The sequence below is a fragment of the Manacus candei genome, unplaced genomic scaffold (genome assembly GCF_025592945.1).
Source record: "Manacus candei isolate 608988 ecotype Guabito, Panama unplaced genomic scaffold, ASM2559294v1 h1tg000081l, whole genome shotgun sequence".
Taxonomy (NCBI): Eukaryota; Metazoa; Chordata; class Aves; order Passeriformes; family Pipridae; genus Manacus; species Manacus candei.
Genome location: NW_026138129.1, coordinates 7,811,113 through 7,955,291, shown reverse-complemented (window position 1 = coordinate 7,955,291; position 144,179 = coordinate 7,811,113). Strand labels below are relative to the sequence as shown.

The following is a 144,179-nucleotide window of genomic DNA, read 5'->3' as shown; positions in this document are numbered from 1 at the left end:
TCACCAAAACGCTTAAAAGAAAACAGTCAGTTACCTCAATGTTGTGGTTAAATGCATCATGCACTAGCAGAGAATATGAGCTGTGCTGCACAGCACAGGGGTTGCAAACAGTCTGGTTGCAGCAAAGCAAGTTCCTTTGGCTGTTGCTAGTACTCAATTTCAGTGAACTGGAGCTTGCCCAAATTTCAAGAAAGTTACAACAAGAGTCATTATGTATTATGACAAGAGCCTACAACCAGTTTTTCAAAGAAAGATGTGCCACCCTCTCACAGTGTACAGAGGGAGGCCAACAATTTAGTGAGGACTCAGAAACAGAATATCCAATTTCATCACCCTTCCACTTTGCATGTCTCCCATTTCCAATCGGATTCCAAATCTGCTTTGGCTTCACCACCTCCTTTTATAAACACTAGGGTTAAGAATTTCAGATATTGTCTTTATACAGACACTTCCTCCTTCATCAAGATATGATTTTTGGGGGATTAAAAGCTGCTGGAAAATGAGGCTATGAATAGTAACTAAAGAATAAGAACCTGGCACAGGAAGATTATATTACTGGGGACAGTGAGAATATAACAAGCATGTACTATTTTTTCCTCAGCATTCTTTTAGCTTCCAACCATTTTCAGCTAAAGTTATTTCCTTGGTTCACAGTGGCTCATTTATTTGAAACCATCTTCTCTAGTCTCCCCTTCAACTCAAGTGATTTTTTTACATTCACAATATCCTTTGGCAGGGAAGCCTACAACACCCACCATTTTCGGAATAAACAGCCAAGACCTTTTATGTTCCATCTCACCCATCTAGTGTCAGCACACAGATGTTTTTATGTCCATCTCAGCCCAGTGATGTACCATTAAGCCTAAGACTGCACTATTGTCATCGCTGTCTATGACTTCACATGCACATAAGGTCTGAAAAAGCTTTAGATAAGATGCTTCATTTTCCATCTACTTGTGTGTTTCTTTAAAAAGGGCATAGTAATAAAGCATAACAACTTTCTTCATAAACACGACACACTGAAAGCCCACACAGCACTGGGCAAAAGGCAGCACACAGCATTTACTAACCTAAATGACCATACCCTTGCATTCCTGCCGTGAGAGAATCAGCCTTACCAAAAGTTGGAGGTAGAAATATTCATGTTATTTTCTTCACTGCATTTGAAGTGTGTGATCCATTGGGCTGTGCTTGCATGTTTTTCCTGTGCAGCATTAAGTATTACAGCAGAAATAGCATGCAAACGTAAGTCAGAGGAGTTACAAAACGGAATTACTCTTATCAGAAACAGTAACAGAAACAGCTGGTAGGCTCCCACTAGTGCCATCAGTACACAATGCAAGGAAAACCACCTCTTGTTACTATAGGATATTTTACAATGACATAAGCTTGTTGTCCACAGGGATTTGTCAGTGGCTGTTTATAAAGTCCAGGTGTAACATTTGTTTCCTTCAGGATGCAAGTGTGAACTATGAAGTCAGTAGAGAGGATCCAGCTGCGGGAAGTCATGGCTCTTGCTTAATCAAAAAGGGTGGTGTGGGAAGAGGGAAAGGAAGAAGAATTTGTGGGAGTTTAACTTCCTCACATCTTCAACTATGTCTACTTTTAAGGCACAGAAGAACAGGCAGTCAAGTTGACTGGAGAAACTTATTAAAGGTTCTGACATCCATATATCTTTTCTTAGTGTTGCTACTGCTAAGGTAGCACTTGACTGATATCCCAAAAGCTTCGAGTCTGGGAGTCTTAAAAATGGATACTAAGGCAGATCTCATCTGGTTCCTTTGAAGCTTAGCTATGTTATGAACAGCTGTTCATAGGTATCATGACAAAAAAAATCAGCTATCCATGGGATGAAACACTTGTGTTTCATGAAAAATATTCAGCATCATCAAAATTTTGTTAAGCTATAAAAATTTTGTTTTAATCCTATAAAATAGATAATTTATAATGAAAAAAAAATTCTGTGATTACTCCCCTAAATTTTTGAGAATGAGTAATTGGCCAGCTCCAGATACCATCATGACCAGCCACTGTGAACAACAGCGGCCTCTCTGTTAAGTGAGAGGAGGAATTTGTGCAGTGGGTGGGGTACTCCTGTCACAGCCTAATTTCCAACAGTTAACTATACTAGAAATTTAAGAGTGGCTTTTCAGCAAACACAAGCAGAACAAATGCTAATTCCTTTGCAAGCTAAAACAGAAATACAGTCAGTCCACTTCCTGGTATTGACATAGTACATTGTTCTAAATGTATCCATTGTAAATGGAATATAATAGCTTTGCTGAAGGAAAACAGTTAAGAAATAGTTGTACGTGGATCGTGGTAAGAGTTTTTTTGTTTTAATTTGTTTGTCTGCCACTCCTTGATAGCTACACAAGCTTCTTGAAAAATATTTTTCCCTGTATGATATGCACGCACTTCCATCTTTGCAACAACAGAATCTCCAGATCCTGGGTTTTTTTCTCCTGATAACATAAAGCAAGCAGTGACATTTATAAATGTAACTGTTGACTCTATAAGGTTTGACAGAAGTGGTGGTAGAAAAGCAAATAGTCTGCCCACCCACTGGGGACCTTCCAGGCAAGGACTAAGTTACAGTAACTTAATTACAGGAAACTCCTTTCTCAATTGTCTGCTTCTGTGTGCTCCATGGCTTAACTGGAGTATATGGAGCAGTGGGTCAGTGGGTGAGGGGCAGGGAGGGGCACTGATAGGTTAAAGAAACACTGACTTTTTAAAAGTTTCCAGATAATCAGTTACTTGCCGACACTTTGCTCAACCCAACTTGACCCTGATAAACATACAAGGTTAATTGTTAGAAATTTGTTACAACAAATATACCTTTTTCTTTTCTTTTAACCAACGACAGCAAGAATATTTCTTTGGAAAAAAACCAAGTAGTAACAAGAAGATAAGATGCCTGGAAATAATTACAGAAGTCAACAAACAGTTATGTAAGTAAGGAGCAGTGATATTTTAAACATGAGAAATTAAACACCCACTTCTCAATTCTGACTCAGTCATACTACGGAAACATTTCTACATATTAGTTAGCTGTATACATGCTAAGTAAATAGAGATATATATGATTAAAGACTGATTATAGAAGTTTATCTTTTAAGTCTGTGCTAGAGCAGCCACTGGCATATATGTCTTACAATTTTTTTCAGTAAATGTTATCATAACAGCTTTGAAAGTATTTATGACAATAAAACAGCAACAACTCTCAAAGTTTTAACTTCCAGCATCAATGATTTAGTATCATTAGAAGACACTAGTATGTTTTATGTATAGTAGAGCATTTTCATCAAGACATAAGAATAGGTTTTTCCGTGAAGATTCATTTTTATTCATTATTTAACTTTTTTTAACATCTAAATATCAGTTTCAAAAGAGTAATTAAAAACAAAGTATCCAGGTTAAAGCAAGTTTTGTTTTACTAAACACCGCATTTTTTAAAGCACACCAAATCACAGAGAATATTCTGAGTTGGAAGGGACTCACAAAGATCATAGAGTCCAATTCATACGTGAATGGCCCATACTGGGATTGAGTCCACGACCTTGGCATTATAGGCACCATGCTCTAACCAACTGAGCAACCATATATTATGCAAGTTGCTGGAGCTCTTATGAGCTCTTATCATGAGCTCTTATCATAACAGAATACAATGATAACTGTAATTTGAAAATGAAGACTCGGAATAATCTCATCATTATAGTTAGCTATATTTTATTGTAGACTTTTGTTCTAACCAGATTCATCACAGTGCTTTCAACATATGTATTTATTTATAAGTGGGGCACACAACATGAGAATCAGAGAGAGTTTAGTCTTTGAAGACTAGCTGTAATTGCTTCTCCTCTTGTGTTGAGAGTTCTCCTAGTAACATGTGCTAAGCTTTACAGTAAATTTAAAAAAAAACTTCTGCAGTTAAGCATAACTTAATGTCCTTTACGGGAAGAGAAATGCCTTTTTTGCTGTTATTGATGCACTTCTTGAAGTTATTATTGGAGTATGCTCTTCCATGCCTTTCAAATGTCAAAATGGAGGTTTAAAGGCCACAAAAATATTTAAAACTAAATTTTCAGATGTCTATCTTGAGGCATAGAATAAACCAGCCTCAGCTGTAAGCTTTAGTCTAACTAAAATACACATTTGAATTAATACAGCCCTTGTGTGAGGACAGCAATGATCTAGAAAGCAAGGGTATACAAGAGTTACTATAAGTTTTGACATAATACTGTCAGAAACACCTCACAGCCTTCACACTAAATAGCAAATTTCTATAAAATATTTTAATGACACATCCAGCAGTGATTCTGAGAAAGGACTCAAACTAGCAGGGTTAAAATTGTTTTTAAAGAATAAATTTTCCCTGACACCAAGTACCAAACATTCAGATGTGGGAATTTAAAGTTAATGGACTTTGAGAAGAAAAAGTGATTGGACTGAGCATTTCACCACTGATTTTAGTGAAAATCACGCATCATCAATTCCTCCTTGTATCAATCATCCCACGTCTTAAATGCTAGCTTGGGTTCTGTGAGGCTCAAGTATTCTGTATGAAAAACTGGCCTCAGTCAACAAGATCTCTTTATCAAAATGGGACAAAACATCTTCAGTGCTGAAATCCTATCAGTGCACTGGCCCTCCCCTCTCAATATATATTTTAGTAATATCATGGATGTGGGCTAGAGAGGGGTGGAGATATTAAAATAATAAAAAATCAGTGAAAATTTCCTGTTATTTAGATAAACATGCACATATAATACTAATTGAGCTCTCCCTCAAATTTAAGGCCAGTAAGGGAAACTCACTTTCTGACTTGAAAAATTCTTCACAAAATCACAATGCTTCTTTTTTTTTCAATAGTCAAAAAATAGAAGAAAACTACTAACCTTCACTTCTGGGCACAGGCTCTGTACCACCTGGCGTTTTATCTGGCATCTCTTCAGACACAGGCTTAGTAAAACCTAATGGACACAAAGCAAAGAAAGCATTCTCCATCAAAGCCAGTATGCTCCAAGGCCCCTGTGAAGCATGGATTTTCATATTTCGGCATTTCTGTATTCGTATGTAAGAAGTGTAAAGAGGTAAAACTCACTAAGGATTAACTGCAATACCATTCATCAGACTCTCACCTGAAGGTACTGCCAGGCAGGAGGCACAAAAGGACCCTAATTACATCTGTCTTTGATTTTGTATGGGTTTTTTCCCCCTCAGTTAATTTCTAGTGAGAGGTCTGTGAACTGGGATGGAAGAGCTGCTTACATTCACACACTGCTGAAGTTAACAATAGAGTGACCATGTGAAAGAGTCACATCAGCCTGCATTAAACAGAAAATCCTATTAACTTAAGGCTTTACTACATTGTAGAGCAGCAACATTTACTCCATCACAGCAATGGGCAGAGAAAAAAAGGCTTCTCAGGAAGGCAGTGAGCCCGTCTCCTCTCACAGCAATATTATGTACCCTCTGTGGTACTGGCTGATGGTAAATGTGTGGCTACCACGTACTAAGATTTTGTATCCTCCTTTTTAGCACCTTTGAATATTCTCCCATCACCGGTAGACTGACATTGAATTTTACGTAAAAAAAGCCTCAAATCAGATAGAATGCATCAGGAAATACAAATCAGAAAGAGGAGGATTCTCTGCCTGAAGGAGACTGTGTGCCAATTGGGCAGAGACTTCACCTTAGCTGACAATGCACATAGCTCAGTGCTGTGTACAGCACTATACAGAGTACACAGCACTGGAAGTACTAGCAGTACACCCTTAATTCCTAATGAAATAATTCAATCATCTAGTTTTTAACAATGCTGAGGCAAAGAGCAGATTTGGCATGCAGATTTCAGACAACCAGCAGATCCAGAGTTATGGGAGACCTCCCTGGATCACCCTGCAGCAGAACTGAGACTGAACTCCAATAAATGCCTTCTTTTCCCCTCTCTTAAATTATTTTGCTTTCAAATTCATATGGCTTGTTTTGAATCCTATCACTACACATAAAATGAAAATGTTTCTGCCCTAGCATCCAATAAAAGACTTGGGTTTACATTAAAACCAAACCATATAAAATATCTAGGATTTTAAAATATCTAGCAATTTAAGTCACAAAATTGTATTTCAGGTGTATTATCCAGGGCTGGCATATTTGTCATATTTAACTCAATATATGTAAAATACTTAGAAACTTCTGTCAGATATGTAAGGCTACAATCCACTAGCACATCTTGGGGTAGAAATTAATTCCTATTTAGCTGATGGAAACTCTATGACATATGATTTTCTAGATCAGCCAATTCATCCCTACTCAAGATAAAATACCACCAAGTCTTACTTAGGAATTACTTTGTCCTTAACATACATGTTTTATCCACACAAGAGTACACACACTTAAGATAGAGAAGATGCTTGGCTAGTTCACCAGCTTCCTAAAATTAATAGTGATAATGCTTATCCACCTGAAGGTCTGAGTTTATGAGTTCAAAAACCACAGCTGGACAGTGTCACAAACTGAACAAACAAGTGTGCCTGCAACAGAGGTTTTAAACAATTATAAACTCATAGTAGTCCCTGAAGTCCTTTATAAATCTTGTGTAAAACTCAGAACTCACTGTCCAGAAGACAAATAAAAAATAAATTTGTTCTTCAAACAGATTACTCAAACTTAATTATCTATGCTTATCATCACTAAAGAGTTGGCTAGAATAAATACACCAACTAATTCTAAAATTTGGCAAACTCCTGTCTAAGCCTTTGCATTCAGTGATTCACCACACATTATCCTGAACATTGCACGAGTTTATATATAAAATTCCAGGTATCCATTGCTTTCCTAGGAGAGTTAATTGAAACTAGTTAATCACACAACACATTTCAACCAAAAAATTACATTAATAAATACTATATTTACTTTCTGTGATTAATTTCAAAATCCAAGAAAATTGTTTTCATAAATTTTACATTTTAAATAAATCTTTTAATATCATTTATTCAGGGAACTACATGCTTAAAATGGAAAAACATGGATATCCACATATTTGTTTTCAGGTTTTGACTGGTTTGAATTGTGTAGAATTGAAATAAATATGTAAGTAAATTTCACCGTGAAAATGTTCAAGGAGTTACTCACTGATGAGATAATGACAAAAAAACCAGTTGTCTCAGAAATAATTTGAAGCTTCTTTACTGACATTTTTAGAGGTACTAATATAAGCAAGAAAAAAAAAAATACTTTTTTCTTGCCTCTTCTACCCTGATTTTTATTTAAGTCCAATTTTTCCTTGTCTAAAGAAGCCAAAATTTTCTACTTGACTTTCTAAGGAAACGATAGCCTTGATTTTGTGTTATCGAAACTCAGTACCAAGAAAGCATTATTACTACAAGTAAGACACACACTAACAGTCAGTGGAGTTCCTGTCTTCATCCCTCTCTATGGAGCATGACCTATCATTCCCAGCACAAGAACAAGGGAGATTCAAATGGGCATTGAATTACTCTTGGCATTTTTAATAAAGGAACAGTAACTTGAAAGCTGGATCATTCCATTACTGCACATGAACCAAGGTATTTATTGAACAGGTTCAGACCTGCCACAACAACAAACAACTCTGTTTCAAGAGTTCATTTTAATGAGCTCATGACAATTTTAAATACCACTGTGCCACTAATGGTTTTCTACCCAATTTAGCAGCTCTGCATTACAATAAGTGATAGCAAGGGAGGCTTAACATAGTCGTAACAGATTGAAGAAAGTCAGCCTCTGTGCCTAGTACATTGCATCTTCAGAACACTGTCCAGAAACTCTTAGAATCGTAGGCAAAAAGACCTCTAAGCTCACTGAGTCCAGCTGATAACATGACACTGCCAATCCCACCACTAAACCATGTCCCTAAGTGCCACATCTACACATCTTTTAAATACCTCCAGGTATGGTGACTCCACCTTTTCCCTGGGCAGTTTGTTCTAGTGCTTGACAATCCTTTCCATGAAGAAATTTTTCCAAATATTCTTGTCACTGTCTGTAATGGTTTTCAGTAATGAAACAGTCTGAAATTTGTGGCTGTTTTCTAAATCACATAGGAGATTAGTAGCACCAGAATAGTTCAACCAGATGCAAAAATGACAGTCTTCAACATTTTCCCATATCGTTGTCAATTAAAAAAAATTACATCTAAAAACTGAGGTCCAGTAATGTGGCACAGAACAGTATTTTATGACTTCTTAAAAAGCATAGAAATCCACATATTTTAAAATTTAAAAAATATGCTTTCCCCCCTTCTGTCTCATTAATGCAAACCAGTTCCACACTGGTGGAATTCTGCAATTTCTTTTAGAACATACTAAACAACTTTAAAAAAAAGGAAATCCAGAACTCTGCTCCTGTTTTCTGTAACACACCAAGTTTTGAATTACTCAAAAGCCAGAAGTCAACATTTAGCATTCCTTTATTTACAAATAAAGTTCCTCCTTTTAATCTAGGAAGGAAATCTCTGAAAAATATATCAGACAAGGAAAGTAAATCTCTGTCTCTTCAGTAAGGCCAAGCAGGAGTCCTACAAAATCCAGCAGAGAAGCAGTTTTTGGGGTATAAGCTTGCTAGCAAATGTAAAAATGTTCACTTTCTATACAAAAAAATTCCACTTATCCAGACAATCTTATTCATAGTAGTATCCCAAAGTTTGCAATAATTTCAAGATCTATCATATAGAATACCTTATAAAAACATTCCTGTTAGACCAACCCAAATACTCTTGCAATATAATTATTGATATAGCTTTAATTGTCCCTGAATCTCAGGCTCAGCTATTATAGCACTCCATGGGGTACTTCGTATTTCTGAATTCGTCAGTCAAAGCTGCTACCTACTGCTTACTCCAAGAACTTTTTCACAGAATATCCTAGCAAGAGAACTTGAAATACATATGCATTCATAATTTATGAATAAACACAGCCATACTGTTTACATTTCTCAATTAAGCAAAACTCTTTAACAGCAACCAAAAACATTCAGATGCATGACCACGCATTTTCACAGGCCATAATCAGCTAGGGCCACCCAAACAGGCATACTGGGAGGTCTTACTTCAAGAAATTTGTCGTTCCTTCTAATAGATTGATTTGCCTTTCAAATCCTGAGCTGCTAAAAACTGCAAATCAGCTTTAAAAAAAAAGATCCCTTAAATACAGCATCTAAACCAACAGCATGCTATAGGTGATTTAAAAGGAAAGCATTCAAATTTATAGCACGAGTGGCTAAAAAATACTTTAAAAAAAGCATGTTTACAAAAAATACGAATTACTTGCATTTCACAGACAAATATAGTCCTTATCTCTTAAATTAACTGTACTCTGCTGAAACAAACAAATAAACAACAAGCAAAACCAATCAAACACCAGTAAGGGTTTCCAATTATTCAAAATCACTATTAATTGAAGTATAACAATTTTCACTTTTAAAATTTCAGGAATAAATTTTCATTGGAGAGAAGACTTCAGTTCCATTTTTGTTCTTTCAGCAATTTATTGCTGTATTCTCAAAAAAGCATGAAGCATCTTGAAAGAAACTGTTGTTCATCACAGGACTGTTTGCAGTTGTAACTATGGAGCCTAACTATGTATTTATGTTGAATGATGATCGTCACTAACCAAAATCTAAGCTGAACCTTCTCCTTTGTGTCAAACCCCTGGCCCCTAGTCTACATCTGTTCCAAATAGCTGGAAGTGATCATATTTAAGAAAGTTGGTTGGATTTCTTCCCCATCTTTCAAAGGCACAACCAACTTTAATATTAAGATTCTGCTGTGGGCACTTTATTCATGATCAATATACATGTCCCCTTAAAACACTGTATTACAATTTTAAATGCAGCCTTTTACAGAATAAACAGTTAGTGCTATATACATACAGAAAATACATGTCAAACAACTGAAGTCCTGAAGTTCCACATTACATATTGTGCTGCTAACAGTAAAGCTATCTGCTGGTTTATTTTTAAATTGTATTTGGATGAGTTCTTCCTGATGCAATTAAAAAAAAGCATAAGAGGAGTGGGTAAAAAATGGATATTAGTAGGGTTTTTTGACACATAATATTTTGTAAACAAATAAGAACAATTAGATGCCCAGAGACAGCCTGCATAGACAGTCATCCTTCTTGGATGAATGATATTGGATGTTGCATTTCTGAATGCAAAACAACTCACAGAACTTCAAAACCAGCACTCAGGATGAACTCTAAACTCCCAAAGATGGCTATGGTAAAATCCACACACACATCAACATGACCAGAACTTGACATCTGCCTGTGAAATACTGAATATATCTTTGTTAGACAATAAGGACATCTGTCCCTGATCTAGTTTTTGCCATTTGTTTGCCTACAAAATCCCTTCTGGAGCAGATGCATTGCTGCTCTGAACCTCAAGAGAATAGCTTTGATCCCAGGTCACAGGAATGATAAAAGCAAGTTTATATGCTAACACTAACACAATTCTTTCACGTGAACCAAAAAGTGACACTGAAAGAAACCCTAAATAACATTGACAGAAAGGACAGAAGTTACAGGGACAGAAACCACTGTATGCCATCAAGCCTCACTACTGCCTGCTCCTATTTACCACCACCCCTCAGCCCTTCTAAGTAACTTGGCAGTACCTGTTTAAGATTCCAGTGTTATTTCAAGTTAATAGTTATTCCTTCAAAACTGCACAGAATTCTAATGGTTCCTTGCATTCCCTTCCAGCAGCACTCTGGATGTGAGTTACGGCTTCCTTCTTCAACAATCCTCTCTTTCAAAGTCCCACAAAAATCTTCCAGACTTTTTTCTGCTGCACACCAATGCATATCAAAGCATTCCAACTTTAGGGCGTTTAACTGTAGTTTGGGGTTTGGTTTTTTTTTTTTTTGCAAGATGCTACACATTTTGCTGATTTTCCCAAACCAGTTCACCCTTTCACTTTCTTTTCCACAGAAAGGCAGTAACAGTGGCATTTAAGATAACTGCAGCAAGAGATGAGCTGGTCCAAATGAGATCATCTGATCTATATTGGTGAAAAGGAGTAAAACCTCCTTTGCACATTTGCCCCATTGATGGAAGTCATATTAATACCACACTCTCTCCTGCCCACTTCTTCAAAACAGCATAAATCTACAGCATCCTCTGTCTAGTTTCTGAAGCTAATCATCCATACTGCAATCCAAAAAACATAACTTTTTGCCAGCAAGCGAAGACTAAATCACAGAATCCCTTTGTCACTTTCATTCTGGTTTCCTGTAATTCGCCATGTTTGAATGTGAAAAACATCACAGATGTTCTAATATAAGGAGTGAGCTGTCTGGCTCCTCTGTGGTTTAACTGCTATGCATATGTCTTCTCCCTCCTCCAATCTCTCCAATAGTTCTGAAACCATTCCCAGTGCTGTTCCAAGACTTTCGTCATGGTTTTCCAAACCCACTAAAAGATCAAGTTCATCAGCTAATCACCATATTTCAGCCTGCAAGTCAAGACAGCATATTTTTTACAAAGTAGCACAGGATATGAGGTCTGGGAGGGAATGTGACACAGTATTTTCTCGTTCAAATTTTGTATAGAATGAACTTCTTGAAAAGATGAGCCATTCTTAGTGTTTGGTCAGTGTCCAACCACATTGCAGGGCTCCTTACTTAGCATATGCTGTTACTACGTCTACCGAAAAAGGAAACTTTCCCCATGGGGTCTTCTGGGAGGAAGAAGAAAGATGAAAACTTTGACTGACACTCCCAGAATACCCTTGTGAAGCATAAGCTCAAAGCCTAATCAGAAAGATGTCAGCTTTAATTGGTGAAATGCATGTATTTCCTGCACATATATATTAGCTCTGTACTGATCACAGCAGTTTCTCACCTCAGCAGAAGTGCCATCTTTTGAACTTAAGTCATTTCACTGCAGAAGAAATTTCTTTAGTATCATTAACCACAGCTATTTTATTTCTGTAATAACAAACTGTTAATGAGTATATTTGAAAACAGTTATTATACATGTTCTCTTTTATACTTTGCTCAAGTTCGACCCCGCATTGCATATAAACACCCTTTGCTACAGAAAGCTGACAGAAAACAACCCAATGCCTCCTTCTGTGGCACTGGGAAGTCATGACAGCTTTTTCCCGGGATGATGCATCTCTGAACCATAAAGCCACCGGTTCCAGCAGAGCTCCCACAGGTGGCACTAGCTGCTGCTCTGCGAGGTGCCACACACTGTTCCACTGGCAGACAAAACCGAGTGCTTGCAGCAGAAACTGTCTATCCCTCCTGGTCAGCATGCCAAACAAGGGCTATAAATCCTTCTAACTTTCAGATTTCTGAATTGTCCTGTGTATCGCTCGAGTCTGGATTTGGGGTTGAATAGCCTGACAGCTAAGCTGCTATACCACCTTTTATTTATTTCAAAACTCCCTGTAACCAGAATGAACAGAATTATTTTGTAAAACACTGGGCATTTTTCAAATTATGTACATATATTTCTTCTCTCATGCCTTTGTACAGTGCAGTTAATCTCAGCAGCCCTTCCAGGTCTTCTCTAAAGTTAAAAAAAAACACACACAAAGAAAAAAATTCCATCAAAAGATCATGTTTCACTTACATACAGGTCTGTCATTTTGGACACTTTCTTTTGAATCTAAGCTTTAGAAAACAGACAGACTTGGGTAAGGTGGTTCAGCACAGGACATGCCTGACATACACTCTGATGATAAAAAGGAAAAGCAGGATAAGCAAGTCAGTCCCAAGATATTTAGGGACTTAGAGGTAAGTCTCAGCACAAACTGTTATGAGTACAGCAGTAGCAAGTCATAGCTGCCAAGTACAGCTATTGTTATCACAAAATACTGTTGTCATGTACTCAAAGAAATCTGCTACTCAACAAGCATAAAATGAAGCACACAATGTATTCCAAGCAAACTGTTTTCTGAGCAATTAAGAAAGAACCCCACGTAACGTACTACGTGTAGATACTCTGCAAAAACCAACAGCATAGTTTTCATTAATGATATTTACAAAGATGCAGATGAAACATTTTAATTGAGCTTTAACTGTTTAATGTTAACTTTAACCATTACACTGTTTTCTGATTTCATGTTTTAGGTAAAACTAGTTCTACTGTTAAGTGCTAATTGGGGCCACACAAAGAAAACTGAATTTGAGACAAACCCATTTTAAAAATAAAACCAAATGCCTCAGCACAGACAAGAGCACACAGTTCAACATTTTCCTTACTACAAGAGCTTATTTCTAGTTTCCTTAAGTTGCAACTCTTCAGTAATGCATATATCAAGTGCAGAAATAGCACAAAAAGCACATACACCAGACAGAATACTAAAGAAACGAAAGGATTTTAGGGTATAAGTCCTCACATTGCAATAACAGTCAAACTCAGGGCCAGAACCCTGACAGTTGCCAGAAAAGAATACATGACTCTTCCCTCAACAAATTCTCTGATACTATTAGAATTTACAAAGTCATTTTGTCATGTCACCCAAGGGAGTAAAACTAAATACAACCTCCGGCTATTAGGTTTACAGCTGCACTTCTGTGTTGCTCACCACTCACCCCTCCAAAGTTACATACTTAGGTAAATCCTCAGTTTCCTTTTTTAAATCTACATTCGGTATTTGGACTGGTCACTAGCACCCCCTCTTTTTACATCTTTCTCACAAGAAAATACAACTACAGTTGCATTAAGTCTTGTTTTTTTGTTGAAATGAGTCCAGATGAAGGCCACTAAGTTGATTAGAGGGATGCAGCACCTCTCCTATGAGGAAAGGCTAAGACAATTGGGATTGTTCATCCAGGAAAAGAGAAAGCTTCAGGGTGACCTAATTGTGGTCTTCCACTACCTGAAGGAAGCCTATGAGAAAGCTGGAGAGAGACTTTTTACAAGGGCATGTAGTGACAGGACAAGGGGGAATGGCTTCAAACTGAAAGAGAATAGAGTTAGATTAGATATTAGGAAAAAATTCTTTACTGTGAGGTTGGTGAGGCACTGGAACAGGTTGCCCTGAGAAGCTGTTGATGCCCCATCCCTAGAAGTGTTTAATGGAGATTAAACACTCCATCCAGATTAGATGGAGCTCTGAGCAACCTTGTCTAGTGGAAAGTGTCCACAACAAGGAGGTTGGAACTAGATGACCTTTAAGGTCCCTCCCAACCCAAGCCATTCTATTATTTCATTCTAGTAAGGTGCACAGCATAAACCTCACCACTGGGTCAAGAGTTCTGGCTTAATAAATGAAGAAAAAAACATTCCACAGCTGGATATGAATTTGTTAAATTTCCTCAATAGTAAAGATTGATTTATAGTGCACGCGGTTAAGGAAAGGAAACTGAAGAGGAAAGAATTTCAGCATTGTTTATCTCATAATTACTCAAATTCCTTTCAAAGCTTTAAACTTTGCTACAATTAGAAGAGACGCTGATTGGTGAATAAACAATCACAGAGATGCCCACATGCAGTGTCCCTCTTTAGTCTTTTTCCCATTCAAGTCTCTAGTGCTCAGCAGCTGCTGTTTTAAGATTCCTGGTTAAGGGTAAGGGCTGCTGCTGCTGGTTATCCATGCTGCTCTTGGATATTAAAAAAAAACAACAAGCAAACAAGAGTAATAACCCAGCTGGTATCCTAACAGTCAATTTTTATTCTCAATTCTCTGTTATACAGGAAAAAATAAGCAAAACAAACAAAAAAACTCCCTCCAGTTTTGCATCTGGCATACATAGTAAAGAACCCCTGACACCCACTTTCACAGGCTGTAAGCCTCCTTTGAATTATTTGCTATTAGAGATATTGTCTGATAGCACTTCTATTTTTGTTTGATGCCTGTGCTTGAGATATCACTAAACATCAACTTGGAAAAGACCACTGTTGTGCAAATTCATCATTTCACCCCAGGTTCAAGTAGTGGAGAAAATAAAACCAAAATAGGCTGCAAGGAAGCAAAGTTGTTGTTGGATGACAAGGAATCCAGTCACAGCAAACAAGTCATAATTTACTTTCAAGGTTATTAAATACAAAAAGCCTTAAATTAATTTGAATCCAGTCCTATGTGCTGAATAAATCTTAAAGTGATGGATAACATACCAGTGAATTCCAATGTGTTTAAAGAATTTAGTTATAATGGGAGAAACAAACTTACCATGTCTGCCTGCATTCCACCTTCTGACACTTCCTTTCTGCATTTCTATTTCTGTTTCAGGAAATTTCTTGACACCCAGCTCAAGATCCCTAACTCCATCATACTTCACAGAAAAAAGGAAACAACCTTGCTATCTGCTTAGTAAGGACATCAGGCGGTGTCTATTATGAAGGGTAGTCTCTCCTGAAATCACAGGGCTATGATAATAATGAAGCTGTTTCTGGGGTTTGTTTTGTTTTAAATGAAGGTTTTGCAGCCCTCTTACAGAGAAATTCTTGATATTGTAAAGTCAGTATAAAAGCTAGTATCTATGGGACAAACAAAATTCGTATATATTTTAACTTTGTGTAGGGCCAGAGTCAAGGCACTGAGATAGGGAATGACATCTTCCTAAACTCGCATAACCAGTATGCAATGTAAACCTTGAAACCACATTCATGGACAACTTGACAAAGAGATAAGGTGCCTCTAAAAGCAAATACTCAAGACTACAGAACAGCCCAATGTTTTTCCAGATTATAAATATAGAAAAGCCCAATTCAAAGTCAGTTGTTTCAGGGGTATTTCTTCTCTTTGCTTAAACACTTTTCTGAAAACTCAATAAAAAGAAAAAAACTCCAAACACAAAATACTGCTCTGCACCAAATTAAAATCACAAGTTTATTCTCTCGTGCATATATTTTTCAAAGTACTGTTATTTTTCTTGCAATTTCACTAACAACAGAGAAATTAGTATGCATCAACTCCAATTAGGCTGATTCACCTCTTCTTTAATATGTTTGGCTTCACTATGTATTTTCAAAGAAATAACTTTAGACCTCATTGTAGAAGAAAACCACAGAACTTTCAGAATATGGTCATAATGATGAAAGACAAAAATGTCATCACTGTCCAGAAGACCCATTTACTTTGCTAGAAATTTTCCTAAACAGTGTTAATTCCAAGTAAAGAAGGGAGAAAGATATTTTTCCCCTTAACTGTAAATTCTTTCTGAGAGCTAAAGAGAGGGGGGGAAAAAAGATACAAAGGAATGTTTGGTGTGGCATTGCTGATGTTTGTTCATGAAGCAGAGGCCTACTTAAAACCAGGATAATAGCTAATTATCACTTTATATGTGGATCCTTCACTACTTTTGTCTCCATAAAGCACAGTGACACCGTTACATTTATAAGAAAAGAATCAGACACAGATTCACCATCAGGAGAAGGGCTCCTACAAAGCCCATTTGTGTGTTTCCTTCAACTGCAATTGCCTGAGTATGGCACTACTGCTGAAATGAGATGTTTGGACATGGGTTTTATAATTATTAGACAAGTAATACTCAGTTGGCTTTTCCAGAAACTGTCATTTGAGCAGCTAGCCAAAGTACAGCCATGCATAACAAAGTTATTTACATAGGCCCCGTGAAACACATTTTTTTATCCACAGCCCTCAGAAAAAAATCCATCTAACTTTTTGACTACAGTCAACTGTCATTAATGAAAATTTTGGGGGTTGCTTTCATCACAAAGTATGTAACATAAGGAAACAACACAGCCAATTCCATAAAAGAGTCAATGGTTAAAGCTTTCTGAGCACTGACATTTTCCAGGTTCCCAGCTCCCAGCCCTGGCTTAGGCAGCTAGCTGACTGTAGGACCACTTCATGTTTCTCCAGTTTTTCCTCTTCCCTACTTTGAAGGATACATACATCTGTATGTACATATGTATATATATTTATATACATACTGCACACATACATTAAAAAAGAGGAAATTAGTAACAGACAAACTAACAGCGCTATGTACATTCACTTGCAATTTATCCAAATGAATGGCCTCGTAACTCAGGTTGTGACATCTCCTGTAGAAACACCCCACTATTCATCAAGCCACTCCAGACTGCCACTGTTGAAGTGTGGCCTGCAAACAACATGTTTTTTAGAGCCAAAGTTTGCAGTTATCTACAGAACACTCTAACTAGTTATGGAGAAGCCAGAGCCCTCTCTCTGTATATTAGCTTGGAAAACGTGTCCCCAGTTCAGCGTTCTGTAACTGCAAGCCTAGTCAAATTAGCTTTTGTGTCACTGAATTGCATATACAGAGCATAGAGAAACTTCAGTTTCAAATTCCATTCCTGCTTAATCTCTAACAAAACAGATTTTTGATATGCATACATAAAGACATGCATATAGATATTCATTTTAAAGCATATGGAATATTAAATGAAAAAGGGTTAGAAATAGAAAGGAAATTATTTCACTCACCCATGATCAGCCCAAGTAGAGAGCCTAGGAGACTTAAACTGTCAAAGGGAAACCACACACAGTGACAATCTTTAACCTGCCACAATTTCCAAAGGAATTTGAATAACCATTTTGACAGAAGCAGCTGACAAGTTGCTGAATAAACATTTCTTTGGGGTTAAACTGCAATACTCTCTAGAAACAGAAACTCCTCCTATATAAACCTATAAAGCTTCTTATCTCCATTATTCTTTCTCAGAAAAGCTGGATTTCTTACTAAACATCGCATGGCCAAATGCAGACTTTCACTGGCCCCAGACAAGAATACTAGTTCCATTCAGAGAAAAATACATGGGGAAAAAAATAGTATCACTTACAAATGTTATAGTTGGAAAGGTAATTTACTTCAGCTGAATATTTTTGTCCTTTCTAGATTAGTCTAAGAGACATGGTTTGATCAAATCAGTTGTTTATAAGTAATTCTCAACAGCTGGATGGAGTCTGAACCATTGTGCACTTTGATAGGACTTCATTCCCCTTCTCAGAAAATAAAAAAAATAAATAACTTAGACTTATTTAGCTTTCAAACCCAGAAACAAAGAAATATCTATTTTGTACTGAAATAATAGTAATCTGACATTGCCTCATGGACACTTAAGAGTATGCAATCATTGAGACTTTCAGAGATTTGCAAGATTCTGAAACAATTATAGTAACTCACAGCTTGTGCTAAGAGACACCTTTTTTTGGTGACCTACATGTTGTTTTGTAGCCTTCAATAAGATAGGAGAAAAATCATCCCAAATCCTGTAACTCTTCAAGGTGAAAGTTATTTCAAGGATAATGATCATTAGGAAACATCATGTTTGAATACAGGTTATCAAAGGATAGTCAATAAAGGGTTTCCAATCATTTTAGCTTATAGTTTTAGAAGGTATTAAGATTACAAAGCTTTTTAAAATTTCAACATAAACAGACACTTTTCATCCAGCAAAGGAGTCCAAATTCTCCTCTCTTCACCTTCTCCACCTTCTTATACCAGCAATGAAGGTCACATTTCTTACCTTTCCATTTTAACCACAGTGAACAGTGAAGTTTTTTCTGCTTCTACACACTTTGTAGAGAATCAAAAACAAATCATGCATTCAGCAGTCAGTTTTCCCTGCTCTGTCTGGGATGCCAGAACTACTGACAAAGGGATGTCTCTCTCCCTATCTATTCCCACCAAGTAAAATTTTACTAGACTGAAAGATGGATCACGTGTACTTCAACAACAGTAGAAGGCAGCATTAAGGGTAATCAAGTACTTAATTTCTATCCTGAGAAACATAAGGTTATGAAAAAGAGCAAACAGGTACAAAAAGGAATTCAGGTCTCCTCAATTAAAAAGGTTAAAATGAATATAATTACTCAAATGATCCCAAGAATTGTCAAATGACGTCAAGAATTGTCAAATGACATGTAAATATTATGCACTGTATTAAAAGGGTAAGACAGACACCTTCAAAATAAGACAACTTAACAAACCACTGTACATGAAATCCTATAGCAAAACTGCACGTGAAATCTCATTGCAAAAAGAAACCATCAGACACACTTTCATTTTTATAACACATATATCAACACTGTGGTTCCAAACAAGTAAAATTCTTGAGTTACAGTATTTTCCCACTGGCAAGGCAATACATTGCTGCAGTACAATAGAGATTTCCAGTTATTTCATACCACTGACAACTCTCAAAGAACTTATTTTTAAGAGAAAAAGCTTTATATTTCATTGATCATTGGATCTAGTACTGGAAACCAACACAAATAAGGACAAAGTGTGAGAGAGAATCTCTGAATAGGCTTCATTAAAGTAAATATTCAAAGGGATATTACCCAAGTCAGTACCAAGAGCTTCAGCCAGTTCCCAAAGCCCTTTGAATTCTCAGAGCTAAGCCCGGTGAATTCAGATGAAAGTTCTTTTTCTTCCACTTTTAAGGGAAGAAATAACTTATGTGAACTTTCTGCAAAACAGCCTTCCGAGTTTAGTAATTGGGGAATAAGCCTAAAGCACTGCCAAGACACACAACTAAGCATTTATAAACCTTAATGTTTCATTCAAATATTAAGTACTGATATACTGAATTAAAAACAGAGAGGTATTTCAATAACGCTGTTTCAAGTTATGTAATACCATCCCTTATACACAAAAATCCCAGCTCCTCCATTCTTGCTGTCTAGCCCACATTTTGTACTCTGAGGAACACAGGGACACGGGGTGCATACTAACAACACCAAGTTTCCACTGAACCCAGCAAGAGGCCCAGCGAGGCAAGGACACCACCTGGCCATGCCTCGGCTCCGAGATGATGTCAGCTTATTCAGCTGGGCAATAGGAAAAAAGAAAAAGTCCCTGTTGTATTTCAAACACACACAAGGAGCTAGGTATATTACCCCAAAAAGCAGGAAACCACTCTGAACAGCAAATGAGATTCTACAGCCCTCCAAGCCTTACTGCATTTAGGCAAGAGGAATAGGTGGAAGAAGAAGCATTTTCTCCCTTTAGACTCAATGACAGTTACTCCATCTCCCTCTCAGCCCATCACTGTTCCCACACCCTTGAGCAGTATTCACAGAGTATCACCAAGCTATTATAACTTTTTGCCCAATAGTCACCACTATGTGCTGACTTACCAGGGCAAGTTAATTTAACAAGTGCCAAGCAAGTCAGTTCCAAACTCTTCTGTTTTCTCCTTCTCAGTTCCTAATTCCTCCATTTCTCTCTACAAAACAAACAATCCAGAAATTCACTTTGAAATAAATAATAGCAATTCTGTAAAGCAAACTTACCCAAGTGATGGACTAAAAAGTCTGCAGAGAAATGTTGACTGAGAAGATGCACTCACATCGAATAAAAAGTGACACTTGATTTTCCTCACAGTGAAGACACTCACAGAATCTCTGGACCAACCTGCAGTTTCTCTGATGCTGAATAAATGCTGAGTTCATGTTGCACAGTTTCATCATTGGAAAAATGAAGGCTATGCTTAAATTCATGCATTAGATGAACTCAACAAGTGCTCCTGGGCACAAAAGCAAGCTGGGACAGAATAGTGCATATCTGTGGTAATGAACAATCTTAGTCTACAAAACAGGGTACAAAAAAGCCATCTCTCACTAGTGGTGACTGAACTGGACTAGGGACTGAGCCATGCCTGGAAACTGTCTGGGGAGAAAGCTAACTATCATTTCCCAAAAATTACACCAGCAAACGTGACTATTACAGACCACCTTCTTCCAGGCCTGGCAGCATTCGTAGGCCCATCTGAATTTTAAACAGATGGAACCTTACAGGACTCCTCTCTCAGGCCACCTATGCTCGTAAACTTTGCTGGCACATAGTTTTGAACATTTCTCTCTTAATTGAGTTTCATTATACACTTCAAAGACTTAAAGCACTCTGAGTGGAGACAGAGAAAGACACGCACTCGATGGTATAAAAAGCAGAACAGGCAGGAAAAAAAAAGACAACCATGCTCTCTGGAGAGCAGAAAGTATAATTACATTCAACTGAACTACTCTTCCCTTATGCATATGCCACTGGCGGCATCAGGGTTTACGTCTACCATCCAGTCCTGACCTTTAAAACAGATCGGATACTTTTCAAAAAGGAGCACAATTTTCTGTCACTGTACCTGTCAACACCTTTCTCTGCAATGTCTCAGCTCCTATGCATCCAACAACATCTACCCCAACTTATGGAAAATAGGAACTCAGCATACTTAATAAAAGTAACTATAGTGTAGATTAAGGTAACTACCAAATTTCAAAATTACCTGTAATTTTTGAAAGCTTTGAGTCTTACACCTAAAAGTAAGAAAAGGTCAACCTATTTTAAAACACATATCCACATGGTGCTTCTGTCAAATCAGTCTTATTATATGGCTTTATTTGCAAAATAGATATGTGGAAAAATCAGCAAAAAACTAAAAACAAACCACAAAACTAAGGAACGAGGTTTGAATCACGTAAACCCTGGAGGGTTGAATTAGTATATGTCTAGAATTATTTTGTCTTTTCCTGAAGTTAATTTTCAGCAAAACTGACACAGCTATTTGACTAATTAATTTGTTATCAAAATTACTAGTTAAAACAGATTGCCTGTAACTACCAGCTTCAAATCTCATAAGTTGAAGATTCAGTATTTCTCTAAGGAAGTAAGAGAACTGCTCCACCTTTCAGAGAAGTAATTGCAGAAACATAATTTTCTTTTTCCAATTTATGCGCATATTAAAATTAAAATAGATAATAAAATCCATTTCCACCACATCAATGTTTTGTGGACTTTTATTACAGTTTTGCTCTTTTTTCCACCCTACAAGAACTCTACCAAAGATCCACTTTAACTGATGCAGCAAAGTGCTTATTTGGCAGGATTATAAGAACATACCAAGTGAAATAAAGGTTTTCAACCTTTCGACTGAGGCAAAGGAAAAAAAAAAACGTATTAAGAAGAACACTCGAATGCTTTACAGACTTAGAGCCTGATGATCAAGCAGTGTTTTACATCCCACTTCTCCTCTCGGCTGCTGGCACCTACCCCAAGAGTGCTGCACTCTGTCTATTCTCAAGTATGAGCCCACTACTCTAGACTGCAGTGAAAATCCTATATCCAAACAGCATGAATTAAGCAGTAACACTTCATCTGAAGTATGACATATACTTTGGAAATGTTCCACCCAATACTATCAAAACACCATGGACACTGTCATTTTCAAGATATCTATCATGAACCACATCTTTGGAAGTAGAGGTTTGCCTACTAGATTAACATGAAAATCCTAGATTAACACGTAAGAATCATTAAGGAAAAATTTTTTGTTTGCTTTTAGTGATAAAGATCAGTGGCAGGAAGTACAATACTATAGAGATATTAAAATATTTGTATGATGCCTATTTATAAATAGATGAATGTTTACATTGTGCTTTTCGAATACACAGAAAGAAGCATGCATTCTTCTACCACTACTGCCAATTCATTTTAAGGAAAACCCCCAGCTACTAATCTCATTTCCAACAAGCATGCAGTGGGCTTATGTCACTCACCTTGAAGACCAACATCCAAGCAAGCAGGGAAGGAAATCACTTTCGCAGGGGAATTAATGCCTCCCTCATTTATACAGTTATTTACACTACAGAATTTCCTCAAGTATCTGTATCCTTACATCTCATAACGGTACGGATAAGACAAAATAGAATTTGACAGTCTCGAGAAACGTACACCACTCTCAGTGCTGAAAGGCTGTTAAATGGCTTTATGAGAATTAGTGTCTCAGGGATTTAAACTACATCTTGGGTTGTAACCTAGGTACATGGAATAAGTAGCAACAGGGATGAAGAGCTGGGGACTCATGATTATCACACATGCACTGTTGCACTACGGGAGATGAAGCACAACAGCATTTGTGTGGGGGTCCTCCAACCCCCAGAGTAAAAAGTATTTGAGTGTTTTGCCCCTCATCTTTCCTGGTGGGGGAATCAAATCAAGCTTTTCTCAGAAACGGAGAATAATAGTAAGCTTCCACCCCAGAAGACACACACATAATTTACCTGAATTTTATAGTTTCATTCAGCTTTTATTTCTTTGTTCTATGCATAGTAACAATACAGATATTAAGGTTTGCAAAAGCATGTTACCACAGGCGTCACACTGTCTCTTGAAGTCTGACATCAGCAACCCAGCAGATGGTCATTATTTTGAATTCCCCACCCTCCATCATCATTAATTCAGGAGCAAACTCATTTCAATGGACTAGTCCCTATTCATAAAGAACTCATTGTCCTGACCAAATTAATAGCTTTAGATCTTGCATTACCAGATGTGCTTCAGAAATACAATAACATTTTATATTATAAAGTCCACTTCAATGTAATGTCTCATAAATATTGCTGTATAAAGCAAACTTACAACCTATTCCCAAAATAAACACAAAACCTCTGTATTTTTGGTTTAGATCCTAGACAGATTTGGCACAAGCATCCTCAATTATCCTGCAACCCACTTGATCAAAAGCTGTCTACTCTGAGACTAAAAGTAGCGCAGTCTTTTGAAAGGCTTCATTTCACTCCAAAGATTAATAAACCCTCAACACTTGCACATCCAATAAAGAGACAGGCACTGATGGTGCCTATTACATAAGCAACACAATTTAGACCAATAATAATAACAATGGGACAAATCAAATTTGTAAGAATTTGGAGTAGATCTTCACTGATTAGTCATCAGTAAGATTTTTAATACATGTCAAATGGGGAATGAAAATGAATAGAGGGAATCATTTGTAATGACTTTATCAGAATGTTTGCATTAAAACAACAGAAGAATCTTTTTCACAATTTGCAAAAATGAACATCAGTAGACTAGAATCAACTAGCAAGCCATCTTTCCAACTTAAGGAAAAAAATAAAAACTAGAATTTTGAAAATAGCTATATTCTTTGTGAGGAAGAGGTAGAGATCGTTGAAGGATTGCAATTCAAATAAAAATATAATTAAAATAAGCAGAGACAGAACTTTTCAGAGAGACAGTATTCACTTCAGTTTTAAGTTACATTGTTATTTTTCCATGGAACTGAAAACACATTCTTACAACCCTGAGTCTCAAAAACTCCTCTTGCTGATAGTTTTGTTTAAATCCGCTTGTGTGAAATGTTCTGTTTTAAATAAATTGTTATTTTCCAACAAAATATTTTTGGCTGAAAAATTCCTAACTGGTTTCACTTGTAAAACTGTTTCTGAAATGTAACATTTCATTAAATCCAATGCCTTTCCTTACTTAAAAGGCTGCATTGTGTATTCTAAAAGATACACACTCTCATACTGGCAGAAAACAAGCAACATTTGTGTTTTAATCAGTATGTATGAAGGGCATTTTTCCTAAGTAATCTATTTCCATGTAGAAGAAACGAATATAACAATTATGATATTAAGGTATTTTCTATTCTATCTTGAAAACAGGATTAGAAGCTACATATCTAATAATCTTTAACCTGCATTTGATCACAGTCAAAACATACAACTAAGTAACTTCACACATCTAAATTATGTGGTAAACAAGCATAATTCTATTGGATTTATCATTGAAGTGCAGTTTACAGCTGCAGCCGAAGGAAAGGAGTTAAGGCTGCAGTGTCTGCAGGATGAAAACATACTCTTGGGAGGGGACAAATAAGTAAGGGAGAAAGAGGAATATTTTCTTTTAAAAAGGAAAACAAAGAAAGAAAGGAAAATCAGTTAGGTCTCTTACCAAATTCCATACTGGAATAATTTTTAATTACAATAGAAACTCATGAATCAAGAACAAAAGAGTGTTTGATATACTGCACTTATGTAACTGAAGCTAAGTACGCAAAGGCTGAGTTTTTTAAATGCATTAAATATTTTTTCAAATTCCTACATAACGTAACCAATAAAAATATTTACTTTTACAAAGGGTCAAGTGGACAGAACATAATTCTCCCAGAAGGAAACCAGATATTTAATATCTTTAAAGCGATGTCCGTGATGATAAAAGCAGTAGCTAATCTTTCTTTTAGAGGTTGAAGGTCTTGTTGAAGTTTCTTTTACTGAACAGCTGTGTATCATGCTCTAATGAATACCTGCCTCAACAGAACAAGTATTTTTAATTTTTAATAGGATTTTGGTCTGTGTGTATATTCATCAGTGCATATGTACTCAAAGAGCTGTGAAAATTTTCTAAAACAATCTACAGTTCTGCTATAAGTCACGGATTGCATCTGTAGTTTATGATAAAAGAAGTCACATCTGTTCCCAAAGCCAGGATTCCATAATAAAAAGATCTTAGCAAACTTCTATACAGCAATTCGAATGCACTGGCACACAAATATTCAAGTGTTTCTCATGAGTCATTCAAGAGGTGCAGAATAATACATCAGTGTAGTGCTTAGAATTGCAAAAAGCACTAATTAACAATTTACTATCTTTCTTAAAACTTAAAATGCAATCTTTATAAAACTCAATGTATTAAGATATCCATAAAATGAAATTTACAACGGCTTGAGCAAATGGATTTCAAATGATTCTGTGGGTTTTTCCTGTATTACTTGGCTGGTGCCATGACTAATATTTAGCTACAACATAAAGCTTGCCAACAGATGTAAGATAATTCTGAAATCCTATGGGGATAGGCTAAATGTTTAAAAAGCTTTGGAGGTACGAACAGGGTCTCTTGTGTGTCTCACTCAAAAAGAAAAAGGGTTATTTAGATGCTTAAATTATTCTTACACAAGTTTTCAAAAAAAAAACAACACAAAAAACCACAACCAAGCCCCTTTTGCCACTAGACAAAAGGAGAAAAACCTACCCAATTTAAATTTAAATTTGGGGTTATGGCACCTGCTTTTTCATTTTCTGAAGTTTTTTCTGATCAGGGAATGACAAAAGTTTAACCTTACCTATGACTGACAATTACACAGTTGATTGCTCCACATTGTGTGCAAATTAGAGCACAGGTGAAAATCAAGTCAAACGACGGTTCACAGTTTTGATGCCCATTCTACCAATACCATAAGGGCATGTATAGCACTGGGACATTAATTGCAGCACAGTTCACTTATGGTATCATTAATTTTGCATTCAGCTATGCTGTGTTCACCTACAGCACAGTTCTTCCTCGCTTTTCCTGTCGACAGTGGCCAGGTACATCTGTTATTTAAAAAATCTATTTAGCTTAAGGAAGGCTGTAAGCTTTCAGCTAAATGGTGTCTTATGGATAGGAAGTTGAACATCTCAACACCTCCTTTGTTAAGTGATGGAGATCCTCTCTTAAGAGCACAGGGATAGAGCAGCTCTTGGGATAGCCCCAGCAATAGGAAGGGGCTGAAAAAACCTTCAATTTTATCCAATACACATCACAAACCCCCAAGAAAGAGGGCAGCACTACTCAGTCTGCTGATCTGAGTTCACCAGCTTCATCAAAGCCCAACATAAACTCTATTAGTTTAAGTACCAATATATTCAGACTGTACAAAAGCAGAGTACCGGCACCTTGCTTACAAGAAACGCTGCAATTAAACAGGATAAAAGCAAAAAGAAGGAACAAAGGACAACAGAGTAAGTGGTAAGGATTCAGATTTACACAGCTCTTTCAATTAATGGTTTTTCAAGCACTTTTCTTGGCAAGAAAGAACAAAAAGTTCCCCTGTTCAAGACATACTCAGGGTACACATACAGCACCTACCACTTTCACTTCTTTATAATACAAGAGTCAAAAAGAAAAAAAATTGTGGAAAAATTAATTGTGGCTGATGTGATGTGAAGGGCAAGCTGTGGTATACTCCCCTACCACACCCAGCTGTTTTACTGGCCTCCCCCAATCATTTCCCCAGATATCTGTCTTCCCTACCTTCCAGTCCCATTCTTCTCTCAGGCCAGACCCTTATCTATAGTTCACCATTCATCTGTCCTCAAAACTTCCTTCTCTGTCACCTGTAAAGTCAGGTAAGGAGCTTCATCCACCCCTAGCCCCAGTTCGTTCCTCAGCACTTCCAAGATCTATGCCGCAATACATCAAGCAAAAGATTTTCAAGCAGGAGTTGGACAATGATATTACAGACTGAGAAACCACATCATAGAGTGAAAGCTGTGTGAATATTTCAGCTTTTGAGTCCTTAGTACGAATGCTATTTTATTTCTCCCCTTTCCTATAGAAAGCCATTTTCAATGTGATTTTGGAGTGTTAATTCTGCAACGCAGAGACCATACTACGAAGACTTGTTGCCTACAACCTGCAACCAAACACAGTAAACACAGTACATCGCTGAAGTCTTTGAAAGATTTCTTTGTTGTTGTTGTTTTTGTAAAATACACTTATTTAAAAACAAGTCATTCTCTTCCATTGTACAATCTGTTTTTCTGCTCTGGCTACACCTGTGACAAGGGAACAATACTGTCACATGTCACCCGCACCTCCTCTATTAACTACTCTTGAACAGGAAAAAAAAAAAGAAAAAAAAGTAATCTTCAAGACAGTTTCACTGCTGTACAGGATGCTCACCAGAAAACAACAGATGTGCTATAATCACTACTGCCCATTCATTTCCTTTCTGTCAGAAAGAAAGCAGCGGTCATCAATTAAGAACCCCTATCTACAGGACACAAAAGGAAGTATACACTTTTCCTTGGTCATTTGACCGCAACAATAGGAGATGGCAGCGGGAAAGGGCCCGACCGCTCTGAGCTAGCATGGCTGGGGGCGGTGGGGGGGAAGATAGGGTCGAGTGGGCTTGTGGGTTTGGATCTTTTTTTAAACGAATATAAGAAATTTTATTCAACACTTCAATATACAAATGTTTAAAAAACAAATAACATTGTCTACAAATTATACAAAATCTTAATTATATTATTAGTGATTTTGTCCAGACAATTCAGTTAATCTTTTTCACAGCAGAAAATCCCAAACATGTGAGCTGACAAGAGAATTAAGCAGCATCTGGAAAAGCTGTTTTATCAATTAACAAAGCCTTCTCTGAAACGGTTATCACAATTTTTATAAAACCGTTAGTCTAAATGTACTATATGTTTAGACTTTCAATATATCCCTGGCATAAGTTATTTGGATTAATATTTTTAAGAAGTCTAGTCAGATCTGTGGATCCTTCTGTTAAAAAGATTACATTTGCTGGTCAGCTTCATCACTCTGAAACAGAATGGCAGCTTTCATAAAACTGCCAACAACAGAGAACCCTAGAGATGGGCTTTATATTATGGCTGGTTCACAACTGTAGTCAGCCACAAAGGGTTTGGGAGAAACTTATTAAAAATTATTAGCCTTAATTAAGGTATTAGGCCCTAATCTAGCATGCTAAATTAAACCCCAAATATTCCCATGGACACTAATGCAACGGCTCTAAAAGCCTGCTAGGTGCTTCCCACGATAGGAGAGCCTTTACAGGCCTCCACATTGCAACTGAACCCCTGGTTTTGCCCTGTACCTCTGCTTCTTGCATACCAAAAATAGAACCGACTTACAGAAAAGCTCACACGTGGGCATAGCATCATTCCTTTCCACCCCCACAGAGATTTGCAAGCCCTCATACCATTAAAGGCATGGCCTAAACAAAGCATTCAGTGATGCACAGATACTAAAGGAATTTTTTTTATGTATTGGCTTTAAGCATAAACACACTGTGTATTAAAACTCATCGTGAATTGTCAGAACAAAGTATATTGACCTGATGTTTCCTTCTCTGTTACAACAGATGTTATGATCTTAAGAGCTGATGACTCACTTATTGAAAAAATTAAAAACAGACAATATTGTCATATAAGTCAAATGGATAATAGCAAAATATATTATTTTGCTCCCCACCATCTCCAAAAGTTTTTCAGAATGAAAATATCCTTAGAAGTTCCAGACTTAAGTCAGACATGTGAAACAAATTTTGCAAAATTATTGGTGGTTATTTGGTAAGATTTAACATCCGTCCCCCAAAGCTGTATATGCCTAAATCATTATGCTACCCTTTTTACAGAACACCACTTCTCATATTTTAGGTTTCTTCCTTTTCCCCACGAAATTAATTCCTTACTATAGGCACTTCATCTAGTCCTTGAATGCCTTATCCCATTAGTTGATACATTCCCATATACTCCAGTTTTGTTGATACAACAATTTTTTGAAGCACTTCACAGTGAATAATTGTCTTCCATGGATCCCAAAGAATCTTAGGAAATCTTCTGCATCTTAGGCCACAGGCACAATCCATGCTATTTCAGCTTCCAGAAAAGAGGTTTTTTGAGTCTGACAGTCTGGTTTAGCTTTTCTGTTCAGCATGAAAACACAATAAAATCACTACAACTCAAAACCAAGGCCAAGCACCACATTTGAAATTAAATGGAAATCAGGGGAGGGGGGATGTTTGTGCAAATAATTCACTCTAAGGTCACTAGGCAAATACTTTGCGTGCATTTGGATATGCACAAATTTCAAGCTAAATAAATAAAATGATTTCCTGTGTGGAAGCTGGGAATGTACAGCCCATCCACGTTTATGGATGAAAAATATTCTAGTAATTAACTACGGGTAAATAACAGAGAGAACTAGTGTACTGAATTTAGGTCATGCCAATTATTTTTCTCTAATGCATGTTGAAACATGCAACCTTATTCAAATCTTGCTATTTTTAGAAAACACTGAAGAGGAATTTCTGGTCTTTCCTCTTGCAGCCTCTGCAAAATGTTTTCCTACTGTTTTCCCTTGGATCCAAAGGAAAGTAAGATCTCACTAATGTTTGTCAGATGTAAGTTTCAATTTAATGCTATGCAGTCCTGCAAGTGTCTCTCTAGTACAGTTATGCAATCTCAAAGCACTGGAGCCAAAATAAAGTTGCCATTCTCCTAAAATTTTATAAAATTCTAACACCGTTGGATGATAAATACAAAATTATATTAAAAGCCCCACCATCAGGAGGTAAAAGAATTATTAATTAGTAGTCTAATATAGCACATTAGTATTCCCTCTGCAGATCACAGAAGCCCAAGTAGCAATTAATATAAGGCACATTTTTTTTTTAATTATAAACTAATCCATGCTACACTGGTTTCAGCATTAGCATTGAAAGGAGTGAAGTAGGTTACTTATAAGGCATCAAGTTGCCTATGCTGTTACCCACTGAATGTCTGCTTTTTTCAGAGAGAAGAAAAGATTCCTTCAGGTTGGCAGCAGCACTGAGAAGGAAAGGAGGAGAAAGGGATGTTGCCTAAAGCTCTCTTATTTAATATTTTCTGTGGAGTTTCCTGCCAGCCCTATCATGAAGATTTCTGGAATGTCAATTTGTTTTAGATTATCAAATGAGTGAAATTGGTTATTACAATCAAGTTACATTTCCATGGCATTTAAATCTGCTTTTCCTATGCTCTAAAGTTCCCCAAGTCTCCCAAGAATTTCAGGCAGTGAGATTACATAAACAAAATTAAATCCCTAAAAAATAAACTAAGAAACATCAATTTCTTCTTAAAATGTCATAGAGTAACACAGGAAATCTCAGGACAACAGTCATCCCAGATTTCCCCATCCCCAGTCTCCCCATCCCCACGGACAGACCACTGTTTCTTCATGAAAGTGGCATTTTTAATTCCAAATGGATAGAATTAAGCAACCAAACAAAACTTCAGCTACAGATCTTCAGCAAAATTTCAGTTACAGAAACAAGGACTAAAAATAAAGACTTAACCTCCCCTAACTGCTTAGCCCCCACTCGAATTTAATTTAATAAAACTCCACTAGTGTGCACAAGAAAAAAACCCACTGTCCCAGCTAACCCACATGTCAGGCCCATGCAGCACACTGACCTACTGTGGATTTGCATACCTAGCAGCCTCATGGTTAACCTGAGGCACATTTACTATACAGCAATAATAATCATCTCAGTCAGAGGTACAGCAAACATCATCTCATATCTAGAATTACAAAACCAAAACAAAACAAAAAGTTAAAATAATAATAAAAAAAATTTACCTGGTAGAGCACTCACCAAATATATTACTGTTGGGTTAGGCAAAGCGGAGTCACTTTTCCTTTCCTCTGTTGAATCTCTGGCATTCTGCAGAAAGGAGGGTAGAAATTATGGAATTAGAGAAGGGATAAAAGGCAGCACAGCTGCACAGTTCAGTGGGAGTCCACACTCACTCTGGTTTATACCCCCTAAGTTGTGCTTGCTGTATGTACTGCCTGCCTGTTCTGACTTAAAGAGTAGCTGAATAACACATAGCACGAGCTGAATCCAGTTCAGACAAGCTAAAGGGTCAGATTTTGAATAGGAATTAGACACTAATGTGATTCTGAAAATCCCATTAAGAGCCTTTAGCACCTCTGCCTACCTTTATATCTTTAAAAATCTAGATCAGACAGCTTGCCTATGGTCGTGCTGTACATCTGTGGTAGAGCAAGGAAGTGCTGCTGCATTCCCAAGTGCTAAACCTCAAGGGCTTCAGGCCACACTCCTGGAAATTGTTAGCGCTGATATTCAACTTAATTATCTTTATCCCTGGAAACTTCTATCTAAGTGAGCCCTCACTTTCCTGGTAAGCAACATTGGTGGTCATTAAAGCACATCAGAGACACTGGTCATCAAGATCTGCCTGGTACCTCCATCTGATCTAGGTATTTTTACAAGGTCAACAAAGCATGATAAATATTCAAATGAAAATAACGTTTCTTCTACTACTTCACGAAAAGCAGCTATCTAGATAGAATCGTGGCGCAGTTTTTTCTCGCAAAATGTATTAATCCACCTTAAAGCCTAAAAAATGGAGGATTCTTGATTTAACGAGAGAAAGAACTCATTTCCTTTGCTAAATTTGTAACCCTTCCCAGCTTCAGAATATCAACTGGAACTGAACAAGGATACCTTTTTTATTATTTTCATTTCTCTAAGACATTTTCCTGTTCTAGGGGACCCCAAGATTAATTCACCTCTCCTTCTTTGCTATTTCTGTGCTATGGACTGGGCCAAAGGTGACAGCGAACAATCCACAGAAACCAAACATCAAATGTTCTTGCTCTGAACTTTCAAGAAACTATTTAATTTTTTCTTCTCTTTTTTATATCATCATAAGGCCTGTTTATATACTTGGAGTGGAAACAGTGCACATTCAGCTGCAATTGATTTCCTGTATGGCAAAATACCTCAGGCATTCAGCTGGCTGGGAACACTACAGAGGCCTCTTACCATCACCAGTTTTCTGAGACCAGGAAGCTCTGCCCAACGCTTGTTCTTATGCCAGAATAAATAAGAGTCCCTGCTGAGTGTCCAAGTTAATTTGGTCTAGGCGAACCAAATCATAAACAGGCAAAATTTTATGTCTCAAAAATCCATTTAAAAAATATTGGTCTACTTTCAACTTCAACAGTAATACCATCAATTTAATCTTGCTAATGCAGCATAATGTTCATCTACAGATGTTTTTTACATACTAAAACTACTCCATCTGAAATTTTCTTTTAATGAAATATCAATACATCTTCCCTCTCCATGCTATCTTCATAGCAATAAATTAACACTACAGGTAATTTCACAGACTAAAAGAGTATATTTTTTTCTCTTTTGATATCACTGAATGAAAATTATAACAATTTTATTTACTTCATTTAGTTTTTTTCTGTTCATAACTGAATATATAGAAAAGCCTACACTAACACTTCTATGAATCTGAAGGAGGAAATACATGAGTAGTCTCACCAGGTTCCTGTGATCAGACTGTCACAGCTGTAACATTCAAATGCCCAACCACCTGACTGTACCTCAGATTGTAAATTAAGTGAAACAAAAATACAAAGTGAGCTGTAATTAACATCCTACTTTCCATTTAGTTCATGCAAGTTTCCTTACTCTCAAATCCTCCAGAGTCAAAGGGCTCAATTTCAAGTGCTTGAGAAAGCAGTTTCTTTAAGAACCCTAGAAAGAGACAGACTGGCAATACAACCACAACCATTTAAACATACACAGGAGTATGTATATATACGTGTGCATATATGCTTATATATATATATATATATAAAAACATATACATAGGTTTATGTATATAGAATATACATACATACACACATTATATATAAAGAAACGAAAATCGGTGACCAGACAATCCTGAAGAAGTCGAAATTTTTATAGGGGCACTCTTGTTCAATAGTAGCTTCATCAATAACAGTTTCTTAGTTCTTGAGTAAAATTATTAGCCAAAACCTGAGGTATTCTCTAACCCCTAGAGGACACAATGGCCTTCCAAAACCTTTCAATTGATGACTTCTGACAGGATTCCACAGTCACATCCAAACTGACTAAAGTACAAGGTCTTGGATGCTACTGAGTGTTCTTCTATCAACCTTCTTTAACTTTTCCAAGAGATCTTTCTACGGATCATGGTATTATCATACTATATAACAGAACAATCTGTAAGGAAAACGAATGTTTCATACTGTGAATTTTTTTATCAATTAAGTGGTTTATTTCTCAAACATCAATCTAAGAAAATTGAACATTTTTATACTAGAAACCCTATCACAAAGAAAACACGTGCATGGTCCCTTCAAGAAAGTGATTAACAAATAAACTGTTGTTTGTCCTACAGTTTCTATTTCATCTTTAAAAAGCTTGCATGTCTTAAAATAGTCTTAGTTAATCTAGAAATATATCACAATTATTAATCAAAAAGCATTACCTTCTAATTACTTTTAGAAAATAAACAGGATTAAAGCATCAAGCAAGTAGCAGCTTAAGAAGCAAAACTCCCAAAGAAACCTGCATTCATGTATTTAAACTGACTTGAACCATAATCTCTGGCTGTCCTGTGAAAAACACTTTGGCACTCGGACTTCACATTGTAATGTTAAATTAGAAGCCCAGAAACTTGAAAACTGTCTTTCAAAATGCGGTAAAATGAAGATTCTCTTTTTAGGTATACTCTGAATGGGAGGCAACCAAAATAATTTTCAGTAAGAGGACAGGTGCTTTATTCTCTTAGGAGTCATTGAGACTATCTTCACCTCTGTTTTCCTCAAAAGTGTAAATGACACTCAACCCTTCTGTGTGACACACTCCCTCAGTCCCAAACTGAGGTGCTTGGTAAAAGGCTAACATTATCACTTTACTCCAAAAAACTGGTTCCCACAAATGACGTGGTTTGAGTTTTGAAATCTCTGCTGTTTAAGGATTTCCTTATCCTGTTTCTGCTCGGGTAGAAGACCAAAGTAAGCCAGAGCCACCTAATTACGTATAATTGTGTTCCACAAACTTACATGTGGGAATTTGCTTAAATTACAAGTAGGATATCAGGACACTTGTTCCATTCATTGTCATCCCTGCTCTCACCTAGTCCCCAACCACACCTCACATCCAGACAACTCCATCCTTACAACTTGGATTATATTGTGCAATGGACATATTAAAATTGTATCAACTGTAGCATTTTAAAACAAACACTCTTGTGAAACAATTCCACATACTGATTCTCCAAGCAAAGCTCAGAATAAAATTATTTGTAGAAGTTCACATGTTTTAGAAAGCAAACCACTGTCAAGTTTAATCAGTAAAGCAAAAATTTGGCATGACTTTTTACTGAGCTATGTGCCAGTTCTTAAAACCCAACTTTTGTGGCCAAGGAAAGCAGCTTGTTGTTACAGCATCAAGGGAAGGCCACATACTGTAGCACCTTCTCATTGCATGACATAACTGATGAACAGATGGACAATGTCCAGCATCCCAAGGAAAAAGATTTATTTCATATGCAATCAGATGAGAGCTTTCCCAAATATATTAAGCCAATTTCATGGACTAAGAACATGCAGCACTCCTGGAGTTTCTTTGACTCTACCCATTCGCAATAGTGAACAGCACAAAGCTGAGTTACATGAGAAGGTCAACAGCTGAGTGAATCTTTGCCAGAACTCCTCCATCCCTTGTATAACCTCAAACTGTCCCAAGGAAAGGAGTCAGTACTGGGCAAGTATGGGCACAGACATGTAACTCTGATCCAGGTATCAGAACTAATTACCTCCTGATATGACTCAATATTTATAACTAAAAAACAAATGGAACCAATCCTGTACATTTTTCTGAAATAATTAGAATACTGGCACCACTGATCCTCTGTTAAATATTGAAAGAACTCCTCGTGCAGCACTGACATTGATTCAAAGAAGATCAAAAGGGGGGAGAACCCAAAAAATACCCCAAAACCAAATCCTCATCACTACAAGTCAGTGATGAAGATGCATTCAGATGGTCCTAGCACCCAAATCCCTCTGGAAGCTCAAATGGTTGCATGATGCACATAGCCAGGCTGGGCAGGTTCATCTGTCAGGTATCTATGTCAGCACTGTCCCCTAGAAATGAAAGAGACTCACAAGCAACAGATCTTCACGGCAAAGGCTGATGACCAGCTTTTCTTCTGACGACAGAAAATGAGATCATCACGGTTTTGTTTTCTTCAGAATTCTTCCTTGAAAAGCAGACACAGCTCCTATCCTACCCAAACAGCATGCAAGGGCATGTGGAAGAAATCCTTTCTCCTCCATCCCTCACCTGTGCATATCACAGGTTCCATCACATCAATTCTTCACCAATGAACAGTAGAAAAAAAAAATCCCCTAATCTGCTTTGACCTTGTGGGAATCCGAGTCAGTGTCTATGCTGTGCTTTGGATGAGCAAACTGCTTTGGAGAGGCCTGAGGACTGCAAGAGTCAAATTCGTGTTTGGTAACAGGGATGGTTTATTGGCAGGACCCTCTGCTGAAGAGTTGCAGGAAGAACCTCTTCAACATGGTTTCTTCTGGATCTGCACCTGTGCGTGGCAGCAGCAGGATAGCCTAGTTCTAAGACTGAAGAACTCAAGTGACATTGTCAGCACACACAGCCATTACTGAAGAAGCATGCCTGTGCTGGTAACATGCCACGCTACCAAAGAGTGCTGCTGCAGGTAAAGTGGCAAAGTGCAAACTTCAGTAATGGAGATCAGCAGGATGAGTCCCCATGCAGGAAATCAGCTCTAAAATCTGCCCGGCACGGCTTGTGCCTTGGCAAACCACTCTGTCCTTCACACAAAAAGAAAAGTGGAGTTTTCTTAATGCTCTAGTCTGCATTTCCCCACTGGTAAACTAAATGAAAGAAGAAAATGATTCCTGAAAAGGAATGTCTTCAGAAAACCTGGTCCTTTTCATCTGAGAAATTTGCCTAGCACTGAGTCTCCTAGCACAGACAACCAATTCAGGAATAACATCACCTAATGCAATGGAGGAACAGAGGTATGCCAAGACACTGTCCTATAAATCAGAAAGAAACCTTGGAGATTAAATGATCATTGATGCCCTCAGTGGCTTACCAAAAAGCTTATACTGTGCCTGATGCTTGGTGCTGCAGGTAGATGTTAAGAAAATAAGCCAGTGGCTTTCCCCTGGAAATCTGGGAAAAACTCACAAGACCAAATGGGTTCAAGCTCGGGAGGAGATGTTGGAGATGATATCCTCATACCACAAGAGAGAAGAGCCTTCATGACACAATCAACCTTGTAGGGCAAAGATTTTAAGAGGCTATATCCAGTGAGGAGTGTGCTAAGTGGGCATTTCTGCTTGCAGGACAGAGACAGCAACCTCCTCAAGGCAGCAGGAGCACAAAATGACCAAGATAAAGCAAGTCAGAGATTTTTGACTTCAGATTCATCTAACACAAGACTGACATTTATCAGAGCAGACTGATGGAAAAGAGACATTACTAACTGGTAGAGGATGAGGGAAGGTAAGCTATCTGTCCAAATTCAAAAACGATTTATTGTTAAATACATCCTTGTCTACCATTCAAATAGGCTAAGACTGCTGATTCTTCTGAGACATCAGTGTTTCTGCAACAGGCTGAACTTGTGATGACATCACTCAGACACTACAGTGTGACACCTCTCTGAGCAACTAGTGAGGTATGTTATCAGGATAATGACAAGGAATTGGAAAGTAAACAGTGACAAAGCTTCATAAACACTTGCGTATGAAGCATGCTCATCTTGGCAGCACTAAACCTGTTTGCAAGCCAGATATTAACTTGGTTTCAGTTTAAAACAGAAGTGGAAAGCTCTGTGCATTCTGAAGTGATAAAGATTACAGGCATGTATAACAAGTAGTTCATCTCTCCCATCTAGTTTCAAAATTATTTACAAAGAAGGAACTATAATTTTTCCTTTGTGTCAGGCATCAAGGACACAAAGCATGATCTTACATTATACTGAAGTACCACAGATCAGTAGCAGCAGCAGAAAGCAAGTAGTTCTGCCACTACATTTCTGAAATGCATTGGGACCTCAACTATGAACCTGGACTTACTGGGATAGGCAATACAAATACAGAAAAAAAACCACAAAACAAAACCAAAAAATCCTAAACAGCAAGTTGATACTAGTATGTAGAAATCACAACAAAGCCACAGCAGACAGTATATGTAATCTTAGGGGATATACAGGAGGATAAATATCAGTAAATACTTTAATAAAGCAGAGTTTACAGGGGGTTAACAAGGAAAACTTGCCTATGTTTACAGATAATGCTGAAAGATATCAACCATGACCATGAAAAGAAGCTGGCTGTTACGCTGTCTCCAGTACCACTCCTTACCAACCCAAACAGCCCTCTCCTTCCCAAGCTAGGTATCAAGGTTTTATCTACAATGGCTCTGAGTAAGCAACTGAGCAGGTGATTCAATCACTGTTCCCATGACACACCTTTTATCTCTGCTCAGTACTTCCAGTGAAAGGACACACACATCCTACCAGCAGAAAACATTAGCTTCATGATCCTAATGCCTGGAGAGTGATCCTGAAACATCTGAATGGATATGAAGGTTCAAATATTTCCATGTTAACAATCATTAAGTTAGGTTTTAAAACATCTGGGTAGGGCTCATATGCAAGTTTCTACAGAACACATGCTTACAGGAAGAAGTTTGGCACCTCTTGCAGTCTGAAACTCAATGACAGAGGTAAGCAAGACTTAAAGGATTCAAAGTTATTAGCTTCGGTCACAAGTTTACATGGGAAACTGCTGCCAGCTCCAAGCTATACTTGTTCACTACACTTATAAAAGACACTACACTTATAAAACACACATGCAACTTCCACTAGCATAACCATCCATGGTCCTGTAGAGGACTAGGAAGCAGGACTCACAGAGCTCATGGCTAGGAAGGAAGAAAGAAAACCCTGAGATTAGCTCAGTTGGATAGAGCACGGTGCTAATAACACCAAGGTTGTGGGTTTGATCCCTGTATGGGCAATTCACTTAAGAGCTGGACTTGATGATCCTTGTGAGTCCCTTCCAACTCAGAATATTCTGTGAAATAAGAATTAAGTCAGATGCATCAAGCATCTCTTACAGACAAATTTTTAAACCATCACCTTGCTTTGTATTTTCACAGCAATGCTCTGCATCGTGATTAGTGAAAACACAGGTAGTGAATCACCCCCATATCCAAGTTCTTCAGAAGGAACCTCAGTCAGCAGCTGACAGTGGGTTTAAGAGTTTGCAACTTTGCTTGGACAACTGCTTCTTTCAGGCCTCCTTGATAAGTATCAGTAGTTTTTTCCCTCTATTTCCTTCCCCAGTCCTCCCTGACTAGGCCCCTTTCTTTTCCTGCACTTGTAATCAAATTCGCAGTTAAACTTATTTTAGGCCAAGTTCATATTAATTCAACTATTGGTGAATCAGACTAGATAGAACTATTTGATACAACAACCACAACTAAAAAAAAAATGTTTATATCCTTAAAGTGATTTGAGAAACTTAAAAAACTATGAGATAGTTTGTCACACATTTTTTTTGAAAATTAATTAACACAAACAGGTTTTGCCGATACTTTTAGTTATTATTTAATCAGTTCACATTCATCTCTTGTATTCTTAACCACGTATGTAAAATGCTCCTGTACTCACAATCATAATTGTTGCCACTGCACTAAGACTGACTTTTCTCTCGCTTTGCTCCTGGTTGTCAGCCTGGTTTTGTGGTTTCACCCACCTGCTCTGATGTGTGAGGCTTTTCTAAAGCCCCAAGTCTTGGAGCATGACATCTCATGGGAATCTCAGCTTTTCTTTCAAAAATGAAAAAATGGGAAAATATTACTTTAATAGACTTCAAACCCAAAAGGAACTGAAAAATACCACAGGATTAATGGCTAATAAAGCAAACACACAAGTTCAGGAAGCTTGAGCCATGATTGGAAGACATTGCTTAGGACTAGTGATGCAGCTCAGCTCTTTAGGTGGTTTTGGTTAGTCTCCCAGAATGAGAGGCTTAATCAAGTATTAAATGAGCAGCTATTAGAAATGCTTTGAAAAGCAACCTAAAAAAAAAAAAAGAGGAGGGGGAAATCTAGGCTCCACATCCTTTGCATTCTAAGTTTACAAGAATAACACTTTCTTCCACTTCTTTTCCTCGTTGACAGTCCTACAAGCTAAACTTTCTTATGTGCAACAACAGTAATGCAGGTTCTCAGAACTAACCATTCAGCAACAGCTCTGCAAGTCTTTTGGCCATTCATGACTTTGCTGAGGGCTGCAATAATTCTTTTCCCCCACGTTCCCCACTTAACACTAGAAAAGCAAAATGCCGTTTAGAGTAAGACATCTTCATTGTCCCTACAAGCCAGAATTCCAGCTCATTGTAGGAGGACTGCCTCATATAATCACAACTATTCCAAATGTCTTCAGTAGACATTACATTACTAACTTGCATTCTTTCATATTTCATTATTCTATCTTCTATTATATATTCCAGCTAAATATCTGCAATCTACACTTGGCCCCTAAGAAATTTATGGTAAAATAACTTCAAGCCATAACTAATTTAATGTGTCAATAAACATGTTTCTTTAACACAGCAATCATCCTTCTCAACACATGACTGAATACAAAAGGGAATGCACACCAGATTAATTCCTTTGTTCTAATTTATAACTGCCACAGCTTTACACACATCTAATCTGAGAAACACTTCCAAACAGAGTTCTGCAAATGGCTCCCTTTATCATCACCTTGGATGTTAAAATTATTTCCTGACCCAGCACATCTGACCCTATGGACTTGGGGTACATGACAGGGCCATACTGAGTGTCATCTCCAGCTGCCACCCAGAAATGTGGCGCCTCTTTCTTCATGACCTCATGCTCCCAAAGACCAAGAACTGCAGCTCTGGTTTGGCTGGGGAGAGACTTAGTGGTGCCCAGCAATTGCTGGAGCGGCAATTGCGCATGAGGAAAACAAACAAATAAAAATCAATAGTTGAATGAGTCTTTGGCATACTTTAATAGCTGTGCTAAATATCTGCTAAAATATTGTTATTTGGGATTTCTTAAAAAAATTAAGACATAAAACAAAAGAATCCCCATCTATTCTGACATCACATATCTTGTAGTATCCTTCCCTAAGAATTGTTTTGGTTTGGGATTGGTCTTTTTAGGCACAATTTTAGAAATAACACCTCTGTACAGAAACTTTTTTTAAAATATCAGTATCTCAAGCTTATCTGTGGACCTACTCTTCAAAATAACTAATAGCAGACTTTGTAACTGTGTTTTTGATTGCCCCATCTTTGGATTGATCTCAAAAGTACTCACCATAGCCTACAAGTTGTATGGGTGATGCTCTCACAGAGCAGAGTAAAATGACAGAAGCCACTACTGAAATTACAGTTCTGTTAGTGTTCTATGGTAAAAGAAACAGTCAGATCTGCACTGCAGAGTTTGCATTCAAAGATAATGAAGCACTACTTCAAGTATGAGCCTTTGTCAGTTGCTACAGCCCTATCTGGTCAGCAGGACTTAAAAAGCCTTTCCTGAATTGGAGCTAAGAAATCACAAGCGTAAGAAAAGCAGAGGAGGACAGGTATACCACAACTCAATCCAAACAAATGCACATGAGAAAGCTTTCAGACATGCATACAGCTCCAAATGACTTCACAAAAATACTATTACTGGTGCCACATGAAAACTGCATCAGTGAAAACTTCAACCATACCAACCTACACAGATAACAGTAGCAAAAAGTACCACAAACTCACAACTTGCTTAAATTACTTATTAAAAAAGTAAGCATATATTTTCACTTCCCTTCTAGCTTTAACTTTTTAGATCATAATAAAAGTTTAAAATAAAATAAGAAAAAACAAAACCACAAAGAAACCCAAAACATAACCCCATAAAAAACCCCTACCTAAACAAAAACACCACCCCACTTCCACACAGGAAGGTACCAAGAGCTCAGTCATTTAGCTCCAAACCTTTCCTACTGGGCACAGTTTATACCACAGCCTTGCAATCAACCACTTTAGGCTCAAAGTATGCCTTTAGTCAGTTAACTTCTACTCTCACATCCTGCCCAAGGAAGAAGAACACATTAGCAGATGTCCTGAAATCATGAGAGCTGCCAACAGACTTGAAGATTTCCACTTAAAAATCAAGTCACTGCTGTCTTTGCAAGACGTTATTAAGACTATAAATTACAAACCAATTCGACTACGCACCCTTTTTTTTTCTTCTTCTTTCCCTTTTTTGGAAAATAGTAACAACAAGAAAAATGACACATTAACACCTAGTGTTAGAATCATAATATGCATTTGAAGAGATGAACTCAGTTGTACAGCCACAAGTCGACACTGTTTACCTAGAGCTCTCTAGGTCTGTAAGAAACAGACAGCATTTCCATAAATGATCACGTGTAAAACTGAATCTTTTATGAGAGTGTTTTGCACCATTTCGAGTTTGTCAAATGAGAACACGGAGGAGAAGTAGAGTCAAAATTTAATAGCTAAGCATCTGCATGGACCCAAGAACAATACCAATATTCATTAAGAGGCTGAGCTCAAACTGCCTTCTCATATTTTCAAGACAAGCACTCTATTAATACCTTTTCTAACCTTAGTATAACTCGTATGTTTTCATCCCAAAGCACCCAGACACACATTGATGAAGGGTTCCCAAAATTATGACAACTACATGCCACACACACACCAGGAAAAAAAAAGAACCTAAAAATAAATCTAGAGGAAACTACATATTGTGCCTTGCCAACCACAGTGAACTGCACAGCCAGGAGTTGCTATAGCCAGATTTAGCTCCATACAAGCTAACAGGATTCCTTTATAAATTTAGCTAGAGGCATGGGCAACAAACGCTTATGGAAATCTGAACCGCAACTCTCCAGCAGCAAAGATTGTTCTCTCCAAGAATGAAACAGTAGTAAAAGATGACTATTAGCAGGCTCTTATTACATAGCTTTCAAAACACCTATAAGTCATCAGGTTCTCTAGGCAGCAATATTAAATTGCTGAAGTACCAGCAAATGTTAAAAGAAAAAAGCAAGGCCACAGCTCTTTCTGAGTCTGCCAATTAATAATCAAAGAAGGAAAAAAAGCCAACTAAAGAGAGACTATATTGGAAGCCAGTCGTACAGCTAAGTTTGTTTCAGGTCCTCTTCCCTCATACTTGGAACAGTGTGGCTTGACGAGAAAAAAGGAAAGGAGTGCCTCGTGTCTGTTAATGCTAACCGAAGGATGAGCTCTGAAGGGCTTCCCCACAACAAGAGGGACAAGGACTGCGACGCGCAAAGCAGGGAAAAGACTAAGGCAGGAAATGGGGAAACGCATCCAGGGTCCCACAGGACACTGCTCTGCCCCACTGCCTCTCCCTCTTCTTCCTTCCCCAGAATAAACGTTCCTGACACTTAACAATAGATCGATCTTATTTTTAACTCTCTTTAGTCCATACTTATCACAATCTCGTTAACGTTACTTCAAAACATCAAAGACTGAGGGTCTTTTTTGGAACGGATTTTTCCAGAAGACACAGGTTTGCTAAAGTATCCGCACGAAACCCGAGGCCCCACGCAATATTGTAATATTTTAAAGGAAACACCTCCTCCCTCGCCAAAAAGACTCAACGAAACCCTCAGACTCCCTGAGCGAGGTGCAGCGCGCCCAGGCTGCCCCCGGGCTCCGGCGAGCACAAAGCGCACCAGAGGGCAGGGCGATCCGCAGCTGGCGGCCGCCGCAGCCCCGATAGAGCCCCGCGCACGGTGCCTCCTGCTCCCGCCGCTGGGCGAGGAGCGGCGGGGCTCGCACAAAGGCTGCCGTCACGAAACGCCCTCTCCCCTGCGGACCCCCACCCCGCTCCTTCCCGGTGGTTTCGGGGGCTGCAGGGCACCGGGTAACTCACCTCCCGCCCGCCCCGATCCGACCCGATCCGATCCGGGAGCCGCCTCCCCCTCCCCGGCGCGTCCCACTGAACAAAGCTTTCCCCCCGCAGCGCTCACCGACAGCCTCTCGCCGTCTTCTGCCCTCGCACACCCCTCCTCCTCCCCCGCTTAGTATCCAGGCGCAGGGGTGCGAGCCGGGAGTGCGGGAGGTTACCCCGCCCCGTAACTCCTCCGGCGGCGCTGGCCGGGTGTCCCCCTCGCAGCGCCCGCGGCCGCGCCCCGGTCCCTCCGTGCGCTAGTGCTCCGGGCAGCGGCTTAATCTCCAAACTTCCTCCTCCTCCTGCCGGCCGGGCAGAGGAGTCTGTGAAACTCCCCTCCTCCATGCAGCTCCCGCAGCCCAGCCGCTGCCTCAGCCCCTCCCCGGGGAGGCTCGGCTCGGCCCGGCCCGGCTCCGCGCTGCAGCTGACTCCGCTCCCCTTCTTCTTCTCCTCCCTCCTCCGTCCCCCATTCTCCGAGGCTGGGAAAGGGGGGTGGGAGAGAGATTAACCACTCGGACTTGTCTCTGGAACCGAGCCAAAGAGAGCAGTCGGATTACAGCTCCGGGAATCAAAAAAAAGGGGGAAAAAATCCACTACTGTTTTCACGCAGGGACAAGCGCTCGGCTCTCCTGCCTTCCCCCGTGTGTCAGGGTACAGCCTGTCTGCCCGGCTGCGAGCCCCGTGCCCGACTGGCAGAGCTGCCCACTGGCTCCTCTCCGCCACCACGTTTGAAATTCAGTGATCGAAGGCACGACATTGGTATTAAATGGAGAGAGCTTCTGTAAATGAATTGCCAAAATGCCACAGAGGTAAGTCCACCCTGAAACACAGACCCGTAAAAAGCAAAATTCAAAGAAGTTGTAGAGACTACACCTGCCTCCTGGCAGTCTGGGTGGGCCATCTTTTTTGAAAAGGTGATTTTAAAGTTACACGACATTAAAAAAAAAAAAGGAATAAATTAAAAAGACACACACACAAAGAGAGAAATGGCTTAAATAAAGCCTGAATTCTTCATACATGTTCAGTGGTCCTCATTCATCTGAGCCGTAACAAAATCCTTGGTTTCCTGTAAAACCTTTTTCCATATTTCATATTCAGTAAAGCTGTGTTACTTTTGTTCTATAACATAGTTTCTCCCTCTACTCATGCTAATATACAGCATGTGGAATGTGAGGAAATTTGGGAGGTTAGAACAACTCATACTTTTCAGAAGTCAAAACAAGTAATTACAGCAGTAATTCAGAAAAGGAGGAAGTTTCAGGGTTTGCCCTCATCTTACCTTTTCTCACTGGAATCCTAGGGAAAAAACCAAAACAAAACCAACAACTAAAAAAAACCCAAACAACAACACAACAAAACAAACAACAACAAAAACAAACCCCCAAACCAAACAACAACAAAACAACAAAAAACCCCACAAAATGAAAAAAAAAAAACAACAAAACTCAGTCAGAGTCTGTTTCTCTATCATTGATTCAGAAGCCCAACATTCACACTGAACATGCTTCAGACCAGTGATGAATTTTAAAAGATTACCACATTTATGAATTCATTTTGGCCATGTTTCAAAACAAAGGTTTGCGTTTGACAACTAGGACTATATTAACTTCTCAACTAAAGGAAAAAATACCTCAAGTGTTTTAATGACAGCCATTCTGCACATAACATTTATTCACATTGCAGAATTAGAGCATAGTTATCACAGCATCATAGAATATCCTGAGTTGGGAGGGACCCTCAAGGATCATCAAGTCCAACTCCTGGCCCTTCACAGGACAGCCCCAGGAGTCACACCATCTGCCTGAGAGCATTGTCCAAACACTCATTAAACTCCGTCAGCCTTGGTGCTGTGACCACTTCCCTGGGTAGAGTTCCACTGCCCAACCATCAACCTCTGGGTGAAAAACCTTACCACCAAGGGGTAAGTCTTGCTCTCCTGCTACTGCCTTGCGAGCCTTCACTGTCCTATCAGGCAGGAAAGGCAGATCATGGGAGGCTGGACTCCACAGTTAATATTCTAGAATGGTGCTCTACAAAGTCACTTGACAAAGGACAAAGGGGGAAAGGTCAAGTAATTTCAGATGTGACTAGTAGCTCCACTAAACCCAGCCCACTGGTCATGACCTCCTGCACTGCATAGCTACTCCATGTCTGAATTCAGCATCCAGCTGAGCACACATCCTTGCCTCAGCACTCTACACTCTGGCCTTGTGCTGGAGCAAAAGGTTAGCCTTCATTTGCAAGCCAATTAGAAAAAAAAAGAAAAAAGGCAGCAAAGCTGCTCTGATGAAACTACCGGGAGAGGAGCATTTGTAACTCTTTCCCATTTGGGGGATCAGGGAATGTTTTTCCTTTATTAATAGATCTTTCAAAGATGGTAATAAAACAAACTACTGGTTGATGCATTTAACTCGGTCCAAATTAAAACAAATGAAAATACACACGCATCCCCAAATGGGAAATACAGCAAAACCCCCAAACCACAGAGTATTTCAAGTTCCTTTAAGAAACTGTACAGTCTTTGCAAATATGTTTTAAAGGCCTTACATTATCTATTCCATATGGAGTTTGTTTTTCCTCAGTGCTATGACTAACAAGAAAAATCTAGAGAAGTCTCTTCCTCTCTCTTCATCCTTCTATCTCCATTTCCCCAAAGGACTGATCATGAGCCTGTCTGGTTGCTTGTTTGTGCTAAAAATAGCATTACAGTGGACTGACCAAATACCTTCAGTTTAAAGTCGACCGACTGACAATGTACAATCATTGTTGCAGAAAAAATGAGAGAGGTTTAAAGGTCAAGCTTTAGAACACTGTAACACAAAACAGTGTACCTGAAGAACCACCCGTTTTTGGAGAAATTAGATACATGGACAAATTGTGGGAACTCCTACCTTTGAAGGTAATCCAGGTGACCATTGGTGAAAGGGCAGGAATGACAAGGAGGCTGCAGGCGGGCAAACCTTCCTCCTGGGTATTGCTTGTGCACCAGGTCAGTGGCACAGGCGAGAGCACAAATTGTTGTGAGGGTTCCCAACAGCTTGCTCAGTCACCCTTAGCAGCACCCATGTGCACAGGCAAGAAGCAAGCCTCTGCTCCCCCTGCATTCACCTTTTTCAGCGCACATCTTTTTCTGCTCACTCACACAGCATCTCATACTCTCACACAGCAGGATCCCTGCCATCCCCCATACATAAGGTGGGATACAGTCTCATCCACCAGCTCTTCACCTCTGTCCCTCCTGCTGCCCTTGCAGTCAGAAACTTGCACTACTGAGCTGGTGTCTTTCACAACAGTGGTCAGGACTTGCCTTCATGTACCACTTGGAAGTGATTTGCTCACTATAGTTGGGAATCTATAACTTAACATTATTTCCCTTTTGGGGATTTTCTTTCCTCCTAGAAAGTCTGACTATATCAACTAGTCTACCAATAGGCTTGTACACATACATATGTTCTCAAACATCACGGCATTTCCATACATCACCAGGTCTGAATTGCACCCATCATTGTGTTCGTGTTTTTCTCATTTTATCTGTGACTCAGCAAAACTGTAACCAATGCCTTTAGAGGTACAGAAATCTCTGTCACTTCAGTTTTGCTGACTGATGATGAATTTCAGCATTCACTTGAAGAGAAGCACAAGTTTATCTGTTCCAAGTTAGAATCTGGAGAAAAAAACCCCTGTCCCTACAATACCAGAAAACTGCTATTTGTAAAGATACCCTTCACACACACTTAAAAGACAAAAAGATACATCCTAAATTTGATTGTTTGGTGAGAGGGAGGATCTGTAGAAGCAAACAGCTGCATCCATGCCATGCACAAGGGTGCAAGGCAAGGAAGATGGATATAATCTTAACCTGGGCACTCTTCAGTCAGCTTAAATAATAATAGTAATAATAATAATAATAATAAGCAATATGCTCCTTGCCTTGCATCCAAATTAATTATTCCACCCACGATACAATTTAATTGGCAGGCACAAGTATGCTCATTTGCTTTGCAAAGCAGTATTATTAACTGTGGGGTTTTTAGAGCTATGCTCCTGTTTAATAGAATATACTCTTTCATGTATGCTAATGCCAAGGAGTACACAATCATTCCAGTAATTATATGTTCCAGTAAAATCATTAATATCAAATAAAATGCTATCATACCTACTTTATGCCTTTGTCCTGTACATATTCAATGACCTCTAAGTTGATGATCTATTTGTGTGAAAAAAATTGGAAGCATATTTAAGTCTTTACAGAAACAGCTGCTACACATTTAATCACAGAAAGTTCAAAATATCTTATTCTCAATCTTACTGCAAAGTTTAAGTGGAAGTACTTTAAATACAAGATGACTTTGCATGCCACTTGCCTTGGCGAACAAATAGTGTGCATAAAGAATGGGAGTGGGAAGATGAAGTTTAGTGGTTACAAGTATGAAGACTGTCAACATAAGAAAAGAACAAAATATTGTACAGAAGGAATTGACTGAACTTAATCTTTCTAAGGAGAGGCTTTGACTCTGTTGTCTGGGAGTATTTCCGTGCAGAAGTAAACATCTTTGAGATCATTTGCTTTTCCACATAGCAGCACTGCTTGGATCCTCCACAAATGCAACTGTATTTCATAAAAAAAGCACACAGACTAGCTGCAATTTTAATGAAAGAGACTTTTGGTAAATTCAAATGCTAATACAATTATGTTGCCACCTTCAGGTCCCAAATTCCTTAGAAGTCTTGGGTCTTAAACACAACCTCCACCATGATGCTTTCTTCATTGTGATAAATAATAGCCTTCTACACTTCCCATCTGTTCTTCTCCAGAAACTTTTTCTTCTGTCTTATTCCTGAAAACATTTGCATCTACACCCTTGCAAACAAAAAACATGTTTCAGACTTATAAAGGCTTATCTTTTTCCCAGTGAAATTTTCTTTGGAGTATTTTAGATTGTAAGGCCAGAACTGAGTAGTTAATTTCAAACTTGTGGACAAAGATGGCCTTCATTCATCTTGCTCTGGGAGAAAGTCACTACTTATTCCCTGCTCTTCATACCAAAGCCACCAGGTAAGGATGAGCCATTGCAACCCCTCCAGCATGCTTATCCCTTTTCTCTGGACAGCACTCAAAATAAAGCTGGAGCAGGAACGCAGCCAATCCCTTTTCTCTGTTTCATTGCTTGCATAGCAGACAGGCTTGCAGAAGGTGCTTGTTTCTCAAAATTCGGCTGCCTCTTTTTGGCTTAAATTGATTATTCGGTAAAAGGGTATTAAGATATGTCACAAAGAGACCTTTGGTTTGTGTGTTTGATTTAGGGACTGCAACATCGTGCTTTTCAAAAGGTTTTTTTTCTTTGTTGTGAGTCCATGTGCAAAAAAGGCAAGAGCAAATCTGAGGTCTTAAGAGCACAACAAAGAATACATTAGTGTTGCTTTAAGCAGCAACTAAGAGTTACTTTTCAACATTGCTAATGCAGGTTGCTCAGATGGCAGATGAGTTCATCTGATTACAGGACTCCAACTTCAAGGAAACTCCTTCAAACACTTAACCACTGGTTTCTTCTGACTCATCCAGGTTATTAAAAAAAATATTTTACTACTTACATGAAAATCTTGCGGTTCTCTGCTTTCAGCTGTACCTTTTAAAGCACAATGCTCCACAATATTTAGACTAATTGTTTTAAACTACCATCTGAGTAATAAGTAATAAACATGCCTTTTTTTTAGGCAATAAACTAAATTCATCTCCTAACCTCTCCACCAATTAGTCCTTGGAGTATTTTTCTCAAGGACAGTTGGATTCTTCCTTGCATTTAGTCTGGTTTGCTGCCCATCAGAGAGCAGGCAGATTGCAAGGGCAGTTCTCTGGACATGGATCAGAGAGAATCCCGAGGGGCAAATTTCCAGGAAGGAGCTAAGAGAACTGTAATCTCCTTTGCCGTATCGCTGTCTAATGCAACACGCAGTCCAAATCACCTATCAGATAACTGCTCTGCCACTGTTCAGCCATCCCAATCCTCATCAAAGCTGCATCCTGTGCTGTCCTAAGCTACTGCCAGAGCAAAAAGCTATCCTGAGGAAAGGCTTTCCTATCTCTTAATAAATTGTGTGAATGGCAAAAGCCAACCAGGTCACAGGCAGCAGGTGTAATTCATCACAGCCCTCAGGCAAGTTAACACTCAAAAGCTCTCAGTCACTGCAGACTGGTCAAGGGGAGGTGATACTTCAGATCGTATCAAAGATTTAACAAACCTGCTCTGGTTTCATTCTGCACATATCTACATGAGTGCAGACAAGGTAGTGGAAAAGGAAGTCTCAAAGCTTTATCAGGAGTTGTAGCAATCAAGGCTGTTAACCTCCAAATGGAAACTTGCATTAACCTCAGTCAGTGCCTGTCCAGAAGAAGGATGTAAGCCCTAAAATGAAGATCTGTCACTGACAAAAAGACAGAGAACCTCTTACAGTTTTTACAAATCTTACTACCTACTGTATGGATTGATGCTTTTGATTATTTAATAGTTGTATATAGCAATCTAAAAATGCAAAATACTTCAAACAGAAGAGAGAAAAAAGACCATATCTCAACCTCAGACAAAGGGGATCGAGAGCAGAAAACATACCTCAGTGAAATAATGAAATAAGGAAGAAAAATAGAAAAAAGGGAAAAAGAAAAACAGGAAAACCACAAATCCTAAAGTGTTATGGTCGGTGCTGTTAATTCCTTTTATTTAATGCAGAAGGTTAACACAGAAGGCTAGTACAGGAGAAGAACCCAAAATTCCATCAGAAACAATCATTTAGAAAAGGCAATGTGTTGCAGCATCTTGTAAATACTTGTTTATATGAGATGGCCTATATACTTACTGGTTATTTTGTCTGTTCACGAAATCTGAATGTTAATGTAACAGAAACAGTTCCAAATAATTCTGAGACAGTGTGATTGACTGTCAGTTTTCAATGTTTTGAAAGAATTTCACTCGTCAAGGAGCCAGCACACTGTATTATTATTACAGATGCAAGAGTTACCAAATAAAGTCACATCAAAAATTGGAGTATTTGGAACTAGCAGATCAGAGAATCCTAGAGTTTTCAGAGTGTCTCAGAGACAATAGTGCCCAGCTATCACTGCTACTAGAATACTGTTACTAGATTATTCTGCTATCTCAAGATATGACAGATGAAATCACCTTCATAACATCCTTCTCATAGTCACAGACAAAGCAACTGATGCAAGAAAGAGACAAAAGTCTGTTCTCTTTCCTCAAGCCTTCAACTTTATGATACATCTGTCCCAGGACAGTGACCCACTACATCACTTTGAACAAAAAAGCCAATGAACACTTAAGTCTGTTAACTGCCTGTAAATCTAAGCAGCTGTGTTGTGAGTCATTTCAGGACTGGCTAATAATTGAATAAACAACTGTAACTGTGCTCCATGAAACTCCCATGTTTCCTTTCAGTCCTGGCTTCTCCTCTCATGAAAGCTGTACAAGTCAGGGTGCAACCACACAAACTCAGTCAGCTGTGACAATGTTTACCTAATACCTCTAGTTTACCAGCCACCATGAAACATATCCTGGCTCTTAGCATCTAACAGTAATAATTTCAGAATATTCCAAATACAGTGATGAGAAACTTGCTTAATAAGTGATATTTTGAGGGCCTCAGATAACAGCACCATTTATTATTTATATTGTAATAATGCTCACAAGGCATGGGACCAATGAGCTAAATGCAGCATTTGTTAAACAAAGGAAAAGGCAATCCCTATACCAGGGAATTTACAATCTAAGTAGAGCTGAGTGTGTTCTGAATCTTTGAATAAATGTAGCTAAAATTTCACTGGAAGGAAGGTCTTTTTATTCTAGATAAATGCTCTTTAACCTATGGTCTACTTTTAGGAGTCCTGGAAAGATAACTGGGAAAAGAAGGTGTACTTTGGTAGACTTAGATTCACTTTATATGGGTCCACAAATTTGAAACCAATTGAAAATACTAATCTTAAAGATTTGTAAACTATCCTGTGGAATTGCATTGTTGTTCAATTATTTTATGGGATCATAGCCACACAGTTTGCTAGAGAGGCAGTCACTCTGGGAAGTACACTGAGACACAGAAAGGGGGCAATATTCCTGAGCCCCACTGACTTCTGCTGCATTACAGCAAAGGCCACAGACACACCCATGCAGACTGAACAGTTAGCAGCAGCAACTGGGAAAAAGCTAAGAGAGAAGAGAGTGTAGGAACCACAAGATTTCACCTTGGTTCTGCAAAGTGTTGGAAAGGGTACAAACAAGCTCTAGAGTCTGTAAAAATCTATAGATTTTACAAGTATATAAAGTAATTCCTAATAAACCTCATGAGGTTTATACTAAAAGTTTGTAATGTGAAGATCCCCTACTGGTGAGCAGATAGCTTTGCTGCTGTGACTAATTCAGCCTGTGATAGCTTTGCCAAGGCTATAAACAAAGTTTCAGGCTGTTTTATTGACACGAATACTGCTGGAAAAAGCTGTGACACTCTTCCAGCTGCATATTTCTTTTCACCTACAAAACACCACTATAGCTTGCACAATATCGAGGCAAAGCAAAGTGAGAAGTGCTTGTGCCTGAAGCCTAAATTTGCTTTGATAGTCGACAACTATCTGGTTTGCCATTCCTGGAGGAAGGTCCTCACAGCTGTGCTTTCCAAAAGACAACCATGTCAGTGTTGCACACTGCTGCACAGAGCTCCCTTTAAGAAGAGCCTGTGTTAATAAGGTTAGGAGATACTCTGGTAGAGAAACAAGTCCAAAAGTGCAGGATCAATCTGGGGAGAAACAGAGTCCCAGAGCTGATATCATAAAGTAAAAAAAAAAAAAGCTAAACAAGGTCCACCAGCCTGTGTATTTTTATTTTTTTTTTTACCTACAGAATGAAGATCAGTTTTAATCACAATATGTTGTTGCAGCCAACAGATATTACAGTTATTTTTCTAAATCTTATGAACTGGCATGGCATAAAACTGTTTCACTGGAAAGCAATAACTATAGATTCAGATACTGATATTTGCTCTTTGTATAAAAACAAATTAATCACAAAAATCTTTCTTTGTCTACCAGGCAGCTGATGTGCATAGCAGACAAAGAAACACTTTTTAGCGTGTTTCTCAGAACCAGATCCCTTTTGACAGTAGTCAACAAGGAAAGGAATGTCTTTATTGAAATCCATATTAGAGGCAGAACTTTTTTCTGTTCTACCCTAATCACTTGAACTATGTAAAGTAGTCCTTTTGACTACCTTTTTCTTTTCATTAAAAAACTCTCACTTTTATGACGCCTTTCTTTAGGCCCAGGACTGTGTGTTTTGACAGGCTGAGTCTATGGGCCTATTGTATCTTCCACAAAACAAATTAAGCCAAATGCTTGTTAAAATCAGTTGTTCCTATCTGGGGAAAAAGATTTAACAAGTAGGGAAAAAAAAAGAGTATTGTCTCACAATACCAAATACCTTGATCTATCTCTCTCACTCTACAATCTACCCTTTTGCCATCTTTTCCATTTTTTAATTTCTTTGTGGGGATCTTGGACTAATCATGTCTATCCTATCACTGCATTCATTGATGCTTGGGGCCAAATTTGTTCATATAGAAGGAGAACATAATTTCAGAAGTAATCATGAAAATGGAATAAACATCCCTGGAAAGAAAGAGAGCTCAGATTTTATCTTTTATTGCCCATCTTGTTTCTTTTGCATATAGCAAACATACAACACTACTTATTATAAAGATAAAATACTGAGTCTAGAAAGCACTGTGCTGCAAGCACGTTTTGCTGCAAGCACATTTTCTGTGTAGAACATACTTAATGCATGAAGGAAGACACTTAAGTATTATAGCAGAAGGATATGGATGGAAGAGAAATTTTTTAAGAAAAGAGAGGATCTGCTCCATCTCCCTTTCTGGAACGCTGGTTTCTCCACCTGGAAAGACACTCCAAAGCAGAAAAAGTAAAAGTAGTACAAAAAATTACTCTTGAAAGGGCAATCAGAGAGCGAGTGTATACCCACACCCTTCCTTTTGAGTAGACTTTCCTGAAAATTGCCTCAGCTGTCTGTTGAGCTCTCATGGAAGGATTTTTCCTTTTTATTAAAACAAATAATAAAAATCCTTCCTCTTCATATTTTGGAGCCAGCACTCTCCTCAGTGGCAGCGGTTCCAAAGCTTTTATTGCACAAGCCCCTCCCTGCTCTACACAGACTTTGCACTGAGCTCTGCTTTTGTTTTATGACACTGAATCCTCTGGGCTGCTGAGTGTCATGCAGCACTGGAGATGCTCATGTGCTGCATATTGCCTGTTTGCCACCCAACATGGCCCCTCCAGGACTCAGCTCCAAGCAGGTTATGTACCTGCCTTGGCTGGGACCTTACAGAAGACAGCTTAGGTAGCACTGTTCTACCAAAAGTCCATCAGTAATTAATGTGCAGTCACTCATCAAAACAATCTCTGCCCCAAGAGAGTTCTCAGCAGCTCCAAGCTAAAACAAACTATATACTCATTGTAGATATTCTGATTGTGATTGATGTAGTAGACTAGTGTTAAGTTACAGCATATATAGAATGAAGTGAATCAGAGGAAAAATTGTATTTTTTCATTTGAAGAACACCTTGGTTTTGGACAAGGCTGCTCAAACAAGTAATAAAAGAAAATTAAAATTACCCCTGGATATTTCTCTCAAGAAAAGAAGTTCCTTTCCAAAATTCCACTGAAAATTGGCTTTGACCTGACAGATTTATGAGGCTTTGAAACTTCCAATTGAAGCCTAAGCAATAGTTTGTTTTGTGTTTAGAATAATAATACTCCTTAACTGAGGCAAAGAGTGGCGGTGACACCACTATTTATGGTTTGTTGTCCCTCTCAGTTTCTGCACAGGGAATGCAGCTGGACTGGTGGTTGCTTTTACAACTACTGCTCGCTTTTTGTATTGGCAACCCTCACATATTGGAAAACCACAAAACTGCTCCTCCAGAGCAGAGGATTAATTAAAAAGAAGAGCATTTTGAAAGTGATACTTTCAGTTGCTCCTGTTTGTCTTCTTGTTTAAGCCATTTGTGTGTGTCTGTTTCAAGTTTCCAAATTTTTTCCCCAAACCATGAATACTAGAAACTTTTAGGTCAAAGCTGAGATCTTCATACATTTTAGGGTTCCAAGGCCAAATGAAAAGCACTAAATATCGTAGTATTAGCAATAAACTGACAGTCACCAGCATAGGAACTTCACAGAGCTGTTTTGTCTTCTCAAGTGGCTTTGTACATGAAAGATGAAAATTCTTCAAAAAGTTTGTGCAACAGTTTTGACATGTGGACATACAAATATAGTTTAAAATTTAGTGTTCTTGCCTTTCTTTTAGGACTGCTCAAAATACTGAACTCTAAGCTGAAGTTTTCTTGATGTGCTGGAAGTACTTTCTGTACAACCTCCTAAAAATTGGCTCACTAACGTACTTAGTCTTTTCTAAGTGGAGGTACTGAATAAAATGGGATTTTTTTTTTCCTATTGAAAAGGCAAATAGCATTGTTTCTACTTTTGTACAAGAATTCAAGGGCTGCAGAATCAATAGGCTGTTTCATATCCCATCATCAGCAGATACTGGGCAGAAAGCCAGTTTCATCACGATGGCTTTGTTTAGCCTACAGTTTTGGTCATACTGTAATTCTAGTTAATTGATTGCTGGTTTGTTTGAGTTAGTACAATTGAAAATGTTAATGTAGACATCCAAGAAATATTTGGGGCAGAACAGTTCATTAATCAAAGTCACAAAACTTTGTAACAGACCGGCTTAGGTTGGGTGTAACCTCTCTCCCACCTGACACTCAGGAACTCCATCCACATCTCCCTGGGGTCTGATGCGCTGATGGAAGACAGCTCTCATCAGGACCTTGGATGTGGTACATCAGTCTTTTGATTACAGGTGAAAACAGACAGATGCCCTGTAGACAAAGCAAACCTTACACCCAGTCCCCAGCACCAAAGGGAGACAGGATGAAGCACTCACTTCAAAAGCAAAAGCAGATGCACGCAAGCACCTTACTCCTTTTAGTACAGCTGAAGCAGCAAGGGTTACTGCAACTAAACCTTTCCTTTCACCTCTACTTTACATTTGAGTGTGAAAGAAGCTATTGTTTTCTTCTATTTTACATGTAATGACCACAGCATAGTTGTTGATGGTTCCTTATGCAGGAGAGAACTGTGCAGAGCAGAACCATTCTTCTACCAAGAGGCATCAAAACTATGAACAGACATGTACAGTTACATTCATGCACCCAAACTGAGAAGGATGTAGGTCATTCTGATATGAATGTAATAAACCAAAATGCTAGATTTTTTAGCACTACCCTATAAAACTTAGTGGTTATGAAAAAGCATGACTGATCTGGACACTCGCTATAGCATTTTGTACTGATATAATAAGTGAAAAAATTGTACTGAGGACTTGCAATGCAGAATCCCATGGTGTAGTTGCGGTCCCACTGGTGGACATTGTAACATACGTGGGATTTGGATGTGTTTACTATTCCATTGTTTGACTTTATCCTGGCGTAGCATGGTTCACTATGTGACACAATGGTTTGAGTCTTCACTGTTGTTCAGCTTTCCCCACCCATAGAAGAAGTTTAATGACAGAAAATTGTAACTTAGAATTTCAAAGTGTAATGAGGCTGGAATTTGAGCACTGGTCTGAACTCCTAGCTGTGTGTTTTATCTCCAGAACTACCCTGTTCTCTACTGGTAAGCTTGCATAGTAATTTCTATTGATGTTATAAGGCATGACCTTAATGAAAAAGTTACATCTGACTTCAAAGATAATAGTATACATACCACTCCTGGAGAGTGTACATCAGACCTGACTCTCTCTTATTTATCTCTCTGGAATGGCTGACAGCAGCTCGAGACAAATGATTTGGAAGAGCCTACATTTCTATCCTTCCTCTTATACAGGTCAATGAAAAGCTTTACTGTACTTACATTGAGCTGAAATAGAGCTGGTCCCTGCTGCCTAAGCTCTGCCTGCCATAGAGAGCCATATGCAGTTTCCAGAGTGCAGACTGATTAATGACAGCTCAGCATGAGGATGCAGAGAGACTCAGACTCATGACTGATGCATGTGAAAAGACTGATGAACAGGGGGTGGTCAGGTTTGAGAAAACAAAACCCATCACTGAAATCGGTGAAAGCTGCTGACAATTGTTTTTGCACACAGAGGCTATTTCTAAACATGAGAAAACTTACTCCTACTAACTTCTGTGTTTCCTCTTCCTCTTGTCACAATCCCAATCTTCCTACCATGGCTAAAAAGGAAATCTAGAAGTAGGAAACAGGTCAAGAGGCAGCCCCAACTTTATATAACGAGACTTCTATATTCCATGGAACTGTCATTCTTAAAATAAGGAGAGTGATTCTAGTTTTAATAATTTTTATTAATTAATTGAACTTTGCCAGCCAACCATTATATTGATCAATGTATTATAGTTTATATATTTGACCTCCTTGTCCTAGGAGATCAACACCCCAAAATCAGATGACAGATGTGACCCCTGAGAGTTTATCTGACATGTGAGAACAGAGAGAGCAGGTGGCTAGAGGTGAGATTAAATAAGAAATGACATACTAAAGTCAAAAGTTTTAGACTGTCTGTCCATTATTCTACTGTTTTCTTAATTTCTGTCACAGAGATTTCTCTCCTTGGAGTAAGGCAAAGAATATACCAAAAGTGAAGAGACAAAGCCAATGCTGGAATAGAAGCAGATTGGCTATATGAAGTTAATACTCCTTCCTGTGGAAGCCTCAGCCCCAAACCCCTTGATGGTTTCCTCTTTTTGGTTTTTTCACATTTTAACATTGGAAGGGGTGGCTTGATTCATACAGCTGCCTTTATAAACCAGGAACTCCAGAATAAGGAAAACTTGAAGGAACAACAGCTCCATGTCAGACACTATCGCTCCATACTTTTACTGTATAGTGACAAAAATGTATGAGATATACATTGCCCTAAAGTAAAGACCATACTGAAGACCAAGACAGCACTACTTTTTTTCCACAGAGGGAAGCAAGGTAAATTTTATTCTCAGATTTTTAGTTCATGTACCTTCAACAAAGATTCAGTTCCATTTTCAGTCACTGAGGGGGCTTCAACTTTCTTGCTCCTGGCATATGCCAGGAATTTCCCCTGTATTCGTGGAAACCACAATGAACTGGTATCCCAGATACTCTGAGAAGAGTTTGTTCTGTAAATGTGACATAGAAAAAAGTCACCTTGTGTGGGAGCCAGCACAGCATATCACTTGAAACAATGGTCAGTGCTCCAGCCAAGTGCATGCAGCATGGATGGGAAATCCCAGCCCTGACACAGCGGCCTTCCTGACTGTCCCTCACCCATGAGAGAGAATCTTCTGTTTCACTGTGCTTGGCAGTGCTTCGTCCCTCATCTTTAAATCACTTCAAGAAAAATAGATTAATAAGAACATACGTTAACCCTGTTTGAGAAAGACTCTCTTCTTATTAGAAGATGCTACAGGGAGGGACCACATCCTATATACTACAGAAATCATTGTCATCACTTTGAAGCAGCATTTCTGTTACATAGCAGAAGAATTCTCTATGTTGAAGAAACACAGAACTCAACAGTGAAGTTAAATACAGTGGTGGGTTTTTTTTCTGAAACATTTCCCAAACTGGTTTTTAGTTAGTGAAATCCATGCAATTTTGTGTATAAGAAGGGCTTGAATCATAAAACTATTCTAAAAGAAAAAATACATAGCCTTGATAACATATAAGTCATTAAACAGATAATGATTAATACACCATATATCAAGATGGGTGGAGTTTTCCTAGTGGAGGCTCTGAAATTGTTTCCTCCTAACAAAATTTCAGAATCCATTTGTCAGCACATATGATTTCCTGTGCTTCTTGCTGTATTCCAAAAGCCAAAATACACATCATATTGTAAAAAACCTCCTGGTTTACCAAGATAAATAAACAAGAACACAGATTGTTGTCCATGGTGTCAGAACTGCAGGCAGCTCTTTGTATTTGTTGGAAGATATGACTGGGTTATGAAACAGTAATTATTTCTAGGCAGATTCAAAGATTTTCAACATTTTAAGACCTTTTCTCTTGTAGCTGCAAGGTTGAAATCCTCAGTAGTAAACATAAAATTGACCATTAGTTCAACTTTGTCTCATGTTATTCAGCTATACAAAACAAAGTCTGTTGATAAAATGAAAATCTGTATCTTAGAATATCAAAAGAGACTGTTTATTAAGTTGCAGTTTCATGGGCAACTGAGCAAACCTTGTGTCCTATGGTGGCCAACAAAGAGAAAGTCTCACCCTGGCCTGGCCTCTCTTCTCCCCTGCTCTGCTCCCACACTACCCACTTGACATTTGGAGTCTTCTGGATGCTACCCTAATCTATCAGAAGACTGCTCAGCTCTTCTGCTGAATAATTTATCCTGCTGGGCTAATGGGCTAGACTCCCCTCAGTCTGGAAATGAAGGAATAGGAACAGAGTGGCATGTGCACAGGCAAGATCAAGAGTCATCCACCTTGGCATCTTGGCTGCACAAGGAACTACTGCTCAGTATGTAACAACATAACGAGTCAGAGAGTAAGGACTCCTGGAGTCACTCATCTCATCTGCTAAAAAAGGCACTTGCCACTCACTTCAGTCAACATTTGATCTTACAAAGTGGATAAAGATGTTCTTTAGTTTGGGAAATACCTGCGTTACTTGGTTTGTAGCAGGGAATCCAACTAGCGGACATCCAAGAGAGAAGAGGAACTCCATTGTGCTTGACTACAAATATGTAGCAAAAATTGTCTTCTGCAAACACATTATAGCTGAGAAACTGGATAAAATTAAAAGTAAAAAATTACCACGTCTATACTACAGGTCAACAGCAATATTAGATCTCAAATCCAGGTCCCTTTAGACCCTCCTGGCTCATTATCCAATAGATCTCATTTTCTCAAAGCCTTGGACCTAGTAAGAACTCCACTAACATATATTGTAAAGTCTGTAACTCTTAGCAGTCAAAAGCCAACTCCATCAAGGGCTACAGAAAAAAAACACATTTAAGTGAACTGAAAATGCTCATTAGACATTGGGCTTAAGAAAAAGCTTTGTTTCACTGACAATTTTGATTCCACTTATGTTTTCTCATAAGTGTCAATTTCTGGAAATACCTGGGGGGGTTGCCATTTAGCTTGTTAATGTTTCATTACAGATTTGTGTGGAACTGAATTGACAATAATTGTCTGCCACTGAGTTATACAATATGCATGCTTCAATAGAGTGAGACTACTCTAGAAGGCAATTGATCTCTTAGTTCTGTTTAAATAGCACACACACTAGTAGTTAGTATCAACTTAGGTGCACTACTTAGATGTTTATTGACCTGTGTATCTACTCTGCTAGAGCAGACTGTATTCTACTGAAGCCTTTTGAACTGCTGCTTTTGTTTATGGTTTTCAGATCACACAAATTTCCCAGAATAAGGAGAATCTCCAAGACATTTTAATTTATGAAACGTGTACAGCCCATATAAGAAATGTATCCCAGAGGGCTGGAAAATTTTAGTTTGCACAATCTGTGGGTAAGAGTCAACTAGTGTTGAGAGTAATTAAATTTTGGCACTAATTAGTTTCAACCAACAGTGTGCATTAATTAATCCACACAGTGGTCCTGTGAAAGAAATACAGAAAACTCTGAAATTGAGGGTTTGTTGATAGATGAAAATTGGCATATTACAGGATAGGGAGACAATTTTAAATGGATAGCTGATTCAGGTTGCCTCTATAAGGGAACATTCTGACCCAGGTTCTAGCTTGCTTAGTCCAAATGCAAAGCAGCTTGAATACATTCAGAAAAAGAGAGGAAAAATTCCCACTTCTATTTGAGACAAAACCATCCAGATTCCCAAACCAGTTACTCATTAAATCCATAGATAGCCACAAACCCTATTATTTTATGTCCTGGAATCCTTTAGTTCTTGAACATTTTTCACATTTGACAAGTGTGTTGGTATAACTCTGATGACGTTCCATCCAAAAGGCTACAGTAGAACTAGGAGTATTCTGAAGGGGCACAAGGATGAAGTGGGACACTTGCTGAGCAAGTATGGTTCAGCATCGGCTCATGCAAAGGCTAAGCAGGCTAGCTTTCTTCAGCTCAAGATGACTTGCATGTGTGGGGAAAGTAGGTTTATAAAGTCATAACTAGGACAGAGAAGATGAATAAGGAACAATTGTTCATCATTCCTCACCATATAAACAAATTAATTTATCCAATGGCAGTTTTAAAAACAGATAAAGCCAAAGGGAACTATTTTCCACACAAAATATTGAGCTGTATGACTCACTGCTAAATTAAACTAGGATGTGAAAAGTATTAACAGGTTCAAAGTGGGATTAGGCAAGTCACTTGCAGAAAGGTCCATCGAGGATAACTAAACAATGGCCCTAATGTCATATCAAGAGGAGGAAATGCCTGCAGCACTGATCACTAGAAGAAAGGAAAGAGGAACGGATCATTGCTGTGTTTCTTAAGCTCTTTCCCTAAGTTGTTGGTACTGGCCATTGTCTGAGACAGGCTAATGGGATGCTCAACCAGTGTGGGACTGCTTAAGCTGGTACTTCCAGGAGTTTCCAGTGACAACATCTCTGCTTAAATGGATTTCAGTATTACATTCAAAAGAAATAATGGTAACATATTACACAGAGAGTACAGAGCACCAGAACTGGGCATGGATCTTATTTTGTATACAGTTCTTTTTTATTTATCCTCTTTAGTAGCAGGTATGATGACCCAGGTCATGTAATTTCTATGTATTTCCTAGCTAAGGAGTTCTGGAGCTGTATTGGAGTGATGGTGAGCACTGTCACTATGAAATAATAAGGTAACTATAAATAAGTCATTTCCTTCTATGCCCTATATTTATCAGACCACACAAAAAAATCTCTTGATATAATAACCCAGATGAGTGAATGATTTCTTTATGAGGATCTTGACATTTCTGTCACATCTGATTAATGTTATGGTTGTTGTTCCAGAGGCTGTATATTGAGAATGAATTTGCCCTGTAACTATCTGGCTCTAAAACTCGATTCAAATATACAACGAAGTCTTTATGGCCTTTCTGAGCTCTGACAGTTCTCCAGTTACCAAAAACAAATGACAAGAAACTCCTCTTGCTTTTCTTGTTATTTCCACATTTCACTGTTCTTCTTTCACTTGATAATACATTTTAAAGTTTAAAACTCTCTCCAATCTATTTTTTTGTCCCACTGCTATCAATATAGATATTAAAAAGAGGTTTTTGGGTAGGGATAGACAAACTCATTTAGCCTAATTTTGACCTCACTGGAAAAAAAAAAAAAAAAGAGGATGAGATTAAAAGTTCAGTTTGACCTTTTTGTGGTATTAATGAGAGAAAAGCCAATGAAAAATAGATTGCAGTGAAAAATAGAAAAGAATTCAGAAGAGAAAACATGTAATGAGGAAATGAAGATCTGCCACATACAGTGGGCCAGTTTCTGTGAGGTGGTGAACAGTTTGCCATCTCTACCATAGCACACAAAGTTCAGTCTACCAAAAAAACCAACCAACCAACCAAAACCAAACAAAAGAACAAAACAAAAAATATGGCCTGGGAAAAATAATCAGTTTAAATTGCAGGAAAATGAAATTCATAGTAATTATGTCAGTAAGAAGGATGATGATAAAGAGTGAAGTAGACCACACTTTTTTTTAAACGTCTGGCTTTATATCACCTGACAGATGGTTTCTATAACTATTCTTATATGCAAAACAAATTCAGAAAAACAACAATGTGAAGTTGTGAGGGAATTAAAAATACACCTACAAAAGGGACTTCTTAAGTGTCATAGGTTTACTCGTCTTTTCCCCTGGGGTTGAACACGGTTAGTTCCAGGGGACTTGCGATGCTGAGCCAATTAGAAGCTGTGGTAACGCCTCTGCGAATTACATATTTAAAAGGCCGGAAGAGAAGGCTTGTGTCGTAGTAGAAATTAGAGCCACGAGGGTGGTAGAGGGGTTGCCAGGCACCCTCACCCCCCCGCCCTGGCCTGGGGGCAGGCGCGGCACTGAAGCCAGGACCAAGCCCCACACTGAATGCCGACACAAAAGCAGATTCCATTGAAGCAGTCTACATAAAGCACCTTTACTGAAATCCAAACAAAGGGACAGTATTGATGAGTGGTTTCTAATATAGTCTGCTAATCACTTGGGGAGTTTGCATCAGTAGAAATTATCTTAGAATTATACTGTAAAAGATCTTGTTTAAGGAAACGAAATTTGTTTATTCCCTAATAATAGGGGGGAAAAGAGTGTCTTTCTGTCAAAATATAGTGAGCATTTAAATTTCATCAATGACATACCTGAGTGTCATGCATTTGTTGGAAATCTGCCAAAAAAAGAAAATGCGAATAAACCTGAGGAATTCTGTGTTGCACTGAAATAATTATCTTGTGATACTGTTCAGGAGTTCACATACTATATGAGTAATTTATAAATATCTTCTAAAAATAAGAAAGAAGTTGGGTTTTTTAAAATTCTATGGGCAGTAGAGCCAAATTAATACTTTCCCCCACTCCCACCCCAAAAGTGCTAAAGGTTTTTTAAAAATAATAAGAGAGTTTCAGCAACAAAAGTAGGAGAGGTAGAAGAGAAGGTTCTTGGTTTTATCAGAAAACCTGGCTTATATAATCGTATTTCCCACTCCCAAACTTTTGGGGAGTTGTAGAAACATTTCAGTCAAAGATAAACATAGGTTAAAAGACTCAAAGATAATTATAAACCCATAAGGTTTATTAAATAAGATGTATGATACCAAGTAAATGCTTTCATGTGGTGAAGTCATGCAGGAAAAAACTCTTCTAGATTCCCATTCCAGGTCTCCTATTCAACACTTACCTGGTTGCAGACTAGCCAGGGAATATCACAGAAGTATGTTACTGCACATAACTTCTTTTCCCCCACTTGTGCACACAAACCCTCCTCCCAAATACTGGAAATCTAAATCCTTTCCTTCCTCTGCTTGAGACAACTTGAAGATGTATTTCTAACTTTCAAGGAAAGGCTCTGAGCAGAGGTGTACATGGCACAGTTATCTGAATTTCTGGTGTATACTCCATCCAAAAAGCATAACACGGAACCTGACAGTCCTGCTTCCCAGGGGAGCCGGCAAAAGCTGAGATCCCTCTTGCTCAGCACTGATGGGGCAGTTTCAGTGGGCAGGACCCAGGAATCTGCCAAAGCCTGGGAAAGACTCTCATCTCTGAAACGAAGTGATAGCATCTCTCAGAAGATGTGACTGAAATCGCTTCAGGAGTAGGAAAAACATGAACTCGCATCCCAGGACAGTATTCCAACAGATGAGCTGTAAGATGAACAGACAATCCTTCTGACAGAACTTTTAAAGCCAGACTTTCTATTCCTCTCCTATTTTCTTCTGCTCTCTTCTACTACATCACAAAATAAAATGTTCCAACAGCAAAGAACTCATTCTGTGTTGAACACAGCAACTTTTGTTCATCATTCCCTCACAGTCTGTACCACACAGTGCAATCTGAGATGGTTCTGCTGGGGTTTTCACGTCTTCTAGACACAATGATGAACGCATTTACATACAAAGCTGTATGAATAACAGTGGTCTGAGAAATACACTGTTTAAACTAGAGATGCCAAACTCTCTTTTCCCCCACTGTTTCTTCAATTAATGAAGAAATACAGAGAAGACAGAATGAAATGACATTAATTTTTCTCTCTGATTGCTTTCACACCCCCACGTATCTCAGCAGTATCTGGAAGTAATGCAAAGCCTCTCCAGCGCTTGAGACGCATTCCCTCCGAATACAACAGAAGAGCTCTGTAGCCAATAAGCAGGAAAATTTGCATTAAAATGGAAACTAATTTATCTCACCATTAAGAAAGCATTCTGTGTCTGGCAAGCAGTATGAGCCTGAATTTGCGTGCGTCTCTTTGCAAACAGTAGTACAGGCACTGTCAAATCCATTCTGTTGCTACTATGATAAAAGCAGACAGCATTCAGCGTCACTATTATATATTGTTCAGTGAATGGGTTGTTTTAGGACATATCTTAATAAAAGATACCTATCTTGTACAAATGTTTCTAAGCATAAACATGTGCAAGATATTATAAGAAAAAGATTTTTTTTTAAACATATTTTTGCATTTGCTCATCATCCTCTTGATTTTTTTTTCTGAGGAATGGCAAAACAAAGCCATGCTATGTTCTCAGCAGGGCTATTTTCATAGTAGAACAAGTTTCAGAATTGTGACTTGGTACTCTTCCACTATTAAAAACATAAAAATAAAAAACTGATTCCCTATCCTTCCTTCAAGGAAGGAGCTGGAAGACAATTTCCAATGGTATTCCTGGTATCTCTGTGAGCAAAAAAACAACAATAGCAGAAGTTTAACATACATAATAGAGGAAGGAAGAGACAATGAAAGCAATGTTTGTGTTTATTTTCTGCAGTGTATGCACTCAGCTATCACTGACTTCAAGGCAAATGCCATTTTCCACAACATCTAAAGTATGAGACCAATGCTGTAGGAGCCATAGCCTAAAGTGAGAAGCACAGTATAAAATTAGCCAGGTAAGCAACGAGCAGTCTGCTCGGAAGCTACAGGAGTGTGGGATGGTAATGTACAGGCTCCTTTTGCCCAAATCTGCCTTATTAGGAGTATTCCCATATACTCTTCTGTTCTCATTTTGTCTTTAAATAAATAGAATAGCAATAGGAAAGCAATAGGTCCCCTAGCTACAGTAAACACAGGTGGACAAAACAGATTAAAAGTTAACTTCTTATGATCTTACATTCAAAGAAAATAAAAAGCTCATGCTGGGACTTGGTGTGGCCTTTTGGAACACATCTTGCTTTCCCAGCTTACTTGCCTGACCTCTGTACTGAATGACAAAAACTATCAATACAATATGCAGAAATGATGTCACCCCTTTGGTATGAAGGGTGAGGGATGGCTCATTTGGGATATTTGTTTTAATGATATCACAGTAACACATTGTATGATTTGAATCAAATAGATGCTTTTGAGCTTAAAAAATTCAACTGATCTTTCAAAATTCTTTTGTTTTTGTCTGATACTCCAGTATGCTCCCTAGTACTGTTGCTATTTAAATGACTTCACAGCTGAAGTAGTAAACATATTCAAAGATATGTTTTATCTAAAAATTGAAACAAATATAACTGGTTTTGTCTCAATCCCAGTAACTGCAACGGAAAAGTCACAAGTGGCATGTGTAAAGTCACTATGAATCAAAATCATATGGAAACAGATCTGTCAGTAAGACTCATTTGCCTCACAAAAACTGCACATCCAAAAAATAATTGCTCAGTTTATACCTGTGACCATGACAGTAAAAAAAAAAAAAAGCAAACCTGTGTCTGTAGCTTGTATGGGTTGAGGTGAACAGCCACAGGTATCAGTGCAAATTTCACTTTCCATAGGCTTCAGAAGTTGATGGTAGGATTCAGTATTATGTATAATTAATGACAACTAGACATGAAAATAAACCTGAATTAATATAAAATCTTAAAATATGTTAGTCTAAGTGGTCATCTCAGAACCAAATTGAAATTCCCACTTGTATTTCAAGTTTTCATTATACTTATCTGATTTATTACCTCTATTTTCAAATTCATGAAGATCTAAAATTCTCGTGAAAGGCATTGCCAGAAACATATTAAAGATAACAGGACCTCCAAAATTTGCCCAGTTTTCTCGTTTTGCTCTCAGTGCCAGCCATCAATGTTTCAAATGAAGAGCATAAATTAGCTCAGGACAGCCTTGTTCTAAAAAGTAGTAAAGAAAAAGATCAGCACAGGCACTAGTACTTATTGAATCGGCACACAAAGAAATAAGAACTTAGGATATTCCCACAATACAGAAGTTGAAACAGTTTTCTTTTGTATGCAGTCTCTTTGTGAAGGAAACTACAGGAAAATCTACCATTCTTGATATTTGGCATAGTTTTATAACAAATGGACTGTTCTAACAGTATATTTATTCAGCATTTGCCCTATAGACAGTTGGTATAGGTATGTGAATTTATACATTTATTTTGGTTTCTATTCGTGTGCTCACTGAGCCTTGTGGGCTTAGATGACATAAGTTTCTGAAGGTAAAACTTATTTGTATTATGTATACTTCTGCTGTATTTACTGTGATCTGTAAGTATTGCAATGATGCCCACAGTATCCTGTCAAGTCCTAGTCTACATCTAGAACGTGTACTGCAAAATATTTTTGTAATACTTACATTTAATTCATTTAGCTCTAGTTGTCCTTTGGTTCCAAAACTGCACCTTGATAACAGCAGTTCTTAATTTAAACCAACTGCTCTCTACATGTGTGGATAAGACTGTCACTATGGTAGCAAAACACCTGGGATAAACTCCTAGGCCATTAAAAAAGATAGTTTTGCCACTAATTTTAAGAGACCAGCATTTGGTCCTCTGCTTTACAGAACAACAGATAATGAGGCTTTTGTTAAATGTTCTGGCCTACCTCTGCTCTCTTGTAGATGTTTTCCTTGGAGAATTTGCCACCTGTATCAGAAAAAAATAAACTTATTCTTACCAAAATAAAAGAGTCTATATCTTTACAACACATGTTTCCTTTAATAGAAGGTAATGTGTTTACAGTCTCTGTGCTTCCTCATCTTGCTTGGACTTCATCACCTTGGCTTATCTCCCACGCAACTTGGTGTTTGCAAGTTCAGTAGTTTACACTGGAAACAGTGTAGTCAAAGAATTTTACTTCATTACACAGATAGAATTTCACATGTGCTCTGTATTGATGTCTTTTCCTGCAACCAGAAACAAGGACACATGAACTTAAGTCCTTTGGCACTCCATTGGTATAAAACTATACCGTCCCACTTTTGAAAAACCAGTCAATTTTCTGAATGAGCTTCACACAAATGAGAGCATGCGTTTCTGATGTAAAACCCAGATGCACAAGCCATCCCTCACTGATGAGAATGCAACACTAGCCAAAGTCTAATCCTTAGGGAGCAGAACAGTCCTGTGTAAAACATGGACAAATAGTACAGGATTACAGTAACAATATTAATGGTAAAATACTACTAGTTTCTTATGCCACACAGACACAAAAAACACTTGTAGGGGCTTAGGAGATTGCCAAACACTCAGCCTAAAATCTGAGCAGCTATTAAAGGTTTGGACTTACTTCTGCTGTTCTTTTTAATTATGGAATCATTAAAGGAGTGTTCTTCTCCGCAAGGTAGATGCGAAGAAGCAGAACCTTTTCATGTTACGTACCTGCTCTCTGTGTCAAGAGCACCCATGCCCTCTCTAGGTAATCATTCCAAGAAGCTGCAGATGGACAATGCAGAAGCAGTTGCTGCTTCTCACACATCATCAAAACCTCAACTCTGCCTCATGGGTGTCAGAGATAAAACTCCCATTAATCCAAGATGGGATCAAATTTCTCGAATACAAGTCGTCACGCCTAGGAAAACCCACAACAGGTGAAAGTGGTCAGGCTGTTGCTGAGGAGGTGAGTTAAGGCAGTAATGACCTACGGATAGGTGACCTAGAATGGACAGTTTCAAGGTTATTAGCTGCCCAGGTGTCTCCCAGTGGGCATACTGTCCTGCAGAATGTGCCTTTTGAAATGTAGAGAGACTCCTACAGCTTTGGCTGTTTGCTCTGAGTCTTAATAGAGGATTGATAGTTTAAACACAATGCTTACAGCAGTGTTATTAATAAAATAGGTGCTTAACGGTAATAAGCGGACGCAGGTATCTCATCCCATTGCAGTCCTTTTTTCATGTGACTAATGATTATTTCCATCTTTTGGCATTTTATAAGCAAATGGCACTCTCATTACAGCTGTCACTTGAATTACTACTACTTCCATCAGTATACTAGGACAAGTATACTGGTTTACAAAGCAGCTCCTGACTTAAACTGCCTCCTGTTCAGGAGCAGGCATTTCCCGTAACTACTGCAAACTAAAACTTGAGTTCCAGGTACTCAGTCCATCTAAAAGTCAGATAAACCAGATATTGGTTTATGTGAATTATCAGTAAATCCTGCAGCAAAGCCATAGGCCTAAATATTTTCTTTCAAGAAGCTTAAAAGAAGAGAAGGCAAAAAAATACTTCCTTTTCATTACACTTTGCTGTTGTGACTGCAGGAATAGTCATCCTAACCAAGCTATTCTTACTCTTTTGTGAGGTGGTGACTTTTTTGGCCAGTGTTCATAATTTTTCTCATTTCTGTGAGTTTTACACTAATGGCTGTTCCTCAGCACAACACAGAACCTGAATGAATCCACTGCATAGATCCACTAATACCAACCTTTAATTCATGCAAGCATTTTGGATTTGCTATTGCAGAGAATGCACAGAAAACAGAAAATACCCAGGGAAGTATGAGATAGTAAGATGTCCAAGGAGTACAACACAAATTTGCTGAGTCAAATATTGCAAATTCTGCATAAACAACTTGCAGGCTTATTGAGAAGCAGAAGACAAAGAATGGTACTGAGATAGGAATGACAAGGAGATTGACAGAAGAAAGAGATCACCATCCCCTGCTTTGTGAAGAAAACTGAAATAGAGTATTGTCCTGATGGGAATTTTATTTTATAGGGACTTTAAACAATCTGCAATTAGCACTGTACTAATAAGACGCAAAAAAAAAATAAATTAAAAAAATTTTAAAAATTCTTATGTTGCTACTTTGAAAAAACTCCAACAACTTCACAACTTAGAAAAACAAAACAAACCACAAAAGTTTATGCCAGTCTTCATTTGCAATTTTCTGAGTTTACATATTTTTTCTGGAATACTAATCTCTATTTTATTTATTCACATTAGAGCAATTTCAAAAATTCCTCCTCAGACATGTCACATCATGTCAAAATTATTCATCATGATGAAGGCTTCTAACAGCCTCTGGTTACAACACTGTGACATTTTCTAATAAATTATAAAGTGAAAAGATAATTTAGTCTCCATAACCAATTAACCCTTGGCTTCTTAGCAAAACTTAGTTCCAAAAAATAATGTGTCCACTAGTCTAGAGAGACCTGGACTGCAATAATCAGTTCACCTCACTCCTTCCATCAAAATAATCAACATATCTAAATGCTTTCTAGTTCCAACAAACAGAAGAAGGGCAAGCCTTAAATAGCATTTGAAAAGGGAGTCTGAGGTAGCCTCTTTGAACTCTCTGGTCTTCTTCAACAAGAAAGCAGACCAAGGAATGAGTTAGCATCTTGAAAAGGAGACAAAGGAAGGATTGTAGTTTACATGCCTCAGGCTTGATTTGGAGCAGGATCTCATGCATTTTCTATAGAACCTTTGGCTGACGTGTCCTGACATTATTGAAAATAGTCCATTAACTTCATGGCTACTAACACACATACTAGGGAGGAGAGATACAATGTTATATAAACAGCAGGGACAACCAACATAAATATTTGGAATTGTTACAGTAGGTAATCAAGTTGACAGGTTTTGAATTGTGGGTATATGAGCACCAGGAGTAAGTATTCTTAAGAAAACCTAATTTTGTGGATCCTAGTCTAATCTAAATCAAGCTTTTATAAGACTAAATGTTGAGGTTTTATTAATTTTAAACTCAAGGGTCTGTAGTATGTACAAACACTTCTACTGTATGCAGACAAGGTCAGTGAGATGTTTCAGGTGTCAAGGGGGAAAGTTATCACATTTCTGGAATGATAGAGTGAAGATTTATAAAGTTTTTACTGGCCTGAAGGAAAGAAGGAAAGTAAAAACATCTGCCAGAGTCATGAGTGGATTGTTGGCTAAATTCATTCAGCGGAGGAGTCTGAAATAGATCATCTCTGTCTTAAGCAGTAGGCGTTAGTGGAGTCATCAAAAATAATTACTACAGAGGAGTCCAGGACGTACCTACAGGGAATAAAACTAATCTGAAAAGGTAAATTAAATTCACAGAGTATGGATAGAAAAGCCAGTAGTTCTTACACTCCTGGGCTCACACAATGTGCTATGTTTACTAAGCTATTATTAAAAAAGAACAGAGATACTTTTTTATCAAACAAGAACAGAAATACTTTTTATTTGAGTCTGGAATAGTACTTATGAATGTGTCATTAAAAGAGGGAAAATTGCAGACAACAGAAATTGCTACAAATACAACTATTATCACATTACCCAGAGCTTCAGTAGTAAAACATCCACCCGAAGACACAAGCATGAATTTCACAGATTCATATAACATCCTGAGTTGGAAAGGACCTATAAGGATCATCAAACTCCAACTCCTGGCCCTGCACAGGACAGACCCAAGAATCACACCATGTACCTGAGAGCATTGCCCAAATGCTTCTTGAACTCTGGAAGTCTTGGTTCTGTGACCACTTTCCTGGGGAGCCTGTTGCAGTGTCCAGCCACCCTCTGGGTGAAGAACCTTTTCCTTATATCCAACCTAACTTCCCTGAAAACAGCTTCATGCCATTCCCTTGAGTCCAGAGAGAAGACATCAGTGTCTGCCTCTCCACTTCCCCTTGTGAGGAAGCTGTAGACCACCATGAGGTCTCCTGTCAAGTCTCCCCTTCTCCACACTGAACAAGTCAAGTGACCTCAGCTGCTGAATTTCAAGCTTTGGCATTGCCTGTGATGTTTCTAATAAACTCTAGAAACTCACTGTTGCTGAGAGAAGTAAACATGAGTGGATGGAGAAAAGGTTCAAACAGCTGAGTAGCGGTGACAGTAGTACAAATTTAAACAACTTTCTCCCTTTTCAGGATTTGAAGAAGATCAAAAGGAGGCTCTGAAGTTCCCAAGGTGCTCTGTCGCAAGTGTGTCTGTGCTTGCCACTTGGCACTATCACATAAACAAGGTACAGTGCACCACTGGAACAGTGATGTGGCCATTTCCCACAACAGCCCTCTCTCTGTCTCCTTGTAAACAAACCCTGGGCCATGCATATTCTTTACAGCTGCCCTGGCCTCTCCTCAGGAGCTCACATGAAAGCACTTTGACTGTGTTTTGCATTAGTTTGCTTCCAGTGCCAAACAGCCTCGGGACTCCCCAAGCGCATACCACAAGCCCCTGCTCTGGGAGGGCAGCCAGCAGGGCTGTGTGAGGCCCACAGCCTGGGGCTCTCCCGGGTGCTGCGCTGCCTGTCAGGGCAGAGAAGACCCCTCTGTGACTGTACAATGGATGGCTAGACCCCTGGGTCTAGAGTTATCCAGAGGATATGCTCTGTAAACTTGCCTTTGAGCAGCTGGAGCGCAGGGAAATGGTGGTGCTTGCAGCCAGAGCTGCTTGTTTGACTCTCGGTGTGAAGGTTCTGGCCTTCCCCCTGCACTGACAAGTTTCTGTGGTTATACTGCTCAGGCCCCAGGCATGTTGATTTCTTCAGGGCTATTGAAAACTGATTAATCCCACTCTGGCAATGGTCGAAGACTTGTGAAATGTTGTACAGAAATTATTTCAATTCTTTTCTTTCTGAGGGGCTGCTCCTATACACTGCTCCTCCACTGCTCTGGCTGCAGGCATCTGGCCCAGAAACAGACCGGCAGCGCAGATTAGGTTTGTATAATGGGAGTGTGGAAGGGGTTCAAACTATGTTTCTCAACCTAGGCCACCATAGGAGGCCAAAATATAAATAGCTGCAAAGGCAAGGGTAATTGGCATGTCAAATGAATAAGGCCACGAGCTCACCCTAGGAATTCTTGCAAAATAAAACTTCTGTGGCAATTCTACCAACTTGTGTTCTGGTTATCCTTGTCTGATTTTGTCCAGATGTTCCACTTTCCCTTTCTTCTTTGAACAGTAGTATCTTTTTCCCTGGAGTTCCAATTCCATGTTGTATAAATTATATGTATTCCAGACTGTAATTACTTTCATAGATTAAGCAAAAAGATGATCATATAAAAGATGAATAATCCTAACAAGCCTGGTGCTACTCCATAGTTTAGCTTTTTGGGGAAAATTAGGCATGTTTCTAAGACAGAACTCTTTCTAATCTTGTGGTCCATAGTCTCCGAATCGAGTCTTCTACTACGGGGAATGCTTTGGGCCTCTGGACATGTCACCATGTCTCATGCCTAGGTAGTCTGGCAGGAAACTAGAGTTGTAAAAGCACATTTTACCTTATTCACAAGTAATAATTTGATAAAACATGAACTTAAAGGGCTAAGCGATAAGCTACTGCCCATCAAGACTTTCTCCAGGAAAACAGCCATATAAGAAGTTTCACCTGTGGGACAACAGAACTTACTGTCTGAGAGGAAACTGGGAAGAAAACATTTAAGATGATGTCTGTTTCTAACTCATACTACATTTTGTTTTCTGACATTTTGTTTTGTTTAACAGACACTCACCTCAGACTTGGATCCACTGTAAGACTTCTGTACATTTCATAAAAACAGGATTTGAAAGTCTGTTGTGGTGAAAGTATGATATAAAAAATTTACAAACTTATTTTAAGCACCATCAGATGTATTTCTCTTTGGGCTCACATTAAAGCTTGGGGTTGGAGGAGGAAAGAAAAAATAGCTCCTGTAATTGAGCTCTTCAGAGTAGGACTTGAAACTATGTCCTGCCTACTCACAGTGACCAGGTAGGACAAGCTTTCATTGCCCCACAGGAAAAGGAACAGGCATGCTCAGGAAGTCAGAAAGCATCATGAATTATCAAGAAGAGTTGTTCTGGGGAGGGACAGGGAGGACAAGGGAAGAAACAAACTAGTTGGCCAGGTCAAGAGAAATGCCCAATATCTGAAGGATGGAAAACCACTGCCATTTGTCACCACAACAAGGATTTGAAAAAAGAAAAAAGTTACATTACAAAGGATAAACAGCTCTAGCACACAGGAGACCAAGGAGAAGTCTTTTCCTCAGATTGCTCATAGATATGAATCCCGTGGAGAATCAAGTGCAGGTAAATAGATGTTGAAAGCAGACTAGATGGTGTAGTGTTTTTCAGAGACACATACATCATCTTCAGGGCGGTGATGAAAAAAAGCTAGTCAAAATGTAGAGAATGGAAAGTAGCCCTTAGATATTGGGTAGTAAAATGTCAGTTAACTTGTCTCAATCTCTGCCAGTCATAGCTATGAAGTGACAAACCCTCTTCACACTGTTGTCATGTTCTAGGTCTCAGCCTTCTGTCCCTGCTTCCTGGAGATTAACTCCAAACAGAAAAGTACTACAAAATAATCTATGTCTGATCAGAACACCCAATGTAAATGCACAAATACTTCTGTGTTAATAAACTAGCAAGGTGGCATGAGAAGCTCTTCTAACTGTGTGTATCTAATTTGTGGGAAAAATGTAGCTGCTGTTAATTCTTTATATAAAACTGAGAATCAAATGCTCTGCATCTGACCTGGGATTCCTCCTAAAAGAGATGGCTGAAAGGTTGCTCTGCAAGTTAAAATGAAACCCTATGACATGGTTCAACTAAAGAACTGAATTTCTTTGGAGATGCACAGTTCCAGGGGGACTTCTCTCACTAAATAGGGAGCAAAGGATGCTCTGAGCTCTTGCCCCTGACAAATTGGGGTAAGAAAGACTGTGAAGTGAATGCAAGGCACGGAGGAGCTTTTCTGCATTACAAAAGGTAACTTCAGAAGGTTAGGTCAATAAACCTGAAGTATGTCAATAATACTATATATAATCCCTATACATTTTAACAGCCCTTACCCAAACAAGACTATTTCATTTGGATATTTTGCTATCAGAAGGTCAGTAGTTTAATTGCATCACCTAAACAGCAACCCAATTAAAGTTACCTCAGCAATGCATAGATACCGTTCAAATAACTCTCCCAAGCAACATAAGTGGCCTCAAAATAGCACCCTTTATAATAGCAAAGAAGATCCTTGAGCGACTGTCAGAAAGATAAAAGGTGAACAGCACAGCACTTTACCCACACAGTCTGCTTTTCTTGCCCTTCGAAATGCAATTGTATTGCTTTTAATGCTTTGGCATGTTCCCAGGGGTTTTTTCTGCAGTGAGATCAGGCTACAGGAAGAAAAGCACTGTGTTAACACTGCAGTGTCTTAAAGACTATTTTTATTGTTCCTATTTATTTCTGACCTCCTTATTTTTTTTTCTGCTTGACCTTTCACATGAAGACAAGGAAAAGAGTACCTTTCATCTGCCAGTTCAGTGCATTTTCTTTTCTTCTCTAGCAGAATTATAGGGTTTTAAGTGAACGTCAGCTATTCTGCCCCCAGGCTTTCACTTCACAGCAACTGTATATCTGGCCTTTTCTTTCCTCACTAGTAATGGCCTTTTTTAAATAAGGGAATGTTTACCAAGCAAAACCAGCACAGCCTCTAAAATTTGTGCTGAATGACAATGTTTTGGAAGTTAGTTTCCCTTGGGAGTCAAACTTGGTAATATGTAGTTGGGTATTTTCTTAGTGCTATTGGTTTGTTTACCAAACCTGCACATTTCCCATCATGGTTCCTTTGAACCATGATAATGAATGGCACACAAGCCTCTTTGCAATTGTGTGTTGCCTCCTGTCTAGAAACTGCTGTTTTCTTTTGTCTTCCTTCATGACCAATTCACTCTACAGCTCTAAGCATATGGTCCCAACGGTAATGCAGATGCTTGTGTGCTCATGTACTCAATCAGAGAGAGACAGAAAAAGCATTAAGCTTCAAGCAAGGCTGCTGCCTCTGAGAAGACTGAGAGATGAACAGTGCAGCCTTCACCTTCCTATGGCACTCCTGTTCTAACGAGACTCTTGAACTCCCCACCTCAGCTATCAGTGCTGCATTTATGGCCTCCTTTCCGGCAGCTCTGTTTTTTGTCACTATGCAGGTAAAAGAAGGAGAACCCTGTTCCCACCATCTTGCTGCAAAGAGGGACCAGCAACAGCATTGGCCTGGGACAGGAAGGCTCTTTCTTGTGGTTAGAAATTGTTCCCAGGACATCACATCCCAGGATTTTGACATTAAGGGTCCTTGAAGTCATTTAGAGAAGCTGTTTAGAGATGAGGGACCAAGGTACCAGGGAAGGTGCTGGGTGCAGGTTTGCAGAATTTCCTCCTTAGGACTATAAGTCCTAGTTAGGACACAGGATACCCCAGCAAGAGGCAATGGGGCAGCAAGGTGCTTGTGCAGGTCTTGGGCAAGAGATATGAAGGGCTCTAGAGCCCAAGAAAACCTTCCTGGCTTCTTTCTCCTTAGCTGATCTATAGCATGGAGATAAGGTATTCAATAACCTATCTTAGAGACTTACTGTCTGCAGTTTGCACTTGTCCTGCTGACCAGCCTGAAGACAGATGTGTCTGTCAACTGACACTACCACATGACCTTATCTGCTACTTTTCTTGCTTGCATCATAACAGGGGATCCAAGAAATGTTAGCATGTGCAACTGTCCTCTTCACCCTCTCCTTGTGTGCAAAAAATGACTTGTAGTCCATTAACTATAAGAGAAAGGATAATATCTTACTTCATCCTACTTACCCTGTGTTTAAAATAATTGGAAAACCTCCTATTCTTTGTCTGGAAGCAGGTTCACCCAAGTTTCTTCAAGCCTGATGCCTGGAGTGTGCAAACCATTAAGACCTCATGTCAAAATGATAACATTCTTAACGAGCCTTTAGAAGTAGCATCATAGTTTTCCTATTTGCACAACTGGGACAACAGGATATGAAGTCCCAGTTAAATTAACTTAGCGGGTATCTACAGACTAGTAAAAACTTCCTTATGACAAGTTTGAATGCCTCTGTTTTTTCCCATGTGTACAAAATCTAAACAGTGTTTTTCTTTGCTTAAAACAAGTCACTGAACTCTCAAAAAAGCAATTCTTCTGAAGAGGTATTCTTTGTCATATGGGATTTAAACATAAACTTTGATTTTGTTATTAAAGACTGTACTTAAAAATATTTTCTACTACATTCATGTCTTCAGATCTTAGAATGAACTGTTGATTCACCCTGTTGCTCTATTCCTACCCCATATGCCGGTACTCAAATGCCTCTTGCAGCTTCACTCACACAGAAAAACCAGATTCCCATAACAACAGTTAAAACAGTACAAGATACCCCCATCTTCTCCAAGTATAGATGCAATAGTACAAATGTACCATCTAACAGTGTGGTTGAGAAATGAGCACAGAAAGCCCAGACATTCTGCATGAGTTTGTACTCAGTTTCTAGGGATTTGCTTATGACAGACACCTTGAGCCATGGTAGGTATATTTGTGCCTGTTAAATCTCAAGGCTTTTTTCATCTCTAAACCCTCAAAGCCCATTTCTGAAGCTCTGAGAACTTCTGGACCCCAGGACATGCTGTGGCCAAGGATTGTATAACTTAAACATGCAGCAGCGTGTGAAAATGTTATCTCCTGTTTATTTTGAACCTGATACCTGATGGCTTCATGGCACACTCACCTGCTTTGGTAATGGAAGCAACAGAGATAAACTCTTTCATAATGACTTTTCCTTCCTACTCCATCATTTATCTTCTTCCACACTGCAAAACCACACCCTACTGCTTCTGGTAAAGAAGCCTCATAAGGAAGGGGAGACACACCTTTCAACCACTATAGCACTGAAAAATACGTTAAGTCTTTAAGAAAAGTCACATTTCTCGAGTTATAAGTAGTACTGCATTTTGCCAGCTAATTTGCATTAACTGCTTATTTACATGCCACTTCTCTGTAGTAAACATGAGGTACATTGTCCTTCAGGTAGAGTGAATCATCACTGAAACAGAGATAAAATTTATCAGGCAGTAAGAACACATACCCAGGCAGGTACTAAGGAGCAGCTGACACCCACGCTGTATTTATGTCTTACTTCACTTGTCAATACTCAGACCTAACCCAACTGAAGGGGCTTTGCATGGAGGTGCTGTGTTATTGCCTGGTCAAACAGCCCACTGACACCCCAACTATCTAAACCGCTTCAGTCTCTGTTGCCTCTTCTCCTTGAGCTGTAGCACCAATTTGCAGACCAATAGGCAGCCCTTTCCTCCCCACTGCTCACACTCACACCTCCAATTCCCTGCCCTCCTCTACCAGAGCCTCATGTCCACCCCCCACTCCCAAAACAGACTATACTGAAAGACCAGACACCCCTGCCAGTTGCTATAAATACCATGGGAATGCCAGAGCCTAAGAAGAGATCTTTATGGTAAGATCTTTATGGAAAAGAACACTTATAGTTAGTTTGCTATCACATCAACTGCCCTTAACTGGGACAGAAAATTTGATTCATGGGGAGAGACACAAAGAAAACTTCCATTTGCAGTTAGGAAGGTAGGCTAACATACTGACAATGCTCTGGTCAGAAGGAGAAGAGGAATATGGTAGAGATTGCTTGATATAAGGAGAAGCCAGGTTTTCAAAATAACCAAAATTTCTCAGTTATCATACAAGCTGGTTTACCAGCTATGTACTGAAACCTTGACTAAGACCAAATAAAACCTTTCCTCCATATTACAGTCTTCATGCCATAGTAAACAGCTGCAAGATAACTGCATCACAAACAAAATCCACTTCTATTTCGCAGACTGCATCTCCTTATATTGAAATATAGACTTTCGTGCAAAGAAGTTAATTACCCACAGGTGTTAATTAATTAATAACAAATCACTGGATCACTACCTCTTCTAATATATGCCCTTCAGTTCATCATGGGTACATCTATCTAAAACCTGTCCTACCTGTTTTCTGTTTACTATATTGATATTTCCTTTCTACCACTATCTTCTCTGCTTCACAGGATGCTGAAGCAAACCAACTTTGGATTCACCAACAGCATTACAGAAGAAAGAGCCTTACCGAATGAAGGCCAAGGTCAGCTACAGCCATGAAATTCTTCATAGGAGATAAACCCATAGGATCTGTCAGTATACTTCCTGCCCATTTCTTCACAGTAAGGCACACACACAGAGCACACCACCTCCACCTTCCTTTTTCTGACCTGAAAGTTCTGTGCTTTCATCAGTAACAGCCTTCAGAAAGCACTTCCCTTGTTAATCCTAAAGTGGACTTCACAAGTCATCCCAAAAGACAGGATTCCTCATGTCACTCTTTCATGTTTTTTGAGGTTGTAGTAGCCTTAACCAAGCGCTTCTTTCTTTGCACCTGCCTTTTTCAAGATTTACTTAAATGATTTACTGCAACTATTAAAAAGTTAAGCTAGATTATCCAACAGTGTTTAACCGTGTGGTCATGAGTCATTAGGTCATGCGGTAAATCGGGCCAAGCACTTCTTGTGGGAATACACCTGTGAGCTACTTTTAAAGTGGGTTCTCTGAAGTTCTCAGTTTATGAACCTATGAGAATTTTCCCATTAATGCTTTGTTAGCACAGCTTACCCACTGGACTGCTCAGTATGGATGAGTGCTGTGTAGCCATAAAGAAATTATGTATGAAAGGTAACTTAGAATCTTAAATATGATCATCTGTGCACACCAGCATCTAATTGAAGTTCTCTCATCTTTCACATTCTTAGTGTTGATACAGGATAGCACCTGCTAAGCCACTTGAGTCATATAATTTAGTGTCACAGAAGAACAACAAGGAAAGGACTTGAGAGATTGTACAGATCAGAGATTGTACAAAGAGAGTTAATTTTATCTGGACTGTCCCAGTTGATAAAAATCCTTATGAGGGTTTTGCCAAACTTGTTCTTGACCCAAAGGGGTCTAGATAAGTTATGTCAATTTGATGTTCATCCTTATCTCATTTTACTATCATCTGAATCATACTTACATTACAGTACTTAAACTACTTTACTTACATTATTGTTCAAATCCTCTGTAATCTATACAAGCTTGAAGAATGTTTCAATCTTTTCTAGGAAACTCAGGGCCAGTTTGTTCTACATACCTTTCAAATAATTATATCAGTTCTTTGGAAATGCTGACATCACTGCAGATTGATTGATCAGAGATACTGGAAGAAGGAGAGGCATTGAAGGAACTGGAAGAGGAATATCCTGCGTTTGCCTTTGAGGCAACAAAAACAGCAGCGGGAAGGAAGAAAGTCACATGAAAGCACGTCTCCTCCAGACAGCTTCTACCAAGATGACAAAAGAAATTTAAAATAAATGTTTATGCCACAGGAAACAACAGGAAAACAGGAACTCTCCTGCATAGCATCAGGGAAACAAATGCATGTTTCAGAAGACGGCTTTAATTACAGCTTTTTAGCTATTTGAAGTCTCATTAAGCTTACAACGTCTCAGAAGCAGAAGAGGACAGATTTGTCAGTCCAAAAGAGACATTACATCTAGATTAATTCCTTTTTGTGCCTTCTCTGCTCCTTCTTTAGAGTCTAACAACAGCTGCCCAGGATGTTGACAAATGAAGTAATATTCCTTGGCAGTCTTATCCAGGTTAGGCATTTTGATTGGCTTTCAGATGCATAGCTTATACGTACATGAAGTGTCAACAACCCCAAACTTTTGCTGCTTCTTTAATGTTATCTTCTTATGGAAGTTTTTTGGGTTTTTTCTTTGGTTTTTTTTTTCTTTTTGGTATTTTGGTATTTTGGCACTTGGAAAGCATCCCAGGGCCTAACTCCTATCAAAATTAATTCAAAGTAGGCACCCATGTCTAGACAGCTTAAATGCAAATGTATTGCTTCCTATAAATCAAGCTTTTCTAAAGGCCTACAGACAGAAAATGTTCCTGAGGGATCTCTCTTGCCTGCTTACCTCCACTTTAAGCAGTGGTTTCCACCAACAGATCCATCATTCCAGCGTGCAGTAACTGTTGGGAGTTGTGAAAGCCTGGGGTGAGACAGTCTGGTAAGTGTGATCAATGCTACTGGTGCCCAGTTAATGAAAAAACCAAAATCTTTTGGTACTAAGAAGTTGGCTGATATTTTTAGGACTAATTAAAACGATTTGAGTTGCAAAAGAAAAAAAAACAAAACAAAAGAATAAATTTTTAGGTATATTATGTTGCTACAGTCAAGCCAGGTTTAGATTTCTTTCTTTAAAAGTTTTTCATATGATCATAATTAGTTCTCAAGAAAGAAGACCAAGAGGATGCAGACAGTTAGTAACAAATGACAAAAAAATGTGGAGAAAGTGACAGAAACCACTTTGTACTACCACTTTTAAACTTTAGCCACTGAGCTACCTTCTCATCCAGACAGAAATGGGCTAAGGCTGGCAGGAGACAATGTTCCTTCTCCTGCAAGCACACAAAGGTGGGTGTCACCTTCATACCTCTGCCATCATGAGTCTATGACAGCTTGTGCTTTCCTCTTGTAAAACGCTAGGGATGCCAAACAGGATGCAAGAGTCTTGCTCTGTGTAATCAGGGACATCCCAAGTGCGTGCACCTGTAGTGTATACTGCTCTGAAAGTCAGACTGCTTCTGTCAGCACATATTCAAAGTGAACAGATGAATTTAGTGTGTCAGTATTTTATCCATCAAGACAGGAAGCAGGAAATTCTGCCTCAGAACTAGATCTGTCAATATTTCCTGACATCATTGGCTATAATGAAGCCTTCTACATTCTCTGGTTTTTCAGAGACTGCTGGTAATTTGTCCCTTTGAACTAAAAAGAAGGCAAGAATTTGTTAGACATTGTTAGACTTTAAAGGAATTTATTTTCTGTTGGTTCTTTGAAAGTTTTATTACAGAACCTCTCTCCTCTTTTTACCATCTGACTGATAGGAAATCAAAGAATTCTAAAATGGAAAACGTCAGAATTTAGGAATGAAGCAATTAGTTGGCATCAATAACAACAGCATATTACTACTGACAAAAGCATTTCTGCAACCTAGGATTCTTAAATAGAACGAAAGAAAAAAAAGAAGTGCACCAACCAGGGTTAAGATCCATGCCAGCTTAAAAGAAAGCAATGGCAAACTATACTGGCACTAGCTTTACTTATTACATGAGCTTAACATATTTGCTCTTTGCTCTTGGGGCATTTGATTGCATATGATAAATACATAACAAGTAAACACATCAAAAGCATTAAAAAGAAAAGGTAAAGTAACTGCTGTGACTATTAGGCTTAGTGTTCCTGTATTCACTTAAAAGTACTGGATAACCAAAAGGCCACCCTTACACATGAAATACGTAAAAATAGCAATTTTATTACTGAGCTTTAGAAGATACTAAATATATTTCAACAAATAAAGTATTAGAACACATTAAAATAGATTTTGAGAAATACTGTCAGTGACACACTTAATGAAATGGTTTGAAACTATGTCAGGGAGGCTGTCAGAATTAAGGCTTTTTTAAAGACTCATGTGGCAACAGAGTCAGTGAGATGGCTCTGGGCCTCATTTCTCCTCTCTTCCCAAGGCTGCTGAGCTCCAGCTTCAGAGTCAATGCTGCAAAAAAATAGTTAGGTCTTGTTATGCTGAGCCTGGATAAGTCTTATGTGATCTTTGACATAGCAATTAGCCTACAAAGTTCTCACACAGAAGCCAACAATCAAAATCATGTTTTGTTTGGAAGTGTTTTTCAGTTCCCAGGAATTTGTAAAGGCTTGTACACAACAGTAATAAAACACCAATAGGAGCTCTGCAGTTAAATCACTTTCCTTAGCAAGCCAGGAAGAAATAACAAGAATGGCCTTGGTCTTTGATGTTTGAATAAAAACACCAAGCGTGATCCCTGTAGCCATATAAAGTGGCCTTGGTATAATCAAGGCCCAAGTGTATCTGTTTGCTTCACCCACATTGTGTGAGATAGGCAAAAATGTGTCAGTCTGCTGAGCTGAATTAATTACTAGAAATAAGCAGCAATAGAGTGGAAGGTAATTTTTGAACATACAGGGGAAAAGAGAGGAGACAATTTTATTATTTGCCTTGATACAGCATCACTTACTACATTACTTTTTTCTCTTCTAATAGAGAAAGATATCTGTTTTCCTAATGAAATCACTCAAGCCTCTCTCTTTTCACAAAACAGGTGATTATGAGTTTCTGCTCTATCACCTATCACTCTAGAATATATTATAATGTAATACATAAATATAATTATAGATAATAATAGAGAGTAGAAAATATCACACATATAAAGTTTTCAGTCCTGTCTCATTATGACTTCTAGGTAATCATTTAAATTGAGACCATTTCCCTGAGTATCATGGACACCCTGTCCTCTCTCTTGCCTAGTAATTTCCTCTCAACTCATGTTTGGTTTGCCTCTTCAAACTTGGCAGATGTTGGCTGGCTCTTCTTCTTCAGACCAGCTTTCACCCTAGGCTCTCTTGCCCTCAGGAAGAGGAAGGGCTGGGAAGGTGACAGACAAAGCTGGGCCAGACCTCTCCCTTTGCCCCTGGTATCTGTAGGAGTGGCAACAGCTGTAGAAGAGGAAAAGGAAGAGAAAAATGCTGAGGAAAGGGAGAGATAAGGAGAAGCTGCAGTGGATCACAGTGAGTAAACACACAGGTGTGTAAGACAAAATGCTTGAAGGCAAGAGGACTAATAGGAGGCATCAAGATAAAAATTGGCCGAGTGACATCTCTACACAGAGACCTCACCGGTCAGCTCTGTATAAAAATAACAACTTGCCTTGCCAGCCACATTCTCCCTTTGGTCCCCAGCTGTTTCCACTTCCTTTACATATGTTGAACTGAATGAAGTGTTTACTAATTTCCCATCCAGCTTTTTCAGAAAAACACAAGAGCACGGACTGCCAAGGCCGGAAGAAGGTGAAAAAGACCAGGCAAGAAGAACAGTAGAAGATAAAACTAAAGTGTTTAATCAGTACACTTCTCTTGGGTTTTCAGCAGGTCTGCTTAACTGCTTCATTACCAGAGCTGGCACTAAGATGAACATCCAGTTACCAGTTTTGTGGAAGACAAGTGGGTGTCCAGATATCAGAATGGGATCTGTTCTCTCCACAGGGGAGCCAGAAGCACATTTTGAGTGGCTAGTAATGATCATAACAAAAAGAAAAGTAACTACAACTCATCTGTTGTTCACTCTCTAGAGGAGGTCACCTGAATTGCAGTCCCCTTCACAGTCCAGAGACAGATAAAAAAGCAGTTTTTTCCAGTTTTGCTCCTTTTAGCAATATTATTAATAATAAAACAATAGTCAAAAGCTCTTAGTATATTTCTGTTATATTAGCTGTTTCTCCATCAGCAGAGCTCAAGGGTAATTAATGCACAATTCTCTGGCAGCAGTCATTCTGTTTATTCATGAACCCAAGTTAATAACCCAAACTAGTAACTAATTCTCACCCACTTGTATCACATAAACAGCAACAAAGCAGATTTATTAATTCACCAGGGAGAGAAGGAAAGGACCAAGACCAAAATGAGGGCCTTGTTCACATTCAAATGCTCTGCTGCTGAACTTAGTGCAGTTGTGCACAGCTGGTGTGCCTCTCTGCACTCTTCATACTGATGCAGCTAGCTGCAAGAACACACTGTACCTGTAAGAGAACCTCTGTACCTTCATAAAGATGTTCACAGCCTAGTCTGTTCAGATGTAACTGTTTTAGTCTGTCACACTCTCACAGGATACTTAAACTAGCAAGAGAGTTCCAGGCAGCGACTGCCCCACACCTTGAGACCACAGAAACAGATTTTCCTTCATTCTTTTTCTCATGCTTTTCCCTGTGAGCACAACTCTGACAGAGCAACAGGTAGCACAACAGGTGAGTTAAAAACTAAAATTAAAAAGTAATCTTGGGATTAGCATGTTTAATGAGTTCAAATTCCTGGAGCTTCAATGAAGAAAAAACTTGGAACAGCACCATGCATTGGGTTGAGTTGGAAGCTTCAGCATTTATTGTAATTGCTTTCTTTCCTACTGTTTCCTGCACTTTACTAAGAAGATTCAGTAAATGATGGAGAAGAGCCTTATATCGTAAAACTTGTTCTGAGCAGGTTTCTAATCAGCATGCAATAATCACAAAGCAGAACAGAGAAGAATTTTTTTTCCATTGTAAAAGTGAGGATCTTTGCTGCCCCCATGTCTGCCAAGTGAGAGGGGTAAACAGAGCCTCATTCAAAATCTCAGTTTGATAGCTCTTCACTCTAAATCTGCAGTATCTAGGTAAGTTATATCCTTCAACTGGAATAAAAGGGCATACAATCTCATTTCCTTCTGTCAATTAGGGTGACTGGTGCTTATGAAAAGCTCTACCTCCCTGCCTTGGCATACTACTTAAGGTCAGATTCCCTGGAATCAGAGAAAACACTAAGAAAAAGCAAAGATACTGGACATTTTCCTTCCTCTTTCCAGTTGCTGCTCTTTCAGTTGTCAGTGATTTCAGCACTGCAGACTAAGTGAGGATGTGGGTAAAGGAAGTTTTCAGTGTCCTTATCCTTCTGTTTCCTGGTATCACTCAGAGCCAACTTGACTTCCAGTGTCATGCAAAGCAATTTCATTGCTGCTCTGAACCATTCTCATGTGCTATCATCCAGAACACAACACACCCCAGCCATGACCCCTCCATCCTCCTCTTGGCACTGTGGCTATGCAGGCACAGCAGAGTTTCATTAGGCAGGGGATATCCCCTTGGGTTTTCTTCAGTACCTCTTGTTCCTTCTCAAGTGTAGTAAAGGAGTCTGGATAATGAGCCCCGAAGAAGTAATTCACAGTAGTTTGCTACAGGAGGCAGAGTGATTAAAAAGGACTGAAAAGCTTACACAGCAGCTGCCAGACCAACAAATAGAAGTGTTCTCCATCCTGAAAAATGTGGAGCGCATGTTTTAGAGCTCCTTGACAACACAGGCCTCTGTGGAACAGAATGAAACAAGGATAATACAAATATAAGCTAGTCTACTGCTGTAGTTAAGACACTTCCTGCAACAAAGGCAAAGGAGAAATTAAAAAAAAAAAAAGAAGAAAAAACCAAAAACCTGTGCTATAGAAGAGTAAACTACTTACCCTCAGCCACTAGATATCCCCATATCTGCTCTTATTTAGCCCAGATAAGTCTAGTCTTCATCTTTCCTCTGAGAACCATAGCATGTTGAACTGGACTTTCTTCCATTTTGAACCTGTCACAAAAATTTCTACAAGTAGTGGTGTATTCCCTACCTTATTTGACTGAATGATTAAGTCTCTTACCAGTTGCACTTCTGATGCGGTTTATTCTTAATCAGCCTGACATCACTTTGATTTTAGTTCCACACCTGCCTGATCTTGCACTGGCTTGTCTTCCTGTGGCATTGGTGTTAAAGCTGCAGTCTTCAATCTGTTTTTAATTTATATGCTATTAACATGTTCTTAAAACACCGCCAGTTAAGATCTCTCTAAATCACCTCGACTTACACTCAGGATATTTTCTTAAGGTCTATCATGAATGAAGTTTAGACCCATTTTTTAATTATCTTGTTTCTACCAGTCAAGTCAGAGAAGGAAAGCAGAGTAACTACAGAGATAGGAAAACAAGAGCTACTGCCTACTTGCTCCAGCTTGGTAACACTGGAACAGATTTGTGTCCAGTTCACTGTTACAGGAGCAGCCTAAGGCTGTAAAACAATTTGTTTCTGTTTCAGGGCACATGAGCTGCATGTCAGCCAAGGAGCAAACAAGGTGCCAGTAGCTGATGAACTTGAAGCCTCCTCTCTCTGACAAGACCTGGCACCGTCTCTGCATTCAGATGTAGCTTCACCTTTGTATGCCACCAAGAACAGGTAGACACTACCACTGCGTGAGTACACCCTTCCATTTGTGGACTGCCTTCCCTCATTCATCTCCAACTTCTTTTTCCCAGGCAGATGTCATTCATCCATGGTTTTCTTTATACCTTGCATACTTTCTTCTTCTCCTCATCCATTTCCACCATTATATTCTTTCTTTGTTTTATTCAACAGCTGACATGAACTCCATTTTGTCTTAGAGACCTCAGTGCACTCATTCCCAGGAGCTGTAACGGAACTATACTACTTCCCAAACAGCCATTTACATTTCTACAGTGCCTTCTAGCTGTGCATCACAAAATGCTCTGAAAAGATGAGCTAAATCAGTAAGATTGCATTTCTGAAGACAGGAGTACTAGCCTCTTTCCTAACTAGGTGAAACTGGGCAGAGAATGACAAACTGACATCTCCAAGATGGGCCGTGCAATCTCGAGGCCAGACTTGCTATGCAACCTACATTTCTTAAAATTTACCAGCCTTGCTGCGATCCTATGCTCTATTCTGAACTCTCACTTTGCTTTAAAACTCCTCCTTGATTCTGTATTTTGTTCTGTTTCTGTAGATTCACATAGTTTTAGAGCTGTTGATATCTAATGTCTTTGCAATCATCAGCTCAGAAATGTTGCAGTGTTTCAGAAAAAAACATCAGGTTCTATAGAAATATCTGAAAACATGGAGTTTGTGAGAAAACTTTACTTGAAAAAAATCCTACAGGTAAAAACTCACAAAACTCATCGAGAGTATAAAACCCCCAATCCCTGTAGCCACTGAGTGGCTCTTTCAAAGGGAAGAGATGCAGTGAGGTTGTTGGATTTCATTGTGTACTTGCTGTTCTCTTGCTGGGAAGACAGGCAACCTAAGTGTTTCATAGCAGCAGTGTGCTAGTGCTCCAAGGGGAAGGAAGTTATTCATTTCTCAGCTGACTTATGACTACCTTGGCTGTGACGTGAGGAAGTTTGTCAAGCAGAAAAGGGAGAAAAAAGATAAGGGGATGGGGTGACTAAGGAGGTAATTGTGCAAAAAATGAAATAGTATTACAGATCCAAGCTGCTATCCAGACAGCACTGCCATAGAACCATTTGTCCATGAACCCTGCTACCACAAGGCTGTCATGTTTTCTACATATCCATGTAGTCACTAAAAGACTTTTATCTCCCCATCTTACTAATCAAAGCTCCCACTGCACTGTCATATTGCTCTTAAATACGAAAGTCTCTTTCACAGTAATCAACCTAGTTTCTCAGTATCACCTATTCCATGCTCTTGCCCATATTTTCACAATACTCCTATTTCCCTGCCACAAATGTTACCCGTTCGACTGGTAAAAACAGCACACATCACAGCTGATTTAGACATGAGTGCTGACAGCAACATTTGCAGATCATAGAGGTAAGATAAGGACTGAAGTCAAACTTCCCCTTTGTCTTCTTCCTTGCAATGAATTTTCATGACGTTTTTTAGGTACGTACCATCAGTTTCTACTTCTGATGAATTTGATTGAAATTTAGAATTTATTGGTGAAATTGCAGAGATGGATGGGCAATGCATAAGTCTTGTATTCACATGAAATTTCCTATTTCCATATCTCTTTAGAATCTTACATTGATCCTAGACAAGTGATTCTTTACCTGTTTCTTTCTATAACATGCAACAGCCAAACAGAAAACAGCAGATGGCAGAAAAAGAAGGTGAGGAAAAAAAAAACAAACCAGCTCCCATGTCAGTCTTCAGTAATTTTGTCAGCCCATTAATATTGTTTAGTCTCCTTTCCTGACACTTAGGAATGCCACTGATGTCAACATACAGTACGCAGTTACCTTAGCTCAGAGGTAGACACCTCCTAAATAAGAAAACCAAAGCTAATCCCAGAAAGAACTCTAAGAGCCATTAAGTCTTGAGTATTATTTTCTTCCACAGATTTGGCAAATTATTCAGTCTTGTAGCTAATAACGTTCCATAAAAGTGAAAATCTCCAGTCTTGTTAGCTTTCAAACATAGAAAAACTGTTAATGGTAGAGGAGTCACTGTGAGACTTTATCACTTTTTATTTGTTATGAGGGCAATAAAAATTGCTAATGAAAAATGTCTCCCAAGGAACTTGCTTTTTTTATATGCTGCCCTAAGCCCAGAGACACAACTATCATCAAGGAGGTGAGGCGTTAAAAAGGAGAATTTCTGGACTGCTTCTTCAAATAAAACCAAAGCCTGTTACAGTGTAACATTGTTTTCTTCTTAGTTGAGAAGCTTGAAGTATTATTTCTCAGATTGTGGAACAGCCTTTTCACTTAATGAATAATATTCTGGAAAAATGACATTTTGCCTAAAAACTAATTTCACCTTTTAATCTGTCCTGTTGTCTCACTCATTCATGCTGTGAAATGTAATGTACTGCACTGCAAGTAGCTCTCGGCCCAATAACCTGAGGTTTAATACTTGCGAAGAGCTTTGTTTAGACATGATAGATGTTCATCCAGTGTGCTCCAGAATCAGTCCTATAAACACTATTTACTACCAATTTGATGGAGCATTTGTTATATGTTGCATCCAGCTGTTTCTCTCCATCAGTGGCAGTGTTGCTGATAGAACACCACTACATACTCACTGTCTGCCCTTGGCTGTGGTATCAAACTGTTTCCGTTCACGAGCAGTATACTCACCTCTGACCAAAAAAACCGAAATTAAACCTCTTCAATCTGATTTCTGCCCAGAGCTGATGAACTTAATTTTCTGCCAGATTATGAGTAGATCAGGAAGTTTAAGGTATTTGCTTTTCAAATGTATTAATTTTTTTAAAAAAATATATTATTTTATGGAGTCAGAACAGACACTTGAGATTCAAGCCATAGTGTTTCAGCGTCACTGGCCAAGTAAGTTTTATTTTCTGTTTGACATTATCACCCCTGATTTGACTAATATGTAAGCACTTCCAAAGCAAATGCTTTGCGTATGTAAAGGATATTTTTTTCCTGAAATACATGGGAAGATGTAAAAGGTGTTTTTCAAAAGTAGGTGCATCAAAATATTGGTTGACATTGCTGGTGGGCAGACACAAAATGGGTACATCTATAGAATAAAAAAAAAATGATGTGCATTTTTTGCATTATTCAACCTTGTTAGTAATGTGCCTGGGAAGACAAAACTGAGGAAGCTGAGATGTTTTGTTATACAGATCTTGAGGTCTTTGACAGGTTACTAAAGGAAGGTTATCATATGTCACTGAAAAGGAAATTATTTTTTTAAATAGCTATTTTTATGCCTTATTCTGTGCACGTGTAAATGATAATTTGCGATCAGCCTGCTTTGTTTGGTCAGTGCTGCCAAAGAACATCCCATGTAATAAGCTTGGCAAAATCCTCAATTAAATCAGGTCAAAGGAGGTCAGGGCCCAGCAACCTTTCCAGAAAGGCATGCCAGATTTTTTTTTCCCCTACTAGAGATAAATCACGTACTGCTTCTCAAAGAGACAAAAAGAGACGAAAGGTTCCCAACTCCCGTATGCCAAAGCTATTCATTACCTTGTGCACAACAGGAATCTCCACTGAAGACATAAGAGGGAGCAGAGAATCCCTGAAAGTCGCAGCCATCTCACAAAATCCTTGCAAGTTGCAGCCATCTCCTTGAAGGCACAGCAGCTCCCACCTTTTGATCCTGCCCAAACCCTACTGAATGCCACTCAGAAGGGACCTGAGGTTTCTGATTCTGGAATAAAGAATTACTTGGAGGGAAAAATCCTCTTGCAAAAATTACATAGCTTCCACATCTAGCCTGTGGGGTGAATGCTTGTTCAGTTGTCTTAATTTCATGACTGTTTAACTACAACACAGCGAAACTTGATTCAGGCTTATGCACTTGGGCTTCTTTTTTCTGGAAGCTTGGGAGCCTGAACATGGAGAGAAAGATGTGGAAGCTGGCTCTTGAATTGAACCAGGACCCAGCTTGAGCAGAGCTCCTTACACAAGACCTGGGAATCACTCCCTTGTCTTCCAATTTTGGTTTATCCTTAGCCTGTACCATCATAAAACCATTACTTGGAAAGTCCGTTGTACCATGCACTGAGCAGAGCAGTGATATGTGGGAAAATCCACATTACATAGATGACTGTGAACTCTGTGACATACGAGGTCCATTTTAGCCTTGGCATCTTTTTCAGATGGTACAACCATACATGGTAAATCCCTCAAATGTCACCACAGGAAATAAAATACTGCTAAGCCTTGGTTCAAAAAACAAGAAGGTATCATGTAATCTGTTAACGGGGACTATAACAGTAATTATAAGAAGGAAAAAATTAGAAAAACTTCTGATTATGGCTAAACCTGCTAGGTTTCTGTCTCCTCATATTGTTTTCTTACACTCTTTGAAGCCTGCATAAAAACTGAGTGAAAGCGGCATTCAGTTTGGTGACACAGCATAACCCCTCTCTCTATTAAAAACCGGACTTAAACCTACTCTGAAATAGGCAAAGTAGGAAACAAGCAGTCACTAGTCAGTGTGTAGACTTTCCTGCCTCGTGTTGGTTATTCAGCAGGAAAGCATATACACAAATCACCAGATTCACATCAAGTTGCACTAAGAAAAAATGACGTACTGGAAAACATAATGGAAGAGGTAAAAGGGCAGCAGATAGGGCTGAAAGAGAAACATACTCTTGAAAATCTTAGAGCAGAAAGGGTCAGAAAACATAGATAAAAAGTTTCTTCTGCAAACAAAAGATTTCATGATTTCACACTGAAGGAACCTGTGTTCATAAAGCACTTTCTTCAAAGAGCTGTTATTAGCTAGAAGTACACAAGAAGACACAGCAGTCGTATCTACTGCGGGCTATTCATGAAAACTAAAATACCAGCAAACACTACTCTTAAATGCTAGGAAAGGCACGGAACATTATTAAAATTCACATTAAAACTGCACATTCTCAGTTGTCTTAATTTTGTACTGCTCTCTTTAGCCTATTTTGCTACTTTTCTACTCCTTTTCTGCCTCGATGGGTTGGAGAAGCAAACAAGCAGAATATCTGCTTGCACAGGCTAAAAGAGAAGTTGGCCTCCATGGTCCCATGTCAGGAAAGCAGGACTGAGTGGCAATCATCTTACCTGAATGGACACAGGCAGTCCATTTCTCTGCGGTGAGTTCCCAAGCAAGAGTAAAAGCAGGGATTTTGGCCAGCTCCTCTGTGCCCTGAGCAGCATATCTTCTGCTGATTCTGAAGCCCACATTTGTATGCCTACTTCTGCACATCAGAAGTATGCTTCAAATTCATAGTACTCCACTATCTTGTCTCCACACTCAAGTTTAAACCTACAGTGAGGAAGGGCATAACCCCTTGAGACAAGACTGACAATGATTAATGATTAATCCACTACAGCTAAACAAGACACTTTCAGGGAAGAAAACTACCCTTCAGTGAACATCTAGGTATAGAGCAAAGGCTGTCACCATTCTGTCATGTGCCTTGGTCAGTGTGAGATGCTTCCTAAAGAGTCCTTTAGGAAACAGAGAAAGGTCTAAACATCACTGCAAACTCTGGCAAACTCCATCTCACTCAGTTTTCTTCTCAACCCCCTTTCTTTGTGCCTTTTGTCTTTCATGTTCTCTTGGTCCTTACTCCAGTGTTCTGTGGCAACTGCTAGCACAGTCCTCAGAAGAAGCTCTTTCACCTTTATTTCTTTATAATCTGCAGCAATGAGCTTCAAGTACCCTCAGGCAGTTTCTGTCTCAGAAGACAAAACTCTAACTCGTTCATCCGCCTGGCAATAGCACAGTGAAACCAGGTAAACTGAGACAAATATATTGGACATGATGATATTACAGTATCTTTCCAATATGATAAAGGAAAAAAAAAGTCAGTCATTATTCAGACGGAGAAGGAAAGCAGTGTAGCGCCCCTACTTATGAAAATTACATGAAGCAAGAAAATGAGATTTCTTGCTATTGAGTTATATGTGATATTCAATACTTTGAAACTGAATGCACCCAGCTAAAATGCCAGTTTCTGGTTTAATTTACAGAATGGAACCACAGAAGAAATTGCATTGTGAATTATTTAAATTACAGGATATTTTGCTAGAACAGTACACCTTCATTCTCAAGCAAATGTTATCTCCCGATGATACCAACCTTAAACAAGATATACTTCCTTTCATGATATTGAAAAAGAAGATTTTATCTCTAGCATTCCACACCAGAAAAGATACAGCTCAGACAGCAAAGGAGCTGTCTTTACCCCAAAATTCTCTGATTGCTGAAATCCAATGGCTGCTTAAAATAAAAAAACACTTGAACCCTATCCATGGCACACTTCAGTCCTCCACTTTAGAAGCAGCATAACCTTAGGAGATCAAAACCAACCACTTTTCTTGGAATGGGACAATGTATATGCTAGGGAGAACAGATTTCCAATAATATCATAGGCAATGCTACAGATCCTAGTTATCTCCTAGCTCCCTATCCCTATCAGCATGGACTTCAGCATGATACTAACAGCCATGCCACCATGCTCTGAAGCCACAATCACAGGGGCAAGTGAGACTTATTCTTTAAAAAGCATTTTCCCTAAAAATGGCATCTCAGAATTTTGGAAATGCTATTGAGTGGTCCCAATTAATGAAAAAATCTGTGAGTTCCTGCAGTGATTGGATTCAGTAACACAACTGGACAAATACCACAAGAACTATTTCCACCAACAAATAAGGCAAATTCAAAGAAGCATGTACTTTCTTGCTTGCACTTCACTGACTGTCCAGTGAAATGCTGCCAGACTAATTGCTTACCAAAGTTTGTTTTAAAGCTACACACACTGTTTGCAGATATCACGCTTAAAGTGTACGTTAGAAAACTTATACATGCCACAAATTAGAGCTACAACAGCATGGTTTATCTGGTCACTGCTACTGAAAAAGAGCTTAGCATTATGCTCACAAAATATAGCTTTAATTTCAAAAGAAGTTTTTGCCCTCAAAGAGGACACACGCTAATTTTTTTAAAGATCTTCAACTAACAATGAGACTCATGAAAATTAAATTGGTTTGCCAAAGTAGCTTCATATTTATTATAGGGTTCCTTAAGATGTATTTATTCTGTTCTGATAAGACAGAACAAATTTTAAATACAAAAAATGAAGAAAGTTTTATGGAGAATATACCAGAAAGCTGGGAGACATTGAAAAAGTGCCTAGATTAGTCACAACACAATCTTATGACACATTCCTGCAAGTAACACACAGCTATCTGGTTTCACTATGGAGGGTTTTTTATGCTTACCAAAACTAAGAATGACAAAGACATAATTTAAACTGACTAAAGATTTTAATATAGTTGCATCCCATGCACCCTGAATTTATTAAAAGGAACCATGCAAACAACCTTAAACCATTCAGTTTGAAGCAGGCTGTTGGCTCAATGGTAGTCAGTGGCCTTATTAATGACATAACACAGAAAGTCTTCTCATGGCTTTGTCAGAGACAAAATACATTCTTCCCTCTCCAAGAGGGCCAAGCATTCAAACATAATCCCAGGAAATCCCATTGTTTATAAAAGATGCTGTCATCCTGACTAGCACTTTACAGCTCCCTCCAGATGTGGCTGGACACTTCTAAATTAAGTCAATGAAAGCACAGGCATGTCTGCAGAGTTGCAAAGTGCTTTTCTGAATCAAACACTGAAATAAAAATAATGCACAAAGACCGTATCTTTATGCTCTACATCTTGCAGTAAGCAGTCTGCTGCCACTATTACTGACCCCTACATTTGCCTGCCCAACTGGAACACCCTTGTTCTGCACCCAACTGAGCATAAAGCATGCAAGGTTGAGAGCTGTGGCAGCTACACTACACAGACTTGCCAAGTTCTGTGCCCTGAGTGTAAGCTTCCCATACGGTGCTGCTTTGTGCTACCAAGGAGGGGTTGAGATGGCCCCACAGCGGGTTTCAGCTCTGAGACCCTCTGTGCAAAAGTAATACACATATAAATACAGAGGTTACCAGTGTCTGATGCCAGTGTGTGGAAAGGGGTGGAACCTGTAGCTCTACAGCCCATCCCAGAGTACTAGACTAAATCTATGATAAAGCCTGGGATTTAGGGAAGACTTGGTTTGCATGAAGACCTGGGAGGAAACTCCCCTTCTGGCTGAAACTGCAAATCTTTCCCACACAGCATCCCAGCTCCTGCCCACACACAGCGTTGGTCTCTTGAAGCTTCAGACCTGGAGGCATCTGCCTTTCTCTATCTCTTCAGGCCTCCAGAAGTCTTCCTCCCCCACTTTTGGCACTGAGCCTGAAATGCAGCTGTTCCACAGTAATGCAGCAGCTCCTCTTTCCCTGCTCCTCCCTTAGCTCAGGCTATTATCAGACATCAGCGTGTGGATCCCTTCCCAGGAGGAACAGCCAGAGTAATTAAGTTCTAGTTCTGCTTGCAGGGATCCCAGCTCCAAAGGGAGACAGTTCAGCTATGCAGACACCAGGAGCCTACATGACTGAAGACATGTACTCCACCAGTGTGTGCAAAGAGTAATAATTAGAGTCCCCTTCTGCACTCGATGTATCCAAGCCAGACTACACAATCTAAGTCTGGCTCGGTCTGATAATTCCCATATTTCTGTGAAAGCAACTAGTCTCTCCCCTTTCATCTCTGAAAGAGTTGCTTCTTCCTGCTTCTTCCGTCTTTAAAAGCCAAAGCTTTCCCTTGAGCATACAAAACCCCAAGGACATCTGTGATGGATTTGGAGATGCCTGAAATTGTATACATAATCTTTTAAATGTTTGTTTGATTACTGGAAGCAATTTACTGTATAAAAACACACAGTTAAAGGGAAAAACAAGCTGCCTACATCAGGCAGGGAAGAACATAGTTCAGTTTCATACAGCTCAGCCATTTACCTACCATTTCTGGAGAGGGTTTTCACACTTAAGACCACTGGGCCCTTCAGGAGGCACTTCGGAGGCTATAGAGGGGTCTCGTCTCTCCTTTCAGATTATAAAGTAGGCGGGGGAATAAGACAAGGCAAAAAAAGTTTTAATGTGACTGTACAAGAGCTTCCTGAAGTCAGGTTAACCTGTTATGTAAGAAGTTAAAACTTCTGGAGGAAAGATCGTCCGAGCAGCTTTAAAGGAGCATTTTCTAGAGTATTCAGAAAGTATTCAGTCACACTATCTCTCTGTGCAAAGCTGGGGGTCCCAGTGGACTCCACTTTTGTGCTAATAGGCTTCTAAAGACATGGATTATCTGCTTGTATAGTTCTTTGGTTCCTCACCCCCAAAGTTTAGTTACTAGGAAATATATGGTGTTGTTTTATGTACAAGCCTCTTCTTTTAGACTCAAAGATCATAAGCAGAGGATTTGTAGGGCAATACAAAACTAGGGCATGGTACCAGGTCTGAATAGTTACAGAAGTCTTCTGTGAAGGACTGCCACCTAAAATATTTTCTTCTGTAAAAGGCTGACCTAAACAATTGAACAAAAGGGCAGAAGATAAGAGAGACTCACACTGGATAGTACCATAATTTGTAGTCTCTGAAGGCACCTCACACTCTTGCTCCAGGTGTTGCCACAACAGCTGTCTGAAGCTCCAGCTGCCCTTCCAAATACCTTCTCTCTCTCTGCAGCTCTCCTGTGCTCTCCTGTTTGATTATGTCCCAGTCTGGGAGATAAGTCACGCAGCAGAGCCAGGAAATTACTAAAACCTAGCTGGCAAATGGCAGCCTTGAATAATACCCTGTCCTGCCCAGCACACCCATGCCATCCCACTGTGGCCAGACTGCTTTGAACAATGTTCAAACATGTGTTCCAAAAGGGAAGTTTAGGTAGCACCTGGCCCAGCATGGATGAATGCCCTGGCAGCTGTGCAGCATTTTGTTTGCTGCAGCATGACAGCACTGCTTCTCACAGCCTGGGTGCCTGGGAGAAGCAGGGAGAACTAGAACAGAGCTGAGAAAGAGTAATGGGCCCGGAGAGATTACGAAAAGGAGAAAACATCCTCCCACTCTGTCCTCAGGCTCTTCTGTACACTTAGACATATCAGCAGCACCTCGTGCAGGAAGAAAAAGTGGTGAGTGCAGGCTGGAACCATTTTGCCCCAGGATGATAAACAACTCTCAGAAGCTATCCTGGGGATTAACAGAAAGAAATCAGCATAAGAGAAACTAATAGGGTAAAAGCAGTGACAGGAAATAACAACTCCATCACTAACTGCTACCACTTCGGCTCTCCCAAGTGCAGCTTTTCCCTCCTCCACATTTCCCCCCACCATGCACACACTTTTTATTTCACATCAGGATGCAGGTGTGATGGAAAGGAAAGTGCTGCAGGAGAATTCTGCTCTGCTCCTAACAATGGTTTAATCTATTTTGACAAGCCCTCCCCCTAGGCTCTCCCCTGCTAAAAATAATCAACACTTCAGTCTTTCATGGGAGTGTAACTTTAAAGACTGTGGAATCAGTGATTTATTTCCTCCTTCAGCCAAACATTTTTCTTTCTTCACATGGGAGAACCCGTTCCTTCTGCCTTGCACTACCAGAGGCTTTGATAGGTGCCTGATACCCAGCACATACACGAACATTGAGAGCCACAGTTTAGACTGGGTGAAGCAGTGGTCAGCCCTGCAGTCCTCAGCAGAGGCAGTGGTCAGCCCTGCAGTCCTCAGCATTGCTCTGATTTTTCCTCCTTAATTTTAAGGAGCATAGCCACACTAGCCAGGGCTGGCTTGCTGCCCAGCTTCAGGTGCAGTCAGTAAGGTGACACATGCAGGGTGACTGCCCCCAGGGCACATACAGCTAATAATTTCATATTGCTGCAATTTACAAAAATACCAAAGAATAGCTGGTAAGATTGCTGTGGAACTGTTTCTCTCAAGTAATGCAAAACAGTAACTGCTCTCTCCCACATGTGCTATGAATGCATAAGACCCTCTCATTGTCTAGTTCACTGTGCTCCCTCTGCTTCAATTCTTCCCTTTAGCAACTCTTTCAAGGTAAAAATGAAAGGTGTTTTGTCTAAGTCTACTTTTCCATCAACTGCTCTGTATTGCCTCTAGTGACAGAAGTGTAAGGCAGTGCATATTAGGTTACACAGCAAGGAAGTACAAATTATTCACATTAATGGGAGAAATCTCAGTCATATTTATATAACCATCATACAAACAACATAGTAAGTAGTCTTCCATCTTTAAAAAAACCCACACTGCATATTCCATCTAGTGCCTAGCCTTGTAAGAAGTTTTATTCTTCTTTGCGAGTACAGGAGCACAGAATACAGACAGAAAACCCTGTTTTCTGGGAAAATGGGGAACACTTTTTATTTTCAAGTGGAAACCTGGAATCCTCCTCAGGAGGAGTTGAAATGCTGAAAGCAGAAGCCCAGACAGATTTTAAGCTCAAACCTACAATCTTTGCTTCTTCAAGTGCACAGAGTTCACTGCTGCCAGGCTGTCCAGTGTTAAAATATTTCTGCAGTGTTTATCTATTCTTTCTCATTCTCCGACTTTCCTAGTATCTTTTGAGCATCTACGATTATTTCAGAAAGAATACATCCATGATTAATGATCAAATACAGATAAGTTTTAATAACAGATAAGCTGAATATGAAATCTGGGAAACTGATGTAGGCAGCAAATTTGAGATTATCAGATTAAGTTTATCATGGGCTGCTCTAGTAATTTTTCCGCTTCATTTATTTTCTAGTTTATCAGCACAAATCCCACCATTCATGCACTGACAGAAAAAAATACGTTAAGTGATTTATGCACTATTAGACAGGCAGGAGTTCCAGTCTTTGGTTCTAGTTACCTGGCTGAACCTTCAATAAGGAGAATGCTCCTTCATTTGATGTTAGTATCTGACTGACTTGCTGCTTGGGCAGCCAAATAACTCCTCTGCACATGCCTACCTTCCCCCAGTATGTAATTTCTTTGTTGTTATATAACGGCTCTAGCCTGAACACAGCCTTACAGACATGCCTTCAAATCTGTGTTTCACTCCCAGACCTTTTTGCCCTTCTGTCTCCCATTAGGCTTCTAAGGTCACCACACTCCATATTAAAAGGTGACTTGTACTTACTTCACAATTTATTTAAAGTCCCAGGCTTAATTTTTACACTGCTTATGGAAAAAGAGGAAGTTCTAGTTTTCATACACAGTTCATTCCAAAACCCTTTAAATAGAGGGTAAATGAAGATTTATTTCAGAGACAAGATGGGAGAAGATAGAGGGAAAGCTTTTCCTCCACAGCTCTTCTCATGTTTATGTTGCATAATTCCCTCATGACTTATCTGTATCTGAAGAGAAAGAAAAAGTGAATGATCTCCCTCTTCTCTCAGGCAAACAGCAGAAATTAAAAAACTCTACACTCCTTACTTAGATGACAAACCATGCCTTGTGCTTCATATGAGCAAGTAAGAGCCTCTGAGTAGACTGGAGCTGGATCTGCTCCTTGAGAAAAAACTGCCTGAGTGTCATGCCTTAGCTGCTGGCCAGCCGTGATTGCAGAGGTCTGGAAGCAAGTATGAAGACCCACAAGAGAGAAAGGGAAATACATGGGGAATTAATTCAGTGAAAGGAAATGGCTGTGACCATTTTCTTACTTAAAGACACCTGAGAACATGACAGCCTGCTGGATGACTAACGTGAAATTTTGTGTCTATATCATTGAAAAGTATATGACAATATGTGACTAGATAAAATTGGGTCCTTTTTACAGTGAAAAAAAAATCCCACCTACCTAAGCCTCTCAGAACTTGGATAAGTGAGTCTGGCCCTTTGCCTTTATAGTCAACTCTTAAGCCATTTGAGTACATGAAAAATTTTTACTTTCTGTGCAGTCCTTTTTTGATCACAGATAAAACTTTGCAGATGCATATTCCTAGATCTGTGGTTTGGGTAACAGACTACGGTTAAAGCTAACAGGAGCAAGGGGATAATAGGAGCCAACTCATTTCCTAGCTAAGGTCCTCTGTTCCTACATGATATTCTCGTGCCATCTACTGGTAGTCAGAGAAAATCAGCAAACGTGGTGGAGCACTTAATGTATTTTCTTGCCAATTAGAAGCAGCTGGATAAAAAGAGATGATTGTATGTACAAAAGGTCAAGGGAAAGCTCATTCGTATGAATAATCTGAGAAGCTAAACAACGGAATTGCATTTATGTATCCAGCCCTTAGAGAGCAGAACACGAGTGCCAGGTTAGGTATGCAGTTCTTAAAACATCTGAAGAAAAGAAAGATTATTTAAAACACTATTTACTTTTTTCTTACACAAGGTATTTTAATTCTGGGCAAGGATACTGGTCTGCAAGCAAGACTGCCTCCTATTACATCAGTTCACTCTGAATAATCCATGCAGAAAATCGTATTTCCCCATTCAGCTGCTTACAGGAGGACTGCTCTACTAGATCAAAGGGGCAGAAAGGAAAAACGTTCCTCCACGAGAGAGGTCTGCTGCATGATTGTACAGGTGAAAAAAAAACAGCCTTCAGTCAAGAGGGACCGTCATGCTCTAAAGAACATTCCACAGATAACAGGCATTTGTGCAGAGGACCTTCCACCATTCATGGCTACTCTCCATGTGGATTTTCAAAAATCAGTCACATTTAGTCCACTCTACCCTGTCCCTCCAGTGAGATGAAAAACCAAAAACTGGAAGTCCACAGACAGCTGACATCAGTACACCATGAAAAGCAGATGAATTCTGAGGAAATTTCTGATCCAGACCTGGTTGCAAATCTGCTATATTTGATTCTGCAGGTGAACGTGCAGTCTTCTCCTACAAAACATTTGTTCTGTGTAAGTTTGTTAGAAGTCAGGCTGCATTGCTCTGTATTCTGGGTCTACCCAACTTTATAACACTGCAGTCTCATATGGAGTGAGTACTGTGCTAGCTAATTACAGCATTAATTAGCTGTAATTCCAGTGGCAGTTAAAATAGACAACAGTTGACAGCAGTTTGCTCTAACCTTTGTTTATTAGCTGATTCATACTTCTACTTGTGTTTTGTCATCAAATTATAAACAGATAATATAACAAATCCAGCTAAAAGGAAAACACAAACTTGGGAGTGAGAATCACTTTTTGTTACATATCTAATGGAATTCAGGTGCTGCACCCACATAGAGAGAAAAATCACAGTAGAAATAAGCACACAAAAGTTAAGATCTTGCTACTGACCTGTGCTTACTGTTTTCCTGGCTCTTCTGCCAGCCCAACACATTTTGCATAGTACCCATGCTTTTTTCTGTCAAATGTTTCTGCATGTGTACTTCAAATGTAAATTTTCGCAACCTTTAAACAGAAATAAGTTACATGTGGGAAACTCTCAACTTACCAGCTTTGCTAATGGAGTCAATATATTATGGCTTATTAATGCAATAAATAAATAAACCCATACGAACCCAGCTTGGCTGAAGGTTCAGCAACCAAATCCCTTTATTCAAATGAGACATCACCTTTTATATGCACCTCAAAGCTACACGTGACTCCCTTGACCAATCACCATGGGTATCTCACCACCCATGTACAAGAGAGTACTTCGGGACTTCATTTCCCAAGATGCCCCTCCAGCATCCTTCCTAAAACCCTCCTTAGTGCCATTAAGTATGAAAAGGTCAAGCCATTTACCTCTGTGGGCTGACCATAGCTTGGAAAAGATGATATTTCTACACACAGCAGACTGCTGCATAGTGAAAGTTGGTAACGCATAAAGTGTTACCCTGTGTAATGCAAAAGGGCTGAGATCTGTATCCAGAACCCAAACACAAAACCTAAGAATCATGCTATAGCTCTGGTCCTCTTTGCAGTAAACTCCCCATCAGGTATTATTTGATATTACAGAACAGCAGCTATATAGAGAGATGCCACCTTGAAGGTTAGAATCAAAACACCTACCCATATTTCTTACATGTCAGCTTTTGTTCTGAATCTAGTCAGTAACGAGACAATACAATGTTTAGGCAGGGAGAAATCAGACCTGTGAGCATACAAACAACATAGATCCAACTTGATCAAGTTCTCATTCTGGGATGCTAAGTTGAAGAAATCCAGTTACTGTAAACAGAGTACAAGTAGCCTTAGAGCTTCCAAAACCCTGAAGTAGTCAAACTCATGAGATGTTCAGTATCATTTGGTTTGTATATAATGCTACTTTTTGTGTTTCTACTAAAGGAAAACCATATTCAAATCTCAAAAAGTATCTATAGCAAATGTGACAGATGTGAAATGAAGGACAGAAAAGAAATTGAGGTCAAGAACATGAGAAAATGGATAAACAACAAACAGCATCATGACTGCACTCAAGTTGTACCATGTAGAAGGAGGAAGCAGTACTTAAAGGTTATCCTGTATAAAACATTCCTACTTTCTGGTAAGATGCAAGATACTTTTTAAGAGTCCTTCTGGTCTTATAGCTTTTTTCCTAGACTTAATTTGCTATTTTCCAAAACCAGCAATGTTTGGTTTTTGCCTAAGATTTCCTTCCTGGGAAAGTGACAAAACTGCAACCACTTGAGGTGAAAACAATTCTGCTGTGCCACATTATTCACCTGTACTTTATATGTATAGATACACCATTTATGCATGCACATCTACATGTACTTGCACAGCCAGAGTTAGTGGTCACAACAAGAAATCTCCATCTGGTACCATCCATTGATCACCTCTGATTTATGATGCTATTGTAGCAAACTGAGACATGCAAGGCATAATGTATTTAAAGTTTGTGCATCACGTTTGTCTCAGACTTCACTGAGCCACAGAAATGAGCTACCAGACCCTGTTCAATACATAACATATCCTCAAGCTGAAACACAATCTGGAATCCCACATATAGATGACCAGTTGTCGCCTTGACATCCTGGCTAGTAGACAGCTTGGAAATACAATTTCTCATTTCAAGGACAATCTGAAATACAGTTCAGCATGAAACAGATCCTAATTCTCTTTCAAGTGATTACACTTGCATATGCTGCTTTGGTCTCCGAAGCAGTGAAAGGAAATAATCACAATTCTTTTCATGCTTTTTGAAAATTAATCAAAATGAGTCAGTATTTCCAGTGGCTTTTGATTGCTAAATAGATAGTCTATTTATTAATGTTTAAATTAGTAATTTTGAAGTTTGTTTTTCTTCTCTTTCAGGACCAGCTACTACTAAAGTTTACTGATAATTCACCCTGGTTTAAAGTCGATGGTGCTCTTACTTTATACCATTTTGCAAAACTGTGTAAAATACGTGATTATTTAAAATTTAAATCTATAAAGCTACATATAACTGTCCAGAACTCTGCTTATTGATTATACCACCTTTTTGCTTTGATGAATGTTTCACTGAATTTAAAATTATTCTTCTCCCTTCATGTGCTCTGTCTTCATTTTCCAGCAAAAAGGGAAATAGAGACCAAAATTAGAGAATGAGATGCTGTATTGTATTAAGTCTAAGAAGTATTCTGAATAATAAAAGGCCCTATACCAAAGAGGAGTGGTGCCACAACTGTCCCGCTTGGCAGCAGCTAAGTCATCACTCATTAGTAGCTTTTACACGTAATTCCAGGAGTGATACAGATTTTTCAAGAGTCATATAATATCCTGAAATTTGGTAAGCTCTAAATTTTATGCATTCCAGCTTACAAACAGGAACAAACATACTGGCCAGCATAGGAAAGCTTTTTTTTCTTTTCAGCTCTTTGACTCCTTATGCATTGCATAGTAGTTGTGGCTTGTCTTCCTCTGTTTCTTTTTTCCTGTCATAAAGCCCAACAAACAAGTTTACTGCTACACAAAGGTTACACTGTTATTGAAAGCAGCCTGAGATCTTCAGACTGAAAAAAGAGTGACTTACATCACATCTCATATTTATTTATTCCAGGAAGGCAAACCCAGGAGGTCCTTGTTGCCCCTTCCACCTGGTAGTACTACTTGCTTAGACATGTCTTTCACAGTAAGCTGCTAGAGAACATATTTCTCTTTATCTAAGTGGTACCTTGGCATTGGTTGCACAGAGAATTCTGCAGGCTGAATGAATAATTACCATCCTATGAGTGAGCTAAAGGAATAGTTTGAAGATGCTAAAAGCCCTCTGATATTTCGAAAATTTGCACTACAAAAACAATAACACAAAAACTTCATTAAAATCCAGTGCATAATCTACAGACCAGTGTCTCTGCTGCATATCCAATGCAAAAAAAAGTCAGTCTGTTATAGCAGATCCTCTCTTTGAAGCATATCTGTGACTGTTGTGGGTCTCCACAGCTGTGCTTGTCACTATCTGACTCCCAATGTACACACTCTAAACTTAGTATTTGCAAGAGGTGTTCCTCATGATAACTTCACAAACACTATCACATTGTAGGGCAAAACTGTCCAACTCTGGTCTCACCCTTTCAAGCCGAGTCACTTGTGATCTCAATGACAAGATCTTTAGTAATAGACAAGAATTTACCCTCAGGCACAGGATAGCTCCTCATAAAAAACTCCAAGCTTCATAGTTTACCTCTTAAAAATCCTTCAAACACAACCTCTCTTAATGCTATGTCTTGAAAAACTTGGTAACTCATGCCTTGAGGTTTTGGTCATTACTCATTTCGCTGATCAGTATTTTTTTCCTGTGCCTTAGACTGTGTCACCAGAGTCTTGGACTGCCTTCGTTGTTTCTTCCAGAACTAGTTCAACTCAGTTCCAATCTTGTAGCTAAGGTTAACAGTGATTAAACACACAAAACCTGTAACAGCATGTGCTATTTAACCGGTAACTTGCTGCTGCACTGATTCAAGCTTCAAGAACTCTCCTCCATCTTAAATTTGAATGGATCTTGTTGCCCAGCTTTCATGCCTTTAAGTGTTCTCATTATTTACAATCCACAAGCATAGAAGAGTTCTGTCTATATGGGCAAAGACTGGGCTCTCATAGATGTCTGATATTGGTAGTGCTAGCCAAAACAATAATTAAATGCCTTGAGAGTTCTGAGTCATGAATCTGTTCTACTTTTGCAGTTTGTTCTTTGGCTAAGCTCAGGTGGGTGGAAATCTTCAAAAAAATACAGCAGCCAACCTCTTCCTAATGATCTCCATGGAGGTCTCATCAGTGACAGCAACAAGAAGCCAAGGCTGAGCCCTTCTGGAAACAAAAACTTCTTAGGACTTGTATGTGCTGGCAGAATTAGCTTTTGAGTTTTTATTTCTTTCAAGTGTTTTGCTGGGAGCAGTGGATTAGTGCTGTGAATTCATGTTCTGTCAGTACCTGGCATTCAAATACAAGTGATCCTGCCTCGGAGTGCAAGCTGGATTATTTCTCAGGATTCATTTTTCATGGGCCCAAGTTTATGTAGCAATTAAAGAAATAAATCAATCAGATGCTGACTGCACATCTACTTGCTTAAATATCTTTGAAGTGCTGCAACTTAATCAAAGCAAAACCACAACCTGAGTTTGGGGCTTGCATGCTTCTGTTCATCTGGGCTACAGAGCACCATGTTAGTACTTCCTTGCACCTAAAAGGTGCTTTACTTCTATTGTACTAGTGTAATTTTATATGGTAAGAAATGCTCAAATCATCATCATCATGGCTAGGCTTCGCGAACGAAGATTTGGGGAAGGCTCTACCCATGCTCAAATACACAGCTGGTAAATTCCAGGACCTCCCTGTGCACCAGCTCAGACCAGCTCAGTAGCTGTTCTTGGGCAGTTATTTCCATCAAATGTAAGATAGCAACACTTAGCTTTAAACTGTTTGCAAAGAAGCTAAATGCTGACGACCTGCTATTTTCTTCAAGCAGAGAGCTGTTCACTTAGATGGTTACTACAGCCCAGCTAGTTTATGGGAATCTTGCACTCAGTCACATAGGTGAGTTCTAAGCTATGAAGGAGATAGCATATATACCAGTGTAACAGTTTCCTCAGACCTTTGAATCACTAAGATTAAAAAAATATTTATTTTCAAGCAGAGTCATTTGGGTTCAGGCTCACCTGTCTGGAACAGAAGATGGTGGACTAGGTTCTTACCCAGGGGTAATGCTTTCTTGCCACACTTCATGGCCAGCTGGATTGCTAATGAGGTGCCAGGTGAACTGCAACAGCTTACAGCTCTGTATTTAACCAATGCCAGTTTAGTCATCCATGGAGAGGGAGGAGATGGGCAGTTTGCCATGGCTCCAACAACATGTGATACTTATTCCTTTAATCATTTGGGCTGTGATGTAACCCACTGTGTTGTACCTGACTTCAAGCCTGTTTGTCTGACAAACTTCAGACAGTGAGAATCCTTGAATGCACACAAATTTGTCCACACAGTTCAAGGAAGAAAGATCCCATAAATGGGGAAACCTGATTGCTGTCTGCAGCTGCCTGATTGGAAGATGCAGAGAAGATGAAGCCAGACTTCTCTTGCAGATGCATAGCAGCAGGCCAAGAGGCAACCGACACAAGTTGAAATATGGGAAACTCCAATAAGACAGCAGAAAAACATTTTTTTACCTTGAAATTGAACAAATACCATAGAGGTATTGCTTATTAAGTGTAAAACAATTTAAATGCTAACCTTTTTTTTTAATAATGTGCTGTATGGAAAGGCAAAATTTATTATTATTCAATTGTGATTTAAGTAAAGACAGTGCACTTATTAGAGAATGCTTGCAATTCTAAGTAGGCTTGTCACTACAGGAACACTAGCATGATTTACAAGAAACTCTGCAATATCACCAGCAGCTGTAATACTACTGAAGAATTTCTGATTGAATAAGCATTTGTGTGGAAAGGGAAAAAAAAAGAAAAGAAGCTTATTTTACTTACATTTCATGATCTAAGAAGAATCTTTTTGACTTAGTAGGTGTGAGGGTGTGAGGGCTTGAGTTTTTCAACTACTACGTGTATATTAGTTTCCAGAATCAACACAGGGGAAAAAAACACCGTTAATCTTCTTTGGCGCAAAGAAGTATAAGTGGTATATACCAATGCTTGTTATTGTGACAATTTTCTGTGTATTTTTAAACTGGTTTAGTTCTTTGGTTTTTAATTATGAAATCATACTAGAAATAGTCTTATATATGCAAGATTCTGCTGTTTGAAACTGAATTCATTTGGTAAAGCTTCTCTGAGTGTTTCGCAGGCTGAGACCAGGAAGCAGCAGTTTTTTTCTGTAGCTATAGGAGAGGTTGCAACAGGACAGAGATTCATCCTCCCTCTATTGATGTGAACTCTGCATTAAAACAAACATAATTTTTACAGCAGGTAAAAACTACTTGTGAAGGGGCCTGATGTGGCAGAGCAGCATCTGCACAGAAGGAAAACTTGCAACAGTGACTTTAAAGTGTATTCCTGATAACCAGGCACCTGTAGCTGGTCAGCTTTGGCTTGGTTCAGTCCATCCCTCTCTCCCTGACTACCTTTTAGACCTTGCAAGTGTGTAGACACAGGACTTCCTTATTTTATTTTATATTAGTTATAAGAGCTCATTTTAGATTAGGCTTGCATTAAGAGCTTCCTGCCATAGCTTTATCACTGAGGATGTGAAACAAGATTAGTACAATAGGTGAACACATTTAGGCATGCCTGCTAAATACCAGCAAAATGGTCTGCTTAAGAGTAAAATAATTTTTCCCACTGGGTGACTGAGGCATTGGTATGGCTAAAATCTGTACCTCTGTAAAACATTATCCACATTATCCACTTGCTAGGCTGACAACGGGTGATAATAAATGGGATTGACTTATGGAATTACAGAATCATAGAATGGTTTGGGTTGGAAGGAACCTGAAAGATCATCTAGCTCAAATCCACCTGCTGTGGGCAGGGACACCTTCCTCTAGCACAGGTTAGACTTCAGACAAGGAGCAGCGGGTCATCTCGACCAACGCCCAAGGAGGGCTGAAGCCAGTTTGGCTGAATTTGCCTGCAGCAGAGATCAGGGTGGGAAAGTGTTTCACAGAACAGAGACCTGCAGGAAGGATGGCTCTCTCCCAGTGTTTTCACGTTGCGCTGTTCCCAGCGCCGGCGGTACCTGCGGCCCCACGAGGGGGCTCTGCCCGCACAGGGATCGGCAGCACCAGCGCTTCCAGGGAGCAGCTCCCACTGGCGCCCCTCACATCTCGCTTTTAGTAAGGAACATTGCTTTTGTGGGAAGCAATATCCCTGACTATGCCTGATTTGGTGTGACATGAAAGCGCCTCTCACGTGTCAGGGTCTGTAAAGCAGTTTAAATTTCAGGGTGTTAGCCTGGTATAGTTGTAGGTATAATAAACAGGATAACCAGAACAGTAGTTCCCTCTGGGCTGCTTCCAGTGGAAGCAGCAAATACAGGGGGCATGGTTGATAGCTACCACATGATCTAACTGGGCCTGGAACATGTATAAATAAATGGTAACAAGGAAATTACTTGGATGACTTTTTCCTACTACATTTTCCCCAGTCTAAGACACTCGTAGCAGCCATAGTTTAAGAAAGCCTGGTATAGACAAGGTATTTGAGATCAACCAAGTGGGGAGATCCTATCATATAAGAGAAAAATAGCATCCTTCTACACAGAGGGGGAAGGGGCATTTAAACAGTGATCGAGACAGCTGAGCCTGACCTTTTTATATCTTTTAATACAACCTTCATTAAAATTCTTAAAATAACTATGTAATGGCAATCAGAAAAGTATAAGAAGAATATATATTCCCGTTCAAGGAAAGATTTGTCCCCCCAATGCATGAGAAAAATCAAGTGATGAAGGTCATTTAAATGCCATTGTTCCCTGGAACAACTGCCTGGTTTCATAAGTAACAGCACCTGTCAAATGCACAGCGCTTGATTGCTCACTGCTGTTAGTAGCACTAAAAGAAATACAGATGCAAACTGCCAGAGAGCAACAGTGACATAGGGGGATGATGCAAAGAAACAGCAATGACAACTTCATCAGGCTGCTGCTTCCTAGCTGTCAGCAGGGATGCACTCCTTCCTCCTGGCACTGGGCTCACATGACCACCATGATGTCTTCCAGCGGCTTTCTGGTCAGTGCAGGCACAGTAGCATCTTTCTTGGGATAGCCAACGGGGAGCAACAAGAGTAGCTTCTCATTTGCTGGGCGCCGGAGCAGCACCCGGAGCTGGGGGCCACAGTTGAGGGGTGTGGAGGTCACCGTGTACAGACCTGCATTCTGCAGCAAGACAGACAGCAGTAGAGTGAGACAGAGGTCTGTGCTCTGTGTGTGTAGCAGTTGTTCCCACCAGACCTGTATTGTCCTATTGACTAGCCCAGAAATGCTGCTCCGTTAGATCCTGTTGCAGTCTTTAGAACATGTGATTTACTAACAGCCTTAATGGTACCATAAAAGAAGCCTACTTTGCTTATGGAAAAGTGTAGTTTTTCTCGACCACAGCAAAGGCACATTCTACCTGCCAAGTCTGCCTGCCATACAGCTGGAGCCTGCCCACAATGCTCCACGTAGAGGGGGACCCAGGGTTACACTGAAATTGAGAGGCAGTTGTGGGGATATTACTGGAATTTCATCCCATGGAGTTGGGGATTGGACTAGGTGACCTGTAAACCTCTCTTCTAACCCAAACTATTCTGATTCTATGACCTGGCTTGCACAGAGAAATGTTTCAGTTCTTGCCTCCACAGAGCTGACAGGAAGATGCGTTACAGCTTTGTGAACATTTGCTCCCTACAGGGAAAGGGGGCACAGGCACTGTGTCAAAAGTTGCTACAGGAGTCTGTTTCTGTCTCTCACAATGGCCATTGTTACAACTTATATCAGAACCGCAAAGTAGGTCTATATATCAGTCCTCCTCTCATACAAAATCTCACAAAAGACCAAAAAAATCTGACAAACAATAAAGAGCTGACATCATCCAAGGTATAAGCACATAGCTGACTCGCTTCCTGACAACTGCATATGTGGATTTCAGTCTCTCTGTATATGTAATGTGAGAATTTTGAGTCTTTGAGATATAAAAGTCAGCCAGAGAAAGGTGCTCAGGCAATGCACCTCTCATGTTTCGTAATCTCTAGGATCTTTTCAAGAGGAGAAGAGCTAATAGTGGTGATGCTAAATGGCGCCTGAGAAGCAGCAATGCACGAAAGGAAGTGTCATTCAAAACAGAATGGAGGAGAAATGGCAGTGCCTGGTAGGAAATTGGCCTAATATAAGAGGTGGCACCTTACTGTTATCCTGCTGACAGGCCAAGTTAACTATCAGAATAGCTTTGCTATTTAAACACTTGTGTGAGTACATCAGATACAAGAAGCAGAACTGAGCACTGAGAAACCACTGAGAAAATCTAACTGGCTGGTGTCAAACATGCTGAGCTTTAGAAATCAGTTCACTTTTAGAAATGCCTTCGAAAGCCTGATTGAAATAGTACAGCCTGTTCTGTGGAGTATGTCCCTAGTTTTTTATTTTTTCCAGCATTGTGTACTAAAAGTGTTTTGGTGTCAGGCTGTTTTTTAGGGATTACTGAAAAAAAGGGGCCAGTGTGGCACCACACAGCCATGCTTGTGGGTAGTTTGCAGAGCCTGTCAGCCCTGTTAGCATAAGGCAGAAACCACAGGAGCTGAAGTCTGTGCCTAGAAAAGAGTGACAACCCTGGAAGCTACATTACATTTTTCTTCTTATTAATCAGTACTGATGACAGGAATTACCTTCTCAGATATAGATCTATATGGAATAACTTTAAAACTCAAAACTAAGACATATTGCCAGGAATTGGAGTATTCCAGAGGACTGATAATGTTAAAATTTAAATTGGGTTCCACTCTCATTTGGGCAGAATAGTCTTGGTATGTAGTCCAAGCTAATAAATTGACTCCTAGTGTGTTGGTTCTGTCAACATACCTGCAGTGCAGCAAGCAGGATACCACAGGCAATAGAAACACTGATTTCATTATAGTAATGCGTCTTCTTCTTGCCATTTGGAAGCCGCCCATATACCTGCTTGAAAATGAGGATCAGATATGGAGCAGTGTCCAAGTACTCTTTGATCCAGTTTGTTCTGCAAAAGAATGTTTAAGACATTTATTTTGCAACCTTTTCACTTTCCCATAAGCCACATTTACTGTCTGCAGAGGGGCACTAAAGGTACATGACGATTATAGCAGCAGACTAAAGCTTAGAACATTTACTGCAAAGGATTAAGTATTATCAGCTTAAATAGAAACATTTTTGGAAAAAAAAAAGCTTGAATAGAGTTCTCAATTTTAACAGATTTGGCTGAGGAGTTGATGTGCTCACTCTGAAGAGTAGAATTGCATACAAATAAGCTACCTCTTATCTATGACTGGCCTCATGGGCATTTGCCTGTGAGATTATTTAATTCCTGGAATTTTACAGATTTGCTTATTACTAGCAGTGCCAACTTTTTTGTGATTGCAGGGAAAACTGCTGGCAAAAATGTTCAAAACTTCTTTGTCTGTGATCTAAACCTAAATGTATTCTCATGGCAAAAAAAAATGTTACTTTGGTTCTGAGTATTTCAGCCCTGTTAGAATTCATTTGGCTCCCAACTTTTTAAATATCAATTTAAATATATTAATTATGATGTAGAATTTAGAGAAGAAAATGTGCACTTTCTACTATTTGCACTCAAAATATAAAAAATACTGGGGTTTAGTTGTTTGCATAGCACATAAATTTGCATGGCACCTAAGCACATGTAAAATAACATTATGAAATAGGTAGGGCAAATAAACCCTACAAAGCTTTGTGCATATGTTTCATTTGACAAGCCAAGACTCAGTAAATATCTTCCCATTGCGAGAAGTTAAGCAAGTCAGTCAGACTTCGGAGGGCATTTGGAACAATTAAATATTGTATAATTCAACACTTGGATAGGGTCAAGCCTTGGGGCTACCTCAGTCAGTAGCAAAGCTTCCAATGACTCTGGGAGCTCCACTGCTTGGCAAACAACAGGAAAAATCTGGGACAAGAGTTTCAGCAACAGAGGTTACACAGGAAAAAATAATGATGGAGCCAAATGCTTGGAAAACTTTCAAGATGGAGAGCATATAAAACCTTTTGCTGGAAGCAATTTTATGAACCAGCCACCAAGACACGATTCTATGCATATTTATAAGTTTTTCTTTCCAAGTGTGAATCTTAGAAATATATTAAAAATGAGAGGGAAGAAGAAATTGAAAATGACATAAGTCTTTCCTAGACTAAAACATATCTCCTTTCAAACTCCTTAGCCAATTGACTTTTCATACCTGAATCTTTTCAGGTCATTAACCCATCTGTCTCCCATCCTTTTTTTGTAGTTGATTTCCTCTTCTTCTTCTACAATTTCACGAATCTTACGTTTTAAATATGGATCTTGCACTACCACAAAGGTCCAGGGCTCAGTGTGTGCTCCACTAGGTGAAGTACCTTCATACAAAAACAGGGAAAGATGAAAACCCAGGAAGGAGGGTGGGCAGTAAGAGGTTTCAGCTATTCCTTGTGAGCTTTCAGGCTGACCAAGAGTGACGGGAAAGCAACTGAATGAGATGGGAGGAAAAGGACTGAGGCAAGTTCTGGCAGACAATCCTGTTCATTTATTTCTTAAAGAATGAGAAGTCCCATTCAAGGACAGAGATTAGTCCTTTCATACAGCAATCTTACAGGAAGGGTAAGTTAAGGATTTCTAAAAGTTCCTTTTGGTTCTTATGATGAAACGGTAACATGGTGCAACACATGCCCACAGTAATTATACGGAAAGCAATGCACTGTCTGAATATGCAGCCAACTCTGAGACCTGATTTTAGTTAAAGGGCAAAACTAATGGCTTTCAGGGAAACAAGGCTGAGTGACCACCCGCAGGAACCTGTCACTGACTGACTAAGATAAGGAGCTGCACAACAAAGACATCTGCCATATAGCATACAGCTTTGAGTTTTTTGTCCCAAAGGCTGCTGGTGTATGTAGGTGTGCACATAGAAAGTCTGTACTTGCTCACCCACCACCACCATAGGAGAATATTTTAACTGCCTAGAGGTTAAAAACCAGAAGCTGAAGGATACAGTTATCTGCCCAGATTCACATATATATGGGTTAAAAAGACTGCTTAGATCTCTCTGATCCCTCATACACATTTAAAACTATTTGAAGATCTTAAACACATACAATAGTTGCTCACCTAAGGACTGATTTTAGCTTGAGAAACACTGAATAAGCAGCTCGAACTATCTTTATATATTAAAATGTTTTTATATTGTGAACCTTGCCTCTCCTCAGACTTGGGTAAAAACTGATGACATTTATGCTTCATTTTGTTTTCTTTTTCTCTACACAGCCCAAAGCTTTCAGGATTACTAAGTACTTCATCTGCACGCCAGGCTTGTTCGCTTTGCTGCTTTTGCCAAAACATGCTCAGTGTTTTAATGACTTCTAGTTAATTAGAGGGAGACAGAGGCTCGTTACAGTGCAGTAGCAAAGCTGCTTACAGTTTTTAAAGGGAAAACAATGCACCTCAAATGTTGAGAATCTTTATATTATTAATCCTGCTAAGGGCCACTGAGCTGTTTTCTAAGGCAGCCTGGAATATTTTCTATAGCAGGAGCAGCTGGCTCATAGAATAAGAGAAATAATGAGGGTCAAAACCACTTCTGGCTGAAGTCAATGTTACTAAAGCAGAGATGAGATTAGGCCAGGATGTGACAGTAACGATTTGAAACGCATAAATTCTCAACAACAAAATAATCAATTTCTGACATTCCACCAAATAACCTTGATCAGGGTCCTCATCATAACACTCCAGTCATATGCAACGAGGATCTGGACTGATGTCAGAAGGACTGGAAAAGGTTTTTTGTTCTAGACAGAAATTCTTTTTCTATAATAAACCCTAACCATTTATATCACCTGAAATATTTTGCTTGCCTAAGAAAATTTCATCACTATGTTTGTGGGGGGAACCCAAACATCAAAACACACACTGGATATTTTAATGCATTGCATTTTAAAGCATGCAAAGTACACACGGTTTGACATTTTTAAGAGAAAACACTTTAATATTTCTATTTGAAAGATGTCTCACTAAACCACACACAAATTTTATTTTAAATAACATCTTTTAAAGGTTGAAAATTAAGTATTTTGCTTCATGCTGTTGAAATGCTCTTCTTCCCTTATGGGTGAACTGCAAATACAAAGGAATTGGGAATGCTCCAAACAATTCCCCAACATATTGTTTGTTGTTCAAACTGAGTAATTTCTGATGAATCAATGGGTGCTAATTCAATCCGGTTACAGGTGAATCTGGTACAACCATAAGAAAAATGCCAATTTTGTTGGCTTTTCCACACCACCTTTTCACAGTTACACAGTTGAACAACAATGGTGATCCTTTTTTTGTTTTTTTTCAGACCTTGAACCACTCAGTACCATACCTGCTGTTCTGATGACATTATCGATAACCTCCCTGGGGACCGGCTCATCACTAAGAAACCTGACAGATCGCCTCTTATTTAGAAGCTCGTAAAATGTCTGTGACCTTTTAATCATTTCAGCCTCAGAGTAGCGCTCCGCAGTGAAGGGGACATGGGCAACATTTTCTTCAAGTCCTTGCCACTCTTCATCAACCTCTGCAAGAAAACACAAGTGGTTAGGGATTTTTTTGCTGGAGAATGCTGTTGATATCCTTGGCATTCACTGCTGGAACGCACTTTGTCCTGCATTGGTGTACACTTTACTTCTACATCACTCCTAAGGCAAAGTCTGAGGTTCCAGTTGACACAACTCGTTGATCCCTAGCTCCAGCTGCTGAATAAACATCTTATTTAAATACCAAGAGGCACGAGGGTCCTGATTGGCTGTTGCAAGTGTGATCCACAAAGAAGTCATTGCCGTCTCTGCTTCAGCCTGCAAGCCTGCCTGCAAAAATGGGTTACAAGTTGAAACAGCAGTGAAAAACTGGCTAGGCCTTCAGCCCACTTTTCTCATCAAGTAACTGAATATGTATGTTCCTTCTTGAGCAGTCTAATAAGAAAAAAAAAAGTCAAATTACTGAAGTTAAGGAGAGAGCTTAACTACCATTATGTGAAAAATCTCCTCTGAAGAGCTGAATGTCAACTTCTTCAATATTCATGTTTCATAGCCAAAGCACTGCAAGTCTTAGCTCTGCAGAAATGTGACTTTGTGGTTAAGCTCTTTGGTTTCCTAACACTTCCAGCATAAGACAAAATGGATGACAGGCATCTATACTTAGAATAACAATATATCAAATATAGGATATTGTGTTTCTTATCTTTAAATTAAGAACTCTAAATGGTTCCCCGTTTCACTGAAATCTGTCTCTCTGGGGTTTTTTATATCACAAAATGAATCTTCTGTTGTCTCTGAGATCTCTTTCTGCCCTTTATTCCTAGAATCAGCAGAGATAGCATTTTTTGCAGCTATGATGTGAAAGTTAAAGCCATTTAAATACTGCATTTTGACTAGTCGATAGTATTGAACAATTTGCAACAGAGAGCTGAGTCAGGAAAAATATTCCGGTTCTTTTTCAGTCACCATTAGGCTATTATTCCAGAATCATAGCAATTTCCAGTGCAAATTCAAACAGCAATTATTTCTGTGTTTTAGTAGTATGAAGTTGCCTTAGAGACCAGGCTGAATTTTTGTTCATTTTATAAACAGCAGTGAAATATTCACAAGTGTATCTCAGCATGTGCAAGAGGGTGAAATAAATCCAGTTTCATACATTGAATCTGGACAGAATTATTCTGGTCCCCAAACAACACACATTTCATTTTGCATACCCAAAGAATTCTCTTTGTTTAGCATTTCATGCCTCTGTTGAGCACTCTTGGTCACAGTCTGCAAGGACCTGGCTCCACGTTAATGCGAAGCAGTGACCTGCTGTAAAAATTATTTTTGCAGCGACCTACTGTAAAAATTATTTTTGTGACCATCTTGTACACTCAAGCTGAAAAGTAAAAAGGTACCTCTTCCTAATGTTCCCTTTGTGGTTTACACTTAGGAAAGTAGTGATGAATGTGTGCTCATTTTGTGGTGGGGAGTTTTTTTTTCACATGAAAGAAGAAGAGAAGAAAAAAAGTCCAATTGCTGTTTGGTCAAGATGCCTCAACTTAATAATAAGGCGAAAAAAGAAATGTACTTTCAAAGATTTTGAATATGGAAAAAAGGTGAGGCAAATAGTGAGAATGAAAAACCTTTATACCCTCCAACTGGGAATACTGGCAGAGGGAGAAGAAGAACCCAGGATTGAGGGAACTGACACACAAAATCAAAACTCTCCTGGCAATTTTTTTTTTAATAAATTCATCTAGTATTTATTCTCCTCTACCATGTGTCTACCATTCATTCTTAGCAGTTAACATTATCCATATGCTAAGATAAAATCATTATCAGCACCATCTGTTCAGTGCATGCTCTCTATATCTTTAATTGCTGTGTTTAGACATACTCCTATTCATATGGTCACATTATATAATACTACAAGTGTCTTGTTTACATCTCTGTGTATTCCATGACTTGATGGACAACAGACATCCTGCTGGTAAGTCTATTACCTTGTTACCCACATTCTCAAGATTGCCATCGATTCCATTGTACATTTACAGTAGTCTTCAGGCTTCCTGCCTTTTATGAAAATCTGAAATGGTTTTGGCTCAGGCATCCCATGAATCTCATTTTAACGAAATCTCGTTTTAGAAGTACTATTTCTCTAACTCTATCAGAAATTTCTCTCAGGATACATTTTAGGAAGATGACTGTGATCTTCCCAGCAGTTCATATGGGAGGTTATAATCAGCCTACAAACCGTATAATAAATTTTGCCTCATTTTGTAGCAAAAAATCTTACCATGAGTTCCTGGTAACATAAGCTCACACTGAGAACAATGACTTGTCATTTCACTTCCTTTGGCCACTTATTTTACCTACACTGACACTTTCCTGTATTATTGGCTTCCACTTGTATGTCATTAGGAAATTTCATGTGTCCTCCTTGGTTTATGCAAAGACCATTAGATAATATTAACAAATGTCCTGAAACTGATCCTTGAGAAACTTCAGTCTAGAGGAATGTGTTTGCTTTCCAAACAAGCTCTTTCAGTTTCTTCTCTAAGGAATTGCTTCCTAAGCATTAAATTCCTTTGCAAATCCCTTTTCCAGTGTAAAGAGGATGCATAGGAAAACAATTAAATAAATGCAAAGAAAGCTTTCAGATCTTTGGATATAAAATTCTGGGTAACTGACCCTGTTGTTTTTTGCTTGATTAATGGCAGACTGTACAAAATCTGCCACTACAGGAATCCCAGTAGTGAATCCAATCTTGAACTGAGTGTGTGGCTAAAAGAGAACTAAAAGAGATGGATTGCCTTACTAGTGGGTTATAAATAGTGCCTAGCAGGCTGATCCTGGAAACCCCAAGAGTTGGTTATAGATCTTAAGCAAAAGAAGTAGCAAGTGGAGAGGTAGACCCTGGAAGAAAGAAGCCAGAATCAAAATATTGTGAAAATTACCTCAAACTGGAATATAGTTACAGAAGGTTTTTAAGATCTTCAGAGAAGTGGAGTGGCTGTTTTGTAAAGAGAAGACTTGCTGTTTTGCCCAGTAAATGGAAAGCTAAGAGGTGATCTGATTGCTATCTATAAGCCACAGGAGGATATATACCAGGGCTGGAAGAGTATCCTTTAAAATATGAAGAGGAAGGAACAGGAAAAATGGGTATACAGTAGTATTAAATAAGTTTGGGCAGACAGGCAGGCAGAGAAGGATTTTTAACCTATAGCATGGAGTTCTGGACCAATCTTCCAGCAAGGTTAAAGAAATAGGGTCATGAATGGCCAGTTTTCATGTTCATTCTGCTGATGACAAGGCTGGATTTGTCTGCAGCAGTAGGAAGATAAACACAGTAATGCATCATGTACATCTGAGTCCCGTGTTCCTAAATGACACAAAACATGAACTGTTATTGAAATGGAAAACTAAATTGCTACTGCCTCATTCATGTCAGTAGCGTTATTAAGATATGGGAAGTCTTTGAAATTGGGGAGAAGATAAATGCTTTTAAGTGGAAGAGGTCTATTACAAAAAGTATGACAAGCAATGAACAGTTGTCTCTGAGAAGAAATGGAATATTTGGAACTTCCTACATTGCTTTGTATTCTTTAAGTAGAGTGTATTGCCAATGTCCCCACAATTAAATATATAGTAATAAAATATCTTTGTTGTTAATCTGTGCAATTTATCCCCGGAATAACAAGGATACAAATATAATTCAACCACATCTTCCACACCACTTTAAACTGGGTCTTTACTTTATCCATCAGTTGTACAGATCTGAATTTATGATCAAGAAAATGATTGATATGCATTAAGACTGGACATGGTTTTCAGTAGTCCAGATCTAATTGTGTAAATCTGAATCAGTGGGAGATGAGGTACCACCACTTTGGGACAAGATGCCCACTACTATTAGAAAGTCCTCATGACTCATTGTTCAAGGCAAGGCTGAAGAAACATCTTTTTCATCTGTATCTAATTGATAGTGCAATGGCCTAGTGCAAGACACAGTCAGACATATACATACACAGACCATTCTTGCCAATCCACAGCATAACAATCGCTTGTTCTGGATCTTATAAACGAAGGGGAAAGTTACAGGACAGATAGGCATGTAAACAAAGCTGCAGTGCTGCCAGTTAAAGCATTAAACAAATGGACTGAGTGCTTTGCACCTAGTGAAGGACTGGGTTTTTATCTGCTCCAAGAAACACTCATCTCTTCAGCTACTGAAAGCAGAACATACACAAGCTCCAGAGCACTTCTACCCTTCATTACCAATAAGTGACCCTACTGAGTCTGCCCAAGCAGTTCAGCTAATTACACTAAATGCTCTGCTACTCAAAGGTATGGCCCTCTCAGGTCAAACATCCCTGACGGTGCCACTTCAGTGAAGGTTCATGATATCTACAAATAAAGTCAGTGCTTTTCTTACAGAGTACTTCACATGCTTGGCAAATAGACCTTGTTTTGGTAATGGACACAAATCAAACAACTTGATCTTAAGCTATCCCTTCTCGTTCCGGAGTCTGTTGAAAATTCAGCTTGTTCACCTAGGGCAGCCCTAGATTCTAGCTTTAGACAAGTCCTTAGGAATGTTTCATCTCACCTAACTCCAATTTTCTTCAGAGGAACTTTATCTTTAAATACAAGCCAGTTTGAAACATTTAAATAGAAATGAGCTTGTTTCCATAAGATACATTAAGTAACAGAATTTACACAGCACGTAAAATATTCTTTACTATTATAAAATCTGTGTTTACGTTCATGTTTCCATTTCAGCATCTAGTACAGTCAGTGAAAATTTTAACACTGACAAGTGTTAAATTTTAACAAGGGGAATACATTTTGATCTCTACTTAGCAAAAGATCCTTACCAGCTCTTCTACTTCTCATTGCTACTCTTCTCACTTAAGATGGACTTTTCCCTGCTAAAGAAAAACTTCCCAGAGCATGATGAAATTATTTTAATTTTTCTAGAGATAAAAGACATACCATTAAGGGAAAGATAATTATTTATTATTAAAAGCAAAATAGCAAGAAAACCGATTTTAACACTGGATGACATGGTAACTTGAGAAAGGTTTTATTTAAAAATAAATAAATCTTTTAGCAACAGCACCAATATGTCTACCTGTCAATTTTTTTGCAAGGAATTTTAAACTAATACAATTTTGAATTTAGCACCTGAATAAAATGGTAAGCAACTAGCACATAAATGAATGACTTTATATATGGAGCTGTGGCAGTGAGGTTCCTTGTTAAGAACTAATAGGTTTGCTTATTTAGAGGATCTAAATTTTTAAACTGATAGAAGCAAGCATAGTCCGGGATGATAATTCATAAATTATCACTTGAACTACCTTCAGGAATTTTAATTTGCAGTAATTTAACTGAACTAGCAAGCCATCAGTGACAAAGGGATTATGCGATAATTTTATGCAGAATCTATTTTGCATTGAAAAAAGGAGGATACAACATATGAAGTAATTTTTAAAGAAACTTTACGTATTTGGGAATTAGTCAACATGGTTTAAAATGTTCCAGGTATCAACTGTTTCTGGAAACTGATACAAAACACTAACTCAAAGTACACTGAACACTGAGAAAAGAAGAGAAATAATGGATCTTAGAAATAAGTATATGTACAGAAGAACAATATGTTTCAAGATTTCTAGAAGTGGAGTCAGGGAATGTGTAATTATGGGACCAAAAAAAAGAATCCCCACAAAAAGCCTTTGAAGCCAGCTTCAGGAAAAGGAAAAAAAAAAAGAGAGCTGTATTAACTACAACTTTAGAAGCTTCATAGGAATAGAACTCTGTAGATTTTTATTTCACAAGGAAATAAAGGCAGTTTATGGAGGATAGTCAGGAAGCAAGAAGAAGGAAGGGTACATACAGTGTTTAGACTTTTGTCCAAGATGTGCATCAGAAACAGCTACTGAAAATAAGAGTCATTCTGTATAGGTTCAAATAGGCAGTTGAGTGAACAGATTAGCAGCATCACCACATTCTGTTCTTGAATATTTGATCAATAGCTTTCAAATGGTTCTAGTTTCAGCTAAAGCTCTCAGGGACATTCTCAGAAGCCACAAATGGAGGACTTAAAACCATTTCCAACTTTTTAGGGGTGTTGAGACCAAATATGTAGCACTGGGTGGTAAAGTGAGATGAGATGTCTACAAAATCAGCTTGCAGATATAAACTGTCTGCTCAGGTCTTCCCTTTGCTCACACTTATAAGACCTGGGACGAGGTTGGGGGGACTTTAGCAGGATCTCCTTTCTTTCCTTACGTTGCCCATAAAGTTCCTCATAGGTTTGAGATCTGCTGTTCAGAGGAACAGACAGGGGTCTTTGAAAATGTGTTTTCTTTTTGCTCTCTGACCTGGATCTGGAGGAATTAGAGGTTTACACCAACAGTGACATGACATGAGGACTGCCTCCTTCCTGGGAGCTGACAAGCTCAGGGCACAGCAGCAGAATAGCATTATACATTGCTGTCACTGTGGAGAAGTCCAGAGGATTACATCTCCTTTATTCATGTCAGCAGATAAAATTCAAACAATGAAGTGTTCAGATGGATAAGATTTTTCTTACCTTCTTCGTCTAAGGTATGGTCAGTACCATCCTTTAAATCTTCATCCACCCACGGGCGAGATGTAAGCTTGCTTTTAATGTCACGTTTTTCCTTCTCTCCATTAGTTTTCTTTATTATTACCCCAATCAAAACACATATAATGGCTATAAAGACTGGGGTGAGGGAAGAAAAGAGTGCCATGACTATGGAAATATGGAGCCTTTATTCCAAGTTCAGTAGTTTCTCACGAAAAGGAAGGGTTGAAGAGGAAAGAGCAGAACGACAGTAAGCAAAAAGGGGTGGACCCAAGGTTCAGTCCTCGATCATATCCTGCTTCTACTTTTCAGTCACCTCCCCCACAATCTTATCTGCAATGTGCTCCTGCTGTTAATAAACAGCTCATGCCATTAAACAAACTCCAGACACAGGTTTATATATTTTCTGGGGAGAAGCAGTTTATAAAAAGCATGCAGAGGCACTGACCATATACAAACACATAAATGCTGTCCAGTGCAAAATAAATTTAAAAAGTCCAACACCTTTCAAAACCCCCCTCTTATTTTTATTGCTATACTCATCCCAGTAATCTTTCTTGTAACAGTGATTATGAGAAGAGCCAAGTGGGAATATGACTTTTAAAAACTGATGGCATCTCTTCAATTTTTAATTCATAAAATTAGTTGTATTACATGTGTCCTGGGAAATCAGAATATTACCAATTGAATACCAGCTTGCAGCACCACCTTTGGCTATGTAAACAGGTCAAAGAACAGTGGCAGCATTACCTCCGTGTAAAGTATGAATGAGATGATTCACAGAACTCTGTATTCGTGCTGGATATTCTGGGGGAACTAAAACGAAGAATACAGGGAATCAAAGTAAAAAATATTTGAGGGCCATAGTGAATTTTATAAAATTCTTATCAAAGATTAAAAATCAATATGATCCTGGTTTAATACAATAATGGTCAATGTCTAAATGCTTAACCCATTTTTTACTTCAACCAGCTGCTTGGGAATTGAATCAACACAGCAGCATGGAATTGATGTCTTTATCTGGGACTGTTGGGATATGCTGGATAATGAAATGTCAGATGTCAGTAGGTGCTGAAGAGTGTGCTGGAGAGGAGGGTAAAGGGGTACTGGCTGCATGCAGTCACCAGTGCCCATCAGCCCTTTTTAGCATCAGCTAAGCACCAGCCCTGCCAAGCCTTATCCCATGCTATAGGAGGTCAGTTCTGAAGTCCTAGCAAGTTAATCCCATGCCAATCCATGGCAAATTAATCTGCGTTTTGAATAAGCCTACCCGAGATAAGAGGGAGGAGTCTTGGCTGTAACCATTCCATGAGATGGTGAGCCCCAGAGCCCTGGCACATCTCGCACTGCAACAGGCACCTGCAGGGGGCATTGCAGGTCAAACCTAAAGCATTCCCGGTTTCCTCAATGTGAAAACCAGGACACACAGGGGAAAGAGAAGTTGGGGTATGCACAGGTTTCATCCTGACAGGTTCTCAGTTCATACCCCACTACTCACATCTCTCAGTCTGCTGTTTTTGCAGCACTGGGCACACCCTTACTGGTCCCATTTGACATTGTCAGTCCAAAGGCTCCCTATCTTCCAGTGCTTCAGCAGATACTGCCAGCTGCCTTGAAGATTGGTCTGTGTGTTGGGAAGCATAGATTAATGACCAAGTTGCTGCAAAGGAAGAGGAATGTGTGGCCATGCCAGTTGGCCACACACAGTGATAGTCTGGCTAACAGTCCGGTCATGCTCCTTTTATTAAAAGGGCAAGGCGAAGAAAATTGCTCAGCTGTGCACACAGTGTGCAGACATACTTAGAGGCAAAATGAAACTACCTCACAACTTGTACCCAGGCTGGGCTTTCTCAGCTGCCCAGCTCAAAAACAGAATAAATGTGTTACTGCTGTTGTAGTGCAACATACTCCAACACACAGGCCCCCAGTCCCTGCAGGTACTAGTCCTTCCAGGCAATGTAGGGGGATCTGTCTAAGAAGGGCAGCCCCAGGACCAGCCAAGTGTTCACCCAAGTCCATCAGAGATGAAATAAAGAGGACATACAAAAGTTGTGCTTAGGTTTCTAATCTAATCCAGTAAAGTTGGCAACAAACTGCCACCTACCTCTGGCTAAGAGGACGACTTGCTTGAAAACTGAAGCCATGAGTCTTGTCTTTCCTGCTCTCCAGTCAATTTGTGACGTAGGACATCTGCTTGAGTCATTGATACTGGGCTGCACGTATAAAAAGCCCCAAAACACATACACTGTACAGGGACAGAAAGGACAAAAATTATCATGTGGGGAAAAAAACAGATGGAAATTTATCCTCTCTATCTTTGATTTAGAGTAGTTATTTAAACTCGTTTGTCCTGCCTTCTGGACATCCAGTCATGGGGAGAAGTACTTCACCTTATTCTAATTAGAAACAATGAATTCATTCATGCAACTAGAGAAGGAACCGGCAATTTCATAAGGCACATTTTCAACAGCCCACTCTGTAGCAAGAAAGGAAAAGGGAATGTGGTCTGAATGGTGCTGACTATTTCTCCCACATGGAATATATTAACCTTAAATATTCACATACACATAAAGTAGGATCTGGATGTTTTGCAGCTGAGATTCCATCCTGTGGAGAGAAAAGTCTGTGCTGAAAGAGAGAACAGCAATATAGAAGGCTGAATGATGTTATTTAGAATAACTACCTCTATTTGGAATGCTGGGAACTTTGTAATCACTCCCTCCTCTGAAATACCTGTGACTTCCTTAAAGGTAATATTATTTTTTCTCTTGTAGAACAGGGAAAGAAAGAAAGCTAAATGTAAGTCCCTTTGGTATTAACTTAAACAAAATCTACAATGGTGATCTCCTTTTATCATCAGGTGACCCACCTGGTGGATGAGGGGAAGGCTGTGGATGTGGTCTACCTGGACTTCAGCAAAGCCTTTGACACCGTCTCCCATAGCATACTCCTGAAAAAGCTGGCAGCCTATGGCTTGGACAGGGGCACCCTGTGCTGGGTTAGGAACTGGCTGATGGCCAGGCCCAGAGAGTGGTGGTGAATGGGGCTGCATCCAGTTGGCGGCTGGTCACTGGTGGTGTCCCCCAGGAACCAGTGTTGGGCCCAGTTCTATTTAATATCTTTATTGATGATTTAGATGAGGTGATTGAGTCCACCACTAGCAAATTTGCAGATGACACTAAGCTGAGGGGGAGTGTTGATCAGCTGGAAGGCAGGAGGGCTCTGCAGAGGGACCTGGACAGACTGAAGAGTTGGGCTGATTCCAACGGGATGAGATTCAACAAGGCCAAGTGCCGGCTCCTGAACTGTGGCCACAACAACCCCCTGCAGAGCTACAGGCTGGGGACAGAGTGGCTGGAGAGCAGCCAGGCAGAAAGGGACCTGGAAGTTTGGATTGACAGGAAGCTGAACATGAGCCAGCAGTGTGCCCAGGTGGCCAAGAAGGCCAATGGCATCCTGGCCTGGAACAGGAACAGTGTGGCCAACAGGACCAAGGCAGTGATTCTTCCCCTGTACTCAGCGCTGGTGAGGCCTCACCTGGAGTGCTGTGTCCAGTTCTGGTCCCCTCAGTTCAGGAAGGATATTGAGGTGCTGGAGCAGGTCCAGAGAAGAGCAATGAGGCTGGTGAAGGGACTCGAGCACCAGTCCTGTGAGGAGAGGCTGAGGGAGCTTGGGTTGTTTAGCCTGGAGAAGAGGAGGCTCAGGGGAGACCTCATCACTCTCTACAACTCCCTGAAAGGAGGTTGTAGCCAGGTGGAGGTTGGTCTCTTCTCCCAGGCAACTATCAGTAAGACAAGAGGGCATGGTCCTAAGCTCTGCCAGGGGAGGTTTAGGTTGGATATTAAGAAGAAATTCTTTACAGAGAGGGTAATCAGGCATTGGAATGGGCTGCCCAGGGAAGTGGTGGATTCTCCATCCATGGAGGTTTTTAAGGTAAGACTGAATGTGGCACTTAGTGCCATGGTCTAGTAACCACAGCAGTAGTGGATTAAGGGTTGGACTTGGTAATCTCAGAGGTCCTTTCCAACCTGGCTAATTCTATGATTCTATGACATTTGTAGCCTATAAATGGCATTTGCTCATCACACATTTTTACTTTTGATACTGAGTACATTTTTTTCTTTCAGAACAACAACAACAACCATGCATAGAATTTAATGGGAAATATTAAAAAAAGTTTTGATCCAAAAACTTTTAATATTATGGTCTGTATCCTTTAAGCGTGTTTAAAACATGCCTACCTAAGTTGGTACTATGTTAGCTCTGCACTAAGCTCATGCAACTCTGGTGCTGAGGCTGTGGACTTACTACTTCTCCTATTTTACCATCCTACCGTAGATGCACCATATGATTCCAAACCACCTTTCAGCACTCAGATGTGAGCTCCAAATTATGCAGCTCCACCTCTGCATTCTCCGTGACCTCAGCATACGTCTTTCATCCTATTTGGAGCAGTCTTAAGGCATTACTATGAGATTGTCTCATGGCTAGGCAGGAGCAAGTCTCTTGGTGAGTTCTTACATGCATATGAGGTCTAACAGAAGAGCTACACAAAAGACATAAGTGGTAGGAGATCCTCTAAATGCACAAATTATCAAAGAATTATCAGTGGGTGAATGTGACCTACATAAATGCGCAGAGGTAGCAGGTAAAGAGACTGTAAATGGTTGGGCAGAACCAAAACCAGCAACCCCCCCAGTCTTTCCAACTGTCTTTTTCTATTGGTACTTTATTGGAGAACTCTTAAGACTTCTTATTGGATGCTGGAGAAAAATAATAATACCTAGACATTCAAAAAGGTATTCAATACACCTATTCAGATTGGGTTAACTGTCAAATGCAAAGTATGGTAGTTAAAACACCTAACATAGGAAGCCTCTGAGATTGAGGAAGACATATGGACGGAGAGACCTTTTTGTGCAGTCCTTAGCCTTCTTTTTTCCTAATCACCTATCCTTGGCCATGTACACACACATCACGGGTTATAGCACTTAATGTCCTCAGATAGCTAGGACTTGGTATGAGAAGTATTACTGTAGTCAAAAGCAGATCTGTATAAAATAAAGCAGTAGTAGAAACAAAGAATGCTAACAGGGAATGTACAAGAGTGCAGAGTAGGGTGAAGGAGGTACTTGCAATAAATATAGCACAAGAATGCAAGAGAAAACAAGTTTTTGGGTGTTGGCTGCAATTCCCGTTGCAAGTGTCGCTTGCTGAACACTATCAGTTACATACCTATAAGGAACATGTGCACTATTTCTGCTGCTCGTCAGTGCATAAACCACTGTCAGGAACCCTGAGTGATATCCCCATGTGATGGTGAAAGGGTCCACACAAAAATCTGTGTTTATAGTTAGAAGCAAGAAAGAGTCACCACTGGGTATTGTCTAGAGATGCAATAAAATACTACATTGTCTTCAGAAGTAAGGTTGTGACTGAAGTTGGTGTTTACTGAAAAGAAAAAACAAAGGCTATTTCAATGCCATCCATGGTCAGCTCCCAACTCAGTATATACCTGCTATGGGCAAGGCAGAAGCACCTGTGAACTGCTTAATCCATTTTCTCCATCAACACATAGAGACAAATGTCTGGGATCAGCTGAAACTTACATATCAGGTATTAGCATTACTAAAAATATCATTAGCTTAATAAGCATCTCCATCTCTGTGATACATCTAGCACATCCCCTCCTGCCTCTACCAGTGACCAGCACACAGTGCTTCTGAGCAAGGTGACCCTTACTTTTCTACTGTCTCTTGCCTCTTCTTGCACTCACATATACAACCACCCCTTGCCCCCAAGACAGCTGTATGATCTCTTTATGACCCCTGGAGATATCAGATATCTTGCCCTGTAGTACTGGATTTGATTATCTCTTTCATTAACTTAGCTCAGATTGCCACAAATGTTATTAGTGTTTATGAACTACCCTTTTGAAATCTAACAGTACAGTGAGTAATACAATTACGTCCCATAGCAACAAAAGCACAAGACAACAGTGCACCATGCAACAGAGCAATTCTTTCCATTTGTCCTCAGTATACCGCCCTTAAGTTGCAGGCTCCCTGTGTTTATGTATTAGAGGCAGAAGAAATAACCTAGCTATAGACAACGTGATTCATTAATATCTTTCTAAATGGCATAATCCATTTATTTGGATCTGTGGTATCAGGAAAACCATTACTTGTGCTCAACAGGACAATAGTGGTCCTGAAAATATTTCTGATTTCAGAAAATAACTTAGATTTTAACCCAGAGACTAGTTTACTCCCAAAATCATAACAGAAGGAACAGTTTGCTGTTGCTGTACCAGTGTTACCACCATGAACCTGTAGGAGTGAGTTTACCCCCAGCAGGAATCTGGTGGACATAGTAGTGCTACTCATTGAAGTAAAACTGTGTGGATGAGTTTTCAGAAACTCACTAAAACTTTCAGCTCTGTAAACAGAGGTCCTGAAAACCACTGAACTTACATGATAATCACCAAGGGACTGCAGATAACACAGATCTTGAAAGTTATTTGCCCCAAATATGGGGATACATTAATACCTAAAGACAAAATATTATTTTTCTATAATCACTTTTAGACATAGACTCATAATAGGCTGTGTTCAAATCTCATTTATTCTATGAGTAACCTTTGATACAAGTCCATGGGGAAAAGTAAGGGCCATTTCTGAATAGCCCCATGGTAGGTGGGAGTACACAGCCTAATAAAGATTTTTATAACCTCTTCAGAGTAGGGATGTTTAGAGAACAGGAAGGAGGGCTAGCAATGGCCCCCCCTCAGCAAGCTGAGAGTAGCCTCTTCCAGATAAATATCAAAGCAAACTAATTCTCTGCACATTGGGCCAAAGAGGGGAAGGCAAGGGCAAAATGCAGAGACAGAAATTCAAAATGCAGATTTTGTATGACCATACTGCCTGAGGCATGGGGCTGAAGCAAAAGCATAGGTAGACCTAAACCAGCTCCATAATCAGAGCCACATAGTTTCCATGATGTCAAAGTCAGCTTAGTCACTACCCTAGGCAAGGACTCAAACAGCTCCTCATGCTGACACCCCTCCAGCTGCAGCTCTCTAGCCTTCATCCCCAAGTTCAGACTCTGTACATGCTTTGCCTGGGCTTCTAATTGCAGCACAGGCATCATCCCAGATCTCTCTTCCCCATCTGTTCAAGATGTAGGAAAATAAGTGTTTGTAGCAAATTTATAGTCGTGTCCCACATGATCAGACTTTTCAAATCATGATGTGAAGTGAGGTAACAGCAGTAGAGAAATGATAACTGGATGTCCTTTGTAGCTGATGTAAGAAACATTGCAATTTTCTTTTTGATGTGAAAAACAAATACAGGGAGACAAAAGAATAAAAGTATAAAACAAAACGTAAAAGAGGACAAAAATTACACACACACACTGCCTACTTTTTAAAGGTGGATTTTCATTTCCAATTGTTAATATATCTTTTTTCATATGTTCACACAGAGGGAAATTGTCTTTCCTTCCATAATATTATGACACGACAGCTGAATGGCAGCATGGAGCATTTTAAATCAGCATTTCAAAGCCTCTACTATTCCAGGAATAGCTATTCCTATTACTTCACTTTTTATTTGCACCAAATCAAAACACGGCTTAGTTTGTTTGAAAAGTTTCTTACCTGATTACATCTGAGCCTCTAAAAACTTCATCTAGGAAAAGAGTTTCTAAGCTTAGAACATGAAGGAAGCCTTGAATTCCTATGTAATCATAAACAGCAGTGTTCAAAGATTTCGGGGTTTTTATGGGTTGGTTGTTTTGAATTTTTTTTTCTCTTCTTTACATGCTTTCAGTGAGTTTCATCTCCCAGCCTCCTGAAGAAATCTATCACAAGGCTGAAGCCCCGTCCTTACTGCCAAGGGCATCCGCAGCCTCCTCTCTTCCTTGAGGTGAGTCTGTCCATGACTAGCTCCAATCCAATTCCAATTCCAACTGCTCTCCTTCACAGTGTTGCTTGGACAGTGGATTGGCCACACAGGCTCCTTGCCCAGCCTAATAGTTAGTATCTTCCTTTCTTTTCCCTCCCTAAGGGGCCTTTGCAGCGCCCTGGAAGTATCTCCAAGTGAAACCCCTCCTCCTTTCTGATAGTATCAATAGTGGCCAAGCATTAATTGTCACTGTGACTCTGCATCAAGGATGATGGTGTTCCAGCATTTCACTTTCCCTTGCTCCAGTATTTGTTTTTCTTGTAAAGGAAGCTGGGAAGTAAATGCCCATGCAATGCACGAAGTCCAGATCAGCAGATATGCTGACCCAACTCTCAGGTAAACCACAGAGACACCAGACACTGTGGGAAGATGTTTTTAGACTGTCTGATAATGTCAAATATCTTGGTATCCAGGGAGGGTGGGATAGATGGGTGGTTAGGTCAGCATGCTCCAAAGGGTCCTTGAGGCTTGAAAGTCACATGCCAAGGGACCCAGAATTACAGATCTTCTTCCCATCATGAGTGATCCTTTTAAAGAGAAATCCCAAGCACATGTAAGATTTAAAGGACTACCACAAAGAACCTGATAAAGATATTTTCACCCTTTTCCCTAAGGCCAGAAAGGAAAATATTTTTTCTGCCTGATTCGCTGATCTAAGACTTCAGGAGATTCAGATCTCTTGCCCAACTCTACTATTACTTTTACCCTATGTGTAAATATTTATTTCACAACCTGTCACATCAGATAATCAGTAAATCACTCCTCTTGGGTTGTAGTCCACCACCTGCCAGGTTGCCAAGGGGAGATTAATATTCACCATCTTCCTTCCTAAGAGAAAGAAGCTGCAGCTTCTGGTCCAGAAAACAAAGTAGCCTTTCTCACAGTGGTACTTATTTCAAAATCCTAGCACTGTTCAAACAATTCACTTTACTCAGCTAACACTTCTTTATAGACAGTTGCTCTCTGAAATGAGACTGGATATTAATGGACTGTTCGAAAAACTACAACTATATGGGACAACTAAACTGTTCAAAGTTTGCTATTCCACCAGCCAGTGGACTTGACGTGGTTTCTCCAGTGGGCATAAATCTGATTTCAGCATACAGAGCTTGGAAATGTGTTGGTCTGAAATTTTTCCTCTGGATCTTTGGGATCTAAATTCGTTGAAAAGTTCATACTAACTACATAAGCAAAATCCACTTTGCATCCCATTGTGAAAATCTTCCCCTTTTTGTCTCAACATAAAAGCTCAGGCCATGACAGCCATTTGAGATCTACTTTCTGAACAAAAAAATAGTATTCTCTCATTCCTTCTAAAATAGGAACAAGGTCCTTGACACCAGAGGAAAACTTCGCAAAGAGAAATAATGATCGGTGCTATCTGAAAGATCTGGAGGATCTCACTCTGCCCCATCACAGAGATATTATAACTGTAGTCATTGGTATGAGGAAGAAGAAACTCAGACTCCACAGAGGTTATTTTACTTAAAAGTTTATGAATGGGTATTTCTAAAAAATGCGATGTGCACCATGACTGAATGAACTCAGAGGTCAAGGCATTCTGCCAGCATCCTTATCCTCACCTTGCCTTGTCACCAATATAGTGACAGAATAGGCTGCTGCACTTCTGATGTTCCCAGAATATCCTGCAGCAACAACGGAGTCCCTGTTTACTTCATATGGAGTTCAGCTTAGGACAGCTCTGCACAAGTGGCTGATGCTCTTTTAAAGGTCACCAAGGTGATTCCCCAATACTAAGTGTCTTCCCACCAGTGATCATATTTTACCCTTGCAATCAGTGCCCTGCAGACCATTACAGTTAGTCAGTGCTAGAGCATCTTCTGTCCAAAAAGATAAGTAAGCTCATTTTTAAATATTGAGTGCAACTGCTTGCTTTTCAGCGTGATTTCACTCCAAAATTAAAAAATAATTAGGACCTATATACTGTTTTCTCTGTTCTACAGATTCCCCCTGCCCCTGCTAACTGTGAGGTAGTCTGTGATCACGTAACATGCTTGCCATCAGGTACACACATATACAGAGGATCCTGCTTTAAAGGTTTGTCAGTGGATTTTTGCAGCTTAAGTATCCAATTGCTCATTTTAGTCAGGTTCATCTCAGTAAATGTAAAACCAGCAGAGCTTTATCTGTGAAACAAGGTGGGGGGCCCTGTCCGAGCCCTGCTGTTACTTGAGGTGACCTCTGAATAGCTTTACCTTCCACCCGGTATCAGCTGCCTTTGAGGTTGTGCTGACAGCAAAAATAGTAGTATGTGACCATCACTTGGTTATTTCCACTTCCTCAGCTGATGCCTTATTACACAAGGCTCTGAGGGATGTGGCAGTACACAATCTGTTAAAGCATATTTCCCCAGTGGTTCCTTCCGAGCAGCATGAAAGTGTCAGATGAGGACAGAAGCTGGCATTATGCTACTGGCATGATTGAATCACAACAGGAGCTCTGTTGTTAACCATTTAACTGTCTAAATATATTGCACAGCACTGTCCTGTCTGGTTTCTGTCCAGCATTATTCCTGTTAGAGAAGGGAGCTAATTGTCCAGGAAAACTGTGTGATGAGCCTCTGAACAGGCACCAGACTGAACTGATCCAAGCTACAGCTCAGCTGCTCCAGCATCCTGGCAATGGTGACACAAGATGCCTCAGATGATGCGAAATCTTCATCTCCTTCAAAACCAGGTCCTTTCATGGCAACAGTTCCTGCAGATCACTGTGATCTCTGAAAATATGTCAGCCTTCCATTCAGAAGGCAAAGGCTTGAATTACCATGACACTTTTGTTGATGAGCTTCTTGTGCTAGTAGGTGGCATAAGAAGAGGTTTCTTTTCCACACTGTTCATTACACTTGCATCAAACCCTCCTGAGGATACTCTGACAACATGCTTACACGAGCTGACAGCTGCAGCCATAGCCCAGGGGAAGGCAGTAAGTTCAGGCCTCAGAGAGACAAGTTTCTCTTCCCCAATATTGCCTTCTGGGAGCTGCTTGGCAGCAAACAGCTCTTCTCGTTTTCTGTCTGCCTGCTCATCTGCTCCATCTGTCCATGCTATCCTGCTTTTCCATCTTCCTGCCTCTTCCCTCTCCTTTTACTCTAATGTCTAACTTCATAACGCGCTTCCCTTTTCAGCCTCTGTCACATGTCTAAACACTCTTTAACATCCCAAAGATTGCCTTCCTTTACAATTAGGACTTAAGAGTCAGAGAAATCCTAACCCGAGTTGCCTGGGTGCTGGCAGAGAAACTCACCTTCAGCAGTCACCTCCATACCATGCATGCCTTCCTGGAAGCACTGCAGGTTCCCTGGAGCAGCACTGTTTGGCAGAAGACCTCCCCTGAGCAAAAGAAAGAAGACAGCACTAATGAAATGCCCCTCCTGTCATCAGTCACCTAGTAAGTCCATCCCCTAACTCGATAGGATAAGTTAAAGGTGGTATTCGGGTTGAGATGTGGCAAATTTAAGGCAAATTCTCTTGTTGCTGTTAATCTGGGGACCTCTATTGGTTTCAGAAAGGATTGTTCTAGTCAAGCTCTCCTTTTTCCAGTCCCCTGGTTTACAATTACATTGGTCTCATTATTTCCATAGTATTATTGCTTAGTGCATTGCAGTACCCTCAGAGTAGTAAGAATCTTAACCTTACTTTTCATTGCTCTTGTTAGTTCAAGTTAGCTACACAATGTCATTATGCTTTTCTATAATACAAAAACCAAAAAAAACAATACAAAACTTCTACTATTCCTTTTAACTAAATCCATTTCTTTTAACTAAATCCATTCTTTTTCTATGCAGTGGATAGCAAAATTTTATGATCTTGAACATCAAATATTCCCTGGGCACTTTATCAGGATTCATTGACTCCTATTAACGGTTAACAGGGCACTGTGTTCTTCAAGCAGATATTCATAATAAGGCTTTGACTCTGAAATCACAGTAGATAGCTAGGAAGTTATTTAAGTTGCATGCAAGATCTAGTTTGCAGGAACCAAGAAACATGAATACTTTTATTTACTTCAATGCATTGATGTGGAATACCAGCCAAAGAACCCATAGCACAACTTCAAAATAAGATGCCCTAGCTTCATCAACTTTACATAATCCCTTTTATTATTTAGTTGTGTTTCAGGTAGACAGAAAGACAGACAATCTCTCTGATCATCGTCTGACACAAGACATGAGGCAATTCAGGGTCCGTAAATTTTTCAGAGAATATTCTTAGGAAATACTATTCTCTGATATTAGTGGAACATTCCCATTGGCAATTTAAATTGATTCTATAAGTGATAATAGGGACATCTTCATTTAGAATTATATGCACAGCTGCACATACAGTTATACAGCCTGTCAGGAAAAGGCTCTGAACAACCTTGCTGTATACTTTAAAAACAAGAACAACTTTGTACAGAAGCCTATAAAACTGTCCTTGAAATATGACACTAATAAAGGACATTTTATTGTGTTCTACTCATAAAGTTTAAGAAGCAAATTAATTTATCTCAGTTGTGAAAGCTACATCATCAGCTCCAGTAGTTGTTAGCAGCATAAAGCAAATAAGGTTGGGATCCCTAGACACACTGTGCTTTTTAGAAATAATTGTTCTCTTGAAAGAGTTAAGAGCCTCTGCCCTTTTCTAAATGCGGCACAATAAAAACATTGCTCTCTCTCTCATTAACAAGTATGGTTCAGTAATTGGAAAGTAATTTTAAATTCTAATTCCAAGTAATTTGATTTGCAGGAAATGGCAGTTAATTACTCATGCAAATGCCTCTGTTAGGTGTGGTTGGACTAATGCACACTCCATGAAGCAGGGAGAGCACACACTCTGATGTGCCTCAAACAGCCTGAGATAACTTTCATAATACCAAATATAACAATTTATTTTTTTTCTGCAAATCACTACCCACTGAAAGTAATTTCCAAGTGGAATTTTAAATTAGAGGTGTAGTGCAACATAAGGAAAAGCTGTACTCCAGCCAATTTTAACTACTCTTTGCAGACTCGTGGCCAACATACCCGTCTGTGACAGTCCCTTCCTGCTGCTCTGCACTTCACAAGGCAGAGTGCTCTGCACTTCACAGTTTCACCTCCAGACCACGAATAACTTTCTTTCTGATCATCAGCATGTCTGAAGGTATGGGTTTACAGTCCTAAGCAGGGCCCAAAAGTTCACACACAAAGGGTCAAGTCAGACAAAAAATCTCCTGTTTAAAAAGTCCTGCCTAAGGCAACATTTTCACAAGGGAACCCAGCACCTTTTCCATCAGGAGAGGCTGACCCTGCTGTGCTCAGCCAGGGCTTTCCCTCTCCCTTCCCACAACATTCATTTCTTGCGTGTTAGCCCTCGCTCTGTCACACAAGGTTAGCGACGCTTCACTGGTGCTGTATATACACTCAACCACCTATTTTTGGCTCTACTAGGGCACTGATTCCAGCAGCAAATAAGGCTCTTGCTGTCTGCAGTCTATTTATCCAACCCTGACCCTGTGAGCCAGCAAAATACCACTATGCCCACAGCACATGCAGGGAGAGAGGCAGAGAGAGACTAAGCTGTGGCACAGCAGGGACTGAACACCCCCATGCCATGTGAGCACCCAGCCTGTGTTACCTATCTATGCTTTAAGATTTTTTTGTCTGTGAGCACACAGTTTTTGGGAACAAATTTGAGAACAGTGTGATGTGTCCCATATGCTGGCCAGAGAAGGGACCAGAACACCAGCAGGGTGCTGAGATCCTGGAGACCATCTCTTCAGCTCCAGGATGCATTGCAACATTGAGTCACGGCTGCGGGTGGAAGTGACACCAATTTTTAGAAAATCACTGGAAGAGATATGGGAAAGGTAGCCTGACCTTTGAACCAGGACAATTAGGAGGAGTTGTAATAGGGACTAAAATTAGTGGGCAGCTAGAGAAGCACAAGCTATTTGGGATGATTACAGCAGGAAGAGTTTGTATTACTTTTATAATGAGAAGGTCTTCCTTACTCTCCCTGGAGATCTGCAAAGGGATCCACAAACCTGAAGATAAGCGTGATTTGTTTGGCTTTGACTGTTCTGATTTTCAAAAAGGGCATCTTCCAAAGCTTTAGAAGAAACCAAGCATCCATGGAAGGTTCTTGCACAATTAGAAATACAGTAGCAGCATTTTCTACTTACAGAGTAAGCAACAGTTCAAGAGGGGTCTGTGCTGTTCGTTGTATTTACAGGCAACGTAGGAAAGGGTGAAGTGAGAAAGCTTACCAAGAATACAAAGCTGTTCAGGATAGTAAGGACTAGCACCAACTGTGAAGAATTGCAGAGGAGTCACACACGACTGAGCAAGAAAATCACTCAAAAGGTTTATAGCAGAACTGGCAAAAGTTCAGACAATGGCAGGAGAGAAGATCAAAGGTAGAGAAAGCTTCTGTACAAATCAGTGAGGTAGGACACATCAGTCTGTGAAAGAGTTGACTTCTGGGTATACAAAAAAAAGTCTGCAAAAAGACTGGTTGTCTGCTTCCCTAACAGTACCAGCAATATGGGGTCATCAGCTAAAGCTTGTAGGAGCCTAAATAACAGCCAAAAGGGCAGCAGGAGCTCCTTGACAAAGGGTACTGCAGATGATACAGGTTTTTCTGGCTTCAAGGGAAGGCTGGATATATTCTCACAGAGGGGAACTGCTCTGGGACCACATCTAGCCATGAAGTTTCTGAGCTCAAAAAGGTGAAGGCTGGGAGAACATCAAGTGTCACACACACTTCTCTTGCTCAGACTCTTCCATAGGTCTTCACCTATGGACACAGTCAGAAACAGCACTCTGGGCTAGGTGAACCAACATCATCTTCTAAAAGCACTAAAATTTCTCCTGTAAGGGAATTTCAACATCTTTATGGATTAACTCACCTCTGAGGTTCTGTGTTAAATCTACAATTTCCCTTTGCTACTTCCCCCAAAATTTTATAATTCTGCCTGAATTGCACCTTTTTAAAAAGTTCATAGCGGAGGCAAGCTTGACTGCACCTCCCAGGCTCAGAAATAAGAGCACAAACAAAAAAAGTATGACCACAATTTTAACTTAACTCACAACTTCTAAACTACTCTCCTGATGAATTCAAGGTTTGGCAGCAGCAGTAAAGCTCTATGCAAAGTTCAGTTTAAATAAAAAAAAAGGCCTTGCAACCAGAATATCCTGGCACCGTGACATGCTGTTTCAAGTATGCAAAAATGCTTGAGAAAGAATGTGTGTTGCACACATAAGGATGAGGAAGTTCTCTAAGACATTGATGAGATTATTTGTTAGCTATTGTCATTTGGCTTGGCTAAATGTTGAAAAAAGAAACACTATTGAAATGTGATGTTATTTTACACATGTAGTGCTATGAGATCTCAAGGGGTGGGGGTAAACTAAGTACTGGTAAAAGTCCAGTCATGATGCAGTGCTGAGCAAGTCCTGCCTGTACTTAATGATTGCTGCCTGGATTCTCCAGCAAATCAGTGTGCCAGGTGGGGAGAAACCATACTGCAGCAAGAAGAGAAGAAAAACAATGCTGTCATTTCCTATTTGCACATTTCTGGTGCAAAAGTAGAGGTATCATAGAGGTTATCCCTTAAAGCAGAGCTCACTTGGTATTTTTGGTTCCCTTCTCACAATCCTCACAGGGAAGATAACAGACAAAACATCATCAGGCAGAGCTTCTGCAGGAGCAGCTGTACCTGGAAGGCATCTTGTTCCTGCTTAGCAGCAGTATCCTACTCTCTTCCCCTGGAAAAAAACCAACCAACCAACCAAAACGCCAAAACAAAACAAATAAAAAACAAACAAAACATACACCACCCCCCCCTCCAAATAATAAACAAACAACCCCCCAACTAATTAAAATGCACAAAATAAACACAAAGAAACAAACAAACAAGATGAGGAAAGAGATTTTTAAAAAAATCCTGAGGCAGTTACAGGTCGTGATTGTCGGACTAGGTGACCCCCCTAACCAGCTGATAATTCTGGTGGCAGCCACGGGCCCAGCATGGTGCAGGCAGTGTCCCTGGAGCATTGAACTGAGATGCAGGAGGGTTGCAGTGCCCAGACCTTCCTGGGGTGCCCCCTGCATAGTCCCAGTTGTGCCTTCCTAGTCTTGCCTGCTCTGCTCTAATGTCCCTGTTTCTTTCTCAAGCACTTTATTAGCAGAAGCAGGGAAGGGACTGAAGGAAGCTCAAGTAATATTTTGCATCATTGGATGTTGAAATACACATTAATTGTCCATATAAATGTGCATATATCACAAAATCACAGCATATTCTGAGTTGGAAGGGACGCACAAGGATCATTAGGTGCAACTCTTAAGTGAATGGCTTATACAGGGATTTAATCCACAACCTTGGTGTTATTAGCACCAGGCTCTAAACAACTGAGCTAGTCTCAGGGTCTTAGGTTCATTCCCCCTCTCCCTTCCTTCACAGAACATTGACAAGTTGTCCCATTCCTGAAAAGACTTATGAAGCTGGTTTCCTGATGGTTGATTTTCTACAGTCCTAGCAACCTCCTGGTTACAGCATTCCACCTCCAGCCTGGTGTCCCTCAGCCACAGTGACCCTCTGGAGCCTCCCCGCACGCACCTGGAACTCTCCACACCTCCCCTCCCATCCTGCTTGCTGTGGGCTGCTGAACTGTGGGCAGAACCTGTTGCAAGGGGTTTGAGCCCTATGTGCTGCATGGAGAAGCTGCTATCTTCCTGCAGAGCCTCTTTGTTCCTCCCCTCTGACTAACCACCTTCACAGAACCTGGAACAACTCCATGTCTTTTGAAACCTCGTGCTTCTATCAGATCTGCTCAAGTGACTGATGGGCTCAGAATTTACACCTGGGGGAGGAGGGATAGGCAGCTTAGAGAGACTGTGTAGCTGCACAAACTTCATATCCTTTGGGAAGTTTGACTAATCTTTCCACATTCTAGGTCTGGAAATTTCATTCAGCTAATCATTCAATATTTAGTACTCTGTGAATTTTTTAAAGCTATTATTCCACAAACTTGAACACTTTCTGCTTCTCTGATGCTTGAATATACTCTGACTGCTAAGTTCAAACAAGGTGAGATTTTGGTGAGTAAGATGAAACACAGTAATTCTCCCTGTTTTCCCATTTATTTCTATTTTTTAAATCCCAGTAAAAACAGAATTCCCTCAAGGAGGCTTCAAAAAGTACTTCAGGTTGTTTATTATGAATCAAAAGGATCCACAGCAAAAATAAAGAAAGACATTTTTCATTTAGAAAATGGCACTTATAGAAAGAAACATGCAAGGCTATGAACAATCAAGCCCCATGCCCTGAAGGCCATGATTGCACTGCACCTAACTTCAGCTGAAGGCCACTCTACTGGGATATTTGATTTACTCTAATGACTACTACTTAACTCGAGTTCTATTAGTAGAAGTCCCATGTAACTGGGGACACATTTATCTGGGGCCGATGGACTGTGTAATGTTTAACCAAGTATTAAGCAAGAGAGGAAGCTTAATCTCTTTTTGATTGATAGAGGAAGCCAACATCCACAAAATAAGCACAGGCAAAATATAAAGAATTTCACCTTTACTGTTTGATTTTTTTAAAAAACTCATTTACATTATTTTCATGATTCCAGGCTTACTCTATAGGAGTAAGACTGAAATATAGGAGGTCAGAGTAGATGCTCACACCAAACTCATTTGAAACTGAAGTCTGCATAATCCCAGAAGACATGACTCTTCCAGCACCCAGGCAGTGGTGGGAAGGATCTGCATGTATATGTCACTCAGAGAACAAGCTGGACTGCCTACATTTCAGCATGAAAGGGTGAGCATCTGCCACCTTCATCAGAATCCAGGGACTGGTTTTGAAGTCCAGAGCCCAGGTCAGTGCCTGGGCCCATAAAACCTCAATGGCAACTAAGCAGATAACTGCCTCTTAGAAGTCCTATCTATATCCTAAAGAAACTGGTTTGTAAACTTGCATAGATCAAAGACAAAAGCAGGGACAAAATCTTGAGGGTTGGGGTAACAAGAGTCAAACCAGGCTGAGGTATAAACACATTATCTGATCACTGTAACACACTGCAACCAGTAACCGAAGGGAAACAAAACTAAACAAATGGGACCTTTTTCCAGATTCAACACAAGTAGTCAGAAAGTCACTGTACTTTAAAAGCACAGCTTGGTTCAACCCAGTTTCAATCCCTCTCTACTGGAACTGCTCCCTTCTTCTGCTACAGTCATTTCCAGCAGAGCAGGGCCCGTGGCCATTCCCACTGGCCGCAGAGTAGCGGTGGAGCAAGTGCCAACCTCTACAGCACAGCCTGCAGCAGGCAGATAGGCAATACACTGACTTAGTGTGGAAATAGAGAACACAACAAGTAGCGTCAAAGAGAGAAAAACTACCATGAAAAAGAGAAGACTTGACGCATCATTTTTAGAGAGCATTTGTCTGTGCTATCTCAGTAAATGTGAATGGGATGGGAATACCACCAAGAGCTACAAGTATAAATAAAAAAAGGTGTTCAAAAGGCAGAATTACCTCTGTTACCAGACACTTAGAGTTATCCTGAATTAATGATAGTCCTGCAGTCCTCATCTGCTGGGGGGAAATGAAATAAAAACTAAAAATAAAAAAGAAAGGAAAGGAAAAATCTTTAACAGAGTAACCATTAATATGCTGTGCATTGCCTCTGGAAAAGGCAGTGTGAATGCAGTGTTTGTAGTAAGCTAGTCTAGACTGAGACCTGAGAGAGCTTTACGCAAGCAAACAAGCATACAGGACAGGTTTGCCCCTGCCCAGACATCTATAGAGGTCTTTGCCTTAAGCTGCAATTTACATGCTCCCAAGTAATCGCATTCAAGAGCAGTTTTGTTGGAATGAACAAGGAAATGAGGTGACATACTGATGCTGCTGCTGCAAGATCATATGTATACTGGGAACGTCCATTTTATGTTCCTACCCTCTACAGCCAGAGGGTGTGATAAACAGTCCACAAAAGACGTTCACATTGCACTGGAGGTTGTTAAGATGCGAATAATTGGTAAACAATATAACTGGTAAGGTAAGCAAAGTTGAACTAGTTGCCAACATCAGAATCCAGCCAGGACACACAAAATGAAGGAAACCGATTTGAAACATGTATTTCCTTCTGTGTCTGCAATAATTATGAGCACTGAGGCAAATCTCCACAAGATGGATATAATCAAGACCTTTAAGGCTCAACCAGATATCTGCAGAGATAAACATCAATAGTAATTCAACATTGAGGGGTACCAGCTCTGTTTTATGGTACAAGCTAGATTCGTGAGAAGGGAGATCAGCGGAAAGATTTTTTTATCTTTTCTAATGATTTATTTTTCGACCTAGTTTCAGCTCTTCCCTATTCCTCTACCAAGTGTACACGCATGGCTGCATATCCACCAACCTTGTTCTCCTCCAGCACTTCTCTTCAGTTTCTCTCTTCTGCTTTCAGACTTTGTTTCTCTCTCTCCATGTCTACTTTCCAACTTCTTTCCTTCTTTGTTTCAGTCTCTCCCTTGACTGATTATTTTCCTCTTCTCTCCACTCACTGTATTTTTCTCTCACAGCCTAAGATTCTAATTTGTTTTCCTTTTAATTTCCTAACCTTTCCTGCCTTAATGTTTCTACTTCCCACACCCGGTATCACACACAGAGCAGCACAGGAATGGTTTTCACCCCTGATGGGCTCCCTCTAGATAAAACCATGCAAGGTTTTGACTGACTCTATTTACAATGTGTCTTTCAGATGCGAGAGGGACTTTTTTCTAAAAAAAAATAAAAAATAAAAAAATCCCTTTTTCTTTTATTCTACTTAGCCTTATCATCCATCAAAGCAGTGAGCCCTTTATAAAATGAGCCACCATGAGGGGAGTCTGTTGGCAGGGAACCTGCTCTTGCTGGGAAGCTGCCAAAGGCTGCAAAAGCACTGACAAACATCACGAGAGAGAGAGAGAGAGAGAGAGAGAGAGAGAGAGAGAGAGAGAGAGAGAGAGAGAGAGAGAGGAGGAAGCCAGAGAAGAGGTGTCTTAGAAATGGGTTAGTATTACAAAAGGGAAAAATGAACAGAGATGTTTCAGAAAGAGTTAGTGTCTCTAATGCAAAGCCATTTTAGAAAAAGAGTGATTTAGAAATGATTGCTTTTCTCAGTAGTTCCCAGCCCAGAGCTAACACTGCTCCTCTTCCCTCCTTCTAGCTTCAAATACAACCCACAGCTGTTTTTCAAATCCCCATAACGTTGATAGAGCAATAACTTGGCATCAACCAAATTCTTCTTACTTGGAAAACATCCTGTCAATTAGTGTTTGAGAAAACAGATGTAAGGAGTCTCCCAGATATAACAAAATTAGAATATTTAACTTCCTCTATACTTTTGTACAAAATTCCACTTCAGTGTCCATCTGATATGCCACATGCTGACATCTAGGGAGAAAGTGAGTAAAGCAAGTTAGAGAGGTGATATTTGTAAGCAAGTACTACAAATCATTCAAAGCCTCTTAGTTACATTTGCTTCTGGCCTGCAAGTATATGTCTGTTCCCACAGCTGCTTTTTCCATTCATGTTTCTCCGTTCTTTTCAACAGTTTGCCCTGTCCATTTATAGTATCTTGGCTTCATTAGGCTGTGAAACAATTTGGCATCCACTGCCCAGCACACAGTAGACTGGGACTCCAGCACTGACAGAAGCCAGGTGTGCTAGAACTGTATAGATAACTGCTGAAATAGAGTAACACTTACTAATGAAAAGGATGTATTTAAAAAACTAGAACCTGGAAGTGAAACAGTATTTTACCCCACACCCTTTCTTTTTTTCTTTTGCTTCATCAGTGTGAAGAAAGAGGCTTGAGTGAAGCACATTTTTAGCCTGCACCTTGAGAATTGTCTGTGATCTTGACCCCAGCATCATAGAATCAGTGTGAAGTGCCCATCAGTCAAAGATTACCACTAGCAGTATTGAGTCACTTTGCCCCAGAGGAAGGGATTACAGAGCAAGGGAAGTTGGGAACTCTTACTGGAATGAAAACTCATGGTAAATTTGGGGTTTTCAACTTCTCCAGAAGCTGGTTTGAGCAAGCCTGGCATCCACAGAGGCTACCCAAAGAACTGTAAGATTGATCTGGCTTTAAATAGGAGAAACCTAAATGGTGATTTGGAAGGCATTAAGATTTGAGCCCACTTTCTAGAAATTCAAGAATCCTCCACACATGCAAAGCAACACAGAAGGTAGTCCTAGGCCTTTTGCCTCCAACAGTTCACAGAGATATTTTTACCATGTCACACAGGTTCAGAGCCCTGAAAGAGAGAACTAACTAGGGCAGCATCTCAGGTAGGAACCTCTGGATCACCTGATGACTAATTTACAGGATATTCCTGGTATATATACACATAAAGATGGTCGGTCAGTAAACCTACATTCATGTGTCATGTTCTTGTGGCGCTAAATATTTTCTCCTTTGAATCTGAAAGATAGAAGTCAAGACTCAGCATGTCACCTCCGTCGGGTCTTGCTACAGTTGTGGAGCCTCCAGCCAAAGACAACAATGTGAAGACTTGCAGAAGCTGGGTACTGAATAGATGTCCTCAGGGCTCTCAGATCCCAAACCTGGCTGTTTCACTCAGCTAGTTGTGCTGGAATATGGCTTCTGCTCTTTTGTAAAATATACTGAATCTTTTTAAACATCTCCTAATGTAAGTTTCTGAACAAATAACTCATGACACCCTCTAACAACCTTTTCTTTCTACAAAGACTAACATCTATGTTGATTTGTATGATATTTAGACTATGTTTTTCCTTCAAATTTAGTCTGTATTTAAAACAGATCATTGCATTTCTACATATTTAATGACTGTGACTCATAAAATCTATTTCATCTGGGGTTTTCTTTGTTATTCTCATGCGATTTTGATGCTGTTATTTTTGACTACCAAGAAAACTATTTTGGTGAAGAAAGAAACTCTGAATCTTCTGGACCTCACAAACATTTTAAGAAAAGTTAATGCTTATTCAGGTATACATGAATAATTCATAATGCGGCCTCATTTTTAGCACCATAAATTCAACCTATTAATTTGCAAATCATTTTTGCATTATTCATTTTCTTCTAATTGCAGAAAACCTTAAATAAAGTAGGGAAACACTGCAGTGCTAGGAATTGTTAGAAGTTAGAAACAAATAATATTTTTGATTTAGAAGTAAACCAAGAACAGAGGCACATTTTCCAACCTATGATGTTTGACCTCGCAGTTAAAAACACCCTGACCTTTTGAGTCTAATTTTTTCCTGGAAACATGGCCAGTGCAATCACCGTCTGTGTATGTGTATGTGCTATGGGTTTCTTAAACCCTCAGGTGAAATTCAGTAAAATTGGACAAGAGAGCAAAATGCCTTTAAGCAGTCTCAGTAATTTTCAGCTACTTACACTTGCTTGAAAACAGATAATCACAATAAATAGCCACAAACAAAAGAGACCTTTTCTTGCTCTAGCTTAATATACATTTGATTAGAAACCAGGGAAGCCCCACAGAAGGAAGCTAAAAAATACCCCACTTAGAAGAAAAGCTCATTCAGCTCTCTTGGTAACTTCAAAGGCTGATGCCTAGATCAGAAAGGAACACGTATATTGGCAAGCATCAGTTTTGAAATATTTTCAAACACGTCTGTTTCTGTGCTATGATATGTCCATATTCTCTGGAATTAGGCCAGCTACTACATGTAAATGTAATGCCAATGACAGAGACTTACCCTAGTGATCCTCATCATCTAATTTTAGTTGCAAGTATTTCTGTCTAAGGTACAGACAGACCAGCCAGGCAGATAATATAATTCCTCCAATGTCCTGAGCCACTAAATCTGGATGTCCCAGGCCACTGCTGCTGAAGGGAAGGCCAGGCAAGCCAGTGACTCCTGATAGGTCTCTCTTGTTGGCCATCTACCTTAGGACCAGATAGCATCAATTCGTTGAGGCAGTAAAAAAAACAAAAAACCAAACCACAAACAAAAATACCCAAACCAAACAACAATGATGTTCAGCTTTGCAACCAAATCAGTGGTCCTACTTTAAAACTTTAGTGAAGATACTTGTCTCTCACAGCACTACCCCAGAATTATTGTGTAGAGATTTTTCCGCCCCCTGCAAAAACATTTCACCAAGAAGCCCTACAGAAAACCTACAGAGTGCTGGGAAGTTGTGAAGAACTCCAAGCACGGCTTTCAAGAGGGTGGATAAATTCCAGTTTGACTCTTGCAACTGCTCATGCCTTATTAGCATCTCAGAGGAGGCAAGATGGGTGTTCAAATTCAAACAGGACCCTATCTGTGTTCAGCTGCTTTGGCAGCCAGCCAGGGTTACCAGAAAGGATTGATATATGTGTATTCACATGCCAGCTGTGAAAACTTGTTGAAGGCATTGAGGTAGGTATGAACTGCACTTTGTATCTGACAAAAAAAATAACAATAACAGACACTGAAAGCTACACATCAGCCCTGCAATTTTGTCACCTCTGGTATAAATGGCAAGATTGCTATGAACGTGAACAGGACCTTGCTTTGGGTCAGTCACGCATAATTTTCCACAAATGTTGCACAGTGGGGTCCGCCTCAGTATAGCTCCTGCCTGTGAAATGAGACCAGATTTCTCTAAGGACCAAAACATTCATTACTTGTACACATTTTGGATATGATAGTAGTTAATGTTTTGGATTTTCTCTCAGTTGTTTCATGAAGAATAATGTATAATGAGAGTGCCTGAAATGTAAATGATCCATATGGGTGCATATCTAATAAGTGGTACACTACTTGGAATCTGGCCCAGTAAGTCTATGTTTTAAAGAAATATATAGGCTGGGAGAACTTCAGGACGTAGTGAGGTTGTTACTGATACTGTATTGCCACACTGGTAAAAAAACAAGGCAAATAATTCCCTTCAGGAAGGTTGGAGCCAAGAAGTAGTACTAAGTGCTCATAGTCCCGAGATTAAATGCCCCTTCCCTGCAGCCTGGTTTCTTCCAGTTAAAAATATTTCTGGTTTCCCTCCAAGAGAATATTTAGTTTATACTTTGAGAAAGCATTTGGAAGAAACTAAATGCAATTTCAGCATTAGGATTCTGATGGTTAGCCACCACAATTTTTTTAAGAGGACTGTTAAAACCAATTCCCTCCCTCACTCTGCAGAGCTCACATCTAGGGGCATTAAGTCTCAAGAGACATGTCTGAGGACATTCCTAAAGCAGCACTAAAATCCAGTTTCACCTACTACAAGGTAGTACAAGGGCCACAGCTGTGGATATTTCCAAATAAAGCTTTACAGGATATACTTCAAACAC

The 144,179-nt window shown here is 39.5% G+C and overlaps 1 protein-coding gene and 1 long non-coding RNA gene across 3 annotated transcripts; both read right to left on the bottom strand.

The window, feature by feature from the left end:
- Nucleotides 1–3,604: 3,604 nt before the first annotated feature.
- LOC127481687 (uncharacterized) lies at nt 3,605–43,544 on the bottom strand. The gene is made up of 3 exons (XR_007908288.1): nt 43,240–43,544; nt 30,936–31,004; nt 3,605–4,976 (listed from the first exon to the last, which is right to left on the bottom strand). It is a non-coding gene; the product is annotated as an uncharacterized LOC127481687 (long non-coding RNA).
- A 22,255-nt stretch (nt 43,545–65,799) lies between these two features.
- On the bottom strand, nt 65,800–120,170 carry IYD (iodotyrosine deiodinase). Of its 2 annotated transcripts, XM_051811245.1 has the most exons (6): nt 119,870–120,170; nt 113,133–113,327; nt 110,973–111,132; nt 109,603–109,759; nt 66,756–66,796; nt 65,800–66,041 (listed from the first exon to the last, which is right to left on the bottom strand). In XM_051811245.1, exons 1-6 carry the CDS (start codon nt 120,048–120,050, stop codon nt 66,026–66,028), a joined length of 750 nt encoding a protein of 249 aa, XP_051667205.1. In that variant the 5' UTR covers nt 120,051–120,170; the 3' UTR covers nt 65,800–66,025. The 2 variants fall into 2 exon arrangements, with proteins under 2 accessions (XP_051667205.1, XP_051667204.1); XM_051811244.1 differs by lacking the exons at nt 65,800–66,041; nt 66,756–66,796 and adding an exon at nt 98,646–107,922 and having other exon boundaries at nt 119,870–120,162.
- Nucleotides 120,171–144,179: the final 24,009 nt, after the last annotated feature.

Excerpts from the sequence above, each read along its gene's own strand:
- IYD (XM_051811244.1), bottom strand. The coding sequence starts at position 120,050 with ATGGCACTCTTTTCTTCCCTCACCCCAGTCTTTATAGCCATTATATGT. Across the intron at positions 109,760-110,972 it reads AATGACCTGAAAAGATTCAG|AACAAACTGGATCAAAGAGT; the intron begins GTATGAAAAGTC and ends ATTCTTTTGCAG. Across the intron at positions 107,923-109,602 it reads TCCTGCTTGCTGCACTGCAG|AATGCAGGTCTGTACACGGT; the intron begins GTATGTTGACAG and ends GTCTTGCTGCAG.